Here is a 126,065-nt window from a genome sequence, read left to right on the forward strand (position 1 = left end):
GCCATTTTTCTCTATATAGCTATATAGCTTGCATCTCCCCTACTTTCCACTGAACCACACTGTTCTAGCCACACTGCACCAGCTTGAACCAATCATAGGCTTATATTTGGACCAGTCAGCATGCCCAAATTTGAACCAATCGTGGGCTTACACTTGGAACTAATCAGCAGGTCCCAATTTGGATCAACCACAAGCCTACAGCTGCTATATAAGCAGCACTCCCCTCACGCTTTTCTGGTTGGTCTAGCAGGGCTCCCTGTGGTGTACTGACAACCTCCCCCCACCCCCCTGCAGTATCCCTGAGCCCCGCAGGGCGTGGCGGTTACTGTTACTTCTGTCTGTTTTCTTTTCCTACCAGATTGCATGCTCCTGGGGACCTCGTTGTCACCATGTCTCCAGCCTGCTAATGCTCGTGCACCCTAGCACCTGGTAATGTTGGCCGAACTCATAGGTGCATGAGTCCATATAAAGCCTTGCTCTGGAGGTCCTGTAAATCTACTCCTGATTATTTCTTGGGTAGTGTGAGCATGGAAGGCCCTGTAAATCTACTCAGGATTTTATCCCAGGTTGGACAGAGGAGGAACAGGGGGCGGGGCTGACAGCCAGGGACATAGGGTTTCTTTTGAGGTGACAGAAATGTGCTAGAATCAACATGGTGATGTCAGTATGACACTGTAAACATACTAAAAACTACTGAATTGTACACTGAAAATTTGCTGAAGTGTATGATGTGTAGATAATGTCTCAATAAAACCCCTGTTTCAAAAAGAAACGTTAAACAGCTTTGTTTGATACTAGGCAGTTTTCTTGCAAGTTCCCTGGTTTTCCCTAAAAGCCTCAGAGGAGGTTTGCAGAAGCCTGCGTGCCCTCTCAGAACTTGCCCTTGACATTACGTCTCAGTGTGGGGCCATGCTCTGCAGAACTGCTTCTGAGTTCTGAAATGGGCCTGGTTTGTAGCAGGACAATCTTGGGGCTGCGGCACCCTGGCCCCCTCACTCAGAGGAGCTGCCTCTACACATAGAAAGAGCGACCTCAGGTGGCAGGATGGGAACAAATGGGTCACCCTGCAAACACTGAGCCCCACATCAGGCCTGGAAGGAAGGATGCAGTGGACTTCTCTGAGGGTGGAGATGAGTGAGTCTTGTGTTTATTTTCTGGGTTCAAGTGCATCACCCAATCTTTCCACATCGCAGGCAGAATCCTAGTGCAATTTCTGAAAAACAGTGTGGCTCTGGGCCTGGAGAGTTCTCTTAGGAGGTGTAGGCTGGGAGGCACTTGTTCCCAGCAGGCCCTGACTGCAGAAGGGACCGAAGTGGGTGGGGGTGCCTGCCTGGGTGGGGGCTCAAGGGCAGGGGTTGGGCAGGGAGGCAAGAGCAATGGGGAGCAGGAAGCCAGGAGGCCATGGTGTGGGGGTGCTTTCTAGCTGATCCTCATCTCTCCTTTCATGACAAGTTCCGGATCAATTTTGGTAATTACTCTATTCAGCATCATTCTTCCCTCCATTCAAGGAACGAAAGCACCAGAATCTGTCCGAGAGGAAATTCTTTCAGATTTGCACATCTGTTCCCTGTACAAGATGGGAGGAAACAGTTCTTCCAAGTTACTCTGACTTTGGTACCTCTATGGAATGCTGTTATTCTCCCCACCCAAGGGCCTCCTGAGTCCTCTGACCCCACAGTGGGGTTGCTTGAGATTCACTACTAGTAGAGAGAGGGGGTGGCTCCCTCTGGCATGGGATGGAAAGACTGGGGTCAGGGAGGGGGGTGGATACCTAGGCAAGTCAGGCCTCCAGGCCTCACAGGTGTGGAAAGTGAGGTCTAAAGTTTTGCTCAGTGCTGGGCAGGTATTGAGTACTCCTATGTCACCCACAGGGAGCCAGATCATGCACCTATGAGTTTGGCCAACGTTACCAGGGGCTGGGGTGCACATGCATGTGGCAGGCTGGAGTCACAGTGACAATGAGGTCCCCAGGAACATACAGTCTTGTAGGTGAAGAAAACAGACAGAACAAACAGCCACACCCTGGAAGGGGCCCTTCCCAGGCACCATATTCAGAAGGCTTCCCAGAGGAGGCCATTTTGAGCTGTGGCAGGCTGGTCTCCAAGGGCATTGTGGGAGACCCATCAGAAGGAAAGGCACAAGTAAAGGTGATGGCTGACAAGGTCGGGGCGCAGGCACTAAGGGAAGACATAGGATAAATGAGCCACAGCAGCTGGGATACAGAGCAAGCTACCACCACCACTTCTACCCACCTCCTCCCCCAGGAAGACGCCTCTGAACCTCTAGTGACAAGAGCATGGCATTGCTCTAATAATCAATACAGTTCAGGGGAGAACCCTTACCCAGCTGCCCTGTGCGTGCCACCAAGAGATGTAGATAAGCACCCTGTCCCAAAAATGTGAGTTGATTACAGACCCACAAAGACGTAGACATGACATAGCCCTAGTACCTGAGACCATGACTGGGCACCCTGCATGGCTCCGTCACCCAGGGCACCCGAGCGTCCCCTTCAAGAGGCTTCCTGTGGCTCTTTGAGGATCCACCCAGCATCCTCTGCCCACACCCAATCCTGGACGGAAGCCCCATGAGTCAGGGCCCAGGTTCCCCGGGATGCTGCAACAGAATCCCACAGACCAGATGCCTCAGGAAACAGAAATGGCTTTTTCCTCAGCCCTGGGACCAAAGCCTAAAATCCAAGAGCTGCAGAGTTGGTTCCCTCCAGAGCACACGGAAAGCCCGCCAAACCCTCCTGGCTTCTGCTTCCTCAGTTTGGGGTGCACCATTTTGAACCCTGCCTCCTTCCTCGTGGAGCCTCTCCCTATGCCTCTCAGTCTTCACATGACACTTGCTTATTTCTGTGCCTGTGTCCCTCTTCTAATGAGGATGCCAGTCACAATAGTTTAGGGACCACTCTACTCCACTATGCTCCATCCTAATAGCAAATAGCAAAATATTCTCACATTCCCAGGTACCGAGGTTAGGACTTGACTATACATTTGTGGGGCCACAATTCTGCCTCCAGTGGTCAAGATCCTTGTCTACATCTCTCGTTAGCACAGGCTGGTCAGCCAAAAGAGGCCTCTCCACCAAATAATAGGCCAACACACCTCTCAGCACATAAGAGTAGATCCAGGCACCTGGTAGCTTATTTGAATACCTGAGTCTCCGTTTCATAACGGTTGGGGTCCTCACCCACATCCCTGGGAGAAGAGACCCCAGCCCAGGTGAGACTCTTTTATTCAGCAGCTCCTCTCTGGGCATAGACCCTCCAGGGCAGCTACTGTGGGCACATCGAGTCCCAAACAGATTCAACCTTCCCCAATCCTGCCGAGTGCCAGAACGGTTGGTATGATTTATTAATCTGTCAAGAATGTCTCATGATCTTAATGCTGTGTTTAGAATCTATCTAACTGGGCAACAAAAGCACTCATTGCCGGAGGCAGTAAATAATTATCACATCCACAGGGCCTTTCCTGTGCCCACGGTGGCTCATCCTCTCGGAGCTCCACAGCCCTCTTCAGCAACTTCCCTCCATTCCGAACAAGGGCCCAGTTCATCAAGGGACACACCAGCTGTGGATCTGGGGGAGCGACACAAAGGGCCCCTGCAAGTCTGTGATTAGAATACAAGAGGCAGGATCAAGGTAATTAATTTTTTAACTTTAATTTTTTTTTTTTTAGTATCCCCATCAGTGCCTGCAAACCCGAGTGAATTATATCTGCTTATGTAAATAAAGCTAACGGGTGATAACATTAATTAGCAGCATAAAACTTTTGCTCATCCGGCTGGAGATACCAGATAGTTGGGGGAGAGGATTAATTTCTGTTTTAATTAGAAATTTACATTTTCGGCCATGTGGCCTCCAGCAGCGAACAATGTCAGTGCCCAGTGACAAATTTTAGTTCCTTCCAAATGTGGTAGCTTCCAAAAGGGCACTGGGGGCATCTGTCCCCCAAGGGGATCCCCAGACAGTGTGGAGTTGGCTGATTTCAAAGCAAAGGGTCAGGAGGAGAAACGCCCTTCAGGCCCCCTGGTCTTGCATGAGGCTGGCTTTTCCTAGGGTCTGCCCACCCACCACCCGTCTGAGACAGGTGAAAGACCTGGGCCTGCGCTGTCCTGGTGGGCTGGGAGGGCAGAGGCGAAGGCCAGGGAGGAGCAGCAGTGGAGGGCCCCATTCCACCCTCGCTGGTAGGCACTTGTCTGTAATGGACTTGATGCAAAAGGAAGCCACTAGGCGAGAGCCCTGCACTGCAGCATCCTTGGTGAAAGTGGTTTTGGCCTGGCCCCACCCAGGTGCAGCAGATGGGATACTGGGAGATCCTGGTGCCCTCTGGGCCTTGAGAGTCCCTGGTCCAGATTGTGTGGTGCCTGGGCTTGCCCTGCCTACACACACGTGTGTGCTGGGCACATGTGAGTGTGATGTGTGTGTGAGACTGCACATGGAGTATTGAGTATGACAGATATGGGCAGTGGATGGGGAGTGTTTGTGTGCAGGTAGAATGTGTGATTTGTTTCTATTTGCTTCTGTAGGTATTAGGAAGACTACAGGATGTTTCATAAGGCAGAGTGTGATGAACATAGAGAAAAGTGAAATAATAAAGAACTCTGTTCCTCTGCACCTCTTGCAGGGACAGTGTGAGCAGGGGGTTACCAAACCAGGAGCAGGGAGGCCTTACAGGCTGAACTGTGTTCCCCCAAGATTCCTGTGCTGAAGCCCTACCCCAGCCCCTTGGAAGGTGACTGAATCTGGGGAACTACGGCAGAATATGGTCATCAGGGCCCATCGGTGGCATTTGTCCACAGGCCCAGCTCACAGGCAGAAAGGAGACAGGAGGCACCACACAAGGAAAGTAGGTCCTGCATGTGCTCAGGATCCATTCCAGCGCCGTGAGCCTGCCTGGCCCTCAGTGACATGGGTGTCCTTGCTGTAAGTCACAGGTCTTTGTGGATGAGGTGAGGTGGGGGAAGCTGGGCAGAGGTAAGGGACAAGGCCAGCAGAAAAAAGGATGAATGCCAGCGGCAGGCCTGGGCACCATCCTGCCACCGTGCAGTGGTTATGTTCCAGCTGTGCCCACAGCCATGCAGCAAGGAGAAGGACCCCAGGGAGATGAAGGCCCACAAAGGGACTTTAGCTATTATTCCCCCTCCCCAGGGAAGTCAGCAAGGGACAAAGCATGCTGGGCACTGTTCCCTCACAGCTTTGCATCTCATGTGTTCAAATGTCTGTGTGTGTGTTTTGCATAGGCTGCACGTGTGCACATGTGTCTGAGTATGTGACAACAGCACCTGAATGTCTGTCTTGGTGTGTTAAATTTGTGTACATGTATTACACTGAGTGTGCATACGTGTCTGTGTGCATTTGTGTTTGACAGGCCTATGTGTGAGTATGCATGAGTGTGTGAGGGGTATACGTTTGGGGCCTGGTCACCCTGCATTCACACCCCCACTCTACATTTCGCCTAGAGCTGGGTGGCCCAGGCAGACATCACAGCCCCTCTGAGCCTCTCCATCCTTGCCCTGAACACGGGAATGAGGTCCCCAGCTAAAGACTGCCCACAACTTACAGGGACGATGAATGTGGCCTTTTTCCACACGTGCTCCCAGGAGGAGCTCAGTCCCTGCAAGGCCCTGCCTTTGCTGCCCAGGACCCTCACATGCACTGAACCCTTCTGCTGGGCGCCAACAAGCCCAGCCACCTGGGGGATCCCCCCACCACCAGTTCCCCTGGTGACCCTGGGGAACACAGACCATATAACCCATCTGGGGCCATGTTACTCCTAACTCTCCCATGGTTACTGAGAGGGACACTCTGGGCCTCCAGCCTCAGCTCAGCCCTAGGTATGGGCACAGGCCAGCATGCCTGCCAGGTGAGGCAGGAGTTTGGGGGTATGAGTGGCAGTGTCTGGGAGGTCCTGGCCATGCTGAGGCATCTGAGGACAGCTCCCTGTTCACAGCCCCCACCTAACCTTGCAGTCTGCTGGCAGGGGTCAAAGGAAAACCTGACTCCTCCTGGGCCACCACTCAGTGGCCAAAGCTAGCCTTGCTCCCAGCTGAAGCTCTTCTCTCCACTGCTCCTCAACAGCTCAGAGAAGGACACCTTGAAGGAGACTCCGAGGTCCCCCACTCCCATAGGCAGGCAAAAGCCCCTCCTACAGCTTCAACCCACTCCACTCTCTAATTAGGCTCTGTAGAGGAGGCTGACTGGAGCTGTAGCAGGTAGGAACTGAGGCAGATGGGAGGGAGGACTTCCAGGGAACCTGAGACACAGGTGCAGAGGGAGACCAGCTAGAGGCCCTGAGCCCAGAGCAGGCCTCAGTCCCTGCTCAGGAGACACAGAGTTGATCCCAAGCCCTGCACCCCAGCTCAGTCCAGATGGAGCCAGGCAAACAGCCTCACACCTCGGACCAGAGGTCCTAAAGACAGGGCCTGATCAGGGTCACCCTTATCTGGGTCCCTGGGCCTGGCCCTGTGAAGGGGCCAAGGACACGCTGTACCCTAATAATGATAACAGCCCACCTGGCACCTGAATGGACCAGGCCCTGTTCCACGGGCATCAGATCCACAGCCTCATTTAATCTGAGGGACAGAGAGGCTGGTCTAGTGAGCCACTAGGCAGACCAAATGGCTCTGCAGGGCCCCTGGAGAGATGCTTGATGACTTCAGCATCCTCCATTTCCCAGGCAGGGAAACTGAGGCCCAGAGAGCACCCTAGCACAGTCTACAGGACACCATGGGCCCAGCCGAGTTGTGGGGGGCGAGAACTCAGCACCAGTGAGGTCGCTGATGAGTGAATGATGCCACACCAGCAAGGGCCCTCCCTTGGTGTTGGGCTGGCCGGTCCTACTCTGTCCCTTCCTTGTGGAACCAAGCAATACCTAGGCCTCCCTCCCCATATTTCCTCGTCTGCAGAAGGGGACTGTGCCCCTGAGGGCAGTTCTTCCCAGAGCCACCTGAGACAGACAGGTAGCAGCAGTGCCATGTGGCAGCAGCTCCATCCCCTTGTCACTTTTGGTGCCAGCCACACAGCCCTGAGCCTCGGGCCCTTAGTTTGGGGCCTCTGCCCCTTCTATCACTGACTGCCCATCACCTTCTCGAGGCAGCATTTGCTCCTAGCACGGGCAGATCCAGTGACAGCTGCTACTTTTGTATAGCATATTTCACATCTGAGAGCAAATGTTTTGACAGCTCCAGGCACCCGGGGTTGAGCCCTGTGTGTCCTGCCCCATCCAACACCTTCCCATCTTCCCCTGCCCTACCCTATCCTGCCCTGTCCTGTCCTGCACTATCCTGCCCTATCCTGCCCCACGCTGCCCTGTCCTGTCCTGCTCTGTCCTGTCCTGCCGGGGACAAACTTGGATCTCAGATCCAAACCCATCTTCGGCCCTCAGGAGATAAAACTCAGTGGCCACACTGAGAGGGCCATGAGGTTACAGGTTCACTCCATAGGTCAAGAGAAGGGCTGGATGGGAGCCAGTGACCTCATGCAGCTGAGACCCCTAGGCCTGGGCAGCTGGTCTCAACTCTACAGCAGCAGAACCCCTGAACATACCCAGCCTGGGTAGGGGTGTCGGAGGAAGAAGGGGAGCCCCTCCTCCAAAGAGTCTGGGGTCAGGTCAGACCACCCCTTGGGATAGCAGAGAGCAGCTCATTCTTCCTGGTGTGGCCAAACTTGTGTGGTGCACAGGAGGAGCCAAAAGTGACTCTGATGAATGTAAGGAAATCTGGGGTGCAAGGGGTTCCCCAGCTCAGGCCTTGAGGACAATAACCGCTGAGTCCCTCCTTCAGGAAAAGAGGGGTGTTTCTGTTCACAGGCCACTGGTGGTGCCTGCCCTGGCCCCTGCCCTCTCCCTATTCCTTGAGCTGGCCAGCTACCACTAGGTCAACCCTGCAGTCCCCTGTCTTGCCTGGTGCCATGGAGAGGTGCTCCTGAGTACCCCCTGCCTGCCCCTCCAGAGACTGAAATGACTGGTCCCCCATCACACTGCCCACCCAGCTCCAGCCCCTCCTCCCCAATCCAGCCCTCCCTCCCTCAGCAGCCTAGACCAGGAGAAAGCGGTTCCCATGACAACAGCCAGGACACCAGCTCTAGATGGGGGTTCATCAAAGCCACTCTGCTGGGCAGAGCTGCAGGTGGGTGGGTGGGGTCTGGGGAGAGCCACAGGGAAGGGCTCCAGGCAGCCAGGAGGGATGGGCTGGCTGGAATGTTGCTTCTGTGTGACCCTGGATGGTCACTCTCCCCTGAGCCATAGCTCCCCACCCCACTCCAAGATGAGGCCTGTTTCATCAGGTCAACAGAAAGATTGTTGTTCCCAGCAACAACAGCAAACCTTTGGCAGGGATCCACCCATGGAAAGGTCACTAATTGAGCTTGTAACTAGAACAACAGTCAGAAGCTCCCTCAGGCCCCTGTCCTTGTGGCGTACAGCATGGTGCCTCAGAGCTGAGGTGGGGTGGTGGGGACTGAGGGGCAGCCACCTGCTGGGGCTTGGGGAGGGTGCCACAGCCCTACAGAGCTGAATAGCTGGACACAGAAACTTCCTCACACTGAACACTGAAGCAGACACCTAACATAGATCAAGACTTAATGAAAAGTATTTCTCCTGCCTCTTCAAACATAGTTGTAAATGAAACTGACTTTTGGTTGGTGGACCGTAACTGCTGTCCACCAACCACAAAACATTAGTGGGGTGTTTTGGTTTGTGTTGGTTTGGTTTTTTTGAGACAGGTGCACAAAGTTTCAACCCTTCTGTCTTGGCCTCCCAGGGCTGGAATTATAGATGTGTGGCACCATACCCATCCTATCCTGCAGCAGGGACAGAGCATACCAGCAGGACCACGGGCCAGTTTGTTCACTCATTTAGCAAATCTGTGCTGAAAACACCTGTGTGTGTCCCCAGCCAGGGATCCTGCCAGACCTAGCCACAGGACCAGGGCTCTGGGACTATAAGGACAGAAGGCAGCAAGGAGCTGGGGCCTGGCTTTCAAATCCTAAGATAGGAGTTATGAGAGCAGCAGGGATGTGAAAGAGCAGGGAGAGCACGGGAAGTGACAGCTCATGGACCCCAAGTGGAGGGGTGTATAAGCAAGGGATATGGACCAGCTGCATGGAGATGAGCGCTCAGCTGGTGAGGAGGAGAGGGCCCAGGTATTTCCTGACCCTGATGGAGCCATGAGGTTTCTGGTTCTTATGTAAGAACCATCAATGTCACCACTATGTCCTGATAAGTAAAACACAGAGCACACTACAGATCAGCACCTTGCCTTACATCCATCACAGGGGAGGCTACCAGACAGTCTCCTGTCCAAAACTGGACAGAGAGAATTACAACCAAGTAGAAGCCCTGGGCACAAACTGCAGGGTGGCCAGGGCTAGGGCTGTCACAAGCCTAGGAGATAAAGTCCCCAAGAGACCAGTCATGGAGGTCTGGTCCTTTCCTGAATTTTCCCTGAAAGAGCCCAAGCAGACGCTGAAGGGAAGGGGAAAGGAACCACAGCTTGCTGAATACACCACAGCTCCTCACAAATAAGGAAGAAAACAGGCAGAAATTCTGCCACCTGGGGAGCTGAGAGGGTCTGGACACAGGCCCACTGAAGGGTGGCCCTTACAGGATGGACTGCCTAATCGACACCTCCAGGCCTTCCCTGTCACATTTGTGATATACAGGGGAGGGAGCTGTCTGTGACTTCCCAGCTCTCACTGACAGCAGGAGGCAGGGCTACCCGTTCCACCCAAAGCCTACTCTTGGAGTCACCAGGTGTCTCAGTTACTTTTCTCATTGCTGAGACAAAATACCTGACACCAAAAGTTAAAGTTATTTAGCTCATAGTTCATAGAGGGTTCAGTCCATAGTCAGCTGGCTCCAAGGCAGGGTGGCCTGGCAGACAATCATTGCAGAAGAGGAACAGTTCGTGTCAGGCAGAAGACAGCAAAACCAACCAAGCAATGAGAGCACACTAGTCCTCTTTCTGTCCCTTATATTTTATCGAGGCAGGGTAGGCCCCCTTAATCCTACCCAGAACTATGCCAAACCTATTAGTGAACTGATTCACTAACTATATACTCTTAATCCCAGCAGCATACACTCTAGATCCAGCCACCTCTGAAAATGCCCCCACCTATGACCGCAGGAGGCTTTAGGGGAACAGCTAGACACAAGCCGTAACACCAGGACAGCGCTGTCAGGAGATACCCTGGCCCCAAAAGGAAAAGCTCTAAGCATATCAGATGCTCATCAAGGCAAGTGTCAAGTGTCAGAAGAAGTGGAGGCTGTGGGCCCAGTCACCCTGCCCCAGGCCTGACATCTTGCTGGCCCCATCCCACCTCCATCTGGTTAGGCGTATTTCCTAAGCCTCTGACTGCATCAGGAAAGCTGAAAACACCTAAGCCCTGGCCATGGAGCAAGGTCTTCTACAGCATGCCCAGGACGATCTCCACTGGTTCCTTGCTGCCTCCACAACTTAGCCCAAGGTTGTCTTGCTCAGGGCCCCCACCTTGAGAAGGACCCAGCCCTTCCCTTCTGCTGGCTGAGGTTGATTCATGAGGGGAGGGACAGATGGTCCACCATGCCCAGACTTTCCCACTGCCCCATAAATTTAGCATGTTGTTCTGCTTCAGTTTATTCATTCCTTCACTTAAAAGTAGATATTATGGGAATAATCAGATGCTGGGTACTGAGGAGAAAAGAGCTCTGAGCATACTCACCCACCTCATCTTTGACAAAGGAGCCTACCACCCTCACTGGAGGAAACATAGCCTATTTAATAAATGGTGTTGGAAAAACTGGATTTCAACCTGCCAAAGATTAAAACTAGACCCATATCTATCACCATGCACTAAACTAAGATCAAAGTGGATTAAAGATCTAAATATTAAGATAGAAACACTAAACTTGCTGGAAGATAAGTTAGGTAGAACTCTCGAAGACATTGGCATAGGAAAAGACTTTATGAACTAAACCTCAGAAGCACGGGAACTAGCACAAAGAATCAACAACTGGGATCTCATCTTATTAAAAAACTTCTGCACTGCAAGAGAAACCACCAATAGAGCTAAGAGACAACCTACAATGTGGGGGAAAAATTTTAGCAGCTGTACCTCGGACAAAGGACTACTATTTAGAATATATAAAGAGTTGAAAAAAATCAGCCTCCCCCAATTCAAAAACCCAATTCAAAATGGGCATCTGAAATGAACAGACATTTCTCAGACAAAGAAGTAAAAACAGCAAATAAACATATGAAAAAATGTTCAACATCTCTGGTCATTCAAGAGATGAAGATGAAAACAACACTGAGATTCCACCTCACCCCAGAAAGAATGGCTGCTATCAAGAAATCAACCAATAGAGTCCCGCAGAAGACACCAAATCACCCCGCTGCAGACCCACAGGTCTGCCCACGCCCTACTGAGGTCCCCAGTAGTGCGGAACACACCCAATCAGCCCTCTGCAGACAGGCAGGTCTATGCATGCCCTACCGAGGTCCTGAGTCCCACGGAAGACGCCAAATCACCCCGCTGCAGACAGGCAGCCACCTGGTTCCACACTGCAAAGACACAGAGGACACTAGACCACCAGATCAAGGTATTGAGTCCTGCTGCTCCCGGCCCAGAGGTAGGGGCTTCTGAGCCGCCATCCCACTGCTCCTGGTCCAGAGGAAGGGGCTTCCTGGCCACCATCCCTCCCACTGCTCCCAGCCCACAGGAAAGGGCTTTGGGGCCACCATCCCTACTGCTGCTCCCGGCCACTGTCCCACCTCACCCAGCTCAGAGGAGGTAATCTGTGCAGGCGCTAACAGTCCCCCGTCCCAGTCGAAATGAGAAAACACATAAATAAGTCTCAAAACCAGACTTCAAGATCACCTACAGCAACCCCAAAGGGAAGTGAGATGGAACACTCTGATACTCAACCACCTGGACCCACTGAATTGGCAACAAAAGGGGATCTGGAAAAAATGAAATCAGAAATAATTTCTCAGATAACAGGAGAAATTGTGCCCCTAGTGCAAGACATGATTAATAAATCTAGAGAGGAGCTCAGGAACATGATGGAATCCCAACATAAGAAACAAATGGAATCCATAAAACAAATGCAAATAGATTTCCAGGAGATGAAAAACTCCATTGAAAGTCTACACAGCAGAATGAGCCAAAGTGAGGACAGAATTTCAGATATAGAAGATAAGATTGCAATTAGTGACCAGGAAAAGAAAAATTGCTCAAAATTATAAGGGAACATGAGAAAGCAATCCAGGAGCTCCTAGATGATGCAAAGAAGAATAACATATGACTGATTGGGCTCAATGAAGAAACAGGAGAGAGTGCAGATAACATAAAAAATCTCTTCACAGAAATAATGGCAGAAAACTTCCCAAGCAGGGGAAAAGAGCTTGGCACACAGATAAGTGAGGCACATAGGACTCCAAATAGCCTTGATCAAAAAAAATCTACACATAGGCATTTAATTGTTAAGATTCCAGAAACTCAACAGAACAAAGTTTGACAAACAGTTAGAGAAAAGAAACAAATCACATACAAAGGAAAGCCCATCAGAATCACAGCAGACTTCTCAACACAAACCATCAAGGCAAGGAGAGCTTGGAGGGACATATTCCAAGCCCTAAAAGAAAACAGCCTCCAACCCAGATTGATGTACCCTGCAAAATTATCTTTCAAAATGGATGGAGAAATAAGATACTTTCATGACAAAGAGCACCTTAGGAACTTCATGAATACCAAACCAGCACTCCAAAGAATTTTACACAATATCCTAGGAACAGACATTGAGGATCACAACCCCAGGAAGCAAAGCAGAATGAACCCATCTGGCATGACAAGAAATTAAATGTAAAGGGGGAGAACCCAACAAAAAGAAAAAGTCATGGCAATGACAAGTCAATATGTTTCAATTATAGCCATCAATGTTAATGGTCTCAATTCACCAATCAAAAGAAATAGACTGGCAGAATGGGTCAAGAAGCAAAATCCAACAATATGCTGCATACAAGAAACACACTTCATTCAAAAGGAAACTCATAGACTGAAAGTTAAAGGGTGGGAAACAATACTCCATGTGACAGGAACCCAAGAAAAAAGCAGCAGTAGCTATCCTCTTTGCAGATCAAGTAGATTTCAAACCAACACTGATTAAGAGAGACGAAGAAGGACACTACATCCTTGTAAAGGGAAGAATCCAAGAGGAAGAGATGACAATCATAAATATCTATGCACCAAACACTAGTGCACCCAACTACATAAAACAAATACTAACGGACATGAAAAGTCATATATGCACTAATACGATTGTAGTGGGGGACCTCAACACCCCACTGTCACAAATAGATAGAACAACTAGACTAAAAATAAGTAATGAAATACTAGAACTCAATCGAACTCTTGAACAAATGAACTTAACAGATGTTTACAGAGTCTTCCACCCCACAAAATCAGAATACACATTCTTCTCAGCTGCACATGGGTCATTCTCCAAAATAGACCACATACTCACACATAGAACATGTTTAAGTAAGTGCAAAGGAATTGAAGTTATCCCTTGTATATTATCAGACCATAGTGTGATGAAATTGGAGATCCATAGCAAAAGAAACTCAAAAAATTTAATAAGCACGTGGAAATTGAACAACACACTTCTGAATAACCAATGGGTCACAGAGGAAATTAAAGGAGAAATCAGACAGTTCCTTCAATTAAATGACAATGACAATACAACATATCGGAATCTATGGGACACAATGAAAGCAGTCTTATGACGGAAATTCATAGCAGTGAATGCGCATATTAGGAAAACAGAACAAGCCCAATTAAACAACCTGATGCTGAACCTCAAGCTTCTAGAAAAAGAAGAGCAGGACAACCCCAAAGCTCATACACGGGGGGGAAATTATAAAGATCAGAGGAGAAATCAATGCAATGGAGACTAAGAGAACGATACAAAAAAATCAATGAAGCCAAGAGTTGGTTCTTCGAAAGAATCAACACAATTGACAAACCTTTCGCCAACCTTGTCAGAAAAAGGAAAGAAAAGGCCCAAATCCATGCAATTAGGAATGAAAAGGGTGAAATTACAACAGACCCAGCAGAAATCCAGAGGATCATCAATACCTACTTCCAGAACCTATACACCAATAAGATGGACAACACAGAAGAAGTGGACAGATTCCTAGATACATATGAATTACCAAAGTTGAATGAAGAAGACCTAAAAATTCTGAACAACCCAATATCAACCAATGAAATTGAAAATGTAATTAAAAACTTATCAACTAAGAAAATCCCGGGCCCTGATGGCTTCACTGCTGAATTCTACAAGACATTTAGAGAGGAACTGCTGCCACTACTGTTGAAATTCTTCAATTAAATTGAAAGGGAAGCAATACTCCCAAATTCATTCCTGGAAGCAAGCATCACCTTGATCCCCAAAGCAGAGAAAGACCCAACCGAAAAAGAGAACTATAGGCCAATCTCACTAATGAACATAGATGCAAAAATCCTTAATAAGATAATGGCAAACAGAATGCAGAAGATCATCAAGAAGATCATACACCCTGATCAAGTGGGATTCATCCCAGGGATGCAGGGATGGTTCAATATATGCAAATCAATCAATGTAATACACTATATCAATAGAGCCAAGAACAAAAACCATATGATTATCTCCATAGATGCAGAAAAAGCATTTGACAAAATCCAACATGCATTTATGATAAAAACCCTACAAAAGATTGGAATAGATGGTCTCTACCTCAAACTGATAGAAGCCATCTGTGAAAAACCAACAGCCAATATCATACTAAATGGTCAAAAACTGAAATCCTTCACATTAAAATCAGGAACAAGACAAGGATGTCCACTATCACCACTCTTGTTCAATATAGTTCTGGAAACATTAGCCATGGCAATTAGACAAGAGAAAGAAATAAAAGGAATAAAGATAGGAAATGAAGAAGTCAAATTGTCATTATTTGCAGATGACATGGGACTCTATATAGAAGACCCCAAGAACTCCACCAAAAGTCTTCTAGACTTAATAACCAAATTCAGTCAAGTAGCTGGTTACAAGGTCAACACACAAAAATCAATAGCTTTCCTCTACACAAATGACAGACTCACTGAGAGAGAAATAAGGCAAATAATTCCTTTCACAATAGCATCCAAAACACTGAAATACCTAGGAATCATCCTAATGAAAGAAATCAAAGACCTCTTCTCTGAAAACTATGGCACTCTGAAAAGAGAGATTGAAGATGATAACAGAAAATGGATAGACATCCCCTGCTCCTAGGTAGGAAGGCTTAATATAGTGAAAATGGCCATACTTCCAAAACTGCTATATAGATTTAATGCAATTCCAATTGAGATCCCAGCAGCATACTTCATAGACCTCGAGAAAACAATCCAAAAATTCATTTGGAACAAGAAGAGAGCCAGAATAGCAAAAGCAATTCTAGGTAACAGAGACATGGCTGGGGGTATCACAATCCCCAACCTGCAACTCTACTACAAACTACTGTGATAAAAACAGCATGATACTGGCAAAGAAACAGACTTGAGGACCAGTGGAACAGATCAGAAGATGCAGAAACAACACCAGACACACTCAGCCATCTCATCTTCGACAAAGGACCCAAACACCCTCACTGGAGGAAAGATAGCCTCTTTAATAAATGGTGCTGGAAAAATTGGGCTTCAACTTGCCAAAGATTAAAACTAGACCTGTATCTCTCACCATGCACTAAACTAAAATCAAAATGGATTAAAGATCTAAATATTAAAATAGAAACTCTGAACCAGTTGGAACAGAGGTTAGGTAGAACCCTTGAAGACATCGGTGTAGGAAAAGATTTTATTAACAAAACCTCAGTTGCCCATGAACTAGCACAAACAATCAACAAGTGGGATCTCTTCTTATTAAAAGGCTTCTGCACAGCAAGAGAAACCACCAGCAGTGTGAAGAGACAACCCACAATGTGGGAAAAAATCTTCACCTGCTCTTCCTCAGACAAAGGTCTACTATCTCGAATCTATAAAGAACTTAAAAAGATCAGACCTCCCAAATTTGAAGACCCAATCCGAAAATGGGCATCTGAAATGAACAGACATTTCTCAGACAAGGAAGTAGAAATAATAAATAAATACATGAAAAAATGTTCAACATCACTGCTCATTAGAGAGATGCAAATGAAAACAATGCTGAGATTCCACTTCACTCCAGAAAGAATGGCCGCTATCATGAAATCAACCAATAACAAATGCTGGCGGGGCTGTGGGGAAAGAGGAACCCTGCTCCACTGCTGGTGGGAGTGTAGACTGGTGCAACCACTGTGGAAATCAGTATGCAGATACCTCAAAGAACTAGGACTGGAAGTCCCATTTGACCCCGCTATTCCACTGCTGGGAATCTTCCCCAAAGAATTAAAAGAATCATACAACAGTGATATATGTGCACCCATGTTCATAGCAACACAGTTTGTAATAGCTAAAACTTGGAAACAGCCCAAATGCCCATCCACTGGAGACTGGATAAAGAAAATGTGGTGGTTTTTTTATAATATGGAGTACTACTCAGCCATAAAAAACGAGAAATTAGAGACATTTATAGTTAAGTGGATGCACATTGAGACCATACTTTTAAGTGAAATAAATAGGACACACATGAATAAATACAGAATAATTTCTCTGGTGTGAGAAACTGAAAGTGTAAATAAGGACTAAATGTATAATAGGTAATGTGAAATAGGAAGAAAAGGGGCAAAGGGGAAGGAAGTGGGAGGGCTAGAGGAAAGGATAGAAGGGAATGGGATTAATATGAGAAAATGGAAAAATAGGAAGAAAATCTTTGTAAATAGGGAGGAATGGAGGGGTTGAAGGGAGGGCTGGGCAAGGGTGAAAACTAAGAACCAAGAGAGACTATGTAAAGGTGCAAATTTCCAATGATGAATGTCATTATATTGTATACCTCAAATGTACCAATGATTAGAATGAATAATCGATAATGTAAAATAGGAAGAAAAGGTCCAAAGGGGTAGGGCTAGCGGGAGGGGCAGGGGAAAGGAAAGAAGGGAAAGGAAAAATGATGAGAAATGGAAAAAATGGAAATAAAGCCTTTGTAAATAGGGAAGGGTGGAGGGGGTGAAGGGAGGGCTAGGAATGGGGAAAAAATAAGAACCAAGGTGCATTATGTAAAGGTAAAATTCCCAATGAGAAATGCAATTGTGTTGTATACCTACAATGTACCAATAAAAGAATTTAATAAAAAGAAAAAAGAAAAAAGAAAAAAGAAAAGAAATCAACCATTAACAAATGCTGGCAGGGGTGTGGGAAGAAAGGAACCCTTCTCCATTGTTGGTGGGAGTGCAGACTGGTGCAACCACTGTGGAAATCAGTATGGAGATACCTCAAAAAACTAGGGCTAGAGGTCCTATTTGACCCAGCTATTCCCCTGCTGGGTATCTTCCCAAAAAAATTAAAAGAAGCATACCACAGCAATATATGTGCACCCATGTTTATAGTGGCACAGTTTGTAATAGCTAAAGCTTGGAAACAGCCCAAGTGCCCATCAACTGGAGACTGGAGAAAGAATATGTGGTTTTTTTGTAAAATGGAGTACTACTCAGCCATAAAGAATGAGAAACTAGAGACATTTATAGCTAAGTGGATGCATATTGAGGTCATACTCTTAAATGAAATAAATAGGACACACACATGTTAAATACCAAATAGTTTCTCTAGTGTGAGAAACTAACAGTGTAAATAAGGATTAAAATGATTAAAGTGAATGATTAATAATTTGAAATAGGAAAATGTCCAAAGGTGTAGGGGTGGTGGGAGGGGAAGGGGAAAGGAAAAATTATTAGAAAATAAAAAAAATGGAAACGAAGTCTATGTAAATAGGGAAGGGTGGAGGGGGTGAATGGCGCACAGGTAAGGGGGAAAAAATAAGAACCAAGATGCATCATGTTCAGGTACAAGCAGCCAATGATAAATGTAGACATATTGCATACCTGAAATGTACCAGTAAAAGAATTTAAGGGAAAAAAAGATAAGCTAGAAAGGAGCTCTGGGCCCATGCAAATGCAGGGCATGTGCTGTCATCTCAAGGAGCTGGCAGTGGGTTGATACCCCTATTCCTGCAGACACTAAGTGGAAAGAGAGCAGCTGTGGCTGTAGCACACCACAGCCTTGTTGGGGACAGACATCAAGCAGACCATCAGAGGGAACCACAGCAAATGCTGTTTCGGAGAGTTCCTAGAGGAACCCAGAAACACGGAGCCTACCCAGCTGGCAACAAGACATCATCATCCTGGTGGCATCCAAGCTGAGGCTCAGAAATCTCCAGGCATTACCAGGTGAACACAAGAAGGAAGAGTGTCCCAGCTGCAGAACCAGCGTGGTGAGCATCTGGAAGGAGAGGAAAAATGCACTGGAACACCACAAACCATCCTGAGTGACAGAGGGAGGGAGGCCAGGGGAAGGAGGTGGGGCTGTGGGACTGCCACAACCCTGGGGATCCTCAGGCTTAGCATGCCAGAATCTAACAACCAATATGGCAGGCGGACTGCCCAGGACCAGGCATTAGCTCACAGCCTCATTTGGCAGTCATGAATGGATCACCAGATGCCAACCACCCAGATAGAACCAAGACTCCCTAGAGGAAGAAGGGACATACATGGACATATTAGAGCCTTGGAGAGAACCTCAGGACCCCAGTTTGGCAATGTTGGCTTCTTTCTCTGGGCCTTGGGAGCCTCTGAAGCTTCTTGAGCAATAAAGGATCACAGCAACTTCATCCATTACATAGTGGCATCTTTGGGCTATGAAATTAGGAATACCCTTAGAGGACCAGTGCACAGGAAGATGGGCCAGGTGGGACCGCCACCGGGGGTCAGCTCTGATTACTCTGAATGAGCACAGGAGGACCCATGTTATCCTGGACTCTCTGGGGTTCCCACTTGAATATTAGAGTTGCTTTTGGATAAATATAAATAAGGGACTTATTAGAGTCAATTGCACCGATTACTGCAACTTACTCTGGGCAAAAACTCATGAATATGACACTAAAATATATAACTGGCATAGTGTTTTTATCAATTCAATATTTTCATTACTGTCATAAAATGAAAGTGACAGATTAAAACAATGAAAACCATCCACCAATGCACACAGGTCGCTGGCAGTGGTGTATTCCTCCTGATAACAGGATGGATGGCATTTCTGTGCCCCCCAGATTCTCTGTGCCTGGCCTGCTGGGTAAAGCAGCACCCAGACACCAGACACCAGGGGGGCTGCCAACAGAGCTAATTTGTACAGGCTGTGAGCACATGATCCAACGTGGACTAATCAGGGCCCTTCCCTGGGAGTCTTTTGAACTGTTCTCCCGGAAACCTTCAGTCTTTTCTTGTTGAAGGAGCTGTAGGCAGCTGAGCTACTGCCCCCTGGAGGAGGCCCAACTATAAGGAAAAGAATGAAGATAATGTACACAGAGAGGAGAGAGAGCTGACTGGCCCATGTCTTGGTTCCCTCACCACACATAGCTTTCACCTCCTCCCTAAAATGATATGGCAACCTTTGCAACAATGGGTTGGGATGGGCCAGGGTGGAGGCAGGACATAGCTCCATCACCACCTCTGTCATCAAGGATTGGCCTCTCCAACATCTGCACACCCTACACAGGTCTGCTGAAGGCCTGGGTGTTCTACCATCTGTCTGTCTGCATCCTTGGAACCAGAAAGAATGCACACCAGCTGAGTGACCCTGGGCATGTTATTCCCCTCCCAGAGCCACCACTGTATTTGTGAAATGGAGAGAACTCACAGTGCCTGCCAGGGGTTGGGGGATCCAAAATCAGAAGAGAGAGATGATGGTCACATCCTCTCCCTCCCAGTGCTCTAACAAGATGGAACATTGTGGACTAAATGTGAGGATGTCTCCACATCATATGTAGGGACAGGGAAGCTAGGAACCACGTCTCCGCCATCTGCAAAGAAGCCCAGCCCAGAACCACTTTCCTGAGGCCTACGTCCTATTTCAGGGCACACAAAGTCTTCCCTGCATACTTAGACCCATCATATTTGCCTCCCTTTAGGGAAGAGATCCTGAACCTCCTCCCAGATATGAACTGATACCAGTCCATATCCTGTTAAGAACTGGGCCACAAGGCAGGAGGTGAGTGGTGGGCAACAAGTGAAGTTTCATCTGTATTTGCAGCCCATCCCCATCACTCACATCGCACCTGATAACCATCTCCTGTCAAATCAGGCTGTCATTAGATTCTCTAGAAGGGCGCCATGCACTGTGCATGTGAGGGATCTAGGTTGCAGACTCCTTGTTTAGAATCTAATGTATGATGATCTGAGGTGGAGCTGGGTTGGTGATGCTAGCATTGGGAAGCAACTGCAAATACAGATTAGCATTAGCAGAGAGGCTTGACCGCACAGAGACCATAATAAATCAATTGCTTGCAAATTCATATCAAAGCCCTATCAGTGAGTGGCAAGTAATAATTAAGCTGCATCTGCTTGCAGGCTTTAGAGTGGCAAATGAGTTAATGTACTTCAACTGTGCAGCTGAACCTGGTGGTAGGCTGTAAATCAGAATCTGACACTTATTTTAGTCCATACATAGTGGCCCATTATCCTATTTACTGCTTCCATATGTGCTTCTTTCCCCACTGCACACTTTTCTCAGTCACTGTTTTGGTAAGCCCACAAGCTAATCCTTACCAAAATAAGTAAAAAACAAACATCACTAGAGACCATCTTTGAAAAGAGGAAAAGAGCCAGAAAGAGCCAGAGATACTATGACTGCCAACAAAAAAAAAAGAAACTCTAAAAGAAAATACCAAGAGTCCTACTTAAATTATGAGTTCATTACAATAGGTAATTCACATTTTCCAACCCCACTTTGTATAACATGTTGGGACCAGTTATCCAAAAAAACTATGAAATCTTCAAAACTGCTTTGCCACATGGAAATCAAGCACCCTGCATTAAAAGACAAACCTTTAGAGTTTTTAAAAATGGGAACACAAAGAACAGAAGCAATTATTAAAGGCCACCACTTCATCAAATATGTCCGCACTGAGAGCACCATTCTTAGAGGCTAACTGCGTTGCTAAAACTAAGAAGCCCTTTACTATGATGAAGAGTTAATCCTGCTTGCTGCTAAGGTCCTTTGGCATGAACTTTTAGGAGAGGCTGCCATTCAAAAGGTGGCATATGTTTCTCTTTTGACCAGAACCATAACTGGATGAATCAATGAAATAGCAGAAGATATTGAGGCACAATTCTTAGAGAGGATTAATGAGTTACTGTAGTACGTAATCCAAGTTGACAAGTCTGCTAATGTTGACAACAAGACAATGCTTTTTTTGTGCAATATATTTTTCAGTAGGATGTGCATGTGCATTTTTGTTGCTAACCAACACCATAGCTGCAGAACTATTCAAGTTTTTCAATGATTACCTATCAAGAAAACTGAATTGGTCATTCTGTGTTAGTATATGCCTGGACAGAGCAGTTGCTATGACATGACAGCTTTCTGATTTCACTACTAAAGTCAAAGAAGTCACTCTTGAATGTGACCATATGCACTGTTTCATCTGTAAAGAAACGCTGGCTAGCTGAAAAATGTCACCTGAATTTAACATATTTTGCAGATTGCAATTTAAATTATCAACTACATTAAAGTACATGCTCTTAACTCACATCTGTTCACACAGCTCTGTGCGGAGATGAATACAGAGCACATACATCTTCTCTCTGTGTCTGTGTCTGGCTGGCTGGCTCTTTCTCTCTCTCTCTCTCACTCTCTCTCTCCCTCCCTCCCTCCCTCCCTCCCTCCCTCCCTCTCTCTCCCCTCTGGTTTTTCTGAGACAAGGCCTCACTTTGTAGTGCAGGCTGGCCTTGAACTCCAGAAATTTCTTTTAGAAAAATGGTCACCAAATAACAAAAGCAATTCTGGTCAACAAGTGCAAGGCAGAGGGCATCATAATCCCAGATCTCAAGTTATACTGCAAAACTACAATAATCAAAACAGAATGGTACTGGCAAAAAACAGACCTGTGGATCAATGGAACAGAATAGAAGATACAGGAACAACTCCAGGCACACTCAGTTATGCTATCTTTGACAAAGGGGCCAAACCCCTTCACTGGAGGGAAGGTAGCCTCTTTAATAAATAGTGCTGGGGAAACTATCCACATGTCAAGGTTGAACTTAGATACATATCTCTCACCCTACACTAAACTAAAATCAAAATGTATCAAAGATTTCAACATAGAAGACAATATAGGCAAAACTCTCAAAGACATAGGTGTAGGCAAAGACTCTCTGAATAAAACCTCAGTTGTACAAGAAATACTGTTATACCAAAAATCAACAGATGGGATCACATTAAATTAAAAAGCTTTTATACAGCAAAGGAAACCAACAAACTGAAGAGACAACCTACAGGATGGGAAAAAATTTTGCCAGCAACTCCTCAAAAGACTAATATCTAGAATATATAAAGAACTCAAAAAAATTAGACCTCTCAAATTTAAAGACTCAACCAAAAAATGGGCTTCTGAAATAGACACTTCTCAAATGAAGAAATACAATTGTTCAATAAACACATGAAAAAATGTTCAACATTGCTGGCCATTCGAGAAATGTAAATTAAAACATTAAGATTTCATCTCACCTCAGAAAAATGACTATCAACAAGAAATCAACCAATAACAAATGCTGGCAAAGCTGTGGGGAGAAAGCAACCCTTTTTCATTGTTGGAAGTGTAAACTGATACAAGCACTATAGAAATAAGTATAGAGATACCTCAAAAAAACAAAAATAGAAATTGTATTTGACCTAGCTATTCCCCTACTAGGCATCTTCCCAAAAGAGTTAAAAACATCATACTACAGTGATGTATGTATACCCATGTTTATAGCAGCACAATTCATAATAGCTAAATCTTGACAATCGCCTATATGTTCATAAACAGAAAAATGGATAAATGAAATGTGATATTTATACACAATGGAATACTACTCTGCCACGAAGATAGTTAATCTTGAGGTATTTGTAGGAAAATGGAAGCATTTTGAGACCATAATATTAAATGAAATAAATCAGGCACACAAACTTGAACACCACAAGGTTTCCTTTATATGAAAAAGTTAATGTATAAAGTATGAAAAAAAGACAGATAATAGGAAAAAGGAGGGAGGAAAAAAGTTATTGAATTCTAAGTATGTTTCTGCTGTCTGTTTCTAGTTTCACTTCAATATGGTGTGAGAGCTCATTTTGCAAGATTTACATTTCTTTGAACATGTAAGGTCTTCATTGTTGCTATAAGCATGGTCTATCTTGCATAAAAATGTTAATTTCCAGAATTGGAAAATCTATGAAGACAAAGAGTAGTTCAGTGGTTGCCTAGATTTGGGAGGAGGGGAGGTTGGGAGAGGATGACTAGTGAGCAGAATGTTTCGCTTTGGGATAACAAAAATGATCTAAATTTGATTGTGGTCATGGTTGTACAACTTTTTCAATATGCTAAAATCTACTGAATCATACACTAAGCTTGTAAATTGTATGGTATGCTTATTTTAGTTCAACAAAACTTTTATTTTAAAATTAAAACAGAAAAATGGTCACCAGTGGCAGCACATTTCAGTGACAAAGAATGAGTTGCAAAACTTGCTTACTCATGTGACATATTTAACTTGCTCGGTGAACTCAATCTGTCACTTTAGGGGAGAATGACAACTGTGTTCAAGTCAGTAGATAACACAGATGCATTCAAAGCCAAGCTGGAATTATGAGGATGATGAGTAAACATTGGGATTTTTGTCATTTCAAAATCAGCAGAGATTTCTGCAAGAGACCAACCCAGAGCCTTCTTTCTCCCAACTGGTGCTTGATCACCTATCTCAGCTTTCAAAAGGATTTGAGCATTACTTCCCAGCCACACAAGTCCCCTGAACTGCGAAAGAATAGATCTATGATCCATTTGTGAATAAGTCAAGTGAATCAACTTGGTCTCCACTAGAAAAGACCTAATTGCTTGAGATCACAAATGATAGAAGCTTTAAAAGTATACTGGAAATCTCCAAACATTCTGGATTAAAGTCAAGACAAAATATAATGAGATGGCCAAAAAAGCACTGAAAAACTTCTTTCATTTCCAACATCTTGTCTTTGTGAAGTAGGGTATATTACAGTAACTGAAACCAAAACAAAATTACATGACATGAGCAATACACTTCGGGTGATACTGTCTTCCATCACCCTCCAGATGGGGCCGTCTAGTTGCAGGAAAATAATCTCAGGACTCCTACTGATTCTGCATTATGGTGAGTTGTATAATTATTTCATTATATTACAATGTAATAATAATAGAAATAAAGTGTACAATAAATTTAATGTGTTTGAATCCTGAAACAACTATCACCCACTCTTCCCAGTTCATGGAAAAATTGTCTTCCATGAAACTAGTCCCTAGTGCCAAAAAAGGTTGGGGATAGTGGCTTTAGAGGTACCAGCAAAGGGAGCTGAGACGGTCAGTGCATGTCCAAGGGCTTAGCCTATACACAGGATCAGACCCAGATTATGACCAAGAATTGGGTTAAGTTTGTTACCAGGACCAAGGCTCAATGAGTGTCCAAGATCAGGTCTCACCCTATGATTGAAGTCATGGCTCAGTCTATGACAAGATCGGTGCTCTGTATGTGGCTAGGATCAGTGCTCACACCATGAGCCAGGATAGGAGCTCAGTACATAACCAGGATTTGGCCCAATGTTCAACCAGGGTCAGGGCTCAGCCTATGACTGGGAAATAAGGGTTACCAAGGGTGGCACCATCCCACCACCTTGCTGAGCTCCAATGTCTGTGTGCGCCACAAGGCAGTGACATGTAGGGGAGATCCGGTGACACCTGCTGTCGCTTCTGACGCCAAACCACACTTGTTTTGCCTGATTGTTTCTCAAGTTTTCCCTACTCTCAACCCAGCCAGGCAGCAGGGGAAGGTGTAATTAAAAATCAGGTTTGTTAACACGAATACGACGTACATAATATTTAAAACATCCGAGCGCCTTTAACTTGCTACCAACGTGCATTTGCTCATTAGGCAGGAATTTTTTTTATGGCAGCAACACTGCAAATAGCTCTTATTAACATGCTCAAAACACCATCTGGTCCTTTGCTGAGACTCTGAAGTGTGGTGGAGGTGGCCCAGCATGCCTGGGGACCTGGAGATTCCCAAAACAGTGGCAGGCTGGCTTTCCCACCCAGCTCTCCAAGCGTTCTGGGGTTGCAGTCTGCTTCTCCACTCTCCTTACCTCATGTCATCCTCAAGGCACCCCCATTTTACAGAGGGGACACAGAGGCTCAGCACTGGGAGGCACTTGCCCAGAATCACCAGCTAAGGAGATACCTAGTTTGTGCCTGAGTCTCTCTGATGGGGAGAGGGGCTCTCAAGCAACGGGAGCACGGAGATGGGAGGAGGAAGAGCAGGATGGCTTCAGCAGCAGGTGCAGCTGGAGCTGGGGCAGGGAAGGGAGAGTCTGGGCCATCACTGCCTCCCTCGCCCAGGAGATCCATCAAGAGACCCCAACCCTACTGGGCTGGGCAGGAGTCCACGGTCAGTCCAGAGGCTGAGAAGGGACAGGGAGATGTGAAGAAATCATCTTGACACTCCGCACACAGTGCTCTGGGATGGTACTATTGGGACCCCTGGGGACCAGGCTGTGCCCCAGATGCACAACAGGAGGGTTTGTGCCCAGGCAGCTCTGCCTCCACACAGGTCCTGGAGCTGGAGGAGCAGGGTGCAGGCTAGAGTCACGTGGGCTGGAAAGGATCCCCTGGGTCTCTCCACTGCCCCCAGTTCCCTTTCTTCGCCTTATCTTTCCCCATCTACCCACCCCTATCCCTCCTCAGTCACTGGGCAGGCACCCTGCCCCCGGCCCCACAGCAGGACAGAAACACTGACAGGGGAGGGACCCACTCACACTGTTTCCAGGCAAAGGGACAGCCAAGAGCTGGCTGGCTGCGGTGGAATGCAGGCCTGGCAGCCAGTACCCCACCCACGCCTGCCGCAAGCATCACTGATCAATCAGCACAGGCCTCCAGTTGCACTGAGAACACACTCCAGGCTCCTTCTGCACATGTCCCTGGAGGAAGCCTGTGATCACTAAGTAGCACTGGTAGGCAGTGTGACACCTGTCTGCTACCTGCCCAGTGACTGGGTGGAAGTCAAAACTGGGGCTGGAAGGCTGGGAGCAAATCCAGCCTGAGTTGTGTCAGCCACTGCCCACCTGTTCTTTGAGCCCAGAACATGTTCTGCTTCTGGCCCTGAGCGACTCAGGCCCACAGGAATAAATGAACAGTGACAGTAGCTGGGGATAGGTTTAGGGATCCTAAATCTGGGTGTGGGTGTGATGAGGGGCTTCCTAGAGGGGGTATGAATGTGAAGACAGTGGACAGGAGACTAACCACAGAAAGGTGAGGGAAGGGAGGGAGGAGGGAGAAGTGTGGGAGGAGGGGACAGGGTCAGCTGCACAGAGGGAAGGCCACTGGAAGGACGGCAGAGGAGCCCTCCAGGCAGGGTTGCCCTGCACTGGCCTTTGAGCCACTCGTGGGCTCTGACAGTATGCCCAGAGGACACTGTAGGGCAAGGATGGACCACAGCAGCAGGGGTAGAATTGCAGGGAGACCCGCCAGGTATGGAGGGCATGGAGACTGGAGACGTCTTCAAGAACCATCTCCTGCCTGCTGCCCGGGCCCACAGTGCAGCCCCATCTGTGTCTCCATGTGGTCTTGGGCCTTGTGGACACAGATCGGGAATGAAAGCCAGAAAACCCAGCACACATCCAGCTGGGCTTATTCTCAATTCAGAGACTTCCAGCAAGTCCTCTAAGCCCTCCCACCCTAAGTTTCTTCCTCAGTAAAATGGGCATAAAGCTACAGAGAGCTGCTGGGGTAGAGCAGGTGCAAGGCAGGCTTGGCCTTCCAGAATTGTAAGTCTTTTATATTTTTATATACAAAAATCACAATAAGCAGACATACACACACACACACACACACACATGCAGAGCAGCATGGCTCACATGTGCATGGGTGTGCACACAGGTATACACAAGTATGCATGAGTGTGCACAATACAAGCAAACTATACACACACACAGCAAAACATATGCACACATATGCATGCAGAGTGGTAGGGGTGCCACACTTCCTCTGTTCTAGTGCCTTGCTTTCCCCACATGTGTGGCTTCAGTCAGTATTAGGAGGTATCAGGCATAAGACCCTGACTGCACAAAAATAACAGCCAAAATTCCAGTAAACAAACTAATTTAAGACACACTCAGATAAACGTGAAAACATGAGGAAAGTGTTAAAAATGCACAACATGCAGAAACTCCTCTCTTCCTCCCCCATCTGGGACCTATGAGGGAGGCAGCCCCCGAGTTCACAAACCACATCCACAGCAAACTGAGCCCCAGGCCTCCTGAACTGTTCTGCTCTCCCCACTGAACCCCTGATAAGCCCAGGGCCCCAGCCCCCAAGCTCTAGATCCACTGAGGCCAGCTCCCATCCTGGCTTGAGGCTCAGGTCTGGGACTGCAGGCTGGGAACGCGTGGGCTTCCTTCTCTACACCCTTCCCCAGCGGTAAGTGGCAGTGTTCAGAAAGTGTCAACTTATTCCCAGCTGTTGTTGCCAAAAAAAGGAAAGAAGAACAAAACCCTCATGGTTTCAAGGAAACTCACAACAACTTTAGAAAAGCTCAAGAACATGATAGATGTGCTCATTTGCCTGAATATCCAGCAAAGGCCAGGGGGCCTCAATTTTGTCACATGCATTTTGGAACCGCTGGAAGTGGGCCAGCCAGGGGACCTGTTGGGATCCGGCATTGCTCCTCCTCAGGCCACTCCAGACTTCCTGGAAGGAACCATCTTTTATTTCTCTTTATTCCCAGGAATAATGGCTCTTGACATAAACGACTCCCGCTAGCAATTAGCCATGATTAATGTAGAAGTCGGCTGCAGAAGCGGAGGAAGCCGCACACAGGAAAGGCGGGCAACATTCACATATTCACAGCTTGGGAAGAATGTGCTGTGGTTTCGAGGGGGTAGGAAGGGGGCTCCCTGGGGCTTTTTCCAGCACTCTGGGCCTGGGCAAAGGGCGTGTGCTGCTGTGACAGATGGCAGGCCTGGGGCGTGGGGCTGAGGCCTCCAGTGGCTCTTCCCTAATCTCAGGTGCAGGCATGAGCACGTGGCCTGGGTGAGTCCTCCATGCATAAGGAGACCCAGGGAGCCCTGAGGGCTAAGCCTGGCCCTGGGCTGAGCAGGGACAATGGGCATCCCTTAATTCACACAACCGTCCTCCCAGGGGACACTTCACAGAGAGGAAACTGGGACTCACAGGTTTTGGCCTAGGCATAGAGCAGTCATTAGGGGCCCAGATGCTGGAACAAGAAACTGCCTGTCATTGCTGTGTGCCTGTTTCTACAGCTGGGAAGTGGGGGAACAGCAGGGCCCACCTGGTCTGGGACTGTGGCATTCTCATACACACACATGTCCCCTATGTCACTCAGGGATCGGTCCACTCTCCCCTCTCTCCTGGGGCTCAGGGGAGACCCTGCATTCACCTGAACATCAAAATACTCTCTAGGCCTCCACGCCCCCACCCCAGCTTTTGTAAGCACCCCTCCCCGGCATCCATCTGTCCCCTAGATTCCTGATCCCCTCCCAAGGCTCAAGAAAAGACAGGATACTGGGTTGTCAGCTCCTCTTCTTAATTCAATTTCAGGGCTCGTTAGTGCTCAGTAATTAAAGGGCCAAGGGAGCACTCATCATGCGGCAATGGCCCAGCCACTCAAGCTGGGAATAGGCTCAGCAGCTACTGCCAGGGACAGTCCCCACCAGAAGAGAAGGCCCACTGCACTGCGACAAGCGTCTGCAGGCCCACTTCACAGATGAGCAGCCTGAGGCCTGCCAAGGGCGCCTCTCCTGCAGTCACTCCAACACCTCTGCACCAGCACCCAGGTCCTGCTTCCTCCTCGCTGAGCTTATATCCCCAGGGTGCCCTGTGGGAAGGTCCCTCAGCCTCCCCAGACCAGCCCTCCTAGGCCCATCTCAGCCATAGCAATGGCCAGTGCCAACCTTAGGCATCTTTGAGCCTGTCTTCCTCTGAGTCCACATCTAACCTTCAGATAACCCCACTGGCTCCACCTTCCTAAAGATCGCTGAATTGGGTCCCTTCTGCACCATCTTTGGCACCAAGACACCACCCCATCGGATCACCAGCTCTGCGCACTGGATAATCACAACAGCCCCAAACACCTCCCACTTCTGCCCCCATTCCCACGCACAGCAGCAAAAGCATCCCCCTACATAAGGGGCTCTCCCCAGGGCCTAAGGAGTCTAAAACCTTTTTTCATAATTTGTGCCCAAGGAATTTTAACACCACAGATGATATGTATCTGTGCTTCATGCAGAAGAGAAAGACTTCTTCAGCCCTCTGAGGGCCAAAAGTCCCCAGAGTAGTCGGGGGAGGACTGGGGTGTGACAGAATGGGGGGTGGGGCTGGGATCTACCTCAAGAATGCATGTGGTAAGGCAGTAATGAGATATCCTCACTTCGCACCTCTAATCACCACCGTCCCCCCCAGGCCCGTGGGAGCTGCACAATGTCCCTTGGCCCCAGAACTCCAGCATTCTCTGCTCCTGGGCTCCCTAGTGGCGCCATGGCTGTCTGCAGGGGTGCAGGCTCCAAGCTGTTGTCGGAAACTATCTGCAAAAGGAAGGCTGGGCACAGGGGCAGGAGGACAGGAGCTACACCAACTCACAGTTCAGGTGTGCCACATGCTCACACATCCCTGGTCCGCAGTCTCACAGATGAGGAAACTGAGGCATGGGAAAGGAAGTCACTCAGCCAAAGATACACACCCACAGCTGCAGAAGTGAAGTGCAGCAGGTCACCACGTGCCCTCTCTCTCACTCACCCAGGAGGGAACATTTCACCTGCTTCCAGTCAGGTTATGCTGTGAAGGAAGGACCCCTAAGGCCTCCCACACCAGGACTGGGTTAGGGGAGCTACCTCTTCAGGCACTGATGGTCACTGCGGCAGATAGGGGGCTCTGTGTGGGTTCGCAGGGCCATAATGCTCTGGCTCAGAAATGGTAGGTGTCATAACACCCACATCTCACTGGACAGCAGTGCTCACCTACTGACCCTACCTGTCTCCCTACAGGAGACAGGGGAGCAACTCCACCTCAGAAGTGCCAGAGGCCAGAGCAGGACATTTGGTGAACTGTACTGTTGACCCCATGGTGCCCATCTGACCACCGGACCCAAAAACCTCACCCTCAACCTTGGCAGTGAGGTCTCCATCCAGGCAGTGGCACCCCCTCTACCCCACCCCACCCTCATTACCATTCCAGCCAGCTCGCTTTGCCCATGCTGAACATGGGCTGCATCTGAAGGGGGGGGTGTGAGTGGGTCCTCACTGCAACTCAATTAATCCTGCATCGGAAAGTCTAACACAATCAATTTGGGGAGCCGGCCGACATCATAACACAGTAATTAGAAACAACTTTCAACTCTAGGCTTCCTTTGAAGATTGTAATTGCAATTAATTAAACATCCCCGCCGCTCCTCAGAGTCTGTTACCAAGAAAACGGAAGGTGGGGGTCCCCCAACCCCTGTTCTCAGCAGCCCGGGAACCAAAGGGGACACCTGCCTCCTCTGAACATCGAAGGGCATAAGAAACCCCATCTCATGATTTATATTCCCAGATTCCTGCCCCTCGCAGCCCTTCCTCGGCCCAGAATGGATGGGCCTCTGAATGCCCAGCCCCTCTGTTCATCTGGCATATTCAGGAAATATTAATTGAGCGCCTGCTGCATGCATGCCACCATGACAATGACAAGACAGGCACCCCACCCTGGATCCAGGGCCCCTGCACCACTGGGCAGAGAAGAGGTGGCCAACCTCCATCCAAGACGGGAAACTCTGCTTACCAAACCCAGTGTAAGCAGGTGTTCCTGCTTGAGACCTTACAGGTGTGGAGATCACACCACAGAAAGGCCGGGAGCTTGTTCAAGGCCACACAGCTGCTACCAGGAGGAACCCATGTGCTTCTGACTCCTGGGCTTTCTGTCTGAGCTGAGGCAGTCTGGCACTGAGGAGAAGCCGATGACCTTCTTAGCTCAGGAAGGCAGCTGGGCCAGCCTGAGTGTGGGAGACAGAGTGGACAGCTGTGGAAACAGCTGCCCTCTCTCTGTCGGGCTGTCACCATGCTAGGCAGGGCCCAGAGGACTGACAAGCAGTACCTCATCACACCCTTGTTTTCAGTGAGGATCCCAAACCCCTAAAAGCAGCAGTGATGGCTGAGGGCTGCAGAATCCATGGTAGAGGATCTCTATTCAAGACCAGCACCCAAAATCCTGTGCTGGGCCATGCCCACGACATTCCAGCACAGACTCCTAGGCTTGCTCAGAAAAGATGGCAGAGACCTCTGGCAAGTCAGTAGGAAGAAGGTGGGGTGGAGTATCGCCATCCAGAGCCAGGGTCTGTGACTTTGTGACCAGGAGGGATTGCCTAGGCCTTGTCCAAGAAGCAAGGAGCACTGTCTTGATACCTCCCGCAACTCTCCAAGAGCTCCTTGAGGGAGGAGGTGTCTTCCTCCCACAGAACCGATGCTAAATTGTGCTTTTCACAAAAGGCAGAGACCCAACCCCGGGGCCACTTCATACCATGCTGTTCTCTGGGAGCAGTGAGTCCAACTAGAGGGGAGGCATGAGATGTAGAGAAGTTAGCCTTGGAGCCAGAGCCAAAGACTAGCATTTCCCTCCCCACCTGTGGGCACCAAAGTGTCCTGTGCCTTATTGTCACAATCCAACCCCAGTCATCCTACCCTCCTGCCAAAGGGATTGGCTCAGTGCCACAGGACTACAGTCAATGCCTGATGCTGCCTGAGCTGCAGGGATTGGTCAAGAATGGGAACATGACCCGTCTGGGCCCACCCACCTGGGGAGGCTCAAGGGACACCTGGCTGCTCATTCTGAGACCACTCTTGGAAGCCAGGGGCCTCTGGTCTTCTCAAGGCTGAGAGAAACCGTAAAAGTAGGAGATTCATCATCCATTATTACGGTCTGGATTTGAAATGGCCCTCAAAACTCACATGCTAAAGGCTAGGATGCTGACAAGCTTTGGGAAGTGATGGAATCATGAGGCTGATGAGATCATAATTTGATGGCATTGTTGGGGGTGATGCAAACAGGAGTGGGGCCTAGGTAAGGAGTAGATCACAGGTACTTGGCCTTGGGGCCTTTATCTGGTCCCAGTCCCTTCCTCTCTGTTACTTTCCCTTTTTCTTTGCTTTCTGGCTGCCATGAGGTGAGCAGCTATGCTCCAACAAACCATTCCACCATGATGTCCTGCCTTGGAGCCAAGGCATCATGAACTGCAACTTCTGAAACCATGAGCCGAAATAAACCTTTTCTCCTTTAAATTGTTATTGTTGGGTATCTAGTCACAGCAATGGAAAACTAACACAGCTTCATTTTCACTGTTTGGGAAGGCAGTCTGAGGGCAGAATCATTATGATGGAAGGCAGGGCCTCTGGATCAAAACTTCACTGAAGCTCATTTTATTTCTTGATAGTTCATGACTTGAGCCATCCAGTCTCTTCTGTGGTTTGAGTCAGTGGGAACTTCTAATTTCTCTCATTCTGCTCCAGCCTCTCCGACCCTTGGTCAGGGTCCTATCATTTTCTCAGCCTTTGCCTATGCTGTTCCTTCCGGCTAGAGTACCCCTCCCCATATCCACATGGCTGACTCCTCATCTGTCCGTTCTCAGCCTGAACAGTGCCTCCTCCGAGAGGCCATCTCTGAGCCCCTGTTCAGACAGAGTCAATGCCTACTCATTTTCCTCATAGTACAGATTGTATTTTATTATGACAGTTTTTCTATTTGATGACTTGCTTGGGGTCTTGGTGCCCTAGACCATGCTTCTCAAATTAGTGAATCTGTCACCGACCCATGCTGTTGTGAACTACTATAATAATAAATTTCTAGGAAATTGAAGTAAAAAATAAATAAAAAGCACAAACCCCAAATTTTTGTCGTTATACTCTATAGTTATAAAATTACTCTATCAAATTGTCATTGGTTTCTAAATGGCTCCTCTCACTACTGCTGCTTGTAGTGGAAGTGTATGCTCACACCCACAGGACAGACTGACCTGCCAAGAGCTGCTGTCCTTGGGAGGCCCTGGCTGCGATCACAAGAGGTTAGTGACCAGACACTTGACTCTCTGTCCCTGCGGTGTGAGGGAGGACTCTGAGGTACTTTCCTGTTCCTGGGGTGGAGGGGGTGGAATGTTCTGAGGCATGCTCTGCTGCCCTATGGCTTCCAGAGGCCCCAAGGGGGCCTGACTTCCAGCTGACCTCTGGGACAACCCACCTTATATCCCCCCATTACTGGCTTTCTTTCCTGCCCTGTTGCTTCCTCAGTGCCCTATCTATGTTTCCAAGGATGACGCCCCACCCACCCAAATCCACCTCTTGCATTCAAATCCATGTCTAGGGACTGTTTCTAGGGATCCCAAATAATTCATATATAATATAGCAGTGGTCCCCAACTGGCACCAGGGACTGGTGGGAGACAGTTTTTCCACAGACGGGGTTGGGGGCTGATGGTATCAGGATGATTCCAAGGAGCATATAACCTAGATCCCTTGCATGTGCAGTTGGAGTAGGATCCATGTTCCTAGGAGAATCTAATGCTGGCACTGATCTGACAGGAGCCACCTTCTGCCCGTCTCCTGCTGTGTGGCTTGGGGACCCCTCAACATAGAACACAGAATACAACACGTAACATCCCATCAGGAATCAAGTGCATGAATATTACTACAGGGTAACTATTTGGCCACCTTGTCAGACTACAGAGACAATTTCATGGCGGGAAGGAGGCTGGAGACGGGCCTGGAGGTGGCAATAGCAGAGGAGAGGGAAGAAGGAACAGTCAGCCCTGGCCTCCTCTTGCTCCAGAGACAGACACTCCCCCTCCAGCTAGTTCTCCAGCAAAACCAATCAAGGGTTTGGATAGTCTTTTCTCACCACCAATGAGAAACTGTAGATAAATATGACTTCCAGGTTAGGAAAAGAAAAAACCTCAGATTCCATCCACACTTGGAACATGGCCTCCAGCCCCATCCCTATACATCTGCAACCCAAGCTCCCATGCAGGAGGAGGCCTGTGCCTTAGGACAGACACCTCACTCTTAGGCCCCTCAACCTCCCTGCTGACCGGCCCACGTATGAGAAGAGGGAGCCACCAGGGTCACTGCTCCCCTGCCTGTGGCCTGCCCACTGTAGGGACAGATCCCTAACTGGGGTTTGTCACGTGCAGAGAGAGAAGCACCCAGAATGCACCTGGGTCACCTGTGCCATTCGAGGCTCCACAATTTCTCTCAGCACGCACAAGAGGAAGAGGGGGCACCTCTCTCCCCAGCAGGTGGCGCTATGGCCGGCCTGACGCTGGGCCAGTGAGACCCCTCTCTCTGTCCTTTCTGCCCTCTCTCCCCTGACCCCTCTTTCCCATGCTGTTGCCATGGAAACCGGAAAAGCAAAACTTAGTTGGCAGTGAAACCAGACCCCACTGCTCCTTAGAGGAGAGGCCTCAGTGTTCTCCTCTGTGGGGTGCCTCCCACCCCTCTCATGTCCCCCACAGGCCTGGGGCAAGATCTCAGAGGGTGGAGAGCAAAACCCCTCCCACCACACCAGTCCTATTCCCTCTGACTGCCCCTCTGCTCTCCAGAGGAGGCCGGCCCTCTGCCCCTCTTTGCTCTTTCCATTCCGCTCTGTCACTCGCTACGCAGTTGAGAGGCATGTGGGTATCCCGTCCAATCGCTGGCCAGGCCGGGCCTGGTGTCCAGCAGGGACTATAGCCCACCTGCCTGTTCGGCCCCACCCCACCTGCCCTTTAGGTCCAGCCGGGACGGTGCCTGATCAGGTATGCGTGGCAGGGTATCTCAGGGCCCGAGAAAGGAGCCTTTATTCACTCTCGCGGGCTGGGGCAGTAGGCCTGGAGTCCGGGAAGAAGACAGGGGGCCCGGGCGGCGGCAGCACCAAACCAGACCGGAGCGCATAGCTGCGCGCCAGCAGCTCCAGGCGCCTCTTGCGGGCGGCCGCCTGGGCAGTAGCGTGCAGGGGCCGCAGCAGTACTGGTGGCTGGGCGCCTGGGCCGCGCAGCAGGAAGTCGAAGCCCGCACGGTCCCGAGGGTCGTAGAAGAGTGGCCCGCTGGCGGGGTCGGGCCCCGGCGACCAGGCGAACGGGAAGGGCAGCGTGAAGTCCTCGGTCAGCACGCGGATGGCAAAGTCGTCCTCCTTGCCCAGTGCGCGGTAGGCGCGCCCAATGCCTTGAAAGTGCGCTTCCCAGAGATCCTGGTCCCCGCCGTAGATGTCTGGGAAGAGGGGCTCCTGGGGCGCCGCAGGACCTGCAGCTGGTGGGCGAGGGGACAGTGAGGCAGGGCAGTGACTGCCACACTGGAAGCGGGACACAGATTGGGGATCGGGAAGGAGCCCGCGCGGGGTGGGAAAGCAACCCTCACAGCTGGCCCGGGGAAAGGCCACGTGGGGATCAAAGGCATTCCTGAGGGGGCAGCACCCACAAACCACCAAGGCTCCTGAGCACCCGGCGAAGGTGTGCGACTGAGTGCTGTTTGGGCAGAAAGCCCCAGGTGGGGAAGGCCGTGGTGATGCAGGAACTCCTTAGCAAGCACAGGATGCTGGGACCCATCCCATGACAGGGATATTCGGGACAGGAGGTGAAACAGTCACTCAGTTAAGTTTGTCCTGGCCACTGGGAATGCGGAGCATGGGACTGTGCACCCCGCCACCCCGTGGACAGAGTGAGGAGAGGGAGGAGACACTCAGTCTGAAAGATGTGGGGCCCAGATGGCCGGAGGAGCCTGGAGAGGCTGCCCAGCTGCCAGCCTGAATAGCTGACCCTGCCAGGGGAGCAGACACGGCGGGTGAGGAGTCAGGCTGGGAGGAGCGTGTGTGCTCCTGTCTCCAGAGCAGGCTCTAGATCTCTGCAGCTTTCCTGAGAGTCACACCGGAGTCTTGTGAACCTCAGGACCTACTCTCGGAGTCGCATGCCCACACACTTGTCCTGGCTTGGAGGTCACATCCTCCGAGCTCAGCCCTGGCTCCCAAAGGCAGCCTGCCCTTGGCTCTTGGTGCACAACCTGCTTGTACTACCTTGTGCACCTTCTCGCACCAAACTGCTTAGCTCTGGGGACACTGATGTAGGCGAGGCAGCTCTAGGCCCTCCTCCTGCACAAGCTTAAGGGACACAGACAACACCAAGGTGGACACGGGACAAAAACCAGACATGTCCCAGGCGCTGGGCAGGACCAAGAGGCCCGGGAGGTAGGAGGGATGAACTGTACCAGGCTAGGGTCCTTCTCCCAACGCCACGCCAGAAGTAACCCTATGCAGCCTTCTGACTGGTGAAGCCAAGGTCCAGGGAAGCTGTTCAAGGAGGCTGCACTAGAACCCTGGGCTGGCCATCACTTCCCGCAGGTCACACCCTGCTCCAGAGACCCTGCCCCATGCTCATGTGCACTCGCTGCACCTATGCACAACAAGACTCGGCCCTTGTGCTCTCTAGTACAGAGTCAGCACGCCTGGGGCCAGGGTCTTTCATCTCACGGAGCCTGAACTAGCCTTTCACCTTCTGTGAGCTTGTTCCCCCTTCTAGAAAATGCTAAACACTAAGCCTGTTCCCACCCAAGCATGTGGCTCAGCAACTGATGGTCTCAGCACCGTGGACAGTGCCCTGGGCTCGGAGCCTGCTGCACTGGAGGGGCAAGGGCGGTGCCCCCACCTGCAGCCTGTCCTGTCCACTAACTGCCTCCTCCCTGCAGGCCTCTGGTGATTGGCTGGAAGCTCAGGGCTGCTTTGCCGCCTGAGTCCCTGCCCTGGCCTGCCACACTGCACCAGCTTGTGGGACAGACAATCAGGGGTGGGCCTGGGGTGTGGCCTGGGGTGTGGGAGAGGGGGTCAGTTATGGGGCAGTGGAGCTTCAGAGAAGAGGGAAGTTGGAGATGGGCCCACAAGGAAGGGAGAGGGCCGCTGTACTGCCTCACCCCATCATAACTCTTGGATATGAGAAAAGTGATGGTCCTGCTTGCTTGCCACTGGGTGAGTGGTGGCTGTCTTGCCGAGAGGTGGAGGGGGTATGGCCAGAAGCAACGAAACCAGTGAAACAAGAGAACAATGGTACACATGAGAGTGGTTGGGGTTGGCACAGTGTAATAAGTGCTCAGATGTCTTCAGTTAAACCAGCTGGATTTGCTGGTGTGCAGATGGGAGGAGGGCAAGGAAAGAGGGAAGACCTGAGGGCTTTGGCCTGAGCAACTGCAAGGAAGGAGTCACTATTCCCTGAGTAGAGATGGCTGATAAAGGAGCAGATTGGGCTGAGGGAGTCTTGAGTTTAATTTTGGACAGGTCAACGCCATTAGACAGGCAAGGAAGGAGTGCAAAGGATTTATGGATCTCCAGGCAGGAGACAAACACTGGAAGGTAGTATATAGAGCCTTGAATCTGGGTGAAATCACCAAGAAAGTAAGCTAGAAAGAGAATCATCCCAGGAACAGAGTCTGGGGCCCTCTGTCCTTACCAGGTCAGGGACATGAGAGCCAGCAAAGGAGCAGGGAAGGGGCGGTCTCAAAGCAGTGTGGGGACTTCTAGAAGCCTGAGAGGGGTTGAGTCATGTGCTGCTGATGGATGACGTCAAACGAGGCCTGAGAACTGACCTCAGTCTTAGTGGCAAGGAGGTCATCGGTCACCTTGACCAGAGCCGCATTAGGACAACGCTGGAAATTAAGCCTGATTAGAGTGGGTTCAAGAGCAAATAGGAGGGAAAGATTTGGAGGCAGCAAGGGTAACATTTTGGAGGAGTTCTTCTGTAAGTGGGGAGCAGGGAAATAGGACAGCCACTGAGTGGGAAGAGGGGTCAAGAGAAGGTGGAGAGCAGCGGGCTTTCATGTGGAAGGGAACGGCTGAGGAAAGAGAGCATGGCGCCATGTAGAGGGGGACAGTTGCTGAAGGAGGCAGAGCAGGTGGGAAGGAATGCAGGAGCAGGTCTCGGGAAGGTTGGCCTTGGCAAGAAGCAGGCCAGTGCAGTGGGCAGGTGCCTGAGTCATGGTCCTCCTCCTCTAAAGGCTTTAGTTTCTCTGGGGAGCCAGCCCCAGGTGCACTGAGAAGGTGCCCAGCTGTTGCTAGGAGAGGATGTCTGGGCAGACTAGGGCAGGTGGGGGTGAGGGGCAGCCTGGTGGAGGAGCCCTGCAAGCTAGCAGTCAGGATGGAAAGGTGCAAACCCCGCCGCACCAGCTGTGTGGGCACACGAAGGGTGGACAGGCACTGGAGGAGGAAGGGTGGGCAGGCATCGGAGGTTTGCCAGACAAGTAAGGAACCAGGGGAGAGGTGCATGCAACAGAACTGGGTGAGAGCTTGGGCTCCCTGAAGAGTGCTGAGCAGGGAGGAGGCACTGACCAGGGATGGGTGCTGGGGCGGTGGGAACAGGATCCTGGATGGAAATGCATCTAAGGGCCTGAGACGAGGCAAGGGAAGAGACCCACAGGCTGATGACAGAGGAGATACAGAGAGGGTCAGTGGCCAGGGACGGCAGTGGCCGTGGTGTGGGGGGGGTGGCCACCCCTTCACAGGATGACCGAGGACCTGAGATCAAGAGCGTTTGGGGACAGGAGGTTTGAGGGGCAGGATTGAGGAGGATCCCGCTTATCTGGAGCCCAAGAGCTGCTAGAGAGAAATAGCTGTCTCCCCCGGGAGCACTGGGGGTGTCCTGGGGAGACCAGAAGGAGAAGGATCCTAGGGGTGCTTGGTGCCCTGTCCCGCTGGTCCTGCTGCTGCTGTCCTGCTATTGACATGGAAAGCCCCTGTCCCTGCCCCTGCAGAGAAGGTGGGGTGACTGTTTTCTGCTGCCACATTCTTCACCCCAGATGCCACTTGCCCACCCACATACCCATCCCTGCCCATGCCTCACCTGGAGTGGTGGCAGGGGGAGGGGGCAGATCTTTGGGGCCGCGGTCCCCAGAGCAGGGGGAAGCCATGGCAGTAACTGGGACAGTCTGGCTTCTGTTTACCTGGCTGCCCAGGAGACTGGGGGAGGGGGTTCCAGGGAGGAAAGAACCTTGCATTTAAAGGACTCTCCCTCTGCCTGGCTGGGGCAGGGGGGTGAGGTGCATTGGGAGATGGCCTCAGGTGCTGACCGCTGGGTATTCCAGCAGCCCTGTGCCTCCCTGGTCCCCCTGTAGGGCTCTCTTCCCACCAGCTGCACATGCTTGGCTACTTGCTGCACTGTCAGCCCTTAGGTCTGTTCACCTGGCCTACTCAGGGACCATCTCAACCCTACCTGGCCTCAAAGACCTCAGGCCTGTCCCCACAGCCCACCCATTCCTGGCCCCATGCCCCTTCTCCTCTTCCCTTTAGCTCAGGTCAGTGTGCCATGCTGTACAGTACCTGCCCATGGGGCAGATGAGGCCTCAATCCAGCCCTGTCCAGCCTGCCCCCAACTACACATTCCCAGGGCCAAGGAGTCTGTCTCCACCACCCAGGCTCAGAGAGTGAGAACAAGAACACCCTCTGCCCTCTGGTGAGATCCTGCTCACACAATCCCCTCCAGGAAGCCCTCCATGCCCACTCTGCCCCTCACAGCTCAAAGGCCTGGCTGGCAGTCCCACCAGAAGTCACCCAGCTGGACTTGGCCCTTCACTAACCTCCTGAGGACTCCTATGTATCCTGGGAGGACCTGAACGCATCAGCTCACATGTGGCCCCTTCCATCTCTGGTCTAGGCCACAACCCAGGGCCATACTCTCTGGCTGCCAAGGATCTAGCACCTTCCTCTGAGATTTCTTGGCTCAGGCCAACTGCAGGCTTCAGATGGATGATACACAGGAGGTAAGGAAGCCACGGTTCCCATGGCAAGGCCCCTGTAGCTTCTCTATCTTCTCACCCCCAGAAGCCCCTTGGGGACAGGTCAGGGGACCTGGCAGAGTCTACTCAGCCTTGGTAGGAGGCCCAAAATCCCTCTCCCCTAAATAAGCCACACCCACCTACCACTGCTTTCAGTCAAGCTGAAGCACAGAAGAGGAGACCCTGAGAGGGAACGTCACCTGCCACAGGCTGGGCAACCACATCACCTCCCTGAGCCTCAGATTCCCCATTTGTAAAATGGGGCCAAAAGCCACCTAGTTGAGGTTAAACAAGAAAAAAATGTGCCTTTGGGAAGGAATGATAGGATGGAACAAAACTGGGATTCAACCTGATCTCCCCACGACACTCCCACCCCACAGAAAGTTTGGTTCTGTCTGATGTGCACATGGAGACAGTGAGGCAGGAGCAGAACAAGGACCCCCTCAGCCAGGAAGTGCTGGAGCCAGGGTGGGTCCCAGCCACCTGGTGGGGTCACAGCTCAGGCTTATTGGTATGTTCAGTGGCAGTTGTTGAGGTTTGTCTTCTGTAGAAGAACACTCAACAGGACCCCACCTGCTTAAATGTTCAAGTACGTGGTGCAGCGCTAAGTATCTTGTACTGCAGTTCTCCAGGACTTGTTCATCTTCCAGAGCTACAGCTTTATGCCCTTCCACAGCACCAGCAACTGCCTTCCACTGTCCGCCTCTGAGGTTGACAGTTTTGGATTCTCCCTGTGAGATCAGGCTATATTTGTCCCTGGTGACTGGCTCATTTCACTGAACACAATGTCTTACAGGTTGAACCAGGTTGTTAAGGATGCCCATCTCCCTTTTCTCCAAGACTGGATAATAGTCCTTGGTGCAGATGGACATATTTTACTTATCCATCCCTCTCTTAGTGGACATAGATTACTTCTACATCCTGGCTGTGTGAATCTGCAGCTGTGATGGCATGGAATCTCATCTTTAAAATCCTGATGTTGATTCTTTGGCTGTATCCTTAGGGTGGACTTGCTGGGTCCGATGAGAGTTCTATTTTTAATTTTCTGAGGCACCTCTATACTGTTTTCTGTATCAGCTGCACCATTTACATTCCCACCAACAGGATGCAAGAATTCCTCTTGCTCCACTTCCCCATTACCTTGTCTTTTGGATAGAAACCACGAGACAGGGGATCTCTAGTTTTGATGCTGTTCCCTGGTAGTCAGCAATGGTGAGCAGTTTTCTATTTACCTGTTGGCCATTTGTCCACTCAAGTCCTTGGGCCACGTTTTAATGGAGTTATTTTGCTTTCTGCTATTGATTGCAGCAGTGCCTTCTGTATTTGGGTTGTTAACCCCTTATCACCTTTGGGTTTGCAAACATTTTCTCCCAACTCATTGGCTGCCTTTTCATTTTGTTGATTGTTGCCTTGGCTGTGCAGAAGCTTCCTGGTTGGATAGTGTCTCGCGTGTCTATTTTTGCTTCCTTCGCCTGTGCTTCTGGTCTCATATCCAAAAAAATCATTGCCAAAACCAATGTCAAGCCACTTTCCCCCTGTGTTTTCTTCCGAGAGTTTGACAGTTTCCAGTCTAAGGTTGGAAGGGTGTCAGCTGGTCAAACTGTTCTCCTGGGAAGGAAGAAGCTGGTGACAGGACCTGTGTCTCACCCCTCTTGTCACCTCCAGTCAATGCCACAGCCTCCACCATCCCTCCTCCCAGATGGCTCAGCACAACTGAAGGAGCCACAGCAAGAATATATGCTGTGTGGGCCAGAGAAATCAGGGGTGGCTTCACAGAGTCAGTGGCCTATGTGGTGTCTCCAAGGTCAAATAAGAAAGCGCAAGGACTTTCCTTACAAAGGGGGCGTGCAAGCCTGGAGAGCTGATGCTGCTGAACCCTGACCCCAAGAAGCTGGGAAAGGTAGAGGGCAGAGTTTGGAGGGACTGCCCTGGCCTAGATCACGGCACCTCCTGCAAAGGCACAGCATGGGCCCAGTGTCCAGTACTTCTTGGTGCAACCCAAGCCAAGGATACCAGGCCCCCACCCCCGATTCCCCCTCTGCTGGCCCCTGGCTAGAGGAGGGTGCACTGGGTGGGGAAGCAGGTCCCTGGGGGAACTCCAGGGCTGGACAGCAGGTTCCAGGCCCCCTACCGTGCGTCCTTCCAGCTGCAGCCCTCCCACTGCCAGGTTCCTGTTTGAGGCCACAGCGCCACCTGCTGGCTCTGAGGGGAAATCTTAGGAGTCAGGGGAGACCCTGAGGCAAGGTGGGGAGGGGAATGTCCCTGCCCCCACCAAAATGGGCTGGTACCCAGGAGAGGGTCCCAGGCGTTCCAGGGCCCTCATCCTCACTTTGTACTTGTTTGAGGAGCCTGAATTTGAACCTTGGTTCCACCACTGATGGCTTCATGACCTCAGCTGGCTTAGGGTCCTCTCTGAGCTTTACCCCAACCCCAAGTCAGTGAGCACATCTGGCCTTCAGGAGGTTGACATGGAAGGAAATGGCTACCAGTCTGTGTCCCATAGAGACTGGTGGTTGGGAGGTTCACAGGGAGAAAGTTCTGCAGCATGACCCAGCAGGACAACTGTGAACCTAACACTGCCACTTTCAGATGCAGTGCGGAGTCAGAGGAGACGGACGGACGCCAGGTCTCAGCAGGCCTTGCCTGCTTCAAAGTCAAAACCCTCCCTTCCACCCCAGCACAATGCTCAAAGCCTTCACCTGTGTCCAGCCTCCTGGGGACATGTGGAGAGAGAAGACTAGTGACCATTCTGCCCAATTTCATCGTGCCTGCCCTTGGTTTGCTAAAGAGTTTGCCTCACTTTAAAATGTGCTTCCTTAAGGAAACCAGATGGTCTTGCAGAAAGTCTGCCTCACCTTAACCTAGGTTCAAGTTAGCAGACGACATTTGGGGAGCAACAAGGGTCCGAGGTCATGGGAAGGGTTGTGGCAGCCTATGGGGTCCTCACTTCCCACCCCAAAGTCTCACTTCTGGCTCTGCTTGCAAGTTCCCAGGGAAGGGACGGGACTAGCCAGTCAGTCCGTGTTAATCAGCCCAATCGCCACTGAGAAGCCCTGTGGTGTAAATGCCCCACTGGGGCTGATTTGAAGGCCCCGTGAGATGCCCTAGGACAAAGAGCTGGCAGGATGTGTGAGGACCCTGTGGTTAAACATCCCGCCCACATGGGTGGGGTCGGCAGCAATGACCTCCACACAGACAACAGGGAAATAAGCTCACACCCAAGCGGTGCTGGGCTCCCGCTGGTCAATACAACCTACTGGAGTTTTCTGTAGCTGAATTGGTCAACCAACCCTAAGTCCTGAAAATTTAGGAATCAATCATGCAAGCCATCAGTGCTGGCCCTGCCACACACACCCCTGGCCAACACCACCAAGCCAAATGACCACCAAGGCCAGCCAGCTGGCCAGCCGCCCCCAGACACCTGCCCTGACAGCTTCCCGGGATCGGCCGCTGTCAGGAGCAATGCTACATAATTTTAGGGAAAAATCATCTGGTTAGCCTAGTTCTCCTGCCTACAGCCCAGCTATGGAATTCCAAGGCATAACTCCATTTTGGCCTCTGGTCACAACTGAGACCTCAATGATCCAGTGATGCTGTCTGTGATTCTCCAGGACAAGAAACATCCTGGGAGCTGAAAACATCCTGGGAGGAACAAACATCTCAGTTCCTCATTGTTCTTGGATTGTTACATCTCATTTACGCAGGATGTACCGAACTCTCTGCAAGTCATTTGTTAACATTTGTTTCTCCCGATGTACTGAGTACTGAATAAAAGGTGTGGTAAGCTGGGGGCTTTTGTCTTTGCCGCCCAGAGCAGCACTGATCAGACCCAGAGCTCAGCTTCTTCTCAGTCTCATTTTCCTACCTTTCCTGTAATTTGCCTTGTGCTGCTGTGGCTCGCAGGAGACTAGGACTTACTGCAGAGGTTCTAGTAACGTCCCCTTTCCCTGTTCCCTACAGGCCGCCCAGCACATCTCCCTAAGCAGCTTTATTTTAGCAGCCTCCTTCCCAGTGAATGGGAAGGCGCTGATGAGTTCAGGCTTTCCAGGCCACTGGATATCTTATCTCGGGGTGCTGTGACAGAATACCATGGCCTGGGGGCTGATAAACAACAGACATTTGTTGGTCCCCATCTGGAGGCTACAGTCCAAGAACAGGAGACTACGGCCTCTCCAGTGTCCTCACATGGTGGGCGGGACAGGGTCTCTCGGGCCCTTTCATAAGGCTGCAAGTCTGATCTCTCCTCTAGGGTACAAAATGAAACAGAGACAGGGCAGTCATGGTGCCTGAGTGAGAAGCTCTCTAAGAGACAGATGTGGAGTGACAGAAAAGGTCAATACTCGTGTCAAGTAGCCAGTGGACAGGACAGGTTGTTGCCCAAACTGTGTCGGCTACCCTGCCCAGGACCTCCCTGGACAACCCAGCTCCAGGCTCCTGCACTGTCTAGGTTGAATTCAGCTCCAGCTGGGACCCAGGTACACAGCGGGACGTCATCTGGCTTTTCTCTCCCACTCATCCTCAGGGCCCCAGGTTGGTCCACTGGCCCAGACCTGACCGCTTGACAGAAGCAGGCCAGTCTCCCCATGGCCCTCAGCCACCAGCACACTTCCCCAGTCCTCAGCGTGGATGCCCCTGACCTGCCCGGCAGCAGTACTTCCCTCCCCTGTGCCTGCCAAGCATCTAGTATTTTGTGGTGCATGGGAGTCCAAGGTGCTCAAAGCTGAGTATTGAGGCTCCATCTCCACACATTCGGCACCATCAGCCAGTAGTGACATCATTCTGCTGAGATGGCCTCGGGCTGGGCACCTGGTTTGCCCACTATCCTGGGGCTGGAAATCACAGCCCCCCAGGCCCTGTTCAGAGCACCCCTCCTTTCACAGACCCTCTGAGCACCCCAGGTAGCTGAAGCGGCTGTGCCTCCACATAACAAATGGGAAGATGGGGGCACAGAATGGCTGGCACTAGGCCACAGGATGGGTAGAGGGTGGGCTGGAATGATTCTGGGCAGCCTTCCCTGACAGCTCCCCACTCAGAACCCCAGGCTAAGCTCACTCCCAGGTCTTGTAGCTAGAGAGGACCTGGGGCCTTCACAGCAAAACCTGGAGAGGAGCTCAGCACCTCCATTCTCAGACCAAGGCCCTGAAGGTCAGTCACAGCCCCAGCCCCAAGAAATGCCATTGACACAGGGACCCGGCTCCATCGAACTAAGACCAAGTTGGATCCATGGGTCTCACAGGAAACAACTGAGACCCAGAGAAGGGACACAAATCCACATGTGCTTGTACAGGCACAAGCTCACACATGCACACACGTCATCTCCAGAACAGCGTTGGCTCCTGGAAAGAACAGTGGGCACTGGGACCATGGTGACCTCAGGGGTGAGATCAGAGCTGGCCAGGGCGGGGAGGAGCAGTGCCCAGACCAGCCAGGTGTGAGGACAGAGCTGGCGCCTGGGCTCTGTGAGTCCGACACTGCACCCCGATCATGGACGGGCATCACTCTGAAAGGTCACACCGCTGCAGCACAGCTGATAGAGTGTCATCGGCCACATCCCTCAACCCCAGGTCAGCTCAGCCCCAGAGACGTGAGGGAGCCCATGTCACCCTTCCTCCACCCAGGCACCCCAGCTTTCCACCTCCCAGGAAAGTGCCCCCTGCAGGCAGCAAGGCCCTCAGCCCTTTGGGAGTCCTGCCACCAGGAGCACCTGGGGAGGGAGTTGAGGTAGTCCATGATACCACTGTCCTCAGCAGGGCAGAGGAGGCGGGAGGGAGGAGACTGGGCCACTGGCTCCATCTTGCTCTGCACTTGGCTGCTGACTGCTCAGGAGGACCAGAGGTGTGGATGGATGTGGGTCACACCAGGCTGTGCCAATGAGTGAGTGGATGGCCAGACGGATGGCCAGACACACTGTCCACCCGCTTCTCTGAGCACTGCTACTCGGGGGCAGATGGAGAGGACACAGCAGCCCGGATCTTGCAGAGATTTACAGGAATACAGGGTGAGGAAGGCTCCTCCCAGGTCTCCAGTGATCCAGGCAGACACTAGGGCCAGTTCCACCCTCCTGGGCCTACAGGACACTGCTCAGCCTCCTCTGACTCTCACCCAGGCAGGTGCCTCTCCACAGGGGCATGAAGCAGGCTGTGCTGTCCAGGGACTCTGCCCCAGGTGGGTCCCCGTGGAACTGGTTTTTGTGATCTATGTGGCTGCTTCCATAAGTGTACTACTAGCTGCCTGTGCAGTTGGTACCTCCCCAGAAGCCATCATGTTGGGAAAGGTTCCTGTCTGTCCTCCTCAGCCACACCCTGGGTTGCATCTAAGCCAAAAAAAAAGCTCCCTTCCATGGGAGTTTGCTGAAAGCGTTCAAGACATTTTCATAGTTTTAAAAATGCATTTACTTCTGAGGCCTGGGGTCCGTGACACAGGTTTGGGGCATGTGTGGTACACCTCACAGGGTGGAAAGGGCCTTCTCTAGGATGTCTGGCCAGTAATCCCATCACTTGGTCCCACCTCGTGGTCTCATCTTACATAATCACTCCCAAAGGCCACATCTCTGACATTGTCACCCAGGGGGCTGGGCTTCAACATGTGGACTGAGGGGAAGAGGGGACACAACCCATCCCATATCAGAGACTACAGAGAAGGTGGCCTCCATGCCCTCCCCTCAGGACAGATCCCCACCCTCTTCTCCGCTCCCAGATCTTAAATACTTTCCCCCCAGCACATACCCTGGACACAGGGAGCTTCACCAGGACAGGGCAACCCACATCCCCTTTGTCCCACCAAAGCCATGCAGGAATGCATGCAAGAATGCAGGTTCTCAGGCAGCCTGGCCCAAGGACCTGCTTGCCAGGGCTAAGGAGAGCATGAAAGAGATGCACACCAGCAGATCACCCAAAACATGCTTGGCCAGCTGGCTGCTGGGGTAAAGGTGGCAGGGAGCAGACTGCCGGGGTCTAGGTGAGTTGGTAGGAAGTACATCCAGAGACCAGGTAGGGCTGGGGCTTCCTAGGAAACATCCCCCCTCCATCAAGAACTCTTCTCATTGTGCAAGCACTTGTGCACCAGATACTGTCCCAGGTGTCAGGAAACAGCTAGGAACACATTAAAGATCCCTGCTCCCCTGGCTACATTCCAGCAGGGGAAATAGCCAGTCAACAACAGGCATCATAAAGTGAAGTATACAATGTAACAAAAGAAAAGTGATATGGAAAAAAATCAAATTGAGAGGTGGGGGAGTGAGGATACAGGGTGAGGGTCAGATTTCAATTTCACATAAGTTCATCAGGAAGATAGCTTGGAGAAAATGAGGGACAGGAACAAGTAGCCATCTGGAGGAAGACTGTTCCCCAGACTGAAGGAGTGGCCAGTGCAAAGGTCCTGAGGTAGAGGTGCACCTTATGGTGTGAGGGACAGCTGGAGCTCACTGAGCTGGGGCAGGGTAAGCCAAAGAAGCAGAAGGAAAGGAGATCAGAGAGAATGGAATCATTTCTCTTCTCATACATCTTTTCTTTCACCTTTTGAGTGTACAGATCTGCAAATGTGAATATTCATGAATCCACTCCCAGAGACAAGATCTGAAACAACTCTGTCTCCCAAACACTCCCACAGGTCCCATGTAGCAAACTCTCCTCAAATCATAGATCTGCCTTCTGTTTGCATGAGGTCACCTTTCCCAGAACATCATAGAAATGAAATGAGGCAAGGTATAGCTTTCTTTCCCATGGCCTAATGTACTTCAGCATTATCCATGTTGTTGAGTTTATCAGTAATTCATTTCTCTTTATTGCTGAGTCATTTTCTGTGGTTGTAACACAGCTTGTTTAATGCCCTCATCAAGTGGAACACTTTTGTATTCTGACAATTTTTAGCCATCATAAATAAAGCCACTATTACACATTTGCATGTAGACTCAAGTTTTCACTTCACTAGCGTAAATGCCTAGGATGGGACGGCTAAGTCATACAGTCAGTGTGTTTGTAAGAAAGTACCCAGCTACTCTCTAGAGTGCTGGGCCTTGAGCATTCCTACCAGCAAAAGTCCCAGCTCTTCTGGAATTGCACCAGCACTTAGTATTTCCAGTTTTCCTGACTCTAGCACATGTGTGGTGATGTTCTCCAGTGCTTCAATTTACTTCCCTCATAAGAAATAATGCCTAGTACTTTCTATGTGCTCATTTGCCATCTGTTTGTCTCCTTTGGTGGGCCACTTGTTCATATCCTTTGCCTGTATTTGGGTAGTTTGCTTCTATAATTGTTTGGTTTAGTGTTGAGCATTCTCTGGAAGTTCTAGATATAGTCCTTTATCACATGTGTGATTTGCAAATATTTCATCTTTTTTTCATTTTTTTCTGGACATCTTTCAGAAAGCATAAGTTCTTAATTTTTATTATATCATCAGTTCATTTATGGATAGTGCTTTGATGTCACATCTAAGAATTCTTTGTCTCACCCAAAGTCATGACAATTTTTCTCCTATGTTTTCTTCTAGAGGTTTCAGAAGTTTTGAATTTACTTTTGGCTCTGTGTTCTGTTTTTAGTTATTTTCTGCATATGGTGTAAAGTATAGATTGGGAGTATGTTTGCATGCAAATATCCAGTTGTTGTAGTACCATAGACTGAGCTGATGATCCTTTTTTAATTGAATTACCTTTGTACCTTTATCAAAAATAAATCAGCCTCATATGTGTGAATCTCTTTCTGGACACCACATGCTATTCCATTTATTTATATTTCTCTGCTTCCAATCATATTGCACTGCCTCGATTACTGTCGCTTTATAATAATTATTAAAATTGGTAATAGTCTTGAAATTAGTCCTCCAATTTTTCCTTATTCAAAGTTACTTTGGGGCTGGGGATTTAGTTCAGTGGTTTCGCTGCCTGCTGTGCAAGCACAAGGACCCAAGTTTGATCCCCGGTACCAAAAAAAAAAACAAAAACGTTACTTTGGCTATCCTGTTCCTTTATACCCTGTCATGTAAATTTAGAAAAAATGTGTTTATTACTGTCAAAATATGGCATTGAAATTTTAATTGGCATTTCATATAATATTTATATAAATTTAGAGAAAATTGACACATTAATAATAGCAAGTTGTACCAATCCCTGAACATGGTATGTCTGCCCATTTAAAGTCTTCTTGATTCCTTTCATCAGTATGTTGTAGTGCGCAGTACACAGATCTCATTAGTCAGACATGGTGGCATATGCCTATAATCCCAGCACTCTGGGAGGCTGGGGCAGAAAGATTGCAAGTTTAAGCCTAGCCTAGACAATTTAGTGATTTTGTGAGACCCTGTCTCAAAATTTAAATTTTTTTTAAAAGTGTTGACAATGTAGCTCATTGCAAAGGCCCTGGGTTCAATCTCCAGTATCACAAAAAAATAAAAACATTGTACAGATCTTGCAATTATTTGTACTGTTTATACCTAAATATCTTATATCATTAGTAGATAGAATTTTTTATTTTAGTTCCCAATTTCTCATTGTTAATATATAGAAATATGACTGGTTTTTGTCTACTGACAAAATTTGTAAAGTTTCTGAACAACTTTTTAGTTCTAGTACCTATTTTGAGTTCTAATATCTGGAATTTTCTTTGACAACAATGTCTTCTACAGACAGACTTTCCTCCTTTCCAGTATGTTCTTTTTTTCTATTTCTTGACTTTTCACATTGACTAAGCCCACAGTACAATGCTGAAGAAAGGATATCCTCACCTCATTCCCTATTATGTGGGGAAGCCATGCAGTTGTCACCATTAGGTACAATATGAGCTATAGGAGTTTTATAGATGCTCTTTATCAGGTTGAGGGAGATCCCTTAGTTTTTGTTTTTACTGTGATTAGATGTTGAATTTTGTTAAATGCTTTCTCTGCCTCTGTTCAGGTGATTATATGATTTTCTTCATTAGTTTGTCAATATGGTGAATTATGTTAATTGATTTTCAAACATTCAATCAGCTTTGCATTCCCAAGAGAAGGCCCATTTGGAGATGATGGATGAGCATTTCTATATATTTTAGATTCTTTTGCCTTTTGTTAAGAAAGTGTGTGTCTGTTCATAGAGGATATAAGGTTGTAGTTTTCATTGTTTGCCATATTGTTGTATGATCTGGGTATCAGGGCAATACTTGCCTGCAGAGAAGTTTTGTAGTTATCAGTATTATTTCTTCTGCAAATGCTTGGTGAAATTAAAGAGTCATCTAGGCCTGCCTTTTGGGGGGGGGGCTACAAATTAATTTTTATAATGGATATGGTGCTATTCCTATTATGTAATACATGGGTGAGCTTTGGTATTTTATACCTTGAAGGAATTTCTCTATTTTGCTTAACTTATCAAATTTATTAGCTTAGTTATTCATAATATTCCCTTATTGACCTGTTAGTGTCTATGGGACCTATAGTGATATACTACTCTTATTCTTAATACTTAGTGTCTTCTCTCTTTTTTTTTTGTTTCAATAAGTCCTGCTAGAGGTTGATCAATGTATTCATCTTTTCAAGAAACCAGTTGTCTTAGTTACTTTTCTCATTGCTGAGACAAAATACCCAACACTCAAATTAAGAAGGAAAGGTTTATTTAGCTAAAAGTTTCTTTAGAGGTTTCTTTCAGTTCATAGTTGGTTGCCTCCAAGGCAGGGTGACCTGGCAGGGGAGAAACAGTTGATGGCATGCAGAAGCCAGCAAGACAGCAAGCAGCAAAGTACCAAAACAGCAAGTGATAAGAGACAAGCAATGAAACAGCAGCGCTCTTTCTGTCTATTTTATCCAGGCTACCTGTCCTTAATACTCACACCCTTGATCCCAGCATCACACACTCTAGGTCCAACCACCTCCAAAGAGCCCACCTATGACTGCATGAGGCTTTGGGGGGACATCTATACAAAAGCTATAACATCAGCTTTTGGTTTTACTGATTTTCTCTATTTTTATGTTTTCCATTTCATTGGTTTCTGCTCCACTTTTTATTATTTTCCCAAGTTTACTTTGCATTTGTCTTAGTTTTACAAGTGGAATTGAAGGTCATTGATATCAGATTCCTCCTTTTTTCAATACATGTGTTTAACACTATAAGTTTTCCTGTCATGCATTTGATAAGTTGTGTTTCCATTTTCATTCCACTCAAAATATTTCTTACTTTCCCTTTTGATATCGTCTTGATCTATGTGTTATTTGAAAGTATGTTATTTAGTTTTCCTATCCTTGGAGACTTCCCATCTATCTCTCTTTTACTTCTAATTTCATTCTATTATGGTCAGAGAACATGTTTTGTTTAATTTGAATCTTTTTGGACTTACTGAAACTTTTTAGAGCACAGAATATGGCCTGTCTTGGTAAATGTGCCATGCGTGTTTCAAAAGAATGGACATTCTCCCGCTAGACAGAGTTCTACAAATATCAACTAGGTTACATTGGTGAAGAGAGTTTTCCAAGTATTCCATATCCTTATTGATAACCCTTTACTATTCTCTCAATTGTTAAGAAAGGGTTATTGAAGTCTTTAATTGTGATGGTTTCGTCTGTTTCTCCTTGTAATTGTATCCTTTTTATTTTATGTATTTTGTAGTTCTAAGATGCATAAACATTTACGATAGCTGTCATCCTGATAAATGATTTCTTTATTATTCTGTTTTCTCTTTTTTTTTTTTTTTTAATGGTACCAGGGATCAAACTCAGGACCTTGTGCTTGCGAGCCAAGCCCTGGAACCACTGAGCTAAATCCCCAGCCGAGATTCCTTTATTATTCTAAACTGACTCTCTTTATCCCTGTTATTTATTCTAAAAATATACTTTGCCTGATATTAACAATGCAACTCTAGTTTTCTTTAGATTAATGTTAGCATGGTATATCTTTTTCAGTCCCTTAATTTTTAATCAGTTGGTGTCTATTTCTTTTGTTTTTTCTTATAGGAAGCATATACTTGGGCCCTGTTTTTATTTAATTTGAGAATCTGCTACTAGATCATTGATGTTAAATCATTTATATTTAATGTGACTATTGATATGATATGGTCTTAATCTATGTCCATTGTTGGCTTTTTATATTTTTTATCTTGTATTTTTTAGTAATTACTTTAGAGATCATAGCATACAATGCTAGTTTATCTATCCCATTCTATCTTCAAGTCATATTGTACCACTTGTGTTATTGCTGTTATATATTTTACTTCTGGGTTGTTATAAACCCACAGTAAGTTATTATCTTATGTTAAATTTTAAAAATAAGAAAAAAAAATTTTCTATTCACCTACTAGTTACAGTTTCCAGGGTGGTTTAAGCTTTGGTATAATCCCACATTTCTGGCTGGCATCCTCCTTATGCCTCAAAGATCTCCCCTAACATTGTCTATAGTGCACATCTTCTAGGGATGAATTCTTAGGAATTTTATACACAAAAACCTTTTTATTTTATCTATGCCTCTTGAAGATTCTTTCTCTGGGTATAGAATTAGAGCCTGGCAAATTGCCTAGATCTTTCTTTCAGTGGTTTACAGTGTTGCCACACAGTCTTCTGGCTTGTGTTGTTTCTGAGAAGAACTATCCATCATTCTTCATTCCTTTAATGTATATTTTGTCTTTGGGATCTTTTAGATTTCTCTTACCATTCCATCCAGGTAACTTTATTTGGCTGTGATTCCTTGTCATTTCCTTCATGTTTCTTTTGCTTGAAATTTATTTAATTTCCGGGTTATGTGGTTTTATAGTTTTCATCAAATTTGGAAATGTTCAGATATGTTATTTCTACAAACATATTTTCTGCCCCCTTTCTTTTTAGGATACTTACATTTTACTCTACCATGTTGAGCATATGGAATATAAGTATAGCCGTTTTGATGTTCTTGTCTACTAATGCTATCATTTCTGGGTTGATTCTGTTTTGTTTTGTTTAATTAATTTTATTGGTACATTTTAGATACACATAATGACCATATTTATTATAGAAAATTTGTATCTGTTCATAATATATCTTAATTCTTCTTTTTTCCCTAATCCCCTCCCCTCCCTTCAATGCTTTTTCCTCTCCTTATTTATGAAAACTTTGTATCCATTTTTTCTATTTGCTTTTTTTCTTTTTCCTTCCTTCCTTTCCTTGTCACCCTTCCTTGTTCCCCTTACCTTTTGAACATTTTCTTCCAATTTCCCAATATTTGTTATACACTTTGGCCCTTATTTACCCTTTCAGTTTCTCATACCAGAAAAACAATGAGAAATTTAAACATGTGAATCTGATTTATTTCACTTAAGAGTATGGTCTCAAGGTGCATCCATCTACCTAGAAATGTCTCAATGTCTGCCTTCTTTGTGGCAGAGTAATACTCCATTGTAAAAAAAACATATCTTTTCTATTCATCCATTGATGGTCATTTGCACTTTTGTTAAGATTTAGCTACTATAAATTATGCTGCTATAAACATGAGTGTGCATATATCATTGTTGTATGATGCTTTTAATTCTTTTGGGAAGATACCAAGAAGGGGAATAGCTGGGTCAAATGGAACCTCTAGTTTTACTTTTTTGAGGAATCTTTATACTGATTTCCACAGTGGTTGCACCAGTCTGCACTCCCACCAACAATGGAGAAGGGTTCCCTTTCCCCTACAGCCTTGCCAGCATCTGTTATTGGTTGATTTCTTAATGACAGCCACTCTTTCTGGAGTGAGATGAAATCTCAGTGTTTTCATTTACATCTCTCCAATGATCAGTGATGTTTAACATTTTTTCATATATTTATTTGTCTTTTGTACTTTTTCATCTGAGAAGTATCTATTCATTTCAGATGCCCATTTTTTAACTAGGTCTTTAAATTTGAGAGGTCTGATTTTTTTCTTGAGTTCTTTATATGTTCTAAATATTAGTCCTTTGTCTGAGGAACAGCTGGCAAAAATTTTTCCCACTCTATCTCTTCACTCTTTTGGTAGTTTCTTTCGCTGTGGAAAAGCTTTTCAATAAGATGAAATCCCAGTTGTTGATTCTTTGTAATATTTCCTGTGTGATCAGGGTTTTGTTCATAAAGTCTTTGCCTACACCTATGTCTTCAAGAGTTCCACTTATTTTATATTCCAGTAGATTTCATGTTTCTGTTTTAATATTTAGATCTTTGATTCATTTTGATTTTATTTTAGTGCATGGTGAGAGATATGGGTCTAGGATTAATCTTTGGTACGTAGGAAGCCAGTTTTCCCAGCACCAGTTATTAAAGAGGATATCTTTCTTCTAGTGAGGTTGTTTGGCCCCTTTGTCAAAGATAAGGTGGCTGAGTGTGTTTGGAGTTGTTTCTGCATCTTTTTTTTTTTTTTTGGACTTAACAGAGGGTAGTTTTATTGTCTCAGATCCAGACCTGAGGGAAAATTACCTTCTCCGTGCCCCAAGGACACACATATTCTATCTTTCCCATGGGCCACAGCTCTGGGAAAGGAAGGTCTTACTGCCCCAGGGTTCCCAGGTTAGTGAAGGGGGGGCATGAAGGTGACCACATGAGTGGCTGTAAACAGGGCTGATGGGGCCTCATTGGTCTGTGGGCGTCTTGGTCTATTCTTGGTCAGGGGAGGAGGGCCCAGCTCTTTTTCAGACCTAAAAGCAGTCCCAGATATGGGTGGGGGTCAGGGAAGCTGCACAGCCCCTAGGACAATGTGCTACCCACCCAAGGGTAGGCAGGTGAGCCATGGGCTTCATCACAGCACGCACAGACATACACAGTACACTTGGGAGCACTGGGTCAGGATGCTAGAAGATGGGGATGTAGTTGTCAATCTTGGCGAGATGGCACTGGGCAATGCACTCAGCAATCCACACAGTATCACGACACTCCTGCTCCTTGAGCTTCATAAAGGCATAGAAGACTCCAAAGGCATGGAACTGGTTCAGGAAGGCCAACTTGTTCAGTTTCACCTCATGCTCAAAGAATCGGTTCTCCAGGGTCTTGTCTCCAGAATTGTTGCCTGCACCCTCAAAAAGCAGCTTGTATTCTAGGTAGTAATCAGCCACACTCAACCTGCTCGTGGTCATCAGCACAAGCCAGCTGAGCCAGGCCCTCAGGGTAGAGGCACCCACAGCGTGGGAAGAGCTTGGCATGGTCCTCCTTGGACAGCTCTGTGCCAAAAGAGGTGATGGTGATGATGAAGGAGCGGCGGTCTGCTTCAAACTCCAGGATGGGGCACATGGCATCAGCTGTGGTCCCGCCCAGTGAGGCAGAACTTGTAGAAGGACTCCGTGTTGGCCTTGTAGAGTGTGTTGCAGATGATCTCAATGTTCACCTCATCAATGTCCTGTTCTGAGATGCAATCCTGGAAAAAAAGTCGCCAGGGATGTGTCCACCAGAATGGCAATGTAGAGCTCAGCAGGTGTCTGTGTGATGTTCATGGCTTCCATCTATTCGAGGCTGCCTAGTGGGTGGCACTTGGGTACGAGCTCAGCAATGGAGCACTGGTGCAGCACGCCCATGATGAGTAGGATCACATTGTCAATCATGTAGCTGTGAGTAATAAAGTCCAGGAAGCTGGCGAGTGGCTCATAGGCATGGTTCCTCATGTGGTGGAGCTCCACCACCATCTTTGCCTTGAGCCAGCCATCAGTGACTGACACTGTCAGAGGTGAGTCCTCATTGGCTGGAAATAGCCATAGTCTGTGCCCTGCAGGTGCAACTTCAAGTCCTCTAGCATCTTGCACTGCACCAGGTTGAGGTGGTTGGCCTGGCTGAGGACCCCAGCCTTCAGGGCATGCACAAGTCCCTCCAAGTAGCCATTGTCTAGGTTGACATATAGCTCCAGGAAGAACAACATGGCTGCAGCAGGGGCAGCAGAACTGGAGAGCACTGACCAGCTGCCATGCAACATAACTCCAAAATTAGCTCTGTTTCTGCATCTTTAATCTGTTCTCTTGATCCTCAGGTCTGGTTTTTTTGTAGTTTGGAGGTTTTTTTCTTGGTGGGAGGGTGTTTGCCAATACCATGCTGTTTTTATCATGGTGGCTTTGTAACATAATTTCAAGTCCGGGATTGTTAATGCCTTTGTTGCCCAGAATTGTTTTTTCTATTCTGGGTCTCTTCTGGTTCCAAATGAATTTTAGAATCGTTTTCTCTAATTCTGTGAGGTATTCTGTGAGGCATTTTGATCAGGGTTGCCTTAAACCTGCTTACTACTCTGCCATCTTCCCAGATCTGTGTTGGTTTTGATCAATTGATTTTTCTCTTCACTGTGGATCATGTTGTCTTCCTTCTTTGTGTGCCTGGTAAATTTTGATTGGATGCCAGACATTGTGAATTTTACTTTGTTAGGTACTGGGTATTCCTGTATGCTTGAGCTTTGTTCTGGAGTGTGAATTTGGGGGGGGTGGGGGCGGGTGGTACCAGGTATCGAACTCGGAACCTTGTGCTTTCGAGCCAGGTGCAGCACCACTGAACTAAATCCCCAGCCCTGGGGTGTGAATTATTAAAAACAGTTTGGTCTGTTTGAGTCTTGCTTTTAGAGCTTTGGTAGAGAAGGCCTCTGCATCCTTGTTTGGGTCTGATTCTCTCCATTACTGAGCTAACACTATGCGAAGTATTCTGCCTAATTCCCTATGCACTGTGGCTAATGGCAGTGGAGCTCTTTCCAATCCTGTGTGAGCTCTGAGGGTTGTTCCCTCTACTCCTTGTGGGCGGCTCTTTTGAATGTGCACTGAATGCAGATGAAGATGGGCCTGCTCTGCCTATCTCTACCCTTCCCTCCCTGTGCAAGTCCCTCCTCTGCCTTCTCCCTACAAACCGTACCCACTTTGGTCTCCCCAAACTGCCACCTCCAGTACCTCAAGTTGAGGAGGCTACAGGCCGTCAAGTTCCTCCCACCCTGCACCAGAAACTGGAAACAGTCCTGGCAGCTGGCTGTGACAATCCAAGCTGGCCTTGTTGGTTTCCCATCTCTCGGGGGGCCACTATTCCTTGCTGCTGCTGGGTGATGTCTGATAGCTGTGATTGTGTGTATTTTTTCCTATTTTCAATTTACTTGAGGCAGAAGGTGAACCTGGATCTGGCTGCCCCACTTAGCTGGAAGCATCAGTGTCTTCCCCGTCACCTTCAGGGCCTTGGGTTTCCCTGTGCATGGTGGGGGTGGGGGGAAGCCTGGACAGATTCTGAGTGAGGTGGCCTGACTCGCTTACGTGGTGGAAGAGATGAAGGAACAAAACTTGAAGAGATGAACTGCAGTCTAAAATGCACTTCACCTGTTCAGTTTGTTGACTGTTGCTACCCTATGATCTCATAGGCCTAGGCCAGGCTTCACTTGAGGGAGGTGCCAGAAATGAGAACTGAGTGAACAAGCAGAAGCCTTGGGGGCCCCACTGAAGAGTGGGGGGCAGGGTTGCAGCTCCCCCAAAAGCAAGGATGCCTTCTCTTTGTGACTAGTCAGTCTGTGGAAACCATTCCCCTTGTTTGCAGAACAGGAGGACCAGAGAAAAGGCAGACACCAGCTTGACAGGTCCCCAGATCCTCCACCTGCTCCTGTAGCTTTCCCTACCTCAGAGATCCCTCCAATGACCCCTGGACACCCAGGGAAGTCCTCTGTGTGGTCTCAGAGAGACTGGCTCCTCCAAATCAGTGTGAGAAGTAGAGCAGAGAACATAGCAGCCTGAGCCCTCCTGCATCCCACCAGTGCATCTGTGCCTGTTTCTGCAGGGCAGCCAGGCACTGGCATGTCCTTGGGGCATGCTGTCGACTCAACAGTGTCCTAAGACCTCATCCTCTGCCCTCCTTCCAGACCATCAAAGGAATAACGGATAGACACAGGGAAGGACACTATGAGACTGACCTCCGCCATCACCCCCTCCACTGGCACCTTGAATAAATGCAACCATCCTCAGACACTCACACCACGACCCTTCTCCATTTCAGGATCTCCTCTTCTGTCTCCACATCCATGTTGGAGCCATCACACATGAAGGCCCCTCAGGATTCTGCCTGCAGGAACCGACAGGCCCACCCCTCCAGCATCCTTCCCCACAAGTCTATGAGTCTATGAGCAGCCAGACTGCACTAATGTTCAAGGACCACAAGATGTTCATGGAGAAAGCCTACAATTCAGGTGACTGCCAGCCCTGGGGCTCAGCCACGAAAGGGCAAGGGATCTAGATCCCACCACATCCCTCCACAGGAAAAAGGCCCAAGAGTGAGGGACCTTGGAGGACTTTGGAGATGGCAAGCGTGTGGTAAACAAATGTAGCTTTCAGCAGAGAGCCCTGCAGAGCCCCCCTGGGATTGTTCATGCCTCCTGAAACACCATCCAAAGCCCAAAGTGTGGCCATCTCCCACTCCCTTCCACTCTTCTTCTATACCTCAGAACCTCTGCTGAGGCCTGGCCCCTCCTTGGAATGCTTTCCCCTTCGTTCAAACACCAAGGTGCTGGCTGACAGGAGGCAGAGTGGAAGGATCAAAGAATGGATCAATAGAGGGAGAGATGGATGGATGAATTTATGAATGGATTGGTGGGTGGATTTATGAATAAGTGGGTGGGTGGATTTATGAGTGCCTAGGTCAGTGATAGCAAATCTTTTAGAGCTTTCAATGATACAAACAGCCCACTGCAGCATATGTACCACAGGTTCACCATCACTGGCCTACATGGATGAATATGTAGATGAATGCAAAAAATGGACAAACAGGTGGATAAACAGAAAGATAGACAAACATATATGAATGAATGTGTGGGAGAAGGGACAGATGGGTAGATGATAGATGGATGGTGGATAAATAGATGGATAAAAAGGTAAGTGGTTCACTGAATGGATGGAAATATGAGTGGGTCAATAAGGATATGCAGACCTGTATGCATCCCTGCTCTTTATCCTATTTTGAACCCAGTCAGGGTCATTTGGATAGTGAAGAAGTCCAGGACTTCCCACTGTATCCAATTCTCCAGTCCTCATTTTCAGCTTACTCCTTGCCATTCCCAGACCTGTTCTTTCCTACCCATCCAGCCATTCTGCTACAATGTGATGGCCCCTATAGCCCACCCACTCTCATACCTTCTTGCCACCTTCAGCCACCTGCTTCAAGATGCTCCGGGACATAGGCAGCTCAGAACTTCCCTACCTGCAGTTTGTCATCAAGAGGGTCAGGAATATGGCTCAGAGGTCCCCCAACTTGGTGATGGAAACCATCTATGACTACTTCACAGACAACCCACAGGTGGGAGCTGACTGGGGCTTGGGGAGCAGAAGGGAGGGCTTGACCCCAAGCTGGGCTCATCCTGGATCCTACATAGAGCAGCTACATGATTGGGAGCAACTCTCTATTTCCTCATATTCCAAATGAGCCAGAGAGGGAGGGAGGAAAGCAGACCAGTATGTGTCGACCACACTCAGAACAGGCTCAGGAGGTAGATATTATGATGCTCATAGATGGGGAACCTAAGGCTTAGGAAAGGAAAAATTTACCTAATGTCAAAGAGCCAGTAAGTGGTAGGGATGGATGCATGGATGGATGGAGAGATGGACATGGTGGGGGAGAACATCTGCCTAAGTGTTAAAAAAATGAATAAATGAATGAATGATCTGACTTTGAAGATGGAATTTTTTAAACTGCTACAGCAGTTCCATGAGGATAGGGAGAAACTTTTCCCCCTCATGATCTCTGCTGCACTGGTTTAGGTCTCTTTAGCACTGTGCAGAGCAATATTTATTAAGGGTCATTGACTGAATGGTCAAAAGCAGCTGCCTGTGATCTTTCCCTCTGGCCCCTCACACAGCCTCCCACCCATGCTCCCACAGACATGTGCTGCATGATGAACCCAACATCCCAGTGTTCCTTCTGCCATCCACAGATCTCCATCCGGCACAAGTTCCGGCTCTTCCAGGTCCTGGAGAATGTCATCAAAGCCAGTGACTGCCTGGAGGAGCCCTGGAGGAGAAGCTTTATGCAGCTGGCCCTGGATAACATGACCCAATCCACGGTGCATCCCCACCCCATCCCTGCAAGACAGCCAGTCCCCAGGCCCTTGGGTTTGCAGGCAGCTTCCCAGGACTCCAAATGGTGAGAGTGTGCCAGGCCTTGTGGTCTGCCAGGCATTCTCTCTCTTTCTAACATCCTGGCCGCCGGCTCCTTCAGAGGGACAGTTTCGTGCACTCCCCAGAAGAGGCAGCTGCGACCCAAGAAGCAATGCTGGTCTGAGGCCACAGGGCCCCTTAGTGGAGGCAGAAATCCAGCTGCAGCTCCTCCTCCTGCAGGAGGCCCTTCCTGAAGTGGGCCCAGGTGCCCCTGCCCACACTGTCCTTACCATCCCTTTGCTGCTACCTACAGGCCAGCTCTGGAAAGACACCAGCCAATCTAACCCAATCCCCCAGGCCATAATCCAGCCTTGGGTTCCCCAGCTTGGCCACGAACTGCCCCCCACACCCCTACCCCTACCCCTATCCAGACCCATAATCAGGTTGCTCGCCGTCCGCAGGCTGGCTGGCAAGCTCTGTGACTTCCCCTGGGGGAGTGAGGACAGGAGGTTTCATTCAGACCTACTAGCCCTGACAGCCCCATGGTGGCCAACTCAGGAGACACAGGATGACCAGAGAGCGGTGACGGTTACCTTGGCCCGCCACAACCCAAGCCTTGGCACCAAAGAAGCATCATGAGGCTCATTTCACCGTCTGTGTTTTGTGGGTGACATGGAAAGCTAATGCCATGGAATAAGGTTTTTAGCACCACCCCTCACCCAGAAATGAGCAACAGAGCGTGCCATGCAGGGCCATGAGGAGCCTGCAGGGTGGGGACAGACAGAGGAACCACAAGGGATTGTGCCTCTAAGACTGCAGCTATGGGAAGTAATAAGTGGGAATGAGCCTGGGCCACTTAGGGGACCCAGGCCAGTCAGGGTCCATGGTTGGGGAATTACAATTATGACAGACTATTTGCACACTTGCCAAGGTATAAACCATGTTGATGTTTCATCTCCTCTGTGTACATCAGACTGAGGAGAGGTTGTTCAGAATAACATGTCAAATGGCCAGTTCGGAGTCTAAAGTCATGTACAAGACTCCCTCCTTCTTAAGAGGCACCTATAGCTGTTCCTTCATTGACATATCAGTTTAATACAATGATTCAAAGCACATCGCAGGGAGAGTAAGGTGGGGGACCTTAGACACCTTTACATTCAGACGTCACTAAATGCAGGCAGCCCTGCTGCGCCCCTCTGAGCTAACAGCCACCACAGGATGGAAAGGAGCAGTACTCTGCATCTGAGCCAGAGCGAAATAGCAGTGTACCTGCTGAGAAAGGGCAGGGCACAATGGCATAGGGCCAGCACCAGGCCCATGGGCCCCCTTCCTGACAGAGGATGACCCTTGGAAGACAGAACCTGACCAGGACCCAGAAAAGCCTAGGGAACCAAGCTCTGCCATACAGCAGCTAGCATACTGACTCACCAGGCAGAGAGATCTAGGACAAGAACAGCCTCTGGTCCTAAATGCATGATGACAAAGATGAAAGGATGAGATGTTGTCCTGAGCTGCCAGGAGCCAGGAAGGGGAGAGGTGGTGTCAGATAGGGGTTTTCAAACAGGTGTCTTGAGGACCAGACAGTGGGCCTTAGAAATGGACCAAGATCTGGATAGACAGGTCAGCAGGAATAGAGCCCCAGGCAGGGACACAGCATGCCAAAGGCTTCAAGGCAGAAAGGAACCATAAGGGACTGTGCCTCTAAGACTAAGGCATGGAAAGTAATAAAGTGGGAATGTTCCTTAGGCCACTGAGAGGACACAGGCCAGTCAGTTTCAGCATGTCCTGAAACTGCTGGAGAACCAGGAATGTGGAGAGCCCTGAACACACGGGGCCCTCAGCCTCTGTTTTCCATCTAAATAAATGGGTTGATCACAGTTCCCTGGCCTGACAAAGCAGATACACATCTGTCCAGATGCTCAGCTCAAAAAAAGCCTGCTCTTATTTCTGGACACCTGCCCCCACCCCAGGAGCTGGAAGACACATACCAGGATGCAGCCAGCAACGTGCTGGTGGCGATCTGCAGGCACTCATGGCAGACAGTAGCCCAGCACCTGGAGACGGAGCTCCTAACGGGTACCTTCCCACACCGAAGCCTCTTCTACGTGATGGGCACACTGCCCTCCCACGGTAGGACCTGCCCACGGAACACGGGGGAGGTCAAGGAAGATCTAGGTGGGGTCCCAGGCCCACAGAGCCCCAGGGTCCACAGCAGTGATGTCACTGCATGCGGGTAGCCAGGAAGTCCCTGTTAGAGGGTAACAGCAGCTACTGCGCTCCCACCAGCCTGGCTAATGCAACTGCTCTCAGTAACCAGAACAGATTCCAGAGAAGGCAGGGACCGACTGCCCTAGAGATCATCAGAGAGGGCTTCCAGGATGAGCCAGTCTGGAGCAATTGGGGGCGGGGGGCGTGGCAATGTCCTCTGCAGAGCAGGTTGGCAGCTAGCAGGGTCAGGAGGAGGAGGCAGGGAAGGTCTGCACTCTAAGGCCTGAGACCGGCAGGACCTGGCTTGGCTTGGCCTTGCGCCCCTGCCCTGGAATTGACAGATTGGGTGAAGGGTTCTCTGCACCCAAGGGGCCCCAAAGCAGCCCCTCCCTCTAAGGTGGGATTCCCAAATACCTGAAGGTGTTCTGGACTCTCAGAGCACCCTTCCTGTACTGTCACTCCTCACACTTGCCTGGGAGGGGCCCAAGGCACAGAGAAGGAACAGCCTGCCTGAGGTCACACAGCAAGCCGGCAAGGCCACCATTCTGGCCCAGGTGTCTGGGTCCTTAGCCCAATCCCAGCCTATGTTCTCCTGCTAACCAGGCCAGGCTGAGGCAGAACAGAGTCACCGTGACTCAGGCAGTGTCTGAGGGATGGGGAGAAGGGGCATGGGGTCCACCCCTGGCTATGGGCATCAGAGCAGACCCTATAACCAATCCTCCTCCTGCAGAGGAGCTTCTCAACAAGGAAGACAGGGCGCAGTGGGAAGAACTGCTGGCCCAGGTAAGGATACAAGTGGGAGGGGCAGCAACCAACATGGGGATACCTGCTGCAGTCTGGAGGTGGAGGGAAGAGAGGAAAAAGAGGGAGGGGAAGAAGGGAGCTGGGTGCCCGGGAGTATCCCCACTTTCCAGAGGAGCCAGCAGCATTCAGGAGAGGAAGTGACCTGGTCACAGGAGGAGTTGGAATTCAGGCCTTGATCTCTAGATGCCTGACTCAGAGCAAGTGGCCAACACACACCACCCCTCCCACCCATCCTGGAGAGGATGCAGGGCCAGAGCTGAAGCCAGTGACAGGAGGAAGCAGGTCAAGGATGCCACAGCCAAGAAGCAGGGTCCCATCTCTGACACACCTGGGGATGAGGGGCTGATGTGGCTGGGAGAAGGGTCATGGAGTCCTGGCAGACCTGGGTTCACATCCTGGGTCAGCCAACCACAGCGTGTGCCTGGGGTGACCTCCTTTACCTCTCTGTGGCTCCATTTCCTCATCTGTCGAATGGAGATAAAAGTCCCTTGCTCAAATGGCTGTGAAGACAGTAGGCACTGATCACCGAAAAGGGTCTACACAGAGAGACACAGGAAGCCCTCGGGGAAGGGAAGTCACATCGTAGTAGTGGAGCAGCAGCAGTGTTGAGAGCAGTAGAATAGCAGGAACTGAGGACAAGAGACCTGAGCAGCACAATTAATCAAATTGATCTCATTGGCATTCCTTTCCATGCAATAGGACATTGCCAGGGCAGACAACACGCTCGGCCTTCAAATTCCAATAAATGTAAAAGGACTGAAATCAGAGTACATTCTCTGACAAAAACGTAAGTTAGAGGTCAATATTAAAATCTATCTGGAAAATGTTCAAATTCCTAGAAATTAAACAACATACTGCTAAATAACCCATGGGTCAAAGAAGAAATCACAAGGAAAATTGGGAAATATTCTGAATTGAATGTAGCGAAAAATACAACAAATGAACATTTGGGAGTTACAAGAGGAAGCAATGCTTAGAATGAAATTTATATGCCCATAGCAGAGAAGGAGAAAAGTAAAAAATCAGTTGTTTAAACCTTCATTTTAAAAAGCTACCTAAAGAAAGCAAATTCAACCCAAAGTAAGTAGAAAGAAGGAAATAGCAAGAACTAGATCAGAAATCAAAGAACTAAAAAAAAGGACCAGATAATAAAGAATGACTCAAACCAAAAATAAATTCATCAAAAGATCAATAAGTTGATTAACCTCTCACTAGACTGATCAAAAGAAAAATACAAAATACCAATTTCAGAAAGGAATAAAGAGCACCATTACAAATCCTATAGGCAGTAAAAGATAATAATGAAAGACGATTTCAATAAATTGGACAAATTAGATGGAATAGACAAATTCCCTGAAAAGCACAAATTACCAAACTGACAGGAGAAAAACAGAAAATCTGAGTAGTCCTGTATCTACTAAAGAAATTGGAATAGTGATGAAAACCTTTCTGCTATTGAACCTTTTCACCATGCAGTGTGCCGAACCCTGAAATAAGTTTCACAAGAGAAAGACAGCCCTGTATAGAGATGGAGTCTAAGTCTGAATCTCCCCTCCCCAGGGACAGGGCTGAGGATGTGTATGGGCTGTGTCTGGGGAAAGGTGATGTATCGGACCACCATGTCACAGGTGTCATCTGGAGTAGGCATGATTATAAGCAGGTGAAAACCAGCGGGTTTATTCAGGAACCAAGAGCAGGTGGCATATCCAGGATTTCCCTAGCTTCATTCCCATCAAGGAAACTCCCAGCTGAGACACTTCACTGATGAATTCTATCAAATAGCTAAGAAAGAAAGAATGCCACCTCTGCAAAAATCTGTCAAGAAAACAGGAGGAAGGGACACTTTTCAAGTCATTTTATAAGGCCAGCACAACCCTGTACCAAAACCAAGGACTTTACCAGAGAACCACAGATCTGCAGCTTTCATGAAGATAGATTCAAAAACCTTTAGCAAAATATTAGCAGTTGAGCAAAAGGATAATATACCATGAGCAAGCAGGGCTTATAAAGGGGCACATAGCCAGTTTAATGCTTGAAAAATAATAAATGTAGTTCAACACATTAACATAATAAAGTAGAAAATTATGAATACATTTATAAGAACAATGAAGAAAAGACATTTGGCAAAATCTATAATACTTAGCTGGGAACAGTGGCAAACATCTGTAATCCCAGCTACTCAGGAGGCTGAGGCAGGAGGATCACAAGTTCATAGCAAGCCTGGGTAACTTAGCAATAACTAAAAAAATTTTTTTTAAGATTTTTAAAATTTCAAAACTTATGTTAAAAATCTAACAAGCTAGAGTAGAAAAAAAGCTGACCCAACCTGACAAGCACAGCTAAGCCTGCAGCTAACATGCTTCCTGATGAAAGATTGAATGTTTTCCCACTAAGATCAGGAATAAGGCAGAGACATCTGCTCTCTCTACTTCCTGTCAGCCTTCCACAGCCAGTTCAATAAGGGAAGAAAAAGAAGAAAAGGCATTAAGATACAGCTTAAAAAGTGAAAATCTCTTTGCAGACAGAATGCCTACATACAAAGAAAATATTACAGTCTTAAAAATACTAGAATGGATAATTACTAACAGTGAAATTTGGCAAGATCTTAGGACATGAGATAAATATTTTTAAAATTAATTGAATTTCTATTTACAAACAATTGGAAAATAGCTTTTTTAATGACTCAGTATCACAAAAAATCTAACAGTCTCAAGGAAAGATAAACGCCACAAAATATAAGCAAGGTCTTGCCAAAGTACTGCAAAGAGCAATTTATAAGTGCAGATATGTGACGTTCCTAAATAAGAAAATTCAAAAATGTTAAGATGTCAAATCTCACAAAATTGACTTACAAATTGAATACAGTGCCAACCAAAATCCTACAAGACTTTATTGTAGAATTTAGCCTATAGACTGAATTTTATGTGAAAATTTCAAAAGACCTAGAATAGCCAAAATATCTTGAGAAGAAACAAAGTTACAAGAACTGCACTACTTTGATTTCAAGACTCAGTGAAAGACCAAGTAAAATAACGTAATAACAGACTGTTAACTACAAGGAACAGTAAGAAGGAAGATGAGGCACTGGTATAATCTCACTTTCCTCATTGCTGAAACACAATACCCAACACCCACAAATTAAAGGAGAAGGGGTTTACTTTGGTACATGCTTTCAGTCCATAGTCACGTGGCTCCAAGGCAGGAGGGCATGGTTAAAGGGTCTGGGGGAGGAAAGCTGCTCAGATCATGGCAGTCAGGAAGCAGGAAGAGAAGGGAAGAACAGGGGAGGGAGAGCCAGCTTCTGAGCTCACACCTCCAGTGACTCACCTCTTCCAGCCAGACCCCTCACAGCAAGTCAGCAATATCACCCCATGCTTCAGTCACCTTCCAAAAGCCCCACCTCTGAGTGCGTGAGGCCTCTGGGGCACATTCTTTGTCTAAACTGTAACGTATAGGATAGGTTAAACAAATAAATCAATGGACGAGAATAGGAACTCCAGGATGCAACTACACTTACACATCCTAATGATTTTTAAAGGTGCCAAAGCAATGCAATGGGGAAAGGAAAGTCACCTTGGCAATGGGTGACAGAAAAAAAAAAAACTGCCCTTTCTTTCAAATTTTATTTTACATCAGTTTTGCTCAACAACCTTATTTAAATGTTTACCTTCACATTTATCAATCTTTTAAGATTTTGGGGTTTTGGTTCATACGTAGGAGGGGAATCTCCCATACCACCTTCTTGGGAACAAAAATCTGACACTTATTGAATCACACAATCTAGGAAGATTGGAAATGCAGAGGCCTTGTAGTCATTACAAAATCATGTGATGTTAGGATCAGAGCACTCAGAATCCCGTTTTTTGAAAGGTTGTTTCATTCATTCATCTGCTGCCTCTTCATTGATTAAGAAGCACTAATACAGCATCTGCCAAGTGCTGGGCATGATGCAGGTGCTGGAGGTACAAGTGCAAAGAAAGACCAAGTCCCACGTCCTAGCGTGCACCCTGCGGAGGGGCTGCCTTCAGCTAACACGGCATCTGCCTTGTCTGAGACCACATTGTGTACTGGGAACACAACCAGGACTCCATTCTGTAGTCCCCAGGCACTGATTTTCCTGCCTCACCTGAACACATCTGGGGTGCCCTTGAGGAATATGTTCCTTGGCCCTGAAGGACATCAAACAAATTAGAGAATTGAGTCCTGGAGACCCAGAGGAGAGGATGAGAGGGTGATGGAGTCAGGGCCTGGGGTGTATGGGAGCAGGCTGGTGGGGGGAGGAGGGAGAGATGGCTCCAGGCCTGCCCACCCTCATCTGCTAACAGGTAATTGTCAAGTCAGTCAAGTTCCTGGACATGGACCTGTGGTCCAAGGAGCTGCTGGAGGCCCTCACCAAGCCCAGCCAGACCCAGCAGGAGCATCCCCCAGAGAAGATGGGCCTGGGTAGCTCCTGCTCAACATGGAGACCCAGGGCTCTACCCACAGGATGCTCCGGGCCCTAGAGAGAAGTTGGTGGGTCTGACAGGAACAGGGGCTGGGCCAATACCACCAGGCAGGGTGGAGAGGGTAGCTGCAGGCCTGGGAGCTTGAGGGAGCATGGTCAGGGAAGCTGCTTGGAAGAGGTGGTGGGAGGTGAGGACTCAGTTCTTCTTGGTTCCCACAATTGCCTGGCCTTGACCAGAGGCTTAGCTGTCACAGTCTGAGCCCTGACCCAGTCCTGGATTAAGCCCTGATCTCACCTACAAGCTGGGTCCTTTTCCTCCCTTCCCATACCTCCCTTCAATCCTACCCTGTCACATGTCTGCTCAGAGCTTGCACAAGGATAACCAGCTTCCAGAACTCCCACTCTGCCTCCTCCCTCCCCCCATTCTACCCATCAGACCCCATACAAGACAGCCCCATTGGGCTAGGCACAGAGCTGCATGTCCTAAAGAGCTTATGGGTGGCAGGTGGATGCCCTGTGATCTTGGATGAGGCCCCTACCCCTTCTGATGGACCCAGTGAGGGGCCACATCCAACAGATGGCACTGGGCCATCTCCAACAGGGAATCGCGCTCACTGTGGGGCTGGCTGCGACCCAACACTTGGATGATGTCTGGGCTGTACCGGACCAGTTTGGCCGGAGCAGGCCCATCAAGTGGACTCTCCAAAGCCCCATGCCAAAGGTACCAGAGCCACCAGACTGGGACCCCAGGTTTGGAGTCAAGAGCATGGGCTTAGGGGCTTCTTGCCCTCTGTACCCCATGTGACTCTGAAGGACATGGGGCCTCCCCGCTGCCCTTCCAGGCTGCTCCACTAACCTGCAGCCCAGCAAGAGCCAGTAACTCCTGAGGTCTGAAGTTGGACCAAGCCCACGTCCCAGACCTGCAGAGGGTGCCTTCACTGAGGAAGTGGTGCCATGACGGTCCTTAGGCCACATCTGTCCCATATTCCATGAGTCTTACCCATTGGCGAAGCACCACATGCCCTATTGCCATCTCTCTGGATAGAGGCACAAAGGCTCCTAGACCCCCAACAACCCAATGGGATGCAGTGCACCAGATGCTGCATCTTGGCAGGGGCTGTCACAGCAGTGGACCTGAACTCTTCCAGTCCCAGCGGAGTCAAGCCCCTGTACACAGCCCTGTGTGGCTCCTCAAGGCCCATGCCAACCCCTCAGAGAGCCGATGCCATCTCCTGTTTTCCTGAGATAAACTGAGGCTCACCCGGGATGCCCTATCTCCAGCACCCTGGTGGGGCCTAGGGTACCTCCTTTCCCACTCCCCTGGAGGAGGGCTCCAGCAGGGCCTGACATCCCTATCTGCCCACTCCCCAGGGCCAGAGCTTGGAGGACCTGCAGTGGAAATGGGCGAGCAGCACCATTCTCCTTGCCTACAGTCAGATGGCAGCCAGGGCCAAGACCCACATCCTTCCGTGGGTGGGCAACATCTTGTCCGGGATGATCTTCTACTTCCGCTACAGCTCGTGGGTAGGGCCAGCCACCATCTCCAAACCCACACTCCTCAGGACAGTCAGGACTCCATGCCACCATGACCACCACCCCACCAAGAATGGCAGACACAGAGAAATCCAGACCCCAGGACAGGCAGCCCACCTCCTGATCTGTCCTAGAAGCCCAGGGAGCCAGGCCTGGCTTCCTGTTTGATTCCCAGCTCCTCCTCCATGGTCCTACAGACATGTTTGGGCTTTCATGGGGACTCATCCCCTCTGCATAAAGCAAACCCAGGATGTTCACTCTTGGGGTGGAGCTGGGCACTGAGAGGCCAGAGTGACATCTGTGTGACTCTGTACCTGTGCCTCCAACTTGGGAAGCAGTGAGGGGCAGACAGCAGCTGCTTCCTAGTGGCTGCCTCACTGAGACCTTCACAAGCATCTCCTGGGTGTTTGAACATTGTCACCTCATTCTCGTTTTTAAAAACACTTCATTGATAAGGAATGGAGCTGGCAGTCTCTACTGTGCTTTTCAGCCCCTACCCTGCAGCCTGTATTTCATTATTTCCACTTGGCTTCTTGTTCTCCCCCATGCATGCCTGGCTTCTCAGCCTGTCCTGTCCCCTTTGTCCCCTGTTTAGGACGAGACCCTCAAGCAGAGCTTCCTCTCAGCCATCCTGATGCTGGTGGGGGCTATCAGCCGAAGCGAGGGTGACCACAGCTGCAAGTTCTCCCAGACCTCCCAGCTTCTTGAGTGTCTGATGGTGGGTGCCCGGCCTCTCTCTCAGACCAGCACCTTCCTGGGCAAGCAGGGCCTCCTCCCTCAGACGCGCATCTGTCTGGGAGCCACCCACTGCAGAAGGTGTGGGGTAGGCTCCAGGGTAGGTCACAACCCTCTTGCACCTGGAAACACTCTATGTCCCTGGCCACTTGTGCTTAAGGGGCCCTAGCTGGCCAGTCCATCCTCATAGGCAATGCCACAGAGGCCCAGAAAGGCCAGCACTGTCTGTCCTGCACATGTTGACCTGGGCCCCAGACCAGAGGTATTCAGGCTTCAGGAAACCTCCAGGCAATGGAGTCACACAGGAGTGGCTGGGCAGTAGTGATGGGAGCACTAACAGGACAGCCTGTCCCCTCCCCATTGGAGCCCCAACCCTGAAATTCCGCACCTCACTCCACATGAAGCACAAGTACAAGACCATGCTACTTGTGCACGGAAGAGCTCAGAACAGTCTGGACACTTTCCCAGGTCATGCAACTGGCAGGCAGGATGGGGACTCGGGTCTGCCATGTCGAAGTGCAGGGGCCATACTCTGGGTCTTTAAGCAGGGCCCAGATCACAGAGGGGTCTGTGGGTTCCAGGGCTGCCAGGCACTGAGGTCTTGAGGTAGACATGAGACTCAGATGAGAGTGGGATGGACCAGGCCCAAGTGGCTCAGCCTTCATGGGGGATTTTGAGGTTCTTGTGGAGAAGGAGCCCCCAGGCGCACTGTGCACCACCAGCCGTCAGCAGGTCATCCACATTGCCTCCAAGCTCTGGTAGGGCCCCAGCACAGGCAGGATCTGGGGGTGAGAAGGAGGGTCCACAAAGGGAAACTGACTCCAAACCCCATCCAGCCCCAGGGAAAGGGAGCCAGGTTAGAGTCCAGGGGCTCAGGGATCCCAGGGCCAAGAAGCAGGCCCCAAATCAGCTCTCCACCTGCAGCTGGTGAGGAGAAACCAGGTGAGACTGCCCAGGAAGTGGAGGCCCAGTGAGTGCAGAGTTGCCTGAACTTGGCTGCAGCGGGGACAGGCAGGGTGTGGGCCGCCCCATGGGCCCAGGCAGCATAGCTGGTAAAGCAGGGCGGGCATCCATCCCAAGACTGGGTCAAGCCTACCTCCCCCCAAAGCTTCACCTCTCCTGGCCTCATCTCCTAATTCATCCATTGCACACACAGCTACTTAGCACCGACTGTGTACCAGGCCCCCTGAGCTCTGGGACCCAGCGGTGAGCCAGCAGGGAACAGCCCTGTTCCTCCAGAGCTGACTTTTAGAGTGGAGGGACATTTTGCAAATCACACATATCAGGGCTGCTGAGGACACTGGAGGAACATGCAGTGGGGAGGCAAACAGGGAGGGGATGCAAAACCCTCAGGGGCTGAGGGCCACATGAGACCCAAGCTCGGGTCAGTGGAACTGATGGGCTGTTGACTGAGTATTGATTGAATACTCCCATGAGCCCCATACCCTACTAGGCTCCAAGACACAGTTGGAGGCTGAGGTAGCCTGCCTGAAAGAGGACTTTTGAACAAAGTCCTGGAAGGGCAAGAGATAGCTTGGCTAAAAGCTATCTGGCTAGCTAAAAGCTAACTGGCTAAAAAGATAGCACATGCAAAGCCCCTGTGGCTGGCATCTCCTCAGTTGCCAGAGAACCAGCAAGGGGACTAGTGAGGCAGATGTGTGCACAGGTCTCTGTGCGAGACAGAAAGCTCTAAAGTCATCATATTGGAAGCAGATGCCAGGGGATCCCCTGAATCCCTGCTCCATGGGGCTCACTGACGGCCCCTTCCAGTCCCCACTCTCAGGCTCCTGCCTTCTGTCTTCCCAACAGCGAGCTGAGGCCACCTATAGACAAAGATAGGAAGTCACGACTCCTGTCCACCTGCTTCCGCAGCGTGTTTGCCTTGCCCCTGATGGACACCCTGGAGAGACACACCTGTCTCTTTCTGGAGCCACCCAATATACAGGTGGGCAAGGCATTGGGCTCCTCCTTCTACTAACACCTGGGAGGGGGCAGCCTGCAGGGAGGGTCCCTAGCCACCCCACAGGCAGGGTTGGGGTCCTGAGCAGTTTGCTAACTATGGTGGGCCTCCTTTTGCCCCCCTGAAAAATGGGGAGGGTAACAGAGCCATGATACTGAGCCAGGGAGCTGAAATGAGAGCCTGGATGCTCATGCCCAGTGCAGGGCGCTCTGCAAACAGGGATGCAGGTGGCTAACAAGTGTCTCTGTGGACACTTCCTGGCAGTGACAAGAGGATGAGGAAACCCCCTCAGAGGAATGAGGCTGGCTGGTGGGAGAGTCAGGGTTTGAATTCTACCCCCAGCCCCCAGGGCATTGCTCCACTCCCAAGGCTGGGTCCAGACTAGAACCCACAGTAAGCCCTCTGGATGGGGTGGTGACAGACCAAGGATCCCCTACACTCAGGGAGCACTACAGTCACAGCCTTCCAGAAAGGAGGTATCTGCCCTAACCTCAACCCATGGGCGTCCAGAGAGCCCATGACCCCAGAGATCCCATAATCCTGCAGGTAGCACTGGGGGTTTGCACTGGAGCTGAGGATGCTGGGTTAGGCTGCTGTTCAATTCTATCTGATCAGGCACATAGGGCTGGCTTCCGGCCATCCCCACAGAGGAACATGGCTCCCAGGAAGTTATTCTAGGGCCCCTGGGTACCCAGCCAGCTAGTATCCAGAGACCCATTGGCTCCTGGTGCCCCTCATGGCGGGGAGAATTTCTGTGGCCCTTCCTTCTATGAATGTGCCCAGCAAGCAAAGCAGTTAAGTTATTGAGAATCTGCTGTGAGTCCCAGAAACCAGAGCTAGCCACATAATTTGCTGGGCCCAGTGCAAAGTAAAAGCTAGGACCGGTTTAAAACTTCAAGAGAGCAACAGCAGAGCATCACAGCCAGCACAGGTCACCCACCAAGGAGGCCAGCCTGCTGGGAATGAGTTCTCCTTGCCACCCAAAAACTGTGCCCCTGGGTGGTCCTGGACAGCCTCCCTGGCCCATCTCCAAGTCTGCAGAATGGGGACCGTGGTAGAGCCCCTCCTGAGCCAGTGTGAACTCCCATGGCAGGAGCCTGACTTGGGGTGTGCAGAGAGTAAGCACCACCCAAGTGCTGTGGCCCCCTATCCCCTCGCCCCCAAGCTGAGCTGACACCACCCCCACCCCACCCGCGCAGACTCTGTACAGCCAGACGCTGGAGGCGCTGGACCACATGCTGCAGAGCTTCATCATGCAGAGCCCCACAGCCAGTGAACTGCAACTCCCGCTGTTGGTGAGGGCTGGTGGGGTACGTGGCGCTGGAGACAAGGGATCCTCAGCCCTGGCCAAAGAGCCCAAAGGTGGCATCCCAGAAGATGTGGGGCCTGCCCGGGTGTGGGGCAACTGGAGGGGAGAGAGCGGCAGCCTGGCTGGAAGAGGTCTGGTGAGGACACATCCTCCCCTGCCCCCTCCAAAGAGAACTTCCCCCTGCAGCAGTGTCCCCAGGGCCTCATAGCCCCTGAGGTTGCCACCCTCCCCTGCGCTCCAGGAGTCCTGCCCTGACAAAAGGAAGGCCAGTCAGCAGGCAGTGGTGACCCAGAGTCCCATCCCAAAGGGAAGGCTGGCTCTGTCCGTAGAGTCAGAGGCCAAGGAGCCCTGGATGAGGACCTAGGCAGTGCCTGGGCAGGGCAGAGCCCCACAGGAAAACAGCACCACAGGGACAAAATAAACGCACTCCTTTGGCCATAGTGGAGGGAGCTCCCTGTGGCCAGGCAGGATGAGATGGTTAGAATGAGGGTCAGGTCAGCAGGCTTGCTGACGTACCAAGAAGCCAGGCGGAAGCCAGGTATGGTGGTGCATGCCTGTAATCCCAGCTACTCTGGAGGCTGAGGCAGGAGGGCTGCAAGTTGGAGGCCACTCTGGGTTACTTAGTGAGACTCTGCTCCAAAATACAATTTTTAAGAGTTAGAGGTGCCATTCAGTGGTAGTGTTTGCCTAGCACATGTGAGGCTACAGTACAGGCTACAGTACAAAAGAAGGGGAAGGGGGAAAGAGGGCGAAGGAGAAAGAGGAGATGGAAAACAAGAGGAGGAAGAGGAGGAGGGGAAGAAAGGGGGAGAGGGAGGGAGAGACGGGAGAGGAAGAGAGGAAGTAGATAGAGGTGGAGAGGAGTGGGGGGAAGAAGGAACAAGAGAGGAAGCAGGGACCCCCAGCTTGGATGCATAGATAGAAGTTAAGAGCCATTTGAGCAGCCCTGCCTAGGGAGCAAGCCATGCCACCCCCTAAATGTGCCAAGTGTCAGTGGCTGCCACCAGCAGGAATCCCAGCAGCTACTCGGCAATCACTGGGTCAGTCTCCAAATACCGTGGCTTCATCCTCTTCAAGTCACCACCTCTAACCATGGGACCTTTAATAAAGAGCCCTAAGTGCAGCCTCGAACTACACAGCACAAGTGCACAAGAGCCTGTGTGTGCACACATGTGTGTGGGAAAGCGTGGTTCTAGAGCAGGTGTACAACAGACGAGGAACCAGGAGCACTGGAGGGCCCTGAGCAGGGAGAAATGACCACTCCTGTGGGGTGCTCCTGGGGACAGAGGGTATGGGGAGGCTACGCATGGTCTGGGAAGGGGACAGAGAAGGCTGTTCACAGGGACACTGTGGGGACCCAGGACCTCTGGGGAGGTGGGCGGGGCCTGACTTAGGGTGGGTGGGGCTGGTTATCTACCTGGCCCAGCCCTCTCTGGCTCCGCCCACTCACAGCACCTGTATCCCTGGCTGGCGTCTGAGAAGGTGCGCGAGCAGCAGCGCGCCACACACAGCTGCATGATCCTGCTTGGGTTCCTCAACCACCGATGCTTCCTAGATGTGAGTACCCTGCTCAGACACCTTTGGAGCTAGGTCACCTTCCCACCCGGGCTCCATGGCGGTGAGCAGCCCAGGTGATGTCTCCTTTTACACTTGAGGAAGCAGGTCTCACAGCTGGGCTCTGAACCCGGACGGCACTGGCCCTGACTGAGGAGAGGGCTGTTCCATGCACTTGAGGCCTGGACCGGGTTCTTCCTGTCCCCCAGCCTCAGCGTCTCACCTATAAAGTGAATGATGATAACTTCTCTTTAGAGGGGCAGGTGGGAATCGCCTCCATCATGGCTTGGGGTTGATGAACTTGAGATGACTTTTCTGGAAGTGAGCGCTTCTGCATTAACAGCCCAAATCAGCACTAACTCTTGGGGAAGATGGGCATCAGTGCAGCCTCAGATACCTGAGGCTGCCTGGGCTAAGGGAGGTAAGGGGTGCAAGCGCTGGAGGGGGAAGGACTGCTCTGCCCCAGAAAGTCATCTGTCCCAGAGGAAGAAGGCCTTCTAGAATGGGTCAAAGTGCCTTCAATTTACTCACAATCCATGTCTACACCACTGGACCGGGACCAGGGTAAGGCAAAGGAGAGAGAATCTCCTTAGGTGCAAAATTTACAGGGGTACCAAAACACTCCATAGTCAAAATGAATCATATTTTATGTGATTGATGTGGCTCTGGCCAATAGGCTAGCTTCCTGTTTTTGTTAAATAAGGTTTTATTGGAACTAGGGCAGCAGGTACAAAGTTGGAACTTGTCTACAGATTTTGACCCTTTATCATGGAGGGGAATTATTTTTTGCATTCATTTTTATTAACATTGAATTGACATTATTTCACTTGATTACCAAGTTCTTTGGCAACCCTTTATGTTTTGTCCATTCCTTAGTCCCGGCCCTGTCACATAATTTGAGAGGATCCCTTCTGACATAGGCTGTGCTGGGATGTATGCGTGGCTGGGCAGGGACCCTGTGGTGGATCCTGCCATCAGTGGTCCTGCCATCTTAACACAGCCAAAGGAGGACTTCAGACCGATGGGCCAAGTGATGGGCATGCTGGGAATTCTGTGCCAGGACCCAGACAGGGTCACTCAGCACTTCAGCCTGGAAGGGGTGGGCCAGATCTACCAGTTCCTGCTGCACCAGAAAGGTGAGCTTTCACAGGCCACCATGGCACAGCCTCAGAAGGACCCTCACCCCAAATCTACCCCAAAGCAGCCCTGACCTCAGCTATAACACTGCAATGGCCTTACCCAACCACAACTCTCCGTGGACTCCCATCCCCAAACTGGGACACAAGCTTGGTTCTGATTATAAATGACCTCACCCTAACTCCTACCCTTTCCCGACATAGACCCTGGTCCACCCTTGCCCTGCCTCACCCCTGCTTTGCCTCTGGCCAGCAGAAGCAGCTCTGCAGGCAGAATCACACATCCCCAAGGTGCTCTCCCAGCCTGGTGCAGATGAAGCCTCCCCATGGAGCACTGGAGACCAGAGGACCACATCCTCATTGCCTCAGAAAGTGGTGTCCCCAGAGGACACTATATTCCAGCAGGACAGCTCCAGAGCCATCAAGGTCAAAGTTCTTCGAGTTGGGGCAGGTCCAGGTGGGGGCATGGCTGGAGTAAACCTGGAGATCCTCTCAGGGGTGGGAATAAATTCACTTTTTCATTCCTATATTTTTGAAGTAGAGCCAGTGGGGGGAGGGTTGGAGGAAGCCAGCACACATTAAACGCCTACCATCTGCCAGGGCATCATAAGCATTAACATATCCTTTTCTTAAATTTTACAAACCTGCTCTGCACTGCTCAAACTTTCCCTTGCAATGATTTGAATTTTATTATCCTCAAAAGACCTACAAGCTAAAACGCAGGTGGGAACTGGGTACTGGCATTGACTGGGCAGAGCCAGGTTCACAGGGCCTCAGAGTTGTCAGTTCATGAAGTCTGTGAGGCAGTGACTTTTGCTTGCCCATGTTGGGGTTTAACCCTAGCTAGTAAAGACCATGTAATTGGTATGCTTATCAGTCCCTGTTAGTCCTGAGCCCTCCAGACCTAGGGAGACAAATGGGGTCTCCCTAGGGCTTACTTCGAAGCCTAAGGGAGGAGCTGGCCTTCAGCACAAAGCCATGCAGTCTAACCAGCCTGAACTAGATGATGAAAGGGGATCACAACTAGTAATAAGTGTCCCAGCAGAACTTGGTCCAATCCCAGTGGACTCCAGAACCTGTGCTCTCACAGCCATAGTGAGCTGTCCATGTGCTGAGACCCATCAGAACTTTAGCACAGAAAATATAAAACCCTGGGACCAACACATCTATTGTCCATGCCCAGAAGGAAGAAACCTGGCTTGGCTGCAATTTACAGCAGACAACCTGGGCTGGGGGAAAAGGGAGCATCCCACTGGCTGTCAGCTCAGTGAGGGCCAACAGTGAAGGTAGCTGAGCCACTAGGAGCATAGCGTCAGGACCTGGGAAGGGGCACTTCCTCCACTCTGTGTGGTCCCTGCACACAGAGTGTAGGCACCTGGCTCTGGCTCTCCCTAGACAGGGGGCAGTAATGGATAGGTACAAGGAGAGAGGCAAGGATGGGAGGTTCCGCCATTCGTGGGATGGCACATCTGAGAAGGTTTAGCTGGAGAAAGACACTCTCCCTGGATTCTAATTCTGATTTTATCCCCGACTCTTCATGTGTTCTTGACTACCTTCATCACCGTCACTGTCGTCATCACCATCATTGTCAATATGCAGCACCAATCACCAGCAGTATCATCAACACCCCATCATCATCCACAGTGTCATCATCATCTCTACCACCACCATCTTCACCTTCACTGTCACCATCATCACCACTATCACCACCTCCACCTCCACCACCATCATCACCACTACTGCGGCCCCCACTCCCTCCTCACTGCAACCTCCACCTCTGCCCTCGATGCCTCCATCTCACATTTATCTATGCCCTTGATTAAAGCGTGATACCTCGAATGACTCTTCCATGCCTGCAGTTATATACTTTGGGATTCTGAGGATCTCATCACCTTGAACATTCCAACTTGAACCCTCTGGGAGGTGAATATGTTCTATGTCTGTGCATCCAAGGCAGCCGCTGGCCATATGGCTACTAAGTATTTGAGATGTAACCTATGTAACTGATGAGGAATTGAAGTTTTAATTTCACTAAATTAATTTAGATTTAAGTAGCTATGGGTAGCTGGGGGCTACCATGCTGAGCAGCAGGGCTCCAGGTCTTTCCAGAAGGTCCTGTCTGTACAGGAACCTAGTCACCCTACCCTCAGGAGCAGGGATCAGACCCACCACCTTGCATTTCTCCAAGAGCACCTTTGTTTCCCAAGTAGCCTATGGTCAGCCTGCAGAGGAGAAAGCCACCTCCCTAGGCCTTTAGAGTGGCCCCAGGAGAATGTGAACAGCAGCACAGTGGGGCTCCTGCCCCACACAGGGAGCCCTAACTTCCACCCTAGCCTGGCCTCACCTCTTCACCCTACCCTGCTCCATAGCTGAAGGCTGTCATGCACCGCTCTAGGCCAGGGATTTGGTCCAGGTAACCTCAATGATCCTTCACAGCTCTGAGGTTCGATTTCTCTTTGATTAAAATACTGGTAATGAGGACCAGAGCCTGGCTGTGGGGAGCATTGACCATTCCTCTGGGCAGAGACTAGCAAATGACAGCGCCTGAGAAGGCAAAAATAGGCAGAGTATATGGAGCGCTGAGCAGCTACAAGGGCCCCAGAACAAGCACAAGGCTGGGAGAGAAGAGGAGCCCTCTGCCCACCATGACTGGGCATCATGCCCTCCCTGCCTGCCATGGGATGTGGTTGACCCTAATCTGCAAATACTGAACCCATGTGGGAGGTCCTGGAGAGTCAATGCTTGGAGACTTGGAGAGCCTGAGTAAAGGCAGTAGAGGAGAGGGGTCAAGGGCACATGAGTCCAAGATGACAAAGTGACAGTCTCTCTGCTCCCACAGGAGATCATGAAGTACCTCACAGCAGCAGAGCTGAATGACCTCATCTGGACGGTCATTGAAGGCCTGGGCTCCACCAGTGCCTTCCACGTGCAGGCAGCTGCTGACCTGCTCCTCATTGTCATTCAGGAGCATGGGGCCAAGCTGGAGACCACAAAGGTTTGGGATGTCCAGCCAGTGTGGGGAGGGGAGGGTAGAGGGCTGGCAGTAGTCAGGGGCATCCTCTGGACTGAGACTGAATCCCTGTACGTGGGCCAGATAGAGGAGACTCAGATCCCAACCTAAGCAGTAACCAATCAAATGAATGATTGGCCCAAGGATTCTTCTGGGGGCCTTGTGGGGATTGCAGGCAAGGGGAAAAATGCACAGATTGGGCACCAGCCTGTGCCCTAGTATAGAAGTGAGGCAGAGAGAGGCCCAGACCAGACCCTCAAGAAGCCAGTGGACAGAAGTGGATAGGATGGCTCAGTAGACACAAGGCAGAGGAGGTGGGTGGGAGGCACCCCAGCAAGTGGATGGCAGATAACAGGTCTGCAAACAGACAGCAGTGCTTGAGCCAGGTCTCAGTGGAAGTACAGCAAAGACCCAAAAGTAGAGAGGCAAGGAGCCCCAGGCACACAGGCAGCAGGTGCCAGAGCAGCAGGCTTGGGAAAAGAGGAGTCGGGCTCTGAACTGTCCTGAGACTCCTGGAGAGTATGAAGTTCTCAGATGCCTCCAAAGATGGTGGAATCCATCCAGAAATCCGGGGCAGGGAAAGGCTGTCTCCCCACTCAGGCTCCCCAGCACAAGGGCAGGTCCTCCTTCATCTCTGACCTCTCCATCCTCAAGCAGGTTGCCAACATGGGCCGGGCCATCCACCGCCGCCTCTGCTGTGTCCACATCCCTGAGGCCAAAAGGAATGTCCTTCATGCCTTCACCCTGCTGGCACGGGACCACACCTCTGAGTTGGTGGCTGCCTTCCTAGACGTCTCTATGCCCTTGGACAGGTGCCAGCCCCATCTTCTCTCACTGCCCCTGCACCCCCTACCTCGCAGGGCCAGGCCTGGGCCTTCCTACGTGGCTCCTGCACACCTCATGGGTGAGCGCTAGGGAGTCTCTGTTCACCATCAACCTGACACTCCCCACATGAAATGCCTCACCCAGACCAATGAACAAGGAGTCCATCAGAACCCTGAGTGCTCTGCCAAAACTCTGGCTAACCCCAGAATCTCCCCATCTATCAGCAGAGACACTTCCTCTCCTCCTCCTCGCCAATCATTCTCTGACTTGTCTTGCTCTTCCAAGGACCCAGCAGCCTCCCGGTCCTCTCAGTGGTGCTACTTTTTCTACCATGCCCCACAGACCTCTGGGCTGGAGGTGGGCCAGGGTCCTTGCTATAGCTGCTCCTCCCTAAAATCCAGCTCTGAATCTCCTATACTCAGTCTATACCACCTGCCACCCATCCACCACACATCCACCCTGCGCCACTCCCTCACTCCTTGAGGATGTAGCTCCTTGTCAGGGATTCATTCCCTCTTGCCTTGAATTACTCACCCTGCCTTGATACTGGGGATTTCACTCCTTCCCTTGCCTTGTCTTCTCCTGCTTAGATCTCCTCTGTCCCAGAGATCTTGTCTTCCATCCTCCTTCAGCTACTTACTCTCATGGTCCTACCCTCTGCTGGATCATCATCAAGTTCAAGCATCCCCCTCAAGAAACTCCTCCCACCTTTACAGGCTCTCTCTCTGGTACCCAGCAAGCCTCTGCCCCCAGGACCTGTATGCCACCATCTGCACATGTGCCTTCACCTGTCCTTACCTGACACCTCTCCCAGGGCAGGTCTTGTACCCTGCATTACAATGACTCCTACACACACCCAAGTCCTTGCCCTCAGAGGCTCACTATGCTTCCCAAGTCACTGAGAACTCAGGACCACCACCATGACCACCCCACCACCCCCCAGAAAGGGCCTCATAGGCTCCCAGTGCCCAGGAGTTCTTTCCAAGGAGATTTCTAATTTCAATGTGGAAACCTTTTGCTTTTCCAGTAATTTCTAGTTTTATTGCATTGTGATCAGTGTTATTCATAATATTTCTATTTTATGGAGTTTACTGAACTTTTAAACTGTCTAGTGAAATGTCCCATGAGTACTTGAAAAAAGGTGTATTTTCTATCACCAGAAAATGGAGTATGATATCTACACATAAGGCTTGCTTTACTGATTACTGTATATGGTTTAGGTTTTCTACTTCTTTATTTAATTTTTGTTCACTTAATCTGTCTTGTACTGAGAATGTTTAAAATCTTACTAAAGAAATATAATTTGTTTCTTTGTATTTGTCTATCTTCTCTACCTAACTGACTTAATAAATGTGGTTGCCCTGTGATTTGGTGCATGCATATTCATGTGTTATACCTTATTCATGGATTTTGGCTTTGAGCATTAAAAAGTGCTCTGCTTTATCATGTTTGATACTTTGGGGACTTGAGTTTTACTTTGTTATCTGAATCACTGCCCTGCTTTCTTATTCTTTTCCATCTGCTCAGGATGCATTTATTTATTCTTTTATGTAAACTTTTCAGAATCCCTATGTTTAGGTATGCATTTTATATACAGCATGTAGTTTGATCTCCAATTGTGACTGATATTGAAAATCTTTTTTTAATACAAAAGTTAAGCCCATTGACAGTTATTGATATGGTTTATATACTTAGTTTTTCATAACATTTTGTAACTGTATGTTGTTATATTTGCTGTTTTCCTCAATGTGATAATATATTAGTGAGGGGTTTTTTGTTTGTTTTTCAATATAGGGAATTGAACCCAAGTCCTCACACATGTTAATGCTCTACCGCTGAAATATATTCCCAACCCCTTTTTATTTTATTTTGAGACAGTCTTGCTTAGTTGCCCAGGCTATCCTCAAACTTACAATCCTTCTGCCTCTGCCAACTGAGTAGCTGGGATTACAGCCATGCACCACCACACCATGCTGTGTTCCTATTTTAATTTATGAAAGATTATAATTTTGTTCTAGTTATTTGTTGTGCTTCTAACATTATTTTATTTAAATTTCAGTTTATTTTTTGGTACAGGGGATTGAACCCACAGCCTTGTGCATACTAAACATGTCCCCTACCACTAAGGCCTCCTAACCTGCTTTAATATCTTTAGTCCCATATTTTATTATTTAAGCTTTTAATATCTGGTTTATTTATTTTTATTTGATACCCTTTAACTCCCACCCATTTCTGCACAACACCCAGTGAGATCATCTATATTCCTCTTTGTGCCTCCTTCTCCTCCAGTCTTCACAGTTGCTCTTTGTCAAAACGTGTAACATTTGCATTCATGCTGCCTGGCCCTCCCCACAGTCACCTCTAGTGTATGGACACTGCATAGTGACCTTTCTCATCACTGGGACACAATACCGACACCCACAACTTATAGGCAGAGAAGTTTAATTTGGCTCACAGTCTCAGCAGATTCACTCCATGATTGGCTGGCTTCAAGGCAGGAACATCATGACAGAAAGGTGTGATGGAACAAAAATGCTTAGTTCATGGTGGTTGGGAAACAGAGCAGGGGACAAACACCAGAGAGGAAAGGGCCAAGGATCATATACTGTACCAAGTTCACATCTCCATGACTCACTCAGACCCAGCAGTGTGGTTTTCCAATCCCCTGGATGGCTCCCGAAGTCAATCAAGTTGACAAGTCAAGCTTAACAATCACATCCACTGCCATCCTTATGCTAAGTTGCCTGGCCATCTCTCTGTTTGGCAAAATCCATTCTCAGCAGACTCTTCAAGGAAGGCTCTGGGCTCCAGAACACCTCAAGTGCTTCTCTGTTGGGGGTTACCCATTGAAGGACATAGCTATAACAGCCTTGGCTCACATCTGCCATTATGAAGTGCTTTTACAATGCTCCTCCATTGTTACCTAACATTTTTTATTGTTCGTTTGTTTGTTTGTTTTTCTTAAGTCAATGGAAATCTTTGCTTTTGTAAGTTAGTTGGTCTTTTTGGTTGTGAAATTCAGGATTTTTCTTTATCTTTTAAATCTAATCTTTTTATTAGGAATGTCTCAAAGTTCATCATTCTGGGCTAATGTTTCCAGGTACCTTGTACCCTTTGATTATGTTACTTAGGGATTTTTGTCATTATTTCTGGAAAGTTTTCTTGTTCATAGTTTTAAATATAGCTCTGTTCTTCCTTGGAGACTCCAGTAGTACAGATGCCACCCCTTCCTCATTCTGTCTTCCAGTCTTGACTTTCTCTCTAACATTTTTTACTTCTTTCCTAAATTCATTCCGATCCCCTTGCTTGTTTTCCTCCTTTTCCTAAATGCATCTTATTAAATTTCCATTAGAGCATTATCTCTCTTAAACACCTTCTAATTATTTTTCAGTTTTGAAATACTTTTTTTCATTTCTTTCTTGAATTCAGTCAACTCTTTTCTCAGTTCTTATTGAGGAGTTTTTTTGTCCTTTTTTGAAATTATAATTCAGGGTTGTTTTCGTATCTTTAAATGCTTATTGAGTATATTTAACTACATTTGGAAGGAGTGGTGTCTTAGCAGTGTCTTCTGAATCGTGATTGTTCTTCAAATGCAGTTTCTGCATTTTATGGGTTTTGATTTTTTTTCTGATTTTTTTGCAATAACTCCATGGATGAGTCAATTTTGTTCCCATTTATGTTTGTACTGTTAGAGTGTTTTGTGGGATTTCGAGTTCAATGGCACCCTCTTCTGTCAGTACAACAAAGACCTTATAATTTAACAGACTTTATGTTGGTGGTCAGCAAAACGTTATGCATCCTCCAATTCTTTTGGCTCTTTTCTCTGCAGGGCCCTAATATCTCCCTTTTCCACTTTCCCTTTCAACAATCACCTGATTTCCAAAGGATACTTTCTTTCTTTTCTTTTTAATCTTTGTCTCCCAAAAGCTTTGCATTTTCAAGACTACCCTTCTCTGTGGTTGGTGCTGTGACCTCCCGGGACTGTTTTTAAAGTATTTTAAAACTCAGGGTGGATTAGTCTTCCTGAAGGTGGTCTAGTTCACCTTTGAACACTGTTGCTTACTCTGTTTTCTCTTTTCCCCACAGTTTGCTTCAGTCTGCCTTGGATTAGGGGAGGTAAGAGCCTGCACATTGAGACTAACATTTTTACTTTTAATAATTTTGAAATTTGGGCTTTCTCTGTATCTACACTGAGTTTCCATGTAGCTTCAATTTTCTCTTCTTGTTCTGTATTGTTTTTCAAGAAAGTTTTGGGAGGCTGGGAACTAAACAGCAGGCATTGTCTTCAACTACTCACAAATTTATAGTTCCATTTTGCTTACATTGGAATTTATATCTTATTTCTCAATTAGAAGCACATTTTTCACATGTTAACACTTATGAAATCAGAGCACATTTTACATAGATAGTGCCTTACAACTAGATTTATATCTGTTTCCACCAGTCACTTGAATCCTGTGACCTTGAGACCACTTTAAATTTAAGTCTTACTTGAGCTGGGTGCTGTGGCACGTGTCTCTCTAGCCCTACGTGTCTGGGAGACTGCAAATTCAATCTACCCTGGGCAATTTAATGACTTAGCAAGACTCTGTCTCAAAATTTAAAATTAAAAAATGCTGAGGACGTAGCTCAGTATCCTAGGTTCAATCCCTAATACTGAAAAAAAAAATTTAAGTCTCTGCTTGAGGTTTCTTGGGCTACTTCAATGGTGTGAATCTGGACATCAAAATGGGTTTAGTGATTCAGATTCTTGGCCCCTCCTTCCACCCCAGGCATGAGGTGTCCTCGCCTTTTCTTTCTGCAGGGCAGAGATGGGCTTGCTTGTTGTCTTAGATCCTTTCTTCATCTTTCTCTCTTAGAAGTACATGACATAATGATGGAGCATGTCCCAAACATATGAACAGAATCATACAATATGTCTCTCCTAATGTTCTTCTATGGCTTTTTTCCTCCAACACTATGTGTTTAAGATTCATCCTAGCAAGTTGTAGTTCATTGATTTCTGGTGCCACCTGGTATCCCATCCTACAAATGCTTGTTGGTGATCCTTCTTACTGCAGGTGGAGAATTGAATATTTTTCTTATTTGGGGCGCTGGTTGACAGTACTACTGGGAAATGCCTGACACAATTTTCCTGATGTACTTGGCTGTTTCGTTTCCACAGCGTCAGGATCAAATACAGAAAGGTCTGGTGTCATAGCATGGTAAAGCCATGCAAATAGCCCACTGTCATAGGGAATGCAAGATGTCTTCCAAAGTGCTTGCACTGACTTTCACTCCTGGCAATACTCCTCTTTTTTAAGAGTTCCTGTTGCTCCACATCATCACTGTTAATGATGTTAATATTTAAAATTAATGATATTAATATTTAACATCAACGTTTTAGCCAATCTGGGAAGTGCTATTCATCATACAATGATATTTATTTTCATTTCCATGATTAAATAAACACCTTTTCCCTTTTTTTGGCCATTTGGGCTCCTTCTTTCGTGATATACCCATGTTACTGTCCTACACATCTTTCTGTCATGTTGTCCCCTCTTTCCCTATAGATGTCTGTCTCGGAATCCTGTAAAACAATCTGGATTTAGATCCTTTCTTGATTTTGACATTAAAAATGTCTTTTTCTACATGGAAGCCTGCATTTTCACTCCTTTAGTGTCTCCTTTCAGGATCAGGGTGATGGCTTACATCATTCTCACAACTGTTTCATAAAAGTTTTCCTGTTGGCCTCACACATTTAGCTCCCTGGCTCACCTGGAAGTGATTTTCATGTGTGATGCAAGGTAGGGTTCCATTTCATTGAATCATCCCAGCATCATGCGTTGAAAACCCCACTGTTTTCTTACCATCCCTTACAAATCCAGTGTCAGAGTTGGGTGGCCTTTGTGAGCTGTAAATCCTTTCGCCCTGGTCTTGTGGTCCAGCTCAAGAGCAGTGCTCAGGGTTCTAACTCCTATACTTTTATGATAATTCTCGTCACCTGATGTGAAGAGGCCTCTGTCTGCCTCGTGTTTGTCTTGGCTATTCTTGGCTATTCTTGTCCTATTGCATCCCACATAACTCTTAAAATTGGGTTGCCATATTTTCTTTCTTCTCTTTCCCACTTCAACTACTGTTTTTATTTGATTAGAGCTCAACTGAGTAAAACTAGATTAGACATAATCCTTGGTTTGTGACACATTTCCATCACTGGTTCATTTATTGATGATAACTTAGATACTGAGTCAATAGGTAATAACTTAGTATTTATTTACATTAGTACAGTAACTTTAACTTAGGTATTTACTTATCTTAGTGATTACTTTTAGTAATCTGGTAAACACCTATGTGGATGGAGCGCCACTGTTCCTTTGCATATAGTCTTATTGCACCCAAATACATTTCATTATTCAATGCGTTTTACTATTTTTATAAATTCAGATGAATTACCATGTTTATATTGTCATATAATGGGAATCATGTTGATCTGCTGTTCAGAGATGTTCCATTTGGCTACTATTAAATCAGATTTTAGAGTCCATATTGTCTGGTATGAAGTCTATTCCAGTGCTTCTCTCACCACGCCAGTTTCTCTTGATGGTGTTTTGTGACATGTTTTTTCTCTTGCTTTTTCTTGAATATTTCCACATTCCTTTGCTTCAGCCTCGTCCCTTGTAAACAACATTTAGTTGGGTTTTTTACAGCCAGGCAATCTCTGTCTTTGATTGGAGCACTTATCCATTTACATGTAATATAACTGTTAATATGTTGAGGATTAAATTTACTCTCTTCGCTTTCTTTCCAGACAAAATCCTCAAATGACTGAACACACTCCCCATTTTAATGCCTGTGTTGCTTATTTAATTCTGTGCTATCTGAAATCTCACAAGTCAAATTCATTTAGGCTTGCCCACATTTTACTACTTTCTCTGCTCCTCATCCTTTTAAGAAACTCCAACCTCCCAGCCAAGACCATCTGTCTCCAGCTTGAAGCACATCCTTTGGAATATACTTTACTTTGGGTCTGTCATTAGCAAATGCTCTCAGTTTCTGTCTGAAGTGTCCTTAGCTCACCTCAGTCTTGAAAGACATTTCACAAGGTACAGAATTCCGAGTTGGCCAGTACAGTTGTCCCCTATCACCTGATGCTATCATCAGTTACCCACAGTCAACCACAGTTCAAAAATAAAAAATAGAAAACCCAGAAATAAACAATTATGTTTTAAATTGGGCACTGTTCTGAGTAGCCTGATAAAATCTCATACTGTCTGTCTGGCCAGGACATGAACCTTCCTCTGTTCAGCTTATCCATACTGTATACACTGTCTGTTGGTTAGTCACTCTATAGCCAGCTAAGTTATCAGATGGACTATTGCATTACTACAGTTTGTGTTTAGGTGATACGAAGTAGCCTAACACCACATCACAACATCTACATCATTCACTTCACTTCATCTCAGTGCATAAGCTCTGTACCTTGTACCTCTCATACCATCACAAGAAGAGTGAGTGAAATACAGTAAGATATTTTGAAAAACTGACTGCATTTACAAATTACAGTATACTGTTGCTGTAATTGTTTTATTTTATTATTGTTGCTCATCTCACCCTGTGTCTAAATTATACATTAAACTTTATAGAAAGTATGTACATATAGGGAAAAAATATAATCTATTTGAGGTTAAGTACTATTTATGGTTTCAAGGATCCAGTGAAGGTCTTGAGACAGATGCCTTGCAGATTAGGGGGATTGTGCCTTCAGTATAACAAAGCCATTGGGCATTTCATTGTCCTCCAGCTTCCATTGCAGCTGCTGAAAAGTCAGCTGTCAATCTGTTGCTCTTTTGTTTAGACAATACACTTTTTTTTTTCTGGTTTGGTTTGGGGACTTTTTGTTACTGTTTGATTCATTAGTTCTCCCTCAATCATATCTATTCTGATATTAAATTCTTCCATTACATTTCACATACAAATTTCTGTTTTATGAAGATATTCTCAAGCATGTCCTTGTAGCCCATGTCTGATCATTCTAACATTTGAGCTTTGTCAGGTTCATTTTATTCATTGTTCTGGCTATATGTCACCCATGGAGTTGGCTTCCTCATGGGTCTGATTATCTTTGACTACATGCCAGGAATTATTTTTGAAACAAAATTATAAGAATAATTCAAAGCTTACAATGAAAATAGTTTCATCATCAGGGGATTTGTGTTCCCCTCTGCTAAGTGCCTAAGAGCACAACCATTTAAGACTGCTGTCAATCCAACCCAGCACTGGAGACTCCCTGGTTTCCCCAAGCAACTGGAACCTGGCTGAAACACACCTTGGATTTCTCCATATCTCATGCAGCTACTTGTGAGTGGTATACGGTCTCCTGTTAGACTAATTGGTCTCTGGGCCTCTCTCTCTGTGCCCTCATCCCATAAGGCTGTCAAAACAAAGGACTTGACTTTCCTGAACTACTGGTCTCCCTGAAAACATCAGTAGCTTTGCGCTTCCCATCCCTTGGGGTCCTCACAAGCCCCACAGATTGGCCAGGTACTTCTTATAGTCTTGTTATCTCTAATGCCTTTACAGTCCTTCTTTATACCTTCTCCAGTCTTTTGATTTGTTTTCAAATGAGGAGCTGATTTAAGTAACTAAGCACACCATTACTGGAAGATGGAAGCCCTTGAATTCCTGTTTAAAACAGATTCATTAAGATACGTCCTAAAGCCGGGAGTGTATCTCAGTAGTAAGCGCTTACCTGAGTTTAGTCCCCAGCACTGAAAAAAAAGATACAATTTAGATTCTATGTAATTCACCCATTTAAAAGTTAATGATTTAAAGATAATGATTTGGGTGTATGATCTTATTTATTCTCTTAATTATGGTAAATATACATGTATGACAAAAATTTGCCATTTCAACCACTCTTAAGGGCATAATTCCATGGTGTTAATTATATTTACATTATCACAGTACTGTCAGCACTAATTCCAAGACTTTCTCATCACTCTAAAGGGAAACTGGTAGTCACCAAACACTAACTCCCAAGAGCCACCCTCTGTGCAGCTGGCAGTACACGCTGGGCTCACGCCCATAACTCTCCATCCCTCCCACCCCGGGAACCTCTAATCACTGTCTGTCTTCATGAATTTGCCTAGATGTTTCACACAGGGTGATCATATGCTGTTTTCCTTTGGGGATCTGGATTCTTTCCCTTGCCATTATCTTCAAGGTTCATCCACACTGAAGCATGTATCAAAACTTCCACTTTCTGGTCAAAAAATATTCTGTTATGTGCACACATCACACTTTGTTTATCTGTTCATCTGCTCATGAACACTTGGGTTATTTCTACCTTTGGGCCATTATGAGTAATGCTGCTGCCATCAATGTTGGTGTGTACACATAAGTCAGCCCTGTACATCTACACGTGCCACATCCCTGGACCCAAAATATTCTTCCAAAACTACTGTGTACTGAATTCCAAAAGTATTGTGACTTTTTTTTCTTAAATTCTTTTATTGGTACATTGTAGGTATACAACACAATTACATTTCTCATTAGGAACTTGTACCTTTACATGATGCATCTTGGTTCTTATTTTTTCCCCATTCCCAGCCCTCCCTTCACCCCCTCCACTTTTCCCTATTTACAAAGACTTTATTTCCATTTTTTCCATTTCTCATCTTTTTTCCTTCCCCTTCTTTCCTTTCCCCTGCCCCTCCCACTACCCCTACCCCTTTGGACCTTTTCTTCCTATTTTGTATTATCGATTATTCATTCTAATCATTGGTACATTTTAGGTATACAATATAATGACATTCATCATTGGAAATTTGCACCTTTACATAATCTCTCTTGGTTATTTTTCACCCTTGCCCAGGCCTCCCTTCAACCCTTCCATTCCTCCCTATTTACAAAGATTTTGTTCCTATTTTTATAGCTAAGTGGATGCATATTGAGGTGATACTTTTAAGTGAAATAAATAGGACACACGTGTAAATACCGAATAGTTTCTCTGGTGTGAGAAACTGAAAGTGTAAATAAGGACTAAAAGGTATAATAGATAATGTGAAATAGGAAGAAAGGGGGCAAAGGGGAAGGGGAAGTGGGAGGGGTGGGGGAAAGGAAAGAAGGGAATGGAATTAGTATGAGAAAATGGAGAAATAGGAACAAAATCTTTGTATTGTGACTTTTTTACTGTAATTATTCTTTAAACAACACAGTATAACAACTATTTACATAGCATTGACATTGTACTATGGTATTCTACATAGTCTCACACAGGAGAATGTGTGAATGTTATATATGTGTACTGTGCCATTTTATGTAAGGGATATGAGCATCCTTAAATTTTGATATCTGAAAGAGATCCTGAAACCAATGCCTGAAGAAACCAAGGGACAACAGTATATGCTCCAGTCCCTTCAATCATTTTGGGTACAAACCTGTCTATGAGGTTGCTGGGCTATGTAAAAGTACTGGGTTCTGCTTTCTGAGGAAGTGTGATGTGGATTTCCACAGCTGCTGCCCCCTTTTGTCCCCAGAAGCAGCATCCAAGCATTTCAGCTTCTCTACAGCCCCACCACCACTTGCTATTTGTCATTTCTTGGACTATGACCATCCTAGTAGGTGTGCAGTGACACGTTGTAGTTTCAATTTGCACTTCCCGGATGACTGATGGTGCTGAGCATCTTTCCATGTGCCTCTCAGCTATTTGTGGTCTTTTTTGGAAAATTGCCTGTTTAATCCCTTTGTCCCTTTCTGAATTGGCATATTTGCCCTTTTGTTGCTGGGTTGTGGCTCCTATATCCCTTAAACCTGCCTCAGTCAGACTTTCTCTACGATGATGGAAATCAACCTGTTCTCATAAAGATCACCAGGAACTTCACACTGCCAGGTCTAATGGTCAGTCTCTGTCCCCCTTCATGTGACCTGTCAGCAGATCTGGATTAGCCAGCAACACTCTCCTCCTGGCAGCCTTCTCCCTTGATCTCCACGAGCACAGGCTCCTGGTTCACATCACCTATCCATTCTTGTACCCTCTCCTCCACTAGCTCCCTCATCTCCCTAGTTTCTTAGCCCTGGGACAGTAGGGTAACCCTCAGACCTCATCATCAGCTCAACTCATTGCCATGAGGATCACATTCATTCTAGGGCTTTAGAGGTCCCCCAAGTGCTGATACCATACAGTGTTCACATGTGGCCCAAACTCCCCACACCCCACGTACCAGCTGGTAGCCTATGAATGTCTAACAGCCCTTCATATGGAACAGTCCCAGGCCATGCTCTATTACAGGAACATCCCAGGCCACACCCTGTCACAGGAACACCTTCAGGCCACATCCTCATTACAGGGACATCCCCAGGCCACTCCTGACCATCTAGAACCCACACCTGCCACACTCCCCAGGCATACCTAGCCATGCAGAGGTCTAAAGTCACCCTGATTCCTTCCCAACATCACCTCCCAGCCCCTAGGAAATTCTCCCCAACATCACCAACCACCCCAGTCCAGGAAGTCAGCAGCTGCCACCCAGAGTGTCCTGCCCATATTCACCCAGCTGCCAGAGGAAGAGTCTTGGACAGATCACCACACACAGTCATGACACTCCCTATTCAGACCCTTCCACCAATTTATTTCACAGGCAACACTATAACCTGTGCCATGGCCAACAAGTCATGACTCCTGCCCTCTCCTGCACTCCACGGCCTCTACTCCATGACACCAGCTTCTCTTTCTGTCCATGGCCACACAGATGTGCAACCATCCTGGGTTGTCTGTCCCTGGGCCACTGAGTGACCCTTTCCTGCCATCCTCACCCAAAAGGCAAGGGACTTTGCTGATTCTGCCCTGACTCAGTCCCCTGGAACATGCAGGCCAGATGCCCCTCAACACAAATGTGCAGACTGAAAGGCAGGAGCCCCTGAGGGGCAGAATAGAAACACACCTCCCCAGACACTCAAGCTCAGCAAGGATCCTCCTTGCTCCAGCCTTGTGAGCCAACTGTTCCCCCACACACACATACTCTGAGCCCCAGAGGGGATAAGTGACTTCTACATGGTCATACAGACAGTGAAGAGTGGACCTGGAACTTGAGCCTAGACCCTCTGACTTCAGAGATCCTACTCTTTCCAGGCAGTGACCCACTTACAATCTCCTGGAGTCCTATGAGCTGGTGTGCCCATCCAGCAGGGACCAGATGGGACTGTGATGGCCTTCCTGGGCCTTCAGGGTGCTGAGTCTGCCATAGTGCTTAGGGTGGTGCTCTTTCTGCTATCCTGCTATGGCATTCCCCACCCTGCCCCATCGAGCCCCTTCATCCAACACTGGGCCTGAAGACCATCAAGGACAGGAAACAGAGGGTCATTGTGGTCACTGATGTGTTGGGGAAGCCCTGATATTGCCTCCCTTCCCCAAGTCTCACAGGGCATTGCTCTCAGACCAGGTAGCAATGCTTCTGTTCCCAGGCAAGACCTTGATCAGGGCCAGTCTTTTCTCTCCAGGACTTGGTGCCATCATCTGCAAAATGGGCAAGAGATCACTGCACCAATGGCAAAACTCTATGCATGGATCAGGGCCAACCCCACCCTCTCCCTGGGCATTGCCCCCAGAGCCGGACCCTTGTCACAACGAAGCCCTCATGATCCCTCTCTGCCCCTCTCTGCCCACAGCCACGCCCTATGCCTCTGGAAGGCCCTGAGGGCTGAAAACTCCATCAGCCTCCTGGTGCTGGCTGTGCTGCTGGCCTGGCTGAAAGAGCGTCCCTTGTCCACCAGAGCCAGCGATGGCAGCACCCACCCCAAGGAGAAGACCCACCTGTACTCACTGGCCTTGAGTCTGTCCCTCCAACCCCAGCTTCTTGGATTCCCTCAGTCAGTGTCCAGGGGGTAGGAAGGGAGAACCCCACTGCAAGGCCACAAGAGGGTAACCGAGCCCTGGCCAGGAGGACAAGGGTCTCAGACATCCAGGGTCAGGAATGGACTCACAGTCCCAGCTGCAGGCCCAGCTCCCCACTTCCCAGCCCAGGGTTCTAGGCCTCTGACTGTGAGTCAGGATAGAAGTGTCCCCACAAGTGGAAAAGGGGATTGGATCTTCAGTGCTTGCCTGGCCTGGCATCACTGTGCAGGATGGCCTTGGAGAGAGAGGACCTGGGGCAGAGTTCAGCCAGAGGGGAAGGGCTTGGAAACTCCAGGGTCCAGCAAGCCATAGCAGGCTCTAGGGAGCAGTGGATTCCAGAGGACTCTTAGAGGCTGCCTTCTGCTGTGCCCACCCTCCTGTGGAAATCCCTTCCAGCTTGCCCCTGAGCCCAGGGGCAGCTTGCACCACCAGGAGCAGGCCATTCATATCCTAAGGCAGTCTCCCCTGTCCCCATGGCTGGGCTCCAGTGAGGCAGCAGTCCCTGCCTCCAACCCTGCTGGGATGCTGCCAAGGCAGAGTCGAAGCCCCAGAAGCCCCTGAGAAGCAGTCCAGAGCAGACAGCTGCTCTTCCTCACCCAGAAAGGCAACTGCCTGCATCAGGGACTGCTGACCACTGAACATGGCAGAAGGGAGACTCCTACTCTATCCCATGCCTAGAGCTCATCAGCCCTATTCCCAAATCCACCCCAGCCCTTAGCTCATGCCACCAGAGTCAAGCAGCACTCATCAGGAAACCACACAGCAGCATGGGCTCAGACCCCCAGGCCTAGGTCGCAGCACGGCAGCCATCCCTGCATTCCAAATGCCCCCTCCTCTGTTCATCCCTCATCATACCCATTCAGTATTGTCCCCCCAGCCAGACCATTCTGGACCAAATGCTCCTTTAGGCATGGCAAGCCTCAGGTCCTGGGGGCTGCTGTCATAGACTCTGCCTTCAAGGGTCATTTGTCTCCAACACTAATGTGTTAAACTCCTGTTGTGTGCAATCACCACACAGCACAGGACTTCACCTTCAGGGACAGACCTCAAGCGAATGACCCTCAGATAGTCACTAAGGGCAAAGAGCTGTGTTCAGGCAGGTCAGAGAGGTGGCCCTGAGTCGTGGGGGAAGGTCTGAGGGTATTGGCAGGCGGCGTGCCAGCAGACAGCGGGGAAAGAAGGGGCACCAGGCTCTCGAGCAGTGAGGTGACCTGAGCAGCAGGTATAGTGAGTTCACAGACAGGCCAGGCTGAGGCTGCACAGCTGGCAGGGACTGAGCACAGGGAAAGGTGTCATCTGGACGCTGCACCTAGTCCTGGAAGTGTTTAAGCAAAGAGTGAGAGGCATGATGGGACATGGCTTTGACTCTGCACCTCTGGCCCAGGAGCACAGGGCTTAGAAACTTCACTCTCTCCTCCCAACAGGCCATGAACATACTGCATGCGCTGCAGTTCATGCACGAGTTCAAGAAGGTCTTGCAGGAGGCCTACCCCCAGCTCCTTCTGGCCCTCCTCACTCAGGTACACTATGTCCTGGAACTGAACCTGACCAAAGCCAAGTCCCTTCCCGGGCAGCAAGCCCAGGAGACAGCCCTGCCCAGCCCCCAGAGGTAAGCACAGGGCCTCTCAGGTCTTCTAGCCAGCCAGCCAACAGGAATGCCCAGGGAAAGTTAGGTATTGCCTTCATCCAGCTGAGGAACAAGGTACCACACACCCAGAGGCTTAAAACAGCAGGCGTATGTTGTCCCATGGTTCCCAAGGGCGCAAATCAAAGTGTCCTCAGGCAGTGCTCCTCTGAAGGCCACAGGGGAGAAACCTTCCTTACTTATTGCAGCTGCTGGTGGCTCCAGGCAGTCCTATGACCTGTGGCTTCAAACTGCATGACTCTGATCTCTGCCTCTGCTGTCACGTGGCATTGTCCCCTGTACCTGTGTCCAAAATTCCCCTTCTTAAAAAGACACCAGTCATTGGATTAGGGTCACCCTAATGGCCTCATCTTAACTCAATTGCATCTGTAAAGACTTCGTTTCCAAATAAGGTCACATTCACAGGTACTGGGTTACACTTCTAACATGCCTTTCTTAGGGGAGACACATTCATCCCACCACAGCCAGGGCCCCAAACACCATGCTCAGCCACACGGCTCTCCCGCCAGCATGGACAGCTCTATAGGCACACACATGTTCTGTTTCCTCAACACCTCAGGGTGCCTGGTGACTGCCTCTTACTCACCTCTTAGCCTCCTTGCAAGGCTTCTGGATATGAGCATGACCTCACCCATTTTAAGTATAGAATCATATTGCCCTTGCTCCCGGCCCCCAAGAGGTAGACACCCTCCCAGCCCCTTGGGTACTTCAGGGGCCACGGCACATTTTTGCACAGTGTTACTGGTGGTCCCCACCCCATTCCTCTGTGCCTGACCAGGATGGACGGGCATGGATGGGAGGGACCATACCATCCTTGGGCCACAGTAGGGCTGTCTACCTTGGGCTTCCCTCTGCACTCAGTCACATTTCCAGAAATTCAATGACCCAGTCTTAAAACAGCTGGGGCCACTCTTTTCATTTGTTTGTATTATGATGTGCTTCATGCAATCTGTCAGTTTTAACAGCTCTCCCCAAGGCACATCACTGAAAAACACAATGTCAGTCCTTCTCATATTGCCTCTGAGTTCCAGTGTGCGTAAAGCTCCTTTTTTATTCAGATCAAACACGCAAAATGCATGAATCTTCCATAGTATGCTAATAAAACCCTCTCTTCCCAGAGCATGAGAGAATTGGGAGAAAGCTATGACTGCCTCTGCTCACCCCTCTCCTCCCCCAATGCTCCCCTTACCCACAAGCCACCTCGGCCAGTCCCCTCCAGCCCACCCTCTATAATAGTGGCCCCTCCCTGGGCCCATGTAACACCTGACCTCTGTGCCTTCTTTCCTGTTTGCTGCCTGCACCCCAGGAGTGGATGGTCCTTCGGGGCAGAGACATCTGTCTATCTCAGCCACTCCCACACGCTAAGGGGATTTGTCTTTCTTCGGGCTCTCCCTATACTAGTGATGTCTGTATGTCTCTCTTGAGGCTCCCTCATCCACCATGGGCATCTGTCTGTTTCTTGGGGCCCCTGAGTAGTTCTCTGCTAGGCCCAGCTGGATGGAGCTCTCAAGCTGTATCCACCTGCCCTTCTCTCCTCAGCTCTATTCCCCCCACCCCCTCTCTGAGCAGGTCCTTTCTAATGCAGCAGTGGCCCCAGTAGCAATAGGACCAGATCTGGCTCTGATTGGCCCAACTCAGGTCACATGCCCACCCCAGAACCAATCCCTTAGCCACAGAGGCATCAGAGGTTTGGTTGGTCCAAACTGGCATCCATGCCCTCCTGGAGCTGGGATAGGGACCTGTGACTCCCTTCCCCAAAGGGAACCTGCCAAGCCAGGACCATCCTAAAGGGGCCTCAGGGTGAGGTGGGCCAACCAGCAGCCACATCAGCAGGGATAGTGAGCAGTGAGGGACAGAGGAAAGGCTGACAGCCACTCTCTGGGCCTCAAGGGTAGGTGGGCACTGCCCAGTATATAATGGTCCAGGGCCTGACTCATGTTCCAAGTGGATTGGTAGTGTTGGGGGGGGCAGAGGGGCCAAAGAGAGGGTCTGGGGTCCACTGCTGAGTAGCCCACTGGCTGAGGGTGACCCAGCAGGGGTTGGGAAGGACACCAGATGGCAGCCAGGTGAGGCATCAGGCAGGTGAGACTGGTCATGGGCCTCCAAGGTTCCTGCCACCTACTCAGCAGGGCCACCTTGGGCCCAGCACATGGGTCTTAGGCCAGGGCTGCCCCATGTACACTGATCACCCCCCTACTGCTTCCCTGCCTGACAAAGACCCTCACTTTGAAGACGTAGCCTGGCTTGGTCAGTTCCCAGCTGAGTCCTCCTCCTACTGATGCACGCTCCACCTCAGGAAGGGCTTCCCACTCCTCCCCTTTCATCACTGTGGTGACTCAACTCCCTGAAGGCCCCTCATCCCCTATTTCAAACCCATGCTCATCCTCACCTGCTTGGTTCCTCAGTGTCCCTATGTCCCATTGGGCCAAGGGGACAGAAGCTTGTGATAAAGAAGAGGAGAAACCTCAGCCCATTAGGATGGCTATGATCAGCAGCAAAGGCAGAAAGTAACAAGTGTTGAGAAAGATGGAGAGAAACCGGAGGCCTGTGGATGGGAACAGAAAAGGGTGCCACTGCTGTGAGAGATGGCATGTGGCAACTTTTCAAAAACTTAAACAGAAGAGCTGGGCATGATGGCACATGTCTGTTGTAAGTTTGACCCCAGCCTGGGCAACTTAGCAATTTAACAAGACCCTGTCTCAAAATAAGAAAGACAAAATGGCTGGGGGTGAAGCTCACCATGAATACCATGGGTTCAATCCCCAGTACCAGGAGGAGAAAAAAAAAACATAAACTAAAACTCACCCTATGACCCAGTAATCCCACCTCTGAGTTTATATCTGAAAGAATGAAAGCAGGAACTCATAGATCCCAGAAAATTCTAGCTGCATGTACCACTCACAGGAATCAACAAATGGAAACTGCCCAAGCACCCACCATGGATGAACAGTAAAGAACATGTGATCTCCACATGAAATGGGATACTACACAACCTTAAAAAGGAAGGTGTCCTAGTGCAAGAGGCAGCAGGGACAAAGCTGGAGGACAGCTTGCTGAGTAAAATTAGGCAGTCACAAAAGGACAAGTGCTGTAGGATTCCACTCATAAGGTCCCTAAAGGAGTCAAATCCATGGAGACAAAAAGAAGAATGGAGGCTTCCAGGGGCTGGGGCAGGAAATTCAGAGTCAATTTCAACTTGCAAAGAGCCCAAGAAAGCTCTGCAGGTGGATGGCACCCATAGCTACACAACGCTGTGAATGTGCTTAAGGCTGCCAAACTGTACACTTAAAGATTATTGGAATAGCAAATTGTGTAAATGCATTTTTCCACAATAAAAAACAAAAGTAAAACCAGAATAAGAGGAGATGGTGAGGCTGAGGAAGTGTGCAGCTGTGTCTGACCAGTCCTCAGAGAACACACGTAGTGACGCTTCCTCTTTCTATTGAGGCTCTGCTCCCTCCAGGGCAGGAATGGGAAAGCGGAGTTGCTTGGGGATGGGGTGGGCATCACTGAGATGCCAGGATGTCGAGGGGCTGCAGGACAGCATGACCTTGGGGCCAGGAAGAAGGAAAAACCATCCTGCCACCATCAGCATGAGGAATCCATGTCCTTGGGAGCTGCTAGGGGTCCTGGGTTGGGCAGGGCTGTAGGTTGTGGGGACCCCCAGGGGCTGGGATTCTCAGGAATGCTCAAGTCAGCTGACAGTCATCTTCTCGGAACTCCCATTGTATCTACCAGGTCAATGCAGTCATGAAGGACAAGCAATCGTGATGCCCAAGGTGCCCCAGGACCAGAACTTCCAGAACCTCCAAGAGTGAACAGAATGTCCCATCTCCTCAAGTCCTTGTCTCCTGAAAACCATCATCCTTTGTGGCCGAGACCAGTGACCTGGAAAAATGCTGCCTCTTTTAATGACACAGCTTGGGGTGAGATGACAAGCCAGCTGGCATTTGAATTGGCACCATCAGGGACTTTCAGAATGGCATTTCATCCTTTGACACTTGGTTTTGCAAATCTGCTCAGAAACATGCCACCCAAGCTGACAGTGCGGTCCAGGGTATGATCACACACCCCGGTGACATACTCCTGGTGACAAGGCAAAGGGTGACCACAAATGGAGACAGGACAGCGAGCCAGGGCTACCTTGCATTCCCAGACTCCATGTGTGTTCAGGGACTGCAATCAGTGCCTGGGGCAGCCCTGTACCTGTGCCAGTGACATCACTGCGTGAGTTTGGAGCCAGAGAACTGGCTTGACTCTTTCTGCTGCCCTTGACCAGGCTGTGAGGCCTAGACAGGACACCTCACCTCTCGGGGATGCTTTCTCCTCTGTGACAACAAGGGATGGTTACCTGAGATGTTCAGGTGAGGCACTGCACACAGGTGCACCTTGTACCCCATACATTCTTCCTTACCCACGCGTGGGCGGGCACTCTGCTCCCCCTCTCCTCTGCAGCTGACCAGAGTCCCAGACGCACAAGTTTCCACAGAGCCTCATGTCCTCTGAGCTCCACCTTGTTGCCCAGCCAAAGGGTCAATGTCCCCTCCAGGAAGTTTCAAGGGTGCTCACAATCTCAGAGTGCCAAACCAAGCCTGTTTCTCTCCCCAAATGCTGGGACCCCAGCCCACCACTAGCTCACCACACTAGAGGCCTCAGTATTTCTTTGATGACGAAGGGCAGGACCACCCGGGTGCCATGGAGGTCTTGAAAATGGTTGTAGCCAACACAGGAGCCAGAGTGTGCCTTTCCACATGGGAGGGTGCACTCCTCCTTCCCAAGGGCAGGGTGGCCTGGATGACCAGCGTGGCCCTAGGTGGGCCCTGACTCCTCTGTTTGGCCACAGCACGTCACTGGAGGCCCTGAAGAACCTGATGTTCGCCACAGGGCACTGGCATAACTTTGCCCACCTAGAGCTGCAGGGTGCCTGGGAGCGCTTCTCTTCCATCGTCTCCTACCCGCGGGGCGTAGTCCTGCTTCCCAGGTACCAGTGTGTGGGGCAGGGGAGGAGCTGCATGTAGTGCCCACAGTGACAGAGTCCGGGTCTTCCAGAGCCACTTGAGAATCCAAGGGGTCCTGCTCACAGACAGGCCCTGGGGACCCCAAGTTTGCACACAGAGGCTCTGGGGCCGAATAGCACGTGCCCCCTGCCCTGGTCACAGGCACACCTGTTGATGCCGGCATCCCTTCCGCGCCCTCCTGGCCTGAGACCTCCTGAGAGATGAGGGCTGTCAGTGTCATTTCTCAGCCTTGCCTATATCAGGCCATCTCTGGCACAAACTGGGCACCAGGTGCAGAAGGAATGGGATGTGCTCACGGAGACAAATGTCCATCTCCTCAGAATGCTCACCCACACTGGGACGCTTTTAGCTTTTCAGCCACCCCCTGGCTTGGGTGCTGGCAGGAGGGTGGACCCGGGCTGCGCCACAGCCAAGGCCCTGTCCCCTAGGGCCATGGTGCAGAACCACTGCAGGAAGATCAAGGCCGTGCTTGGCCAGCTGCTGCCCAGCCTGCAGAGCCAAGAGGAGAGGGAGAGGAAAGTGGCCATCCTCATCCTCAACGAGGTAGGGGAAAGGCTGGGGGCTGGGGATCCTGCCTCTCTACACCCTGCAAAGGCCCCGATGCGCTGAAGGGACACCGGGTGTAAGCTTGGGCAGACGCATATGCTCATGCTAGCCTTGTCCCGCCTCAGCGGGACTCCAGGTCCTTGCCTGGGACAGGAAAACTGCGAGTGTGGCCAGTTTTGCAGCTGTGGGCTTTGGGCCAAGCTGGAGTGGGGGAGGGGTCTTTCCTATGATGGACAACAGGTAACCTGAGGCCTTTAACCCAAGTCACAGCCTACTGTCACCTCCCACCCTACCAGTAGGAGAGTCTGTGCCCTGTCCCTGTATGCCCCACAAGCCAGCCATTGGCATAAGTTGACCCCAGCTACGCTGTGTAGCCTCAGGCAAGGCCTTTCTCCTCCCTGAGCCTCCATTTACCCAGAGGTACATTAAAGGGTACTGGTTACCCACAGTACCAGCCCTCCCCCAGGCCCACCCTGACCCTGGCCCCTGAGCCCCACAACACGGATCCAGACGCCCACAGAGGCTGCCAAACTTGATCTGCATGCCCCACTCACAGTTCCTCTACAGCCCCGCCCTGCTGGAGGTCCTTCCTACTCAGGCTGCCAGGGCTGTGCTGGCGAAAGTTCTCTGTGACCCCAGCCCGGAGGTGCATGTGTACAGCCTGCAGGCTCTCGGAAACATCCTCTTCCACCCAGAGAAAGCGAGGGCTGGCAGGCACCATGGCCACAGGCACTGGGGCAGGCAAGGCCAAGTGGGTGGGATCCTGGCTCTGTGCCCTCAGGCTCTATCCCTTCAGTAGAGTGACTTCAGACCACCTATCCTCATCTCCAGACAGGGACAAGCTGTAGGAGGAGTGGCAGTGTCTCTTCCCTAAAAGGAGGAGACGAGTCTACTGCAGGCCTCAGGTGCCCGCTGAGGAAGCTTCCCAAGCCTGGCCAGAGAGAACTTCCCCAGAGAACCTGGTGGATGGGTTCCCCCAAACTTGCAGTTGACATATCTTCTCGATTCCAACCAATGCTGCCCCATGACCATAGTGACCCACACCCAATAATGAACAGCTAATGGAGAGAAAGCCTTCAAGCTGACTTGGAGAGGTCCCCAGTTCAGGCCATGGAGTTCCTGCTACCCTGTTCTATGGGTTTCCAAGGCACCATGTGTGGTTAGGGCCAAGATGCAGGCCAGTACCCACTCCAGCACTTTCCGGCCGGCAATTCTTTAGCCCTTGAGTCTCAGTGCCAATGTCTATAAAATGGGAGTGGAAATGGGAGCTGCAGAAACCTGTGCTGGACCATGGACAGCCCTCGAGCCATGATCAGCCCTTGAGCCACTGGCTGTCGTAAACAGCAGCAGAAGCTTTTATGCTGACATCCTGCATGGGCCCAGCCAGCTGGACTGAGATGTTCTCAGCTGGTTGGGAAGGTTAAGGCCTTCCCCTGGCTTCCTCCACCCTGGGATCTGTGTTATGATTCCAGAATGCTGCAGTGAGAGAAGGCTGCTGTGAACATACAGATGGGTGTTCAGGGATTGCAAGAGAAAATGAGGTCATGGGAAGGCCACAGAAGGGACAGTTTCCAAAGAGTTCCCAAAACCATGTGACCATCACCCTAGTTTATTCCAATTCTGTTCAACTCGTAAGTCTCCACATGGTTAGGGGGAGATCTCCATTAGGGTCACCAAAGCCCTATGCATTGCATGTGACTCATGGGAGCCTCAAAGAGGGGAATGGAGACTAGACAGCACTTGCTCATCTATCTACCCACTCACCAACCCCTCTATTCATCCATTCATCGAGCATCCATTCACCCATCTACCATCCATTCACCCATCCATCCTCTCAGCCATCCATCCATCCATCCATCCATCTAGGCATTTATCCATTCACCCACACACCCATATGTTTGTTCTTAGAGTCCTTTATCTGACTCATTATTTCCCTTGTTCATTCTTTTTATACTCATTCAGCCAATCATTCAGTCATTCAGTTACCTCCGCACTTTCTCCAGTTGTTCTCCCAGACAGGTGATCATAGGGAGTTTCAATGTGCCTCCTCTGAACCCCACTGACCGGGGCCATGTGAGGAATGGAGAAGGCAGGCAAGGCTCCTGCTAGACCAGGAGGGCTCAGTATGAGGAAGGGGGTATAGTTCACTGCCTGGCAAAAGTGAGGTGTGGGCCAGAGGGAACAGGTAGACCCATGAGCAGCTGGGCAAGGAAAACTAACGGGGTGGGGACCGAATGGGCTGACCAAGACAAGATGAAGCAGGCTGCCCTGCCCAAGCAGGGCAGATACATACCTTATTATGCATGTTTGGCCTCTTTTCTGGCCCTTCCCACTAGAATTCCCTTCTGCCGGTCCTGTCCATAGCTGGAACACTAGCTCCCTCCTAGGCATGCATAAAGTGTGCAATGCTGTCACATGACTCACTTGGTGAAAATGAACTTAATATTTTTAAATGAAACAGCTTAGGAAGCCAACAACATGCGCTTCAAACTTATTTAAAAGTTACTTTTTTCAAACCCACCTTGATCTGCACACAAGTCATTGACAAGGGGCCAATGGCAGGAAAATCCACCCTACTTTCTGACAATGCAGCTGAGAATTCAGGAATGCAGTGCAAACAAATGGAGCAGACAGAACTGGCTGGAAATAAATTCAAAAAGAATGTTTAAAGCAAAAAGTGTAAAAATGGAACATAACCGTCACTTGCAACACAAAAGGTCTGAAGCTACCGCCTAGTGCACAGAAAATCCCAGTTATGAGAGGAACTAGTGACTTCAGTACGTACAACATGACCAGCTTTTCCCTGGTCCAGACTCAGACCCCACCAGACCCAGGGCAAGCCTGGAAATGGGATGAAGGCAGGGGTGTTCTAGGCCTGAGAATAGGAAGGAGCTGGGATCCAAGTAGTACCGAGGGCCCTGTGCATCCATATCTCTCCTTTACCTCCTCAAGATCCCCCGGTGGTGAGGAGAGGAAACCCTGTCCAAGGCCACATGGTCCGGTGGGTAGAGGTGGGCGGGATCGACAGCTCTGAAGCCATGGCCACAGGGTGGGGCAGGAGGACCGCAGTTGGTCTGGGATGTGGGTGCAGGGCAGGCAAAGGGGGCCAGAGGAGCAGGTCCTGGGCCCGCCACCCACCGCCCCCCTGCCCGCAGGAAAGCCTGCTCCGTGCGCAGCTGCCGCACTTCCTTGAAGGCTTCTTCCAGAAGAGTGAGCTGGTGGTCGTGGGCATCATGAACACCGTGTCGGAAGTGCTGCACCAACTGGGCATCCAGGGTGCAGGCGCCCAGAGCCTCAGTGTCGCCATCAAAGTCCACATTTTCTTTGACGACGTAGGCCCGGGGACAGGGCGGGCTGGGGTGCCTCCCTCATAGCTCTGGGCTGCAGCTGACCTTAACTTCGGGCAGACGGACCCGGGTTGACCGAGTGTCCACCAGGTGGCGCTCGGCTCCTTCTCATGGCTGAACACTGCCAAATCCAATTTCTGACCCTCAATCTCAGATCCTACAACTGCCCCACAAATCTCTTACCCTTATGGCTGACATGGGGTCTCATTTAGAGGAACTACTTTTTCTTTACTGGAAACAGAGGGGATTAAACCCTCCCCTAAGCTCCTTTCGTGACACTTACATACTGTGGGTATCAAAGAGAATGATTTCAAGTCTTTGAGGTTGACCTGGGAGATGGCCTGGGAACCTTGTCTGAGAGGGAGGTCTGGCCTTGCCCTGGAGTTTTGTCTGAGAGGTAGGCTTAGCTCTGCACTGGGAGACCCAGGCCTGGCCAAAGGACCCTGCAGAAAGAAGCCAGTGGGCTGGGTACCAAGTCAGGCAAGAGATGGGCCCCCTCTGAGACCTGCCTTACAGGAGCAGGACCAGATTCGAGCAGCAGCCATGGCACTGTTCGGGGACCTGGTGGCCACGATGGCAGGTGGGAAGCTCAGTGACCTTCAAACCCAGGTGTGCCAGAGCATGGTGCCCCTGCTTCTGCACCTGAAGGACCAATGCCCAGCCGTCGTCATGGTCAGTACTCACGGCGGCGAGGCAGGCTGACAGGGCTTCACCTTGCCCGGGGGGCTGAGCAGACAGGTGGCAGAGTAAGGGGCTCCCTAGGCCAGCACCAGACCACAGCCCCTTCCCAAGGCACACACACACACAGGTAGGACTCTGCTGTCTTGTGAGCCAGACTGTCTGCTGTCTGTTCAGCTCACTATTGGTTCCTCTTAGCAAGCACAGGTAGGGCTTGGCCACACCCTGAACTTTCTGGAATTCAGAACCCTCCCTGCCTCGTGCTCAACTTGCATGGGGCCTGCTGTTCCCAAGCAGAGCTGCACACGGGCATCTGGGCAGGGAGGGAAAGTGCTCCCCTGAACACCAGCACGGCAGACCACCTCAGATGCACACATGAGCTGGGGAGTAGGGGGAACCGATGTTCACCCTAGGCAGTGAGTGACCCTCCTGTGGCTGTCCCCACAGCAGTCCAAATTTGCCTTCTACCACTGTGCTGCCCTGCTATGCTGGCAGCCGAGGCACATCCTCTTCTGCACCCTGGCCTGGGAGCGCAGCCTCAGTGCCCCACTTCCTCTGGACCTGCCTGGTGAGGGTCAGGGTGTGGTGAGGCCAGGCTGGCTGGACCCTGTTTTCTCTGAGGGCTGGGGGGTGGGGCATGGCTGGAGATCAGTGGCCCCTCCAGGCCCAGCCCCAGGCAGTGACAGGTGGCTGTCTTCCCACCAGATGACCCGCAGCCAGGAAGAGTTCAGCATCCACCTGGCACAGGCCCTCAAGTACCTGTACAGCTGCCACCACCACATGAAGACCTGGGCAATGCTCTTCATAGGTGGGCTGAGAGCAGGCCAGGCTTGGAGACCCCCAGGCCTACCCTGACCTACACCCACCCTGACCCACCCACCAGCAAGAGGGAGAGAGGTGGGTGAGGGGGCTTGGGGCTGAGGAAGAGCAGGAGCGGTCTGGGCCCCCAAAGAGATCAGAGCCTCTACCCACTGGCCAGCTGCACCCCATTTTTCACAGGTTACACCATCTGCTACTTCCCCCAGGCTGTGTCCCAGATGCTGAGTAACAGAGACATGGACCTGCTGCTCCACAGTAAGCAGCCCTGCGCCAGCCCTCCCGCCCACAGCACCCAAGCCCAGCTCAGCATCCTAAATGACTTCAAAGATGGCAAGACCGAGGCCCCCTAGGAGTAGGGCTCTTCTAGCCCTCCAAGCCCAGGGCAGCAATAGGACAGGCTCTGCTCGGGCCAGGGCCCACCTCTGTGTGTTGCCCATTCCCTTCCCCAGCCTCAGTCAGGGACCAGAGGGGGTCAACTCACTCTTCAGCTCCCACAAAACAAGGGCCCCACAGCTGCCTTGAGAATGGGGAAGGGAACCCTCTGGGACCTGTGTCAGCTGGTGACCCCAGGCCAAGGTCACCTCTGACTTAACCCTTCTCTCTTGAAGCTTTTGAAGATCTCAAAAAAGACCCGGAGCCCAGCATCCAGGAATTTGCCACCAGGCAGCTTTTGTTCTTTCAGAAGGTGTCTGCCAGATCCCAGAAGTGACGTCCGGCTGTCCTCCTACCCTCTCTTCCTGCCCACTCCACCCCTTCCTCTAACGCCCGCCTGGCATGCAGAGCTTCACTGCATGACTTTTCCATTTGAAAGAAAGGTCTAGATTCGACAAAGAAGTGTTACACTGGGTTGGCTACCCACCTTCCTTCCATCCCACACCCCCCACACACACACTGTAGTCAAGCCAAGGCCCAGGAGACACTGGCAGGGAAGACAAAGGGCAGGGGAGGTGGGGACACTGGGAAGTCTGTGATAGAGCCTGCAAATGGCAGCTCCTCCATTCTCAGAGATAGTGTCAACTTCACATCCGGGGCCCTCACGGCTGAATGGAGCCACTGGCCAAGGTGCCCATGGCCTTCAGTCTATCTCCAGCCTGGAGTTTGGCAGTGGCTGAGGGACTGATGGTGGGGCAGGCTCCCCAGCCCAGCCTCCCTCCATCCTCCTCCGTCCAGTCCGAGCTGTCCCTGCCAGGTCACACCTCCTGGGTATGCAAGCACTGAACAAGCTGCATGGCCTGAGGCAAGTCCTGGGCTCTCCGGGCCTCTGATGTTCCATCTAAAATGCCAGGGCCTCCCTGTGAGCCTCAGTTTACTGAGTGTGGCGAGGGCAGATGGGCCTTGCCTTGCCTGGGGCCCAGTGCTCATCCTGAGTCACAGCAGGGGTCTCCCGGGACCCTGCCAGACCAGCCAGCTCCCTCACAGGTTGCTCCAGCAGGGTCTGCACACTGCCCATCCTCTCCTGGGCCCATACTGCCCTGACCACACCTGAGCTCACCCATGCTTGGAGCACCACTGCCTACACCATCCCCCCAGACCCAGAGGGCAAGCCCCAGCCCTCCTGAGACCCAGCACCCCACCTCCCCAACAGAATCCCAGCCCATCTTTCCTACCCCCCGAGGCTGTGCACATCTTGCAAGAGGGCATGCTGGAGGGTGGATTGAGAAAACTACAGCCACTGTCCCTAAATGTCCTGTGGATATAGGTGAGTCCATGGGTGTGCTCCAGGAGAGGAGAGACTAAGCGCTGACTAACCACACCCAGTCTCCTCCCTCTGTCCTTTCCAAAAGTGGAGCTGCCTGGGGAACTTTCAGGTAGTTTTGCCTTTTCACATATCCTACCTGCACCCGGACCTCATGGGTACCCATCATGGAGCCCTCCTCGGCTTCAGCCCTCGCTGGTGACAGTGGCTTAGGTCCAGCCTGGCAGGTGGCAGAACTGTCTCAGCAGGGTAGCAGTCTCCTTGAGGCGAGCTTGCTAGCTGCCCCACTGACTGCCCTCAAGCCACCCTGGGTCCCCTATAGTTCCTCCTCCCTTCTGGAAAGACTCACTTAGCAAAACTTGGGACTCCCAGGTGGGTTCCTGGAGCCCACACTGACTGGACAAGCCTCCAGGCTCTGAGTCTGTCCCTCATCTGGATGTGAGGTGGGGGGCTGCTGGCCGAGTTCTGGGGACAGGCAAGCTCTGGGAACTTGGCTTGCAGCAGCAGCTCTGTTATGGCACCTACCTGGATAGTAGTTCATGCTAGGCCTGGTGGGGCGGGCTGGGAAATGGGGAGGTAGGGCCTGCTTCCCCCACCACAGTGCCTTTATTGTGACTGTAGGCACACAGGCCCAGGCCCAGGAGGCGAGCGCCTGCCTTTGGTGAAATGGGCTTCTGGCAAGGGCTCACCATGCACGCTGGGCACAAGGCTCACCTTCCTGGGAAGGGCAGAAACAGTGATCTCTGGGGGTCCAGGTGAGTCCCCCTCAGCTGTCCTGGGGACCCATCCCAGAGTGGGTGTAGTGTGGGAGGAGGAAGAGCAGGCCAGGTGGGGCCCTGAGGAGAGAATGGCCAAATGCTGGGTGGCAGATGCAGATGGAAGGTGATCTGACTCCCTTCTGGGGCTCAAGTGCCAGCCTAGAGAACTCGGCCTAGAGACCCGGCTGAGAGGAAGGGTCGGCCAAGGCCTGTGGGTGGCGTCCACAGGTGGGAGTCAGAGCCTAAGGGCCTTGGGGCAGAGAGCACTCCTAGCCCTTCTACACACTCAGCCAGACCAGCCCTGGGCCCACACTCCCAGTGTTGCCCCTGCCCTCCTACACCCTTTCCTCTGCAGGTAGGTTGCCCCCAGATCAGGGGCCAGGCCCATAGGCAGCCTCTCCACTTCAGATCCTTCCAGGTGCCCACACCCACTTCGGCTCCCTCCCAGGCAGACAGCATGTGCCTTCCTCTGCCTGAGCCATGGGTGCCCTCTACCTGAAGTTCACACCACCCCTTGCTGAGCCCTTTCCCTGGGCCTTAGAGGCTAAGATGCAAGCCCTCCTGGAGGCAGAATAGGGAGCCATCCCCGCTTTGCAGACCCAAGGTCCCAAAACTGACACATGAACCCACCCTGACTTGCAGAGCAGCAACACTGATGACTGTCTCACCTCCTAATGTCCCAACCCCCAAACTGCTACCAGCAACCCATCCGTGGCCCTGCTCCATCCACTCTGTTATATCAGGGATACAGACCCAAATCGGAGTGCAGGGCCCCAACATGGCCGCCAGGGGGAGCCACAGGAGCATGCTGGAACCCCAGCCTATGGGGATCACAGGCTTCAGTCTCCTGGCAGTGGCCTCCCAGACCCCAAGGCCATAATCCTCCCCCACCTGGCCCTGCACTCTTCAGACACGACCATGGTTCCTGTTTTATTGCCTTTGAGTATCCAGAGCATCTGATTGCTCCAGGATCCAATAATTTAAGGTGCCAAGAACAGGGCAGGGTAAGGGGCCGCCACCAAGGGGCTGGGCCCAGTGGTTAAAAATATACCCACCACCATGCCCAGGCCAGAGAGGAGACCTGTGGTAGGGGTGGGGTTGTTGGAGGTCGCTGGCAGGAGGTCCAGAGGTGGAGCTGACCAGGCTCAGAGAGACTCCGTGAGCAGGAGAGGGGCACACGAGGTCAAGACGTGGAACACATGGCTGCCTGACTCCCGGAAAACGGGCACCGAGGCACAGGAAGACAGGCGATGAAGGTCAGCAGGACAAGGGAGGTGAACCACCACAGGCCCCAAGCCTGGCCAACGCCTGAGCTACATGATGCAGCATTTGGTCTTGTGTGCGTTCGGGTCTTTGAACCGCAGTCTCTGTTTGGGCCGGTATTTCTCCAGATAGGTGAGCTGCTTGCTGTTAATGGCACCACGACGCTTCCTGGGGAGATGGGGTCAGTCGGAAGGTCCCCCAGGCTCTGGGTTGGCCACTTGCCCATCCCACCACACACACAGGGCAAATAGGGCTGGTCCTTGAGGCCTATAGAACTATCTCTGCCCTGCATGGAACAGCCTTGGGCTACAGCACCCACAAGCAAAGCCAAGAGGTGAGATGGGGGGCACCACTGCCACCAAAGCCTGACTGTCTCAGTGCAGCCAGTCCTGCTCAGGACTACGTCCCAGAGCCTGGAGGGAAGCAGTATGGTGGACCCTGTGTACTGGTATGCATGCACGTGTGCCCATGTATGTAAGCATACATGTCCCAGTATGGGCATATGTTTGAAAGTGTATGTGTATATGTGTGCATACCTCTGTGTGTCGCCCAGGCCCATGCAGGGTACTTGTAGCTCATGTACAGCCAAGTCAGGCAGCAAGCTAGTGACAAGCATGCTTTGAGAAGAAGACAGCTGAGCCCAGGCAGAGGCTATCTCAGGGCAACACAAAAGCGTGCCCACCAAGAGCGTGTGTGTGCGTGCGTGTGTGCGTGTGTGAAACATGCATACACACTACATGCTCACACAGGCTGGGGGGCGGGCAGGATCAGCCAGTGCTGTCCCTGCCTGGCTGAGTAGGTAGATGGGAGCCTTCCCCAGGGAGGCCACCAAGTGACTAGAAGGTGGCTGGATAGAAACCTCCAAAAGTATAGGGAAGGGCCAAGCCAGGAACAACAGGCTAGAGGGTAACCAGACCCTGGTGCTGGTGTTCCTGGCCATAGATGAGACACTGGGAGGCTATGAGGCTCCTGCTTCCCACTGAGAGGCTAGATTATATCCAGGGTCCTCTGCACATGGCAGGGTCACCAGGTGTTATGGCTTGTATCTAGATATCCCCCCCAAAGCCTCATGCACTCAGGTGGGGCTGTTCAGAACTGGCTGTATCTAAGGTGTGCAGTACTAAATTAGTCCACTGATTGGAATTAGCATAGTTCTGGGTGTGGCTGAATGGATTTACTGAAGATAGATGCCTCACCCTAGGTCTGGGTGGCACCACGCAAAAGGCTTATAGTCTGGATGGGATAAAAGATAGAAGGCAGGCTACTGCTGCCTGCTGCCTTTTGCCTGCCACACCATGAACTATTTCGCCTCTGTGATGTCCCTCTGCCATGGCACCTTGCCTTGGAGCCAGCAGACTATGACTAAAACCTCTACAAACTGAGCTGAAATAAACCTTTCCTCCTTTAACTCTAGGTGTCAGGTATTTTGTCTCAAAAATGAGAAAAGTAATTAGACACCAGATGCATTAAGCAGATGGTATCTACCAAGGCAGGAAGGATGCCTCTGGCCAGCAGGCCCCAGCTGCAGAGGTAGAGCACAGCCATCCTGCACTCCTGAGGCTGCTGGCTCCCAGCTCCCAACTGTCCATAGATGGGTCAAGGCTGGTCCAGCCCTGCTGGCTCAGGTAGCCTCAGGCCAAGGGAACCACATGAGCAGAGAGGAGACCTGTGGTAGGGGCTGGATTGTTGGAGGTTGCTGCATCACCAGAGAAGAGTGTGTGAAGAGAGGGCCACAGTGACAGCCCAGGTCCCCGAGCACTTTCCCACTAGCCCCACAGCTGGCCACTCACTGCCGGATGAACTGGATGGCATCTTCATACTTCATCCCACTCTCGATGAGGGCCAGTGCCACCAGAACTGGAGCCCTGCAAACAGAGAGCAGGGCTGGGATCATCTGAGCCTCTGTACCCTGGCCCTCCCCTGAAGGCTACCTATTGAGGAAGCAGGGTATGAGGAGTGTTCACAGGGGCCAGACCCACCCCAGTTCCTTAAGCTCTCCTGTGAAGCCCACATACTTGGAGACTAGCCCAACTGCCTGGGTCCAGATCCTGACTCTCCTGTCCCTCCGGTGCAACCTCAGGGAGTTTGGACTGTCTCTCTGTGACTCACAGTAAAATGTGTCATGGATGGATAAACTAAGGCACACAAATGAAGGGCTTAGCTCAGGTATGTCCTGGGGTAAGGGCTCAGTACAGGCTGGCTGTGAACCCCAATCAACTGCTTCTCCCTCCAAAATGGGGGACTCCACTGCCCAGGTCCTTTCAAACAGATCCAGGCTGCTGATCCTGCTCTGAGCAGGCCCAGATCACAGGGGCACCCTTGTGCCTGCGGAGGAGCACAGGGCAGCAACCACTGCAGGAGGGAGCCAGGTCAAACTTTGGGAAGGACTTCCTCCCCACCAGGCCATTAGAGGACTTGTCCGGGAAGCCTCAAACTTGGGGCATCAGGCCCCTGAGATTCATGTGGACATGGCCCAAGTTGGAAAGTGAGAAAGCCTTTCAAGACCCCAAGCTCCAAGTGAGCTCCCAGCAATGGCAGCACCCAAGACTAGAGCCCTACTCCACCCCTACTCCTCTCTACTCACCGTCCCAGGCCTGCCACACAGTGCACGGCCACGCAGCTGCCAGGATCATTGCAGAACTTGGCCTTCAGCAGGCTCAGCCAGTCCTCCACCACTTTGCTGGGTGGGGGTGCCCCATCATCAAATGGCCAGTCCTGTAGGTGAAGCAGCCCATGAGCACCCCGACTTGTAGGGGCTAGAGTGGCCACCCTGGGACCCAGGACAAGGACAGTAGCCCTGGGAGGGGCAGAGAATGCCAAGAGCTGTGCCATGGGCACCTCGTTGTGAACACTGAGCTCCCTGAGCCCGCCTACTTCAGCTTTGCTCACCAGAGCGCCTTCCTGAATCACCCCATCTTCTCTGATTCTTGCTCCCAGGGAGCCCCAAGGGCCCTCTGCCCCCCTCTCTCAGCCCAAGGAGTGGTCTCTCCCATCTGAATGCCAGTGGCTGGCCTGAGAGGACCTGTCCCCTGCAGTAACACACAAGCCTGCCACCCCAGGCCTGCTGTATCCCCATCTCCCAGGCTGCCACGCAGCCCAGGAACCACCAAGAGTGAACAAAGGGCTGTGGGTGAGGCCAGGATTCTGAGAGCTGGACTCAGCACAACAGCTGGACCCAGGCCTTTCCGGGTGTTCCTGGGTGTTACTTCCACTTTGGAAATTTCACTTTGCTCCCCACTGTGCCCCCAGCACCCTGGGGAGATAAGGCCAGTCCCCATTGGAGGCAGCCAAGCCCAGGATGCACTGCAGGGGGACAAGATGTTCACACATTGGTGAGGCAGGTACTCACAAGCCCAAGGGACTACTCTAGAATAGGCACTGATTGCTATTGGGGTGAACCGACATTGGCCCATGGGGGCTGCCTGAAATCTAACCCAAATCCCTCCTGCTGCTGGGGAAGGGAAGGGAGGTGTGCCTTTGCCTTGAATCCTTCCAAGCACCTATACTTTCAGGTGAGGACCCTGACACTCAGAGTGGCCTACGGGGTCCCACAGATGGAAAAGGACAACGCTGAGATTGTGTCTAGGCTATGTGACCTCGAAGCACAGGTTCTTCTCCCCCACTCCTACTGCCAGGCAGTGGCTGCTACACATAGTAACAGCTGTGGACAAAGAGGAGACAGAGAGCCACATACCTGGCTGCCTGGAGTGCAGAGCCAGGGGCTGGGAGGACCCTCAGGGCTGGCTCTGGAGCTCCAGGTATTGTGGGCTAACCCACAGCTTCTGGCCACAGAGCTGCCCCATCCTCCACATAAAGCAGGTCCCTGGGGCCATGGGAGCCGAGGAAACAGCCCCGAGGGTGCCCCGAAGAGGGCCTCTCCAGCACCCCTGCTGCCCAGAGGTGGCCCCAGACAAGAAAGAGGTGGCAAGAGGCAGAGACAAGGCCCTGGGAAGGCCGTGCTCCCCACCAGGCAGGCCGTGGGGCTCAGGCCACCCCCACAGCAAGCACACCTGGCAGGGGAGGCCACATCACTACGTGAGCGCCACTCACCAGGGTCCCTCGTGTCACTGGCCATGTGGCCTCAGATCATGATGGACCCCACACCCTGCTTCCCTGAGATGGGACCATATAAGGGGCTGTAGGCCGCTGTATGACTGAGATCCAGTGGCACCTGGTGGGACACAGATACACCCCTGCCCCAACACATAGGAGGATCCGACTGCAGGAGCTATGGCTTTGACCAACAAACCCAACCCCTGTCTCATGGCCCAAGTTTGAGAAAAAGGATTCAGGAGGGGTGACTTTCTCTTAGTCACATGTCCCAACCTCTGGCCTCCCCCAGGTTCGCACACACCTGTGGCCCAAGCCCCCAGGGACACCAGAGAGGCCCATGTGCCAGCCTCTCGGCAAGAAATATCCACCCACCTGCCAAGCCCTGCCCCGGGGCAGCCACCGTGTTCCCTGAGCCCCCTCACCACAACAGTGATGCCGTCTTTCTCCAGTGGGGCCTTGTCGTAGGTCACCTCGCATACACGTACCACTGTAGTGGCGCCATACTTCTTCAGGTCCTGGCAGGGTGTGAAGAGGGAGCAGGTTAGGTAGGGCTGGGGGACTCAGGACCAAATCCCTGGCCAGGACATGGTCCAGTGCCCTCAGACCCAGGGCAAGATTGCGTCCCCCTCAGACCACTCCCTAGAGCAGGCTGTGTCCCCCACAGCAAAACTGTGGACTCAGGCCCGGTGACCAGCAGGTGGTCCAGCCTGATGTCCTCGTGCCTATTCCTCAGCCACCTGAAGAGAGGCAGGCATTCCCATCTACGTTCATTCACCATAATCCACACTCAGCTGCAACCCCCCACTGCATGTCACCTCTAGCCCACAATGCTCAGGACCCCAACTCTTACCTCATTTACTAGACAAAGGCTCTGGTCTCCCAGTGGGCAGGGCCCCCTCCTGCCTGGGCTGCATGAATGGGTCTCCGAGGGGCAGGGCCCACAGGCAGGGGGCCTCAGAGCCAGCAGGGCTGCACACCAGTGGGGAAACTCCGTGTTGACCAGCCAAAAGGTCATCAAGAGCACAGCCAGACTAGGGGTATTTATACCCAGGGGCGTAGGCAGGGCCACCACCACCCCCACCTGCTCCCAGCAGATATTCTGGGAGTGGTAAAGGATCACTGGGCCCTGCTGATCATGTGATGGGGACACCAGACAGAGAGGCCAGGACCCAGTTATTCTGAGAATACAGGGAATAAGAGGGGGGTGCCCACCTCTAAGGCCACAGGGACACCACAAATCCTTCTGTACCTTCAGTGGAGGAAGCTGCCATTCTGCTCAGGACTGAGCCCTGGCTCTGATCCTAATCATACTTGGGCCATGAACAAGGTCCTGCACTGAGCACTCATCCTGGTTACACCCTGAGCCCCCCAGCCCCAGTCACTCATAGTGCTTCGCTTACCAGTCCTTCCCCAAACCCTGCTGTTATCCCAAGGGTCTCAGCTCTGAGAGGGGATGGCTGCCCTCAGCAGGGCACTGGGCTCAGTGTCCAGGGTCCGGGCTTCCTCTATACAGTTCCCCAGGCCCTTGCACATCCACATCCCCATCTGACTATGACAAGCCCATGACAACTCATCTCACCTCAGGGCTGAGAGATGGGTCTCCAAAATGCCTCATGCAGTAATGGGCTCTGTAATTGGCACACATACAACTGCCAGCTCTGCAAACGGCCCTGGGTCTACAAACACACTGACAGCTCTAGTCTGGTCCCAGCACAGACTCTGCAAATACACCTGGTCACAAGTGTGGGGGTCTCGGGCAGCAGGCATCTCTTCCTGCTGCCTCTCCAGGGGTCAGTGGTCACTCCTTCCTGTGGCCAACTCAGTTCTAGCTGAGGCATCGTCCTATCACACAGAGTGCTCACCTCTCCGCCTGCCTGGATTCACACAACCTGAAGTCCCACTGTTCACACACTGGCCTCAGGGAACCCACTGGACCCGAGACTCCCCACTCCTAAGCCCCCCCCACATCTCCGTGTGCCCTTTCCAGGACCCTGTAACAGGTGTCTGAGCTCAGCTCCACGGAGAAAGGACTGGGTATGGACAGCTATAGATCCGCTCGCCAGGCTTCCCAGGCACCCCGCCCACCACCCACCCAGCCCCAACTCACCTCCATGAAGGCGCTAAGGGTGGCATCAGTGGGGTTGTGCGTGATAAGGAAGCGCATGTTTCGGTAGCTCACCTCCACCGGGGCAGGGCGGTTCATTCGAGCCATGCCTCCCCGAAGGCAGAGGGCAAGGCAGGAGGGGGCTGCAGACAGGGCTGGGATACAGCCAGATGAGCCCCCACCAGCCTCAGAAAACCAAGTAGAGCAAGATCCTTGTACTTGTCTGAGAGAAAGGATTTTCAAAAACCCACACCCACACCCTGAACCAATATTGTACAAATACTTGGGAAAGGGAAAGGAAGCTGCCCAATGTTTGGGTAATTAAAAAAGAAAACCCAACTTCTTCCCTCAAAAAAGGAGCAAAACAGTCCCCTAAAATAAAATGCACAATTCCAAACTCTTGTTTCTCAGAGCTGGCTGAGTATAAAGGGGATAACAACCACCTAAAAATTCAGCAAAGAACATTTAAAAATCCCCAAAGTGAATGCGGCCACCACACAATGTCCAGGGTGGGTCCTTTGCTGGGGACACTCTCTTGGCATTGGGGAACAGTCCCCTTTGCTCCAAGATGGGCCCCAAACCCCCAAGGTCTGGAGGAGGACTGAACTTGAATGGAACCAACTCTGGCAGCCCTGGGGCTGAGGTCACAGGAAGTCTCCGATGCACAGGCCCTTGGTCACGTTACCCCACTGGGGGACAGCAAGTCCTGGAGTGGGGAGGGGGCTCAGTCAGCAGGGCTGACCCCAGGCCTGGCACCAGAGGCCATCAGCAGGCGAGGGCAATGGTGAGGGCCAGAGGCAAGGGCTTCCTCGGCAGCAGGCTCAGGGGCAATGTTGGGCACGGCAGTGCTCAGAGCTGGCCCACAAGGGCCAGTCCATCGATTGCAGGCTGGTTCTCCACAGGCAACATCTGGGGGAGGAGAAAGAAATGAATGGCCTTCCTTCTGCCTCAGTTTCCCTACATGAAAACCCAAGGAAGGACAGGCCCAACCCAGGGCCTTAAGGAGAAAGGACAGCCAAGTACCGTCACCAGGATGAGGTGAGGGGGAACAGAGGAAGAGAAGGATGCCAGGCACAACCCCTTCCAGCATGCTGAACCCCAACAAGCAGACTCCTGGTCTACCTGCCCCCAAGCTTGGCCCTGCCTGAATCCCAGATATCCCACCCTACACATAGACACGCAGGACAGTCGCCTTTCCTCGGGCTTGTTGGCCACTGAGGAATGGCAGAGCCCAGATCACTCTGGACAGCCCACCCTTAGGGAGAATCGCTCAGGACACAGTATGAAGCCTACTCAGCTGGTAGCTGCTGTATCTTTCCCATCCTGGCCTCTACCCCAGCCCCTGCCCCTGATTACTCACAGACTGACCAAGCCGGAAGGAAAACAAGCTGCCTTACCCTTTAGGAACTCAGAGAGTACCAGCTGCCAGGCATGTGCCAGGGTGGTGACAGCACAGCTGGCCTGGAGTGAGGTCTAACCATGACAGGGCCCTGAGGAAGGATGCTGCTTGGGGTCATAAAATCAGCTGTGAGCACCTCCATCTTTGCCTCTCTCCCTCTCTGGATCAAACAGCTCCAAAGGTCGCCAGAAACATCAGCCCCCTCCTGCCCACAGAGGGGCCAGGAGACCTTGGGCATGTCACTGGCCTCTCTGGGCCTCTGTTTCCCTAGCTGCACAACAAAGGAACACAAAGGCTGCTTCCAGGGTCCCTCCACTGTGACTCAGTGGTTAGCAGATCCCTCCACACATGGATTCAGCCCAAGCCCCATTTCCCATTGCTCCTGTGTGTCCACAGCCCTGCCTCCTCTACCCAAGGAAAAGACCCCTCACAGGACCTCACCTGGCAGAGTCCTCCATCCTTCCCCTGCCCACCATCTCTTACCTCTGCCCCTGCCCCAGTGCCCCTTTCTCCAGCTGCCCAAAAAGTAGGTGGGCCCCCAGAGCCACAGCCAGGGTGAGGAAGGGTCACGGTGGGACCCTGGACTCAGAGGCACCACTGCTGGCTTTGAGCCATGGGCACAAGCCTCATTGTCCTAGCTCTGGCTGTGCAGGGAGGTATGAGCTCTTCAGCCTGCCCTCCATACCAAGGCAGGCTCAGTGCTTCCAGGCTCAGGGCAGGGGTTGCATCTACATCCTAGCCTCAATCCCCAGAGGGGGACCATCCAATAAGGGAGAACGAAAGGAGTCTTGTCCCTGGTTTAGCCACCCAGGTCCCCCAACCTGTGCCCACTTAGTTCGAGCAATGGCCCTGATGCAATGAGGAAAGCTGCCAGTAGTAAGAGCACACAAACACCTGGGGGCCTCCTGGGACTAGCATGAGCTTTCTTGCTCGCTCACTCGTGTGCACACACAGGAACCACACTCATGTTTACAAAAGTAAAGGAAGGAAAAGGCCCAAGGCCACCATGGGACTCTGGAGCCTCTCCTGAGAGGCTGACTCCATCACCTACAGGGGCTGGGGACCTGGTAACTCAGGGTTATATACAGCACTTAGCCTGCTCTGCTGCCCAGTACCACAGGACAGTGTCTCCAGGCTGACAGTCTGACTGAGTGACCCCATGCTGCTCTCATGGGGGCCCAAAGTTGTCGGAGGCCTGAAAGGAGCTGGGGTTAGACTGGGCTGGGTCAGCACCAGCGATCAGAGCCTGAGCTACACCAGGTCTAGGTTGGACCAGCAGGGCTGGTGTTTTGCACTGCCCCCCCCAACTTGCCTCTGCACTTTGGCCCCCCACCCCAGGAAAGCAAAGCAGGATGTGAGGCCCTCCTACCCCAGGCACCCCCATGTGGCCCAACCCTACCTGTGGCTGGCCACTAGGGAAGAGGCCCCTCTCTGCCACGCCCCTCCAAGGTGAGGTCACCAAGAAGCCCAGACGTTAAGGACTAAAGAGACCAGCTGCAGGGGGAGAGGCCAGGCTGCTGCCGTCAGAGCCCTGCACCCACCCCCAGGCAGAGCTGACCCAAGACCTGTGGTCCCCCCCACCATCCCTCAGTCCCAGTAACTCCAGGCTGCCCCACCCCCACCCCCACCCCGGGCACTGAGTACTCCCTGTGGCCCAAGCCTACGCTCCCCATCTGGAAAGCAAGCACAGGGCACTTGCCCCGCTCTGCTGTGAGCCTCTGCTGGCCCAGCCACCACGCCCACCACCCAGGCCACCTTACTAGGCTCAAGCTCCTCCTTCCCTCTGGCCCTCCCCTTCCTGGGATCCTGGCCCAGCCTCCTCTGGCCAGTGCCCCAGTCCTCTGCTTTTTGCAGAACCGCTCCTTTTCAAAACCCTTTAAGGGAGGCCCGTCTTGGTCCCTTTGCCAGATGAGGAAACAGGCCAGGGAGACACAGGATATTTTCTGGTCCTTCGCCGGACCAGGCGTGCGCTAAGTGGGCTTTCTCAACCTCAAGTCTAGGCAGCAAGAACACTGAATCCCAGAAGGAAGAAAAGGAGAGTGAGGTTCAGGGAGGCACAGCTAGTTAAGGAGTTTGAATCACCCGGACGTCAGAAAGGAAGAGGTCCTTCCAAACATGGGACCCTCTGATCCTGGAAGAGGTGGAGGCTTGGGCTCTGTGGCTTCCCAGGAAAGGCAGGGCTGAGGTCGTTGGGCTGGGAGCCCCGGAGGCCCCAGGTTCATGAGTGAGGGGCTCCTGGGAGCCGGGCGTTAGCGGGGCTTCCCACCGCTCACCAGGGTGCCACCAACCCGGGGTCCAGAGGATCCAGAGGGTCCTGCCTTTAGCGGGGCTTCCCACCGCTCACCAGGGTGCCACCAACCCGGGGTCCAGAGGGTCCAGAGGGTCCAGAGGGTCCTGCCTGGCGCACCCCCCCCCTACCCGGGCTCACCCGCGCCTGAGGGCTCCCCGCCGCCTCCATGCGCCTGCCGGGCGGGCCCCGCCCGAGACCCGCGGGGCGCGCCCTCCCGCAGCGCTGGCTCTGCCGATCCCAGCCCGGCTGGGCTATTTATAGCGCCCGGTGTCACGTGGGGGGCGGTGACCGGCCGGCGACCCGAATAGCGGGCTCCACACCTGCCGCCTAAAGATAGCCGCACCCCGGCCCGGCCCGCGGGAAACAAAGGGCAGCGGTGAGCTGGCGAGGAAGAGGAAGCGCAGCCGGCCGCAGGAAGGGGAGCGGCCGCTGGGCCTCCGTGGGCGCACTGACCACCGGGCCGGCTGCCTGGCCAAGCGGAAGGAAGGGCTGTCGCCCCAGAGAGGCGGGCGGCAAGAGTCCACGCAGCCCAGCGAGCACCGGGATGGCCCAGCCCTGCGGTCCCTACCCAGCTCGTCAGCCCACAGCAAGGATCCCTTCGGCGGCACGCACTGCTGTCCCCTTGCCTAATCCTCAGGTCACCCCTATGGATGGTTGCTCTCATCCTCCCAGCAGACAGCTGGGGAAACTGAGGTACTGAATCTAGGGGCACCTCAGGTTGCAGGGCCAGGGAGAATTTACCCCAGGAGTTCCTGACACACCCCTCTCCGTGCACATTGCCCCAGTCTCATGAAGACCTCCAGGATATCCCCAGAAGACCCTTCCCTGGGTTCCTAATCTCCCCCTGGGTTCTTGATATCCCCCACCAACAGTACCCTGGCTTGGCCTCCAGGAGCACAAGTCCAAGAACTCACGTGCTCCCCAGACTGTGGGCTCCAGTGGGACCTGATGTAACTGTCACCTCCACACCTGCCCTGGCCTCCGAGGCCCTCAGAGTGGGGTGCCCAGGACTCTCAGAGCCCCCTGTACACTGGGTCCCCTGAGGCCTCGCCTTGCTGGGAACTTAGCTCTGAGCCCAGCTCTCAGACAGACAGCCTGGCCCCTACAATCAGCAGTCAGCACAGGGAGGGGGTGGACCGGGAAGGCGGGCCAGGGGCCCAGCAGAGTACACGCCCCCCAGAGGCTCCACTAGAGCGCACCCACTTAGCCCAACCTGGCACAGCCATGCATTCTTCCCTTGCCTGCTGCCACCCACAGTGGGCAGGCAGGGGATGCAAGGAAGGTGGCTGTGCCCAGAGAGGAAGGACTCACAGGGGTTTGCCCCTCCAAGCCAGGCGGCCTGAGCTCCCTGGCGGGGTGCTGACCTGGCAGAGTCTGAGCACTGAGGCAGGCCTTGGCTCTTACCTCTTCCAGCAGCATCTCCCTGAGGCCTGAGGAGTGGATGGATCCGCTCTGGCACTCACTGCCTGGCCCTTCTGGACCTGGACCACCTTGGTGGGACACTGTGCCACCAGACACCAACCTCAGCCACACTGTACTGATAAAATACAGAACTGGACCTGATGGTGCATGCCTGTAGTTCCAGTACTCTGGGAGGCTGAGGTAGGAGGATGGAAAGTTCAAGCCCAGCCTAAGCAACTTGGTGAATGAGCGTGTCCCTGTCTCAAAATAAATTTTAATTAAAAAGGATCAGGGATATAGTTCACTGAAAAGGCTCTGGGTTCAATCACCAGTACCACCAGAGAGAGAGAGAGAGAGAGAGAGAGAGAGAGAATAAGATCATGTCAGCTCAGAGAAGCTAACAGTGTATCCAAGTCACCCGGCCAGGAACAGAAGAGCCATACCTGGAGCTGGATTTGGTGAGGCCCAGGGACCCTGTTCATCTGGACCCCAGCCCCTTGCCACCCAGCCTCTGCTTCCTCATACCTAAATAGGGTCCCTTATAGAGATACTGGCAAGTTCCAGGACCTGGAAAGTCCTGGGACCTGGGATCAGGACCCAGATCCCACCATGCTGCCTGGGCTGTACACATGGCCGGCATGCCTGCCTCCCACCTTGGGCCTAGTCCCTCGCCTGGGGCCTCTGGCCAGGCTTGGGGGCACCTGCTGAAGCTGGCACAGCCCCCAGCCTTTCAGAGAAATCTATTTATACCATAGCAGGAGTCGTTCCTGGAGCCCTGCCAGAGCCAGTGAGGCTGCCCTGCTAGGCGAAGGGAGAGGCTGGAGTGCCAAACCCACACTACTCCCCTAGGACATCAGCCCAGCCCTCATGCCCCTGCCCCAAAGCTCCCCCTTGCCTGTGCTGTCCCCTCTCCCCTGGGCCACACGCCCTTTACAGCAGCAAATCCCAGCCCCAGGGAAGGTATCCTAACTTGGGGAGGAGGAAGTCTTTGGCTCCACCCCGCCTCCCCACAAGGCACCAAGAGGGCCCCACTTGTTTGTGGAAAAAACAAATGACCCAAATTTCTGGGCAGAGGTCCAAATCTGAGAAATATCCAGAACCCATCATGGGGTCTCACCCCTCGAGGTCTGGAGGAACCTCAAAGGTCACCCACGCCACATAATCCCCAGCTAGATCGCTCACCTCCAGTGACGGGGAGCTCACTGCTCATTGGCAGCCCTTGTGCTTTCTGCCTTCTGTAACTCCGCAAGTTATCAGTCCTTTTCTCTAGTGCTCCCGGGAACCGTGGCTGGGGTGGGGACCAGCAAGAAAGCCTCTAAGCAGAAGCCCCAGGCAGTAGGTAAACTGGAGGAGCTGGCCAGAGGGCAGGAGGGCGTAGTCCTGGTCCCTAGGGTCATGTCCTCAGGGTACAACCTGAAACTAGCACTAGCCCTGCCTGGACTCAAGGTCTCCTCTATAAATGGAGATGTTGCCAGGGAGGGAAGCCACCTTCTGAGGAGGAGCCAGCTCTAAGCTGATCACGAGGCCCGGGGTGTCCCTGGAAGCAGAGGTGTTGGGAGCGAGCCTGGGTTTCCGCCACGTGGCACCTGTTCTCCCCACTGAAGACCTTGAGACAGACGAGCTGGCTCTAAGGGTGCTCCCCAGGGCTCAGCGGCTGCCACACAGGCAGCCCTCCCCACACACGTCTAACAGTGCTCTGCGGGGCATGGTACCAACTTGCTGAACCCAGACCTCCCCAAGACCAACCTCACCTGTCTACTTCATATCACAAAAAGATAATTTTTTAAAAGATTCTAATAGGTATGGAGAGAAGAGAGACTCAACTACAAATAATACCAAAAATAGATCAGAACAAAATTATTACAAATAATAAAACATAATAGTTTGGCCAGGGAAAAAATATTTTCATTATAAAAGAACTCACCCTTTCCCAAATGGTGCCCTAGAAAAACTACCAGGAGCATGGAGTACTATGTAAACTTGACATTCTTCAAAAAGTACTTACTGTACTGTACAAGCAGGCAGTACTCTGATTGTATAATGCTATCTAAGAACTGATCGACAATGTCTCATGACAGCAGAAAGCAGTAATAGAATGGTAAGTGAAGAATGATGGAAGTCAGAGCCCTACTTCTAACCATCATCAGTACTTCCGATGACTTTGCTTCTGGCTGCTTGGACAAAACAAGGCAAAAGAATGGAGAAGTATGTGAAGGGAAGAGAGCAAAGCTGCCCATGTGGTAAGCCACCAGCACTGCCTCGCAGGCCACCACTCCACCACAGGCCAGGGGACTATTGTTTCTTCTGGGGGCCAATGGATACATGGACACTAGATTATGGCTGAGGCACTGGGCTCCACCCAAGCTGTCATTAGGTCAGCAAAGAGCACGGGGCCAGGCAGCTGGGTGCTGCTCCCAGGCACCATGGCTCAAGGTCATGAGGACTTGATCCCTGCTAGGCCCACCCTAAGCCACATGGCCTTCAACCACACAGGCGAGCCTGGCCTCCAGCAGGCACTTCAACCACCCAGGACATCCCACACCAACATAGTCTACTCCTTGCCCTCTCCCAGGCTCAGCATTGCCAGGCATCTCTCTGTGGTCTCCCCCACTCCCATCCCAGACCTCAGACTCCCACTGAGGGGGAGCCAGCCTTCATTCATTGCCTCATTCATCTGATCTGACAAGTATGTGTGGAGCACCTTCAGGTGCTGGATGCTGGGAAGTGCTGACAGATGCCAGGGAAGAAGTAGACAAAACAAGCAGTCTTCCAGACTGGCTCCCAGAGCCCTTTCCCACTGACCTATGTATCATTACCCCACCCTTCCACACACACACTTTTCCACCCGAGACCAAAGACCCAGGAGCCCCAATTTACACAAGGCCAGGCAGACAGGCCTGAGTCCTGGTGGTCTGTCCTAAACCTGGTTCCTTTTCTTCCCCTGCCCCAGTGAATCATGTGGACGTCTTCTGCCCAGAGTCCAGATCCTGGCAGGTTTCGAGACCTGTGGGATAGCAAGAGCAGATGGCAGGGACCATGGGACAGATACCCAGCCAGGAGCCTCTCAAGGAGTCCTGATTGCACACAATTAGGACCAACCTAAAAATCCAGGATAGTTTAGAACCTCATAGGAGCTACTACACCCAAGGTAACAACAGATGACCAATTAAGCTGTTTCAAAATAACAATAAACATTAATAATGGAGTACCTGCTTCTTAACAGAGCCCAAAGACTATAGGGCCAGCAGGTCTTAGGGCTTCTCTACTCACTAGCTGGGGGTGGGAGTCTGTGGCTCTGAAGTTCCGCTGAGTTGTTCCGTACAGTAGGGCTCACCAGCCTCACAGTGCTGATTACAGCACCATCGGGATCATAGTCAAGATGAGGGGAAGCGAGGGGGCCACTCCCCTGCTGCAGAGGGCCTACTCAAATTCTTCTTGTTTAATGGCCATGCCAACCTCAACTCCAGTCTGCAGAACCCAAGGGCACCTGTGAGCCGAATGATCCAGGGCTGTCCTAAAGTGATAGTTCACGACATCTCCTTTAGGAAAAAGACCAGTGATAATAGATAAACTACACAGTCACTGTATGATGATCTTGTTTAACAAAAGAGGATATAGGCAGAGAGGTCAGGAACTATCCCAGTGGCAGAAATCAGGCTAGACCCCACCTGCTAGACCCCAGTCGTTGCACTGCCCCTGGTGGTGATCTCACTTTCTCATGCCATAGCCAGTGAAGTGCCTGGGAGTCAGTGCCTTCAGCAGGGGACACAGGCACCAGCCCATCCTAAGACTGGGCACCACAATGTGTGGAGGGAGCTCAGAACACATCACCATGTACAAAGGACCATAGGAAAGCAGAGGTTCCCACTCCTTCCTGTTTGAATTCTGCAGGGAGAAGCTTCCACTCTGGCCACGAGGGCAGTACCCTTGCCCTATCAACTCCTTGGAAGTCCTGAGACTCCCAGCTGCATGGGCTTGTCCCTTGTGGTGCCATCTCTCTGAGGTCTGCCTCAGGGCCAACGGGGCTGGCAACACTCACAGGTGCTCCTGTCCTCTGCGCTCCAGTCCTTGCCCTCCGTGGCTTTATCCCACCTGCCTGTCAAAGGCTTGGTGGGAACTAGGGCAAGATGGGGGGCTCTGGCTGGCAGCTGCCCGAGCAGGTTGGTATGCAGGATCTTAGGCTTTGCAGACACCCTGGCCTAGTGGCAGAGCCCCTCCCATGTCGGGCAGGACACAGGCAGGGGGAGGACAGTCCCCTGGGCCCTGTGATGGTGGGATTGAGCCTGGACTCCAGCTGGAGCTGGGCAGCCTGAGCGCACCAGACATCGAGCCAATCCCAGTGACCACTCCCACCACTAAGGCCCTGTCACCCTGACAGGCAGAAGCCTCAGTCTGTCCCAGAGCTGGCTGTGGTCTCCAGGCGTTCAGTTCATGCCGGGATCCACACTTTCTCCACTGGAAATCAGGAGAAAGTCTGCGGGCGCTGTTCCCCGATCCTGCCCTGACCTTGCACAGGCCCCTAGCCATGCTCGCCCAGCCCCCATCAGACACCAAACCAGTTCCTTCCAGGAAGTGAAACCCACCAGTGGGGGAGGGGTGGTCCTGGCTTCCGGTGCCCAGTTACCTGCCCCTCCCTCATCAGGATGCTGCCCAGCCATTGTGAAATGAGAGGTTCTCTAGGGGCATCTCGGGCTGAACAGCCTCCAGAGCTGTGCCTCCTGGGGACAGAGAGGCCACCGAGAAGTTCATGTTTATCTCTGTCCCCTAAAGAGAGCTACAGGGCTACTCCTAGCCTTAGGAGGGGCCCCACAACCCTGCCACCCCTGCCTGGCACCCCCATTCACATATCTACCTCCCTACAGGCTGTCAGCCCCCTGCCAGGCACCCCACCCCAGAGAGGGGCTTTTCCCAAGAGCCATGGACGGACCAGACTTCCTGCACCTTGCCCAGTGCCCAAAGCCCCCCTTAACACCTAGGCTGTCTATCATTTCTGCACCCAAGGCACCCAGTCTGGCCCATCAGGCCCTCTGACTCACATCTGCCACCAGGCCTTAGCTCCTGCTGGGCCTCTGGCTGCCATTTTCCCTCCCTGCCGCCACCTCTTCCAACCCAGCCCAGCCTGAACCTCCCCTGCCCCCACCCCCTTCTAACGGCACCTATGCCTCTCTGGGATGGTCCCAGAGGCGAGGCCCACCTGGATCATCCACCAGGCTAGGCCCCTGCAGCAAGGTCATATCCAGTCACATTTGCCTCTCCCCACTGGAGATGACAGACCTCCAAGGATCATGGCACACAGATGAACTGTTCAGCAGAGGGACGGGTCATCCCCACGCTCCCATCCACTGCTCACTGCCCAACTCCCAGTGCGACTGAGAGCCCAGCATGGACACGGGCCTGTAGGGAACTCTGTGCACACACATATGCCACACAAAGGGGTGACCAAGTCAGTCTCTGAAGCAGCCTGGCCCACAGCGACCACCAGAGGCTCCAAGGCACTAAGTGCTACGTGCCCTCAGGTCCCTCACTCCTTTTGCCTCTCGCCTGCCTCCTCTACATGGACATGGAGTGGCCATCTTTCGGAGGCCCAAGGTCCTGCCTGGCGCCTGAAGCCTGGAGCGGCAGGCAGACCCCCACTGCAAACCTGAACCTGCCACCACTCCTCCCCAGGAGGCCCAGCCTGGTCCTGCATGAACACTCAGGACCCTACTGAGCTTTCACAATAGCGCCTTTGCTGGGTGTGGTGGTACATACTTGGAATCCCAGCTACTCAGGAGGCTGAGGCAAGACTGCATGTTTGAGGCCACCCTGGGCAACTTAGCAAGATCTTGTCACACAAAAAGAATTTCTTTTTAAGTGCTGGCAATGTAGCTTGGTTGTAAAGCCAAATGTAAGGCCTTCAATTCAATCTCCCATACTGCAAGCACATGCACACGTACACACACACACACACACACAAATGACCCCTTGGATACAGGTGGGTTCCCAGGCCACACCCATCTGTATTCATGTGTCCGGGCTGGCCCTGCAGAGTCGAAAGCTGAGCTCCATAGGCCCTGGCACCTGCCACCTGCAGCTCAGCCTCCTGTATATAGAGCCAGGGATTTTGGTTATGGGATGCTGCAAGTCGTTTCCCATAATGAGCAGGGAATTCTAGGGTACAGGGTGTCAACCCAGGAATTCTATGGCTCCAGGATCCGACATGGAGGAAGCAGGCTTTGAAAGCTGGCCCTGCCCCTGGTATTAACCTAAATGTCCAAGGGTTCTGGTGCTTTCCCCCTAGGTCCCATCAAGCTGGCGCCAACTCCTGGCACTGTGCCACCCATTCTCTAAGGTCTCAAAAGGCCAGTTCCCAGAAGAGGGAATGGTGTCCCAGAGGACACAGAGTTTCACAGACCCACTTGGAGTTAATGGCCCCTGAGAGGGCCCTGGCTCCCAGCCCATCAAAGCCCCTGCCAGTAATTCAGAGGCCAAGAGGAGACCACTGATCCTGGTCTTCCCCAGCTCTCCAAGTGTCGCCCTTACCCATCTTGTGCCCCCCACACGGGACCAGCCAGTGGCACAAGGATCCCCAGGGCCTGAGAGAACTAATGGGTTCTGTGTCTAACAGTCCCTCTTGTTGGCCAGGTGAGGCCACCCAGCAAAGTCCTATCCACCAGAATCCATCCAAAGCCCCGAGGGGCCCTAGTGGGTAGGGAGACAGGCTGGCAC

The 126,065-nt window shown here is 50.7% G+C and overlaps 3 protein-coding genes and 1 pseudogene across 6 annotated transcripts; 1 reads left to right on the forward strand and 3 right to left on the reverse strand.

The window, feature by feature from the left end:
* Window positions 1-35,022: 35,022 nt before the first annotated feature.
* Window positions 35,023-39,443, reverse strand: CUNH8orf90 (chromosome unknown C8orf90 homolog). The gene is made up of 2 exons (XM_087185086.1): window positions 39,069-39,443; window positions 35,023-35,499 (listed from the first exon to the last, which is right to left on the reverse strand). The coding sequence occupies exons 1-2, from the start codon at window positions 39,220-39,222 to the stop codon at window positions 35,051-35,053; spliced, it is 603 nt and encodes a 200-aa protein (XP_087041212.1). The 5' UTR covers window positions 39,223-39,443; the 3' UTR covers window positions 35,023-35,050.
* A 15,279-nt stretch (window positions 39,444-54,722) lies between these two features.
* Window positions 54,723-55,777, reverse strand: LOC101706306 (V-type proton ATPase subunit d 1 pseudogene; annotated as a pseudogene).
* Window positions 55,778-59,866: 4,089 nt separating this feature from the next.
* On the forward strand, window positions 59,867-105,215 carry LOC101716318 (maestro heat-like repeat family member 5). Its single transcript, XM_087184889.1, is given in 27 exon segments — window positions 59,867-59,917; window positions 61,922-62,081; window positions 62,890-62,942; window positions 67,289-67,406; window positions 67,965-68,128; window positions 68,779-68,931; window positions 69,536-69,658; window positions 70,354-70,433; window positions 71,485-71,620; window positions 72,835-72,930; window positions 74,397-74,501; window positions 75,499-75,634; window positions 75,888-76,060; window positions 78,474-78,629; window positions 79,302-79,456; window positions 92,115-92,273; window positions 93,764-93,949; window positions 98,829-98,966; window positions 99,432-99,546; window positions 100,106-100,249; window positions 102,705-102,881; window positions 103,413-103,568; window positions 104,022-104,119; window positions 104,121-104,142; window positions 104,280-104,382; window positions 104,574-104,648; window positions 105,002-105,215. Coding segments are annotated over 27 exon segments (3,318 nt in total). The 5' UTR covers window positions 59,867-59,881; the 3' UTR covers window positions 105,103-105,215.
* A 2,549-nt stretch (window positions 105,216-107,764) lies between these two features.
* Window positions 107,765-120,784, reverse strand: Ptp4a3 (protein tyrosine phosphatase 4A3). 4 transcript variants are annotated; one of them, XM_004837878.4, is made up of 6 exons: window positions 120,540-120,784; window positions 114,271-115,176; window positions 112,586-112,678; window positions 110,695-110,825; window positions 109,901-109,975; window positions 107,765-108,278 (listed from the first exon to the last, which is right to left on the reverse strand). In XM_004837878.4, the coding sequence occupies exons 2-6, from the start codon at window positions 114,373-114,375 to the stop codon at window positions 108,161-108,163; spliced, it is 522 nt and encodes a 173-aa protein (XP_004837935.1). In that variant the 5' UTR covers window positions 114,376-115,176; window positions 120,540-120,784; the 3' UTR covers window positions 107,765-108,160. The 4 variants fall into 4 exon arrangements, with proteins under 4 accessions (XP_004837935.1, XP_004837936.1, XP_004837934.1 ...); XM_004837879.4 differs by lacking the exon at window positions 120,540-120,784 and adding an exon at window positions 118,871-119,046; XM_004837877.4 differs by lacking the exon at window positions 120,540-120,784 and adding an exon at window positions 118,095-118,249.
* Between the last annotated feature and the right edge of the window lie 5,281 nt (window positions 120,785-126,065).

Source organism: Heterocephalus glaber, unplaced genomic scaffold, assembly GCF_053883595.1.
Source record: "Heterocephalus glaber isolate CG9 unplaced genomic scaffold, H.glaber_assembly_v1.0 deba00000281, whole genome shotgun sequence".
NCBI lineage: Eukaryota > Metazoa > Chordata > Mammalia > Rodentia > Bathyergidae > Heterocephalus > Heterocephalus glaber.

Coding starts and splice junctions, on each gene's coding strand:
- CUNH8orf90 (XM_087185086.1), bottom strand. CDS start 39,222: ATGCAAGGTTCTTTCCTCCCTGGAACCCCCTCCCCCAGTCTCCTGGGC. Junction 35,500..39,068: donor TCCCCCTGCCACCACTCCAG/GTGAGGCATGGG, acceptor CTCGCCCACCAG/CTGCAGGTCCTGCGGCGCCC.
- Ptp4a3 (XM_004837878.4), bottom strand. CDS start 114,375: ATGGCTCGAATGAACCGCCCTGCCCCGGTGGAGGTGAGCTACCGAAAC. Junction 112,679..114,270: donor CCCTTAGCGCCTTCATGGAG/GTGAGTTGGGGC, acceptor ACACCCTGCCAG/GACCTGAAGAAGTATGGCGC. Junction 108,279..109,900: donor GCCATCCAGTTCATCCGGCA/GTGAGTGGCCAG, acceptor CCATCTCCCCAG/GAAGCGTCGTGGTGCCATTA.